Source organism: Amphibalanus amphitrite, unplaced genomic scaffold, assembly GCF_019059575.1.
Source record: "Amphibalanus amphitrite isolate SeventyFive unplaced genomic scaffold, NRLGWU_Aamphi_draft 000166F_arrow, whole genome shotgun sequence".
NCBI classification, from domain to species: domain Eukaryota; kingdom Metazoa; phylum Arthropoda; class Thecostraca; order Balanomorpha; family Balanidae; genus Amphibalanus; species Amphibalanus amphitrite.
The window spans coordinates 94,648-238,826 of NW_024881661.1; the positions used below are offsets into that span (position 1 = coordinate 94,648).

A 144,179-nucleotide genomic window follows, 5' to 3' on the forward strand; every position below is an offset into this window, starting at 1 on the left:
CGAAAACTGCTCTGACTTGATTGATTTGATTGGTTTCCCAAATTTGTCGTGATTGAATTGATTGCTATTGATTGAGTCGTATACAACCCTGCTCAGTACTGGCCTCCAAGGAAGACATGCTGTTATGCTTTTGTTAAAATTGTTACTCATCAACAGATACATACTGCGGTGCCTTGAAGCGAACATACTTTTGCCAACATCGCAACAATCTTTGAAAAAAACATGTTTATCATCATCATTATTTAAAAGACTAAACATTTTAAAAACAGGCGGTGGCGGTGGTGATAGTAGTGCCCGATGGCGGTGGTGATGTTAGTGCCGGTGGCGGCGGTGGTGGCGGTGGCTGCAGTAGCGGCGATGGTGGTGGTGACAGCAATAACGGTGGCGGCGGTGACGGTGGACAAGCGGCTCATTGCGTATGCGCGCTACGCGGTGTTCACAATTACTGGTGGCTGCGCTCGGGCGGCGGCGGCCAGAGGCGGCAGTCGCCGGCTCATTTTCGTGTCGAGTCCGACCGGCCGCCGCCGATCGTAAACGACTCGGATTTCATTGGCCGCGCACTGCCGAGCGGCGGGTACTGATTAGCGAGAATCTCACTGCCGTGCCCTCAATACCCGGCTCTTCCGCCTTGAATTAGAAGTGGGGAGAGACTGGGCGTTAGTGGAAGCACGAGCTTGGTTATTTAAATGAACTGCTTCACCATGTCCGTACTGGTGCATAATTCACCACTGATAACCAGTGGTACCTGAAAACCAGTAGAATAATAATCCTTTTACCCTGACAGTTTATTTCCTACCGTTCTGTGATCGTAGCATTGTTGCACTGAAAGTTGACCACGATTCATCTACATTGCGGATTAGACGTTAAGTACGTAGTTACGTTTTATTAAGTTTACTGTCCGCGAACGTGGTACAGAATGGTCTGCATGTTCAGTTTTCCTGGAATTGTCGCAAGTCATAAGTGTTTTTCTTTGCTTGTTTGCGTTTTTGTCAAGAACATCGTTCTTTTTGCGTTTGAACGTCAACGGCAATGTGCGTCAAATCCGAACCGAATCGCACTAAAGGAGACATCTTGGCTGATCACGCAGTCGAGAAGCGTAAGCCGTTTAATAAATACGCCCAAAGCCTAAGCCAAACACGTTCATCGCTAACGGCTTCAATCATTACCGACCAGATTGGGCAATTCTGGTAATGGGTCGTTTGTTTCATCCGACCATGAGCTGCACTATCTCGCCCGATTTCGGGCCGATGACGGTCGGCTAGTGCTGTAAATGATTGGGCATTGGGAACATTGCCTCACTAGACGCGAACTAAAAGCTGTTGGAATCTCATTGACGATAGATGTTACTAGTTCGATTCAGTTGTGCACTAAGTGACACGATGCACTATGACCTAAACTGATGCTTAGTCACTGTGAGAATACTGTTATTCACTGCGATTTCTTGTGAAATATAATAATTACAGTATCATTGTTTGTAATTTACGTTCTCGATGCATGTGTCGCGCACAGGGTCTGTCTGTTTCAGTGTTTAGATGCGGGATGAATAGATAAATTGGAAAAACAGAATTACTTGTAATAAATATCTGTGTTTTATAACTGTTTTACATAAAAAAGGAAGAAAATGAGCATCGATAGCATATAAAAACTAGTGCTTGAATCAGAATAGTGATATAATGAGCATGGTTCGTTCAGCCTTCGACGCTCTAAAAAGTACACGTACGAGCAAACGTACACCGTCCTTTTCCCACTCACTCAGGCAATGAGTATGATCGCGGTATGAAGCAGCCCGTGATCATGGTTAGTACAAATATGGTTTATTTTATTGAACATAATTTCACACCTAAGCACTAATGTCATTCATACACAATTACACATACATCCATAACATATCAATATACGCCTAGGTGCAGCTGCAGACGCACACATTTTAGGTGACAGAACACATGTCTGCAATGCGTACCAAACAGCTACTTTTGATTCCTGTATATATAATTGTTTCCACACTTCAAAGGAAATGCGCTCACCCATCACCCATGCATTCATGGTGTTGTAGCGATGGAAAGAAACAAAGATGGAAACGTGCTTGCAGTTAGCCTCAGCAGCTATCACGTTGTTTCAAATGCATCCTTACTTTTTGGTGAAAACGCACCTTACGTATCTCACTACCCTACTTCGCAAGAATAAGCCAATGTATGACAAACATGTCATGACAAATTCAAATTGGATCACGGAAATCGTAGTACTGATACATTACACCATACAGTCAAAGCACCAGCATTCATTCGTCTAAATCATCTGCGACAAAGCAAAACGTTAGAGACGAAACACTGTCTCGTTTTCACGTTCGCATCACTCGACTTTCGCACAGTCCCGACCTCAGCTCTACAGGGTGTCCCATAAGTTCGTTCTCACCTAAATTTTAGGTTTTTAGGCTCTCTTGCTTAACCCTCGCCGGCACAGGCCATTTTGAGTCCTTCGACGGCACAAGGGGGGGGGGGGGGGGTTGGTACGACCCCCCCCCCCCCCTCGCGTTTGGCCCCTGATCGAGCTAGAGCTTCGCGGAAAAAACGAGCGTGTTGCCCGTCACGAGAGGAAGCCGATGATACCCAATTTTAAGGTCCTAGGTCATCGGGTGACCTTCCAGGTCAGGTCAATGACCCGAAAACCGGGAAAATCGGGACCTGTTAGAAAGTCGTAAAGTGTGGCTGCTATGTGGTTTTCCGGGGTGCTGATCACGAATATCGTGTTAGTTTTGATCATAGATGATGTCTTTAAGCATTTAGACCAGGTCGGGTCAGGTCAGGTCAGGTCAACCGGTAGGGGTTGTGACTGGTATTCGTAATACGTGTCAACCGCCTCGGACAGCTTCGTAACATGTTACGAAGGCACCAAAACTACTTCGTAAATGTTCAAATGGTTGCTAAATTCGAATTCAGCTCCAAAAACTAGCCTAGAAACATGTAAAACTCGAAAAAGTGAACCGAGGTCACCCGAGGTCACCAAAGGTCAATGACCTGACCTGACCTTCAGGTGACCTTGACACCCACCCTAATGCATGGGAGCAACATCAAATCACATGTTTGAACGTTTGAAACCACGAACAGCTTGCAAACGCGCGGCTAATGCGAGCCGACATGCGCCGAACCGCGATTTCGGCCAAACATGGTCACAGAAAAGAGGTCACAGGTCAAAGGTCATTGAGGTCAGGGTCATGAAATTTTCAGGGTAGGTGTAAAATTCATCAATGCGAAGGTACGGAAAGTTTCGTCGCGATCGGCCGCTTTTTACGCGAGTTATTCGCGAAAAACCTTAGGGGGGGTGCATCAACCCCCCCCCCCCCCTGTGCCGGCGAGGGTTAAAGGCACGCTGAAATTGGTTCGTTACTGGGCTTACGTGGTTGCCATGGCTGGTAGAAATATGCTCCACAGTAACTAATTTCTGTAGACAATATAGTTTTTGCTAGAGAGCCCGTTTCCTACACAGACGGCTAACGCCGCAACATAGAGGTCTCCAATACGGGTACGTCTCGGTATTTAGTCAGCACGTGACCATTCGCGACGACTGAGGGTGGTTGAGGCCTACCAGTCTGTAGACAATGTCCATCGCTAACTGGAGGCACAGTCAGCAAGTGACACCGATGATTTGTCGGGAGTCAATCATTGCAAGTTTATCCTCTTTTTTTGTCAGCTCTCAGGAGTGAGCCATGTGGCCAAAACTGTGTGGCGCCAAACACTGTAAAACATATTCACTAGCTAATTTTGAAATTAGGCATTTTTTACGAGTGCCTCCCTTGCTCCTCGTTACAACATATATGGACATTAGTAGTCAGAGCCATGCACGTTAACAATGCCGCTTGTGGAACAAATGCCTACGAGCGAGAACATGTTCAGGAACCTAATTTTGCGCAGTGTTAATGAACTACGCACAGCCTCACAGTGTTACCCGCCGTTGGCTTGTTCTCGGCCAGTTTTTAGCGTGTCCCTCAATTAGGTCATTTCGCTATTAGCTCAGCTGACGAGGCCCCGGCTGGCACCTACTAAACGGATAACCTTGCGTGCAACCCCGCTTGTTGTCACGAACGCCTGCAGCTGGTAAACGTGCTGGCAAGCTTGCGTGGTCAGCGGCTTTGGATGGCTATGAGGATGTGCCTCATAGCTATCCTCGTCGCATGTTACAACCTAGGAGTCTGTGGCTGCTTTCAGAAGGAGTCCCCCCCCCCCCGCTTCCGGGAGCCGGCGTCCATTTTGTGTTGAGTCGCCATTACTGTGTGTGTCTGCCCAACTGCTCTTTGGCTTGATTGAAGGTGAGGCATCTTGTATCATTTGCTGTGTGCTCAACAAAAAGGTTGTCCATTTGTAAACAAAAGTTATTATGTTGTTGAGCTAGAAGATGTATAGTATCGCATAATGTTTGCCCGTCGTTGGCAGAAGTGCGCCGGTATCGTCTATCCAAGTCAGAATAGCTATATTGTTTGGGACTTAAGCTAGCTTGTGGCAGGAATCTATCACTTTATTCAACTTTAATTTAATCATTTTCCAGATTGGTATGCCTTATGATAATAATAATGTTAATATTCGTTTTTTTCACTCATTACAGCACTGAGAAAAAAATTGACTCCATATGGGTCAAAACTCTTGAAAATGCTCCCCTGAAAACTCCTTAAAACCATTGATAACTCCCTTTCCAGCAGAGTTATCGAGTGTGTTCTAGGGTAACTTCGAGCCTTCCTCATTTTGCGAAAGAGTTTTCAAGAGTTCTTAACCCGCGCCCGGCTGGGGGTCCTGGATTTCCACGCCCTGCTGGGGGGGGTGTTTGAACACCCCCCCTTCTAACTCGGCTCCTGGGCCACGTAGCGATACGCGGAAGGCGGCGTTCGAAAGAGCGTCAAAAATAATGAGGAAATTACTTCGGTCAATTTTTTGGTCAGGTCAAAGGTCAGGTCACCAGAGGTCATTGAAGGCAAAATTTCGCCGATTTCCAGGTCGAATGTCGACAATTTCCAAGAAGCCAACGCATAACTCGGGAACCAATAGAGCTACAGCGACGCGGAAAAGCGCATTCGATAGCCCTATTAGCGCCCTTTCTGAGTAATTTTCTCAGATTTGACCTAACGTCAACGGTTTTGCCTGCAGGGGGCAAAAACTGCAAAAATAGCCTATTTTTCGGAAACAGTTTTTCTGCAATAACTTTTGACCCAAGCCTTGTACGAGCTTACTTTTACCGGCATCGTGTTCCTCTCGTCAAGACGCATCGAATGAACTGTAACTTGACCTTGAAAGGTCAACTTGAAAATTTGACCTCAGGTCAAGGTCATGACCTGACCGGAAAGGGTCATGTTGCATATCAGTCGATCCGTATCGTCGAGCTGAACACATCTAAGGCGTTTTCATCGCTCTAGCATACCTCTATCAAAAGTTATTTGCGAAAAACTGTTAGATACCATTCGTGACCTAAGATGACCTCAGGGCATAAACAGGGGTCACGGACACCATTTTCATGTTCAGTGTGTCTAAACCACGTGTAATTCAGTGTTTGGGAGTGTTTATAATGTCTTTCGTCCAAAAGAGGCGCATTTCAATTTTCTCCCATTGACTTATAATGGGGAGGTCGCAAAATTGACCTGACCTTAGGTCATCGATATCAAAATTCTGAGATGAACATTTTGTACATGCTATTGCTCTTAGCAATCGCTGAAAGTTTCAAAGCGATCGGTCACTCGGTGTAGCTATGACAGACATTGAAACTTTCTATGAGGTGAGGTCACTTCAAGTGACCTGGTGACCTGACCTTGAATGACCTTGGTCTGAAATTTTCACAACATGTGTAGAATTGATGTATGATAAGGTGTACCAAAAACGGCGGCGCGGAGCGCCGCCGTTTTTGAGATATTCGCGAAAAACCACAAGGGGGGGTGTTCAAACACCCCCCCCCAGCAGGGCGCGGGTTAATGGATGACGAAATGACTCCATGTGTGACACCCCATAACTCTGTGACGCAACTCTCCATTACTCCCAAAAAACCTTTCCCGAACGTTCCGACAGGAGTAAAAGGGGAGTTACGAAGGGGTTTTAGCATACGTCGCGAGGCTGCCGGTGGCCGCCATCTTTTGCGCGTAGTACACAGCACGTTGTGCGGGGCGGCGGGCGAGGTGTTAGTGAAGAGCGTGTTGACTTAGACGGACCTGACCTATACAGTGACGGATAATTGGAACTTACTTTGGATTTAAAGGTAAGCTTAGCTGTATTTCTCATCATGCTTTTATAGTGCCAAGTGTTATAATGCTGTGATGAGAACATATGGTAACCCCATGTTCTTGATGGGCTGGAATGGTCTCTGTAAGGGTAATTGTTTTGTTTTGTTCCTCTGAGTGAGATAAAGATCGGAAACAGCATGCTCTGAGTTTCTAGGTATTGGCAAATATCATACATTATTTCCCTCGAATAAATTGGAAAGTTTGGATTACACAAGCTTTACACGTCATGGATCCTATTGTTATTGCCCAATTATTTTAAAATCCATACCAATGAAAAATATCAGATTTGAAGGGCTTTCAAAGCAGAGCCAGAAAATTAAACTATCTTGGCATAAAAACCTTGATTTTTCTAGCCCCTATATATGAAAAAAAATCAGTTACCTACCACTGCCACTGCCCATGAATGATGAAAACCACCGACAAACCAGCATGTTTAAATAAATTTTGTCTAAATTGTTGTATGTTTTTAGAAAGTGTCCATTATTGAATTTCTTTCTTTAATGTAAACATGGGTACCTATGCAGCGTATAACGTCCTTGGCTTATTTTTAGCGACCTGCTCAACTTTTTGAGCGTTCAAGTAGGTACGTTTTATAGCATTGCCCTACTGTGTCTGCAACTAAGATGGAGGCTGTTAACTTGCCCTTTAGACTTTCACTGAAACTTAACTTTATCAAAATTGTAGTGCATAAGAAGTATGCTAACTTTGCAATCTCTTGCTTTCATTATTTTGACATCATATGCCGAAATGCAGTATCAGTGCCAACACGTCAGGTCGCGTATGTCTCGTCTCGTCCATCTTGTCTCATCTGTCTACCTCTCAGTCTCCTCCCTCATTTCTTCCTTCCATCTTTCCTCGCTTTCTTCCTCACTCCCTCTTTCCCTCCCCTCTCCCTCCCTTCCTTCCTTCCTTTTTTTTCCTTCCTTCCTTCCTTCATCCCTCTCCTCCTTCCCTCCCTTTCTCCTGCATTATTTCCCTCCTTCTCTTTTTTTCTTTCTCCTCCATTTCCTCCCACGCAATGTTAAGTGTACCTATAATTTCATGGTTATTAACATTTTGCAGGGGATGAGCTGGAGAGCCTGCAGCGCATCCCGCAAGACACGTCGGAAGCCAACGGAGGCCAGCAAAATATCCATCCCACCATCGTGAAAGGAGAGCAGGACGAAGAAGACGAAGTATTCGTCGAGGCCCAGGAGGTGGTGGAGTAGCGGCACCACCAGACCAAGCATTCCTGCTGTGGTAGGCCGCCTTTTGGATTCTTATCATCAAAACTCGCGACCGTGAAGCATATGGAGTGAGATCCCCGGAGAGCGTGCCGCGGCGGGACGTCGAAAGCGTTTGTTAATTTTTAAGCCTCCCACCGCCCCGGACTATGAATACACATTTCTTGAAATATATTTTTTATCTGTGCTTCGGTACACGAGCTTTGGGTGGTTACGCTATTCGTCCAATATTTATTTTCGGGGGGGAGGGGCTGGAGTGGAGTGATGCGAAGTTTGGGTGAGTTTGATGGGGAGTAACAAGAGGTATACCTACCATGAAGCTGTAAACGGAGTTTTGGGGAATAATGGAATGGAGTAATCGGGAGTAATTATGAGGCAGTAGGAGAGTCATTGAGAGTGATGGAAGGGAGTTTCAGGGAGTATGTTGTTTGTTTTGATAGGGTAAAGGAGAGTAATGAAGAGTTTTCTAAAACGGTAGGGAGAGTTACAGAGAGTTTCTCGAGGGAAGTTTTGGGGTGTAATGGAGAGTTTTGGAGGGGGTGTAATGAGGAGTACCACCTGGGAGTTTTGGGGTGTCGTTTTGGTGAACTCCCCCTGGGGGTGTCATGCGGAGTCAGGATTTTTCTCAGTGAGACTTCTCTGGTAAAGAATGGGGCCAATGTCCTGGCCTACCTGCACCCCGCGACTGCCGCCGGTGCAGAGCTAATGAAAAAATCACAAATGTTTGATGGTGGTTATTTAAGAAACCTTATTGAAAATTATTCAGTTAGTTGTTGTTGTTGTTGTTGTTGTTGTTGTTGTTGTTGTTGTTGTTAAAGTTATAGTTATTGTCCTGGCGTTGTTATTGTTCTCGTTCTCGTTCTCGTGCCCGAATAAATGTGCTGCAGCGCTACTCAGTCTGTTTACTTGCGGGTGGCGGTCGAGAGTCGGGGGCACTGGTCGACGGAATTCCGTCGACGGAATTCCGTCGACCCATGGTGCCCCGACCCCGAAGGCCAGTAGTGGTATTAGTTAACTAGTGCCACTACTGGCCTTGAGCTAGTACCACTACTAGCCTTGGGGGCTAGTACCATTACTGGGTATGGATTAGTAGGCAGTGGCTAGTTACCTTACCAGGCAGGGGCTGTTATGACACCTAGTAGACGCACTACCCACGCTATTTACGTGCGTGTTGTCAAACTAGGTGGAGCACGGTGGTCGTATGCATACGAGGCACAGCCTTGTCGAACAAGCTTGTTACTCGGCAACTAGCCTAAAATTAGCCAAATTTACACGCTCCTGCAATGTTATTTTTGCGCTGAGAATTCCTCTACGAGGGGCTTGTAAGTTTTTTTTACAGTGAAGTGGCCATCAAAAAGGTCAAAGGGTTAGAAAGTTGGTAAGCAGACTTTTCAGGATGGATTACCAGCTGTCTAAGAGTGTTCTTTCGGGGTACATAACTCAAGGTGACTTAAGCTTTGCTTACCGGAGGGCTCAAAACAGTCAAAAACGTCTTAAAATGGCCAATCATGAGTTTCGTTATGCCTGAGGCTAAAAAAAAAACTAAAGGGCTGAGGACATCAACCAGGTCATCTGGACTAACTAGTCCACGTTCGAGATGAAACACCCGTCCAAACCCGAAAACAACCCCATAAGGGCGAAGGAGGAGGCCTCCGTTTCGTCCCGTTATGTTCCTATGCGAAAGGCCAAGGTCACGGTATTGTGGGGTTATAGGCGTCCAGACGCTGACCAGGTTGCGAATGGTGTCCCAGAAACAGCTTTGGGAAGCATAATGCTTTTCCAAGAACATCTAGGAGGAGTTTCAACCCTCAAGCTTAACTCGAACCGCGATTATGAACACATTTATAGAGGAGAAAATGGCATCCGAGAGGTCGTAGGCCCATCTTCAGGCAAGACAGTGCATCAGTGCACAGGTCAAGCAAAGCTTAAAAGCGGTGCAAGGAGACTGTGACAGGCGTTTGTGGCAAGACCACATGCCAGGCACCTCATCGGATCAAAATTTCATAAAAATTTGTTGGTTATGCTGAACATTAGGCTCGTCGAAGCGTAGCGCTGTTCCAGCCTCGAGGAGCTCACGACGCATGTCAAGTCAGTCTGGATTAACTTTAAGCCTGCTATGCAGCCAAACATGCCGGTTGTCATGCCGCAGCATGTGTTCATGTGTTTGCCTATTAAATGGGGAGCACATTGAGGGGTCACAAATATATCAAGTCGCAATGTACTCTGTTTCACATGCAAATATAATGTGAGAACGAACTTATGAGACACCCTGTAACACAAGTCGTGAATCATTTGTTCAAACGGAGTGAGGCTACATTGGTTTCTCTCTCCTGCCTTGTTCACTCACAAAGTCACACTTCTTCCACCTTGCTTTCCTGCGCCCGCTAATGACGTCACGCATCATTTTTAACATAATGATATTCGTATCGTGCCGGTAAATTCGTATCGTGCCAAAGTCCTGTATGCTCACAAGTTCCCGTGGAAACATAAACACATTTCATCACCATGGCAACACAGCTGCAGTCCGTCGCCAGCAACACACATGTGTCCATCGCGCCGCAGCTGTCTCCGACAAGCCTCAACTGTCTCTGCTCGCCGTAACTGTCGCCGGAGTGTTGTAAATGGATCTGCTCCTTTGACAAAACTGCTTCTTCTCGACAACAGCTATCCCATCACGAGAGCTGGTGGCAGAACATTGTTCCATTTCATCCGACAGGGCCGCCGGAGAGCCACCTGGGAGGCTCCTCAGTCCTCAGTCCCAATGGTGAAGGAACACCATTGTTCCTTCACACCTCACACTGATCTGCCGTCAGCACCAGAACTGTCTTTGACCTCGGAGATCACAGGTGGTCGGCCGCGGGATACATTGTCGGGCCCCCTCCAGATCCGTCATCAAAGGCTCACACCTCATTACTCTGTGACCGGTCCCTTTGGGCGGGCACACACCCCTTCATTGTTCCTCATTAACCGCTCATCGCCACAATTAAATCCCCTCCGGTTCCGAGACACCGGGTCCGCGTTTCAATTCACAGACACAGTCGAGTCAGCTTTTCACTTCACAGACGCCGGGCATTCAGAAGAACCACCCCCATGTCAAAGGGGAAGCGACGTTCCCCGCGGCACCGAACCATTCTGTGAGATCCACTGGCTCACAATCGGGAGGTGTCGGAGGCGACAGTCAGTAGCGCTGGTTTATATCCGCGGGGGCGAGCCGACGGGCTGACCTTAGCTGGTCGGCTAGCAGGGACTGGTCGGTGTCAGCAGCAGCAGAAGCCAGCAGCAGAGGAGGGCCACTGCCGAGGTCACGCGGTGACACGGCTGACCCCCGGTCTGCATAGCCGCCGGGTGATCGCCTGCGGCAGCAGCAGAGGTCAGAGGTCGTCAGAGATGGGAACTTGGTGAAATGACACTTGGCGACAACCAAACGATTGGTGACCGTCAAGTAATTGAAGACAAATGATTCACTGATACCTTTTTCGGATACAATGATGCAGAGAAAGCGATGCGAAAATTAGTTGAATACATTACTTGGATTGGTTACCGAAACTCGAAGGTCTGTATATTCATCTTTCTCAGTATATCTTATATTTGATAGCCCCAAGATATTCGGGGCCCACAATAATTACAGATCAGGGAGATCAGTGGCGGGTAATCCTACTAAATCAGGCATACATTCAGCCGTAATGCAATATGCCGGTCGGTCGGCCGGCAGTGACCATCGGTCATTGCTGTACGGATAGCGGGCGTCCGTGGGCCGTGGTAGGCTTGCGGGAGTAAGTTTGATTGGCTGAGTCGAGTAACGTTTCATGTAGTCTCCATTTCTCTAGAAAGATTGAATGTGGTTCCGGTACGAGAGGCAAGGTAGCGTTTATAATATTTCTGAGTAAGTGCGAAGGTGCATTTTGCTTTAATTCTGACCCTTGATTCGAATTCGTTCTAATTTCGAAGCCGGTCTATAGTCTGGTGCTATCTGACGACGTCTGAGGCCTGGCAACGTATGTATACATAATATGTGGTCTGGCTGGGTCTGTGGTCTGGTGGCGTCTGAGGTCTGTCAAGGTCTGAGGTCTGGCAGCGTCTGAAATCTGGAAGCGCTGAGGTCTGAAGCGGTCTGTAGTCTGGTATCATATAATGTGTGAGAAGGTCTGTGGTCTGGCGGGTTCTAAGGTCTGTCAGAGCCTGGGGTCAATCAGGGTCTGCGGTCTGGCGGTGGCACCCGTTCCGGGGAACCCTAAGATAACTGTGTGGTGGAGCACGACGCCAGACTAGCCGCAGATTAACTCGCGTTCTCAAAGGCCGACAGTGGAGCGTCCCAATCGCCTCCGTTCCGCGAACTGCTTTGAATGAGAACCTCCGGCAGTGTCTGGCTCAGTCCGTGACTGATCAGTCGGCTGCCGACCGTGACTGATCAGTCGCTGACAGTTCAATCGCGTGACTGCTTCCTTGACTGGCCCAGCAACTGACAGCCAAAGGAAGCAAACACGTTGCATGCTCTCAAAAGGAGCAATGTCTGCAGGGTTGTATACGACTCAGAGTTGAATCATGAATCGACTCAAGAATCAGTCGTTTTTCTTCGAGTCATGAGTTGAGTCGAATCAAATAATTTGAAAGCTTAATGAATCATGAGTCGAGTCGATTCACATATGTATAGGCCATTTGAGTCAGAGTTTGAGTCGATTCAAGGTAACGCGAGTCACATTTTGAATCGATGCAAGGTAACTTGTCACAGTCTGCTCCAGCCACCAGATAAGATAAACTTATTTTAAAGTCATGAAACTGCTAGTGAAGTAGTGAGCACCTTTTATGTTTTGGCTGGCATCAGCTACCTATTATATTCAACTTTGGCAAGTCAGCATTGCAATTGCCTCAGCCTGTATTTATAACTATATGCAATCACTACATCTGTGGACTGTTACTGCAATACTCACATTGGGTTGGCTTTGTGAGTGCTAGTAAGGGACACTAACAAGTATGAGATAGATACCCGTTTACAATTGAAATAAAACCTTAAATAATTGTCTATCAAAGTTCTCTAGAAAGACCATCAATAACCCTCACATTTTTCTTTTCCGATGGTTCACAATTGCTAATTCGTGGTCGCGCATGACGTCGCAAATAAGTATTCGTAAACAAGACGAAAAATGAAGTTTTTATTTAATTCAAGCTGATAAATGAATAGGAACAGTTTTAAAATGATATGAGAACTTGATCTTTTTAGCCAGTAAATTATAAAATGATGAAGGTTAAGAAAAAATATAACATGATTTGGTTTCAAATTAAAATTGTATGACGTCATTAACGTGGACAAATGTTTCTCGAGCTTGAATAGATAAGAGTAATATTTGTAAGTTATTAGCAATTTCTGTCGACAATCATATTTGCTGCCATATCCCAAACGTAAAGGAAAAGCAAAAAATCGTAGCGGCGCTACCATAGCTAAAAAAAACGCTACCATTACGCAAATCAACTGGAAAGTGACGTTTTATTTAACTTTGTTATTTATAATAAACGCAAACGTCCATTTTTAGGCTTGGTGTTGTATTTTTCTGCTAAATTTAATAAAAATTGGTTTGTTTATTTTGAGTTTAATTAGTTATGACAAGCTAAAGCTAAGGTTAAGATAATTGACGTCATGTGTTTATACCTTTAAAAAGTGGATCACACTACATTATTGGATTATGCCCTAAACCTTGTCGTAAATTCTCAAGGCCACAAGGCAACAGGGCATGAACAAAATGTTTTTTCTTTGCATTTTGTGATTCTAATTAGCCTTATATTTGGCTTCATATTTGTCATATATTAAAGGCTTCATATTTGCATTCTTATTTAGAAATCAATACTGTGCTGGCTTGCAGCTGGCACGTAGTTAGGTACCTATCGATTTGCTGCTGACATTTTTATTTACATTATAGGTACCTATGCAAAGTGTGTTCTGTGGTTTCAATAATAATAGCAACATGTTTTTCTTTATTTTTATTTCATACATAAATAAAATGATTAATGTTAACTTTGTTAAATATCTACATGTATATAGTTCACTAGTTGTCAGGAATTACATATGCAGTATGCACCCATGAATGTATTTCACTACCTAGTAAAGCAAGCGTCACACTTCTTTTTGCAACAAAGGGGAGGCGCTGTAGGTTAGGTTTTAGGTGGTAGGTTTTAGGTTGTAGGTTGTGTTAGGTTAGGTCAGGTTTGATTAGGTTTGGTTTGGTTTGGGTTGATTAGAAAGCATCTCTGGGTACAGCGCCTCTCCATGGTTGCAGAAATGAGTGTGACGCCTGCTTTACGACTACCTGTATTTCTTGGGTTTGCACAAACATTTTATGTTGAATAATTTGATGAGTCTGTCCAATGAGTTGAGTCAGAATTGAGTCATGAGTCGATTCAAATTATTTAACAGAACCCTTGAGTCATGAGTTGAATCGAATCGTTAAACTGAAAATATGCTTGAATCATGAGTCGAATTGATTCATATATTTCTTGTCATGTTTGAGTCAAGAGTTGAATCGAATCATTTCAATTAAAGTTTTTGGAATCATGAGTCGAGTCGATTCAGTTTTAGGAAACTCTCTTCTGAATCGACTCACCAAAAATTTGAGTCGTATACAACCCTGAATGTCTGTGAGTTACATGCATGCCCTATGCCCATAATCCATCAGTAGGCGATCAGTTACACTTGCCCTTCGTTTGCTCTCTCCATGCGTTATGTAATATTGGCATAATACTATGTGTGATTGTTTGTATTCAACTACAAAAGCACAGAAAATTCGAGCTAAGATGGATAACTGGCAAATTGTATTTATAATATTGTTGAACAGACAGATCGAATGTAAAAATGTACCTAATCAGATACGATTATGAGTGCCTACCATTTAGCCCAACAACATAATAATGGCTACATGAGTTGCAATACTATCCTGATTATTGTGATTAAGGACGTCCTAGGAACTTAGTCGTCTCAGAAGTTTTGCTCAGCCATCAACGCTGAAAGCAGGTCTGAAAGGAGGCGATCTCGTGAGGGTTACGTCTTTGAGGAAATGGGAAAATCAATCACATTAGCCTAAAGCCGGTTCTAGGGAAAACTCCTCTCCCAGCAGGATTTCGGAGCAGCAAAAACAAACTGTTAAAAGTGTCTGTCTCTCTTCTAGTCCATATCCATGACATTCTCATCTCATCCACTGATTTCGTCAATCGCCACATCCTGCTTCTCTCGAACACTTGCCATTCTCTGCGAAGCTCGTAATTATGCTACTGTCGATTCACGGTAGAGCGATGCTCTCCCAGCGCCCTGTGACCCCGGGACTACCTTAGTGGAAATGCGTCGCTGTCCCACTGCGAGCCACGTACGAGTATTCCAGGGGTTGATTATATCCCATGAGACTGAGTAGGACGGTGTGACGGCCTGACACGCACTAGCCATAACGTCTCGTACTCCGGTAACTCAAGCTCGTGCCGTCGAGCACCTATTGAAGTTATGTCGTTCATTGAATGCTCATTTTGATCGTGGGAGGATATTCCACCCCTTCATCGCTTGAAAATGTAATGCCCATGGACTAGCTACATGACGCTTAGAAGTAGTTGCCTAGTTGGTGAAGGTGATGAAATGGATGTCTAACATTATTTACTAAGACCGGCAAATTGACACGCGTGCTGTGAACTTAATAAGTCATCGATACCCTATCAGCTCGAGGGATACTATCCGTGATGTTTCACTTTATGACACGTCGACAGGCTGCTGGAAAGTTATCCTCGCATTACGCTGAATTAACCCATGAAACTCTGTCGCTTAGCGAGAATAAACGTACCTATTACCTATTTTGATTTAATAACATTGCATGATTATCGACTGCCTGGCTGAGCAGCGGCTGTATGGAAAGCTTCACAACCCCTTCACATAGAAACACATTCGTTTGCTCTGGCTGCTTTCACCATCGGAGGAAACGCAGCACCCGTTGCATGTTCGACCGAAATGAAACGGATGTCAAACAAGTGCAATATTCGCCAGATTAGGCGGGCTCAGCTCAGGCTCAGGGTGACGACTGGAGAGGAATTGATCATTGTGGTTCAGTAGCATGACCAATACATTTAGCCGTGGTTAACACGCTACTAGATGTGACGCATCCAAATCAACACCGCGTGCCCCAATCTCGTCCGTGCATCATGCCCTCAATACTCACCATTGAGTATGTGAACAGTGACCTTGACCTGCTGGAGGCCATCCGGGTCACAGAAGTACTCTCCAGAATCGGACGGCATGGCCCGCTCGATCAGAAACTTGCTGATGCTATTGTTGCCTTCCCGGTATGTTCTGATGCGAACTCCGGCTCTGGACAGGTCATACTGCACCAGCTGAGGAGCAATGGGATGAAGTTCGCTGGTGAACTGCTTGCGAGCAAAGCACAGCATTCACTCACGCATCAAGACACAGACATACAGACTGTAGTGAATAGACAGACGAAAAACACATATAATCCACACGCACATACGTGCTATCGTATTGAAACAATACCAGGAGGAAACCCCAACATAAAACCTGAATACAGCAATTTCAACGAAAGCAGCTGACGCTAAACATGTTAGCGAGATGCGCTATTGCAGCAGCATTTAGAACATGCATTACCTTGCTGTCGTGGGTCCACCGGACGTTCTCGGGGGCCTTGTGGGCCCCACGGATAATGCAGGTGAGAGTGGCGTCACTGCCACGATTGATGTACAGCTCGGGAGCGCCCACGATCTCCACTTGCGGCTCTGAAATGAAGGCAGCATACATCAGGTGATGGGAACAGGAGAAAGTGTTGAGCGAATTGGAGGGGATGGGAAACTGGAATACCAACTCTGGCTAATGAGAGAATTCGTATAAAGAAGGTTCGCAGTTGAGTTTCCATGGTGTGAAAAGCTATTTTTTACTGGCACCTCTATAGGTCATTGTCAGTTTACGATAAATGTGGTGCTAAGATGCATCCTAAGTAATTGTATATTGTTCATTTTGACAAGTGTTTACTTTAATGAAAAACAATATCAAATTCTTATCTGTATTCAATGTAAACGCGTTTCGATTATTTCTTTATCAATACATTGATACAATACAGATAATGAACACACACGATTCAATGTGGGTGAACGCGAGCGATGAGATTGATATTTCAAACGTTATGACCTATTCACGTGGCAAAACTTTCTGTTCCCTCCATAAAATTCTACCCAAAATTGGTGCCAATGAGTAATCTCCTCTTTTTGAGTTGATGTTTGGCAAACATTCAATCACCGCAGCCTCGATCAGTTTTCGTCGATTTTTCCCCTTTCCGCTCCATAGAACTCTTGCGTCTTTCCACTTTGGTAAATGGTTTTGTTCCTCTATATGAATAACGAAAGAGCTTGTATCTTTGTGGTTTCGAACGTCTCTTTTATGTTCGTCTATTCTCTTCTTCATTCCTCGATATGTTTCGCCTATATAAGATTTGGAACACCCCCCGCACGGAACTCTGTACACGACGCTGTCCAAACTTTCGTCCGCCGTTCTTTTCTTGATTATATCTTTAGTCTTAAGACCGGTCCTTTCCAGAAGTATGACGCCTGCCTGTCTTAAGGCCTTAGATATGATGTCTGTATTTTTGCTGCCTGGTACTACTATCGTTCTATGGTGTTCTCTTTTTCTTTTGTTCAGTGACCCAGATGACCTTCTTCGTATTTGTTTTGCTCTTCGTAGGCATTTGATTAAGAACGCCTTTGGATATTGAAGTTTTTTAAATGAATCGAATATGTGATCGATCTCGTCATCGATGTAATCGGGACTGCAAATCCGATACGCGCGTAAGAAAAAGCCAATCACCACCCCGGATTTCACCCTTTCACCGTGTGCCGAGAGATAGTGTATATAATCTTCACGGTTTGAGCTCTTTCTGTAGACTTTGTATTTCAGGTTTTTCCCACTCTTGATCATGAGAATGTCCAGGAATGGCAGCATGCCATCATTCTCAACTTCAAGTGTGAATTGGATGTTTCTTTCAACTTCGTTCAGTTGCTGGAGCTTTAACGTGAGATCAGTATCTTCCGGCACCACTACAAAGACATCATCGACGTACCGGTACCAAATGGTCTCAGTTCCCATGACATGTTTGAAATGATCCTTCTCTAGCATTTCCAGGTAGAGGCAGGCCGCAACTGGACTGAGGGGCGATCCCATTGCTAGGCCGCTCACTTGCGCATACTCTTTGTCATCATAAGAGAAAGCCTGGAACCTGAGGCAAAGCTCCACCAACTTTAAGAAGTCAGGCTTGGGAAGTGGAAAATCGTCTGTAGGAAGGTCTTTGATAGCAGTTTTGATGGCTTGGAGCGCGCCTTCTACCGGCACGTTCGTGAACAATGCCTTCACATCAAAGCTGGCTAACGTCTTGCCGCTGATATCAAGGTTGCTCAAACGGTTCAATAGATCTCCTGAATTCTTCAAGTGGCTATCAGTAATGGAACCTAACAGCTTGGTTAATGGTCTCGCCAGAACCTTAGCGAGGCGGTGGGGCGCACTACCAATACCCGAGTCATTTGACACCATTGTCATTTCTTCGGCAGATAAGGGCGGTGGCATAATAGTCTTAGACAGAAGTGACTATGACCAGAAAATGAACACTTTATTGGAAGATGAACAGACATATGCGAAGAAGAAAGCAGGTTTTGTCAAAAAGCAAAGTGTTCAATTTAATCAAAGTGCTAGGAAGATTCTGAGAAGATCCGAGCGTGGCAAAAATCTGCAACACCTATTGGAGCAAGACCCGAAGGCACCAAAAATGCGGGGGTTACCCAAAATACACAAAGAAGGGGTTCCAATGAGGCCGATTACCTCGGGTATTGGTAGTGCGCCCCACCGCCTCGCTAAGGTTCTGGCGAGACCATTAACCAAGCTGTTAGGTTCCATTACTGATAGCCACTTGAAGAATTCAGGAGATCTATTGAACCGTTTGAGCAACCTTGATATCAGCGGCAAGACGTTAGCCAGCTTTGATGTGAGGGCATTGTTCACGAACGTGCCGGTAGAAGGCGCGCTCCAAGCCATCAAAACTGCTATCAAAGACCTTCCTACAGACGATTTTCCACTTCCCAAGACTGACTTCTTAAAGTTGGTGGAGCTTTGCCTCAGGTTCCAGGCTTTCTCTTATGATGACAAAGAGTATGCGCAAGTGAGCGGCCTAGCAATGGGATCGCCCCTCAGTCCAGTTGCGGCCTGCCTCTACCTGGAAATGCTAGAGAAGGATCATTTCAAACATGTCATGGGAACTGAGACCATTTGGTACCGGTACGTCGATGATGTCTTTGTAGTGGTGCCGGAAGATACTGATCTCACGTTAAAGCTCCAGCAACTGAACGAAGTTGAAAGAAACATCCAATTCACACTTGAAGTTGAGAATGATGGCATGCTGCCATTCCTGGACATTCTCATGATCAAGAGTGGGAAAAACCTGAAATACAAAGTCTACAGAAAGAGCTCAAACCGTGAAGATTATATACACTATCTCTCGGCACACGGTGAAAGGGTGAAATCCGGGGTGGTGATTGGCTTTTTCTTACGCGCGTATCGGATTTGCAGTCCCGATTACATCGATGACGAGATCGATCACATATTCGATTCATTTAAAAAACTTCAATATCCAGAGGCGTTCTTAATCAAATGCCTACGAAGAGCAAAACAAATACGAAGAAGGTCATCTGGGTCACTGAACAAAAGAAAAAGAGAACACCATAGAACGATAGTAGTACCAGGCAGCAAAAATACAGACATCATATCTAAGGCCTTAAGACAGGCAGGCGTCATACTTCTGGAAAGGACCGGTCTTAAGACTAAAGATATAATCAAGAAAAGAACGGCGGACGAAAGTTTGGACAGCGTCGTGTACAGAGTTCCGTGCGGGGGGTGTTCCAAATCTTATATAGGCGAAACATATCGAGGAATGAAGAAGAGAATAGACGAACATAAAAGAGACGTTCGAAACCACAAAGACACAAGCTCTTTCGTTATTCATATAGAGGAACAAAACCATTTACCAAAGTGGAAAGACGCAAGAGTTCTATGGAGCGGAAAGGGGAAAAATCGACGAAAACTGATCGAGGCTGCGGTGATTGAATGTTTGCCAAACATCAACTCAAAAAGAGGAGATTACTCATTGGCACCAATTTTGGGTAGAATTTTATGGAGGGAACAGAAAGTTTTGCCACGTGAATAGGTCATAACGTTTGAAATATCAATCTCATCGCGCGCTCGCGTTCACCCACATTGAATCGTGTGTGTTCATTATCTGTATTGTATCAATGTATTGATAAAGAAATAATCGAAACGCGTTTACATTGAATACAGATAAGAATTTGATATTGTTTTTCATTAAAGTAAACATCCTAAGTAATGTTACGCGTAGCCTAACTCTGACTCAAGCTGGGTGTTTTGTGATTGTTCCCGACCTACCAAGTGCAGGCTTCACTTACATGCCCGATAAGCGAATTTATCATGAACAAAACAGGCGTCAGATGTTTTAGGGCGTTATGTTTAACCCGCGCGGGGCTGGGGTCTCCAGCCGAACGCGCGGGGCTGGGGGGGGGGGTAAATTTTACCCCCCCTGTTATCTCCCGAACTAATGGTTCGATTTGGAAAATTCAAACGCCAATCGAAAGATCTCATCACGAACAACTATAAACATGTACTTAATTTTAAGTTTAAGGTCAAGGTCAAGGTCAGGTCAAGGGTACAAATTGCAAGTTCCTACAGTATCGGCCTTGCACCGTAGTTGCCGAAGAATGGAGTCATGGACTGAGACTGATCGCCCAAAACGTGTTCTTAGGCTACCAAGACAATATTCGTTGCAAACAATATCATTCAGAGGTCAAGGTCAAGGTCAGGTCAGGTCAGGTCAGGTCACCAAAAACAAAATATAGAAAAGGGCATGTGCGACACATGTTTTATGGGTCATTTTACTCATAGAATTCAATAGGCACACTCAATAAGTGATATGGACCACCTCTGGATGAATTTCAGGTCAAGGTCAGGTCAAGTGATGTCAAATTTTGAAGTTGGTTGCTAAGGCCTAAAAAGGTGTCTATCTGATACAGTTTTTCACGGCGAGTCGAATGGTGCTATTTTTGTTTCCGTACGAGGTCTAGAACTTCCAAAAAAGTCATTTTTCAAAATTTTTGTGTGTCGTGACGTCATACAATTTTGAATAACTCCCATATTTTTGAACCGATTCTTCTAAAACTTTATATGTAGGTACACATAGACCACTTCTCTGACATATATTCCGGTTTTTTCGATACACTCAAAATTTTGGATTTTATAGCTATTTTCCCAAAAAAGTCAGTTTTTTGGAAAAATTTGGGCCAAAATCCAAAATTTTCAAAAAACCGAGATAGCCATTTGATAGACAAAGTAGAATTACGTATATCCTTTTTTGTTACGGCTTGATTCCTTTATAAATGAAGATGTTAGCGGCGTTTGAACTTTTGCCGTTTTTGAGGCGAAAATGGCGAACATGACGTCACTAAAACGTCAATTTCTCAAAAAATTTCCGACGGATTTCGCTCAAATTTTCAGGGAACGTGTCAAATTGATGTAAGAAAAGGTACTGAAAGTTTGGCGGCGCTGCGCGCCGCCGTTTTTGAGATATTGCAAAAATTCGCGAGGGGGGGTAAAATTTACCCCCCCCAGCCCCGCGCGGGTTAAAGTATACGAGGTTTGAAACGCTTATAGTGATTTCAAACTCCCGAATGCGTCTCCCCTGGGAAGTCCTCTCGACGTTGGTGGCGCAGTTAATGGCGTGACTGAGCGGAGACAATATCCACCGGTCACGTGATCAATTTATCTAGTCAGCTGAACTGGGCCGGCAATTTGCAATGCCGATGGTATCGACAGGTCTTAAGAGCCGCAGCTGGCAGTGAGGCTGAATGGAACTGACGCCATGGAGGCGTGACAGTCCCACTTTGGGCGCGGCTGCACAGGCCCCGTTTCCATGCAAATGCGCAGCAAGTTGCAGTCGAACTATTGCAGACGGATAAAATATACAATGTGGGATGTTACAATGGAAATAGGCTGATTGGTATGCATGTGTATGTGAAAATGGGATTCATGTGGTGATTGGTCAGTGTTTTGGAGCTCCTATGGGGAAGTGATCAAGTTTGATAGAAGCAAGTCTGATACCGAAACAAATCTTCTACGAGGTTTGAAGTCTCAAAGTAACTTGCATCCGTCCAACTTTCATCAAAATAGTTTAGTTCAAAGTATCGCTGAGATACCTTTTGGCTTTAGAGAGAGAAACATATATATGTTTTCTTTTAGTTGAATTGAAATTAACTGACGAGGGGTCCTGTCAAAGCAAATATTTTCAATATGCTTGATTATCCGACAAACAAGCATATTCAATATTCATTATCCAAAAACAGTGTTGACACTAGGGTTACCCGCGTGCTCCGCAACGCGAAGAAGGGTTATTTGTGACCCATGGGTATTGGGTTGGTCTGTGTCGATTAGGTTGGTATCCTTTCGTTCGATTGCTTTTTGACGGCCAAGCATTTTGTAATAAAGCAAAAAAGATACATTGCATCGAGGTGCCCGTGTCGTATCATCATGCGTTCTACTTAAGAATGATTCGAAAACTGGCGTGAAGTCTTTTGAGGGCCACCGATGAATTTCGCTAAAAATGACAATGTAATGGTTTATAACATTTACATTTTTAAGAATACTGATGCTCATCATGCCAAAATAAAGACTAAACCTTGGACAGAATTGAATGCTCTTTCCAACGGTGCTATTTTTAATTGCCAGAGATATCAGATCATTGAGTAAAGCCCGTGTGATTAAAGGGACTATCCCACCTTCTAAAATGTTGTTAAAACCAGTTAAATTGTGCCCGACTTTATAGATTGGATGACCAGGAACACGGTTCTGGCATTTATTTTTCATTAAACATCTTAGGCTTCCCATATTCCAAACACAAACTTTCAAATATGTGACGTCACAGCCCAAAATTACCTCCTTCCCCAGGCCACATTACTGTCATAAAGCTGATTCTTTTTACTCTGTAGGCACCACAACAAAGTTCAGACCAAGTTTTAAGCGATTTTTCAACGAACAAACCCATTTAAATCAGAATGACTAAACGAGGTGACGTCACACTAACGGTCGCTCCATGTTGAAGATAGGGCCTTGCGCAAGGCCCATTTTCAAATGAAGGGAACGAATTTCTTCAACACCAAGAGGCCGCGGGGGTTGCAACCTAGATAGATAGTGGTTTCTGAACCTCGCCGCAAACTTGGCTATCTCAACTCAAACCCCATGTTAAAGGTGGGATAGTCCCTTTAATAAAGTGGCACAAAATTGACAAACAGCATTTTCTCCCGTGATTTTTACCACCTTGATTTGGATCAATCAGCTTTTCACAATTTTTCCATGAGAGGCGGTACATTTTTATTGCTAATAGGCGTTGTTTCAACCCGCTCCGTCTGGCGGTCACCTGAAGATAATATAAATTCCAAAATCCGTCCAAAACGTCAATTTTCCACATAAAAGTGCCCTCGCCGGTGCACGTGGCGCGTGCCATCCCCTGCACCGCACACCATTCGATAGCTCGTTCAATTATCTACACGATGCTGTTTTCCCCGTGCCGGTCGGACCCCTGGTCACCAAGATATTGCACCGGGACCGGAACCGTGTCGGCCAAGATTAGCCGTTTTCGCCCGATTTCGCACGCCGATTTATACATGTAAAGTCTATGACGCGAATTTGCACTTTTTGGGCACGCACCACGCGCTCCCTATCGACCCGATCGAGCTGAGACCCCTCAAAGGCACGTCGCGCATCCTTGATCTATGAGTTGTGCAAATTTCATCGGGCTAGGTGCAACCTTCTGGCCTGTAGTCCACGCAAAGCACCACCAAGTCGGGACCTCGGTAACGGACAGACGCACCCTCCTCAAATAGTTACGAGCGAGCGAGCGCAGCGAGCGAAGCGAAGTCTTTTCAATATAACGGAAAAATATCAGTATGAACGGCCCGGCCCGGCCTGTAACGCTTTTGAGAGGCTTATATCTCAGCAACCGCTGGACCGATTGGCCTGCGGTCTTTTTTGCTGGGTAGCCCCATCCCTTCTACCCCGTAATTGACTACTTTTGATACATCTCAGTGACCGTCGTGGCACGTGCCACGTGAAAAGTCAAGGGTGTTCAAGCAGTTTTGCAAAAGTAGTGATTTTGAGAGGCCCATATCTCAGCAGCCGCTTGGGCGATTGTCTTGCGGTAATTTTTATAGGGTAGCTGCATCCCTTCTAACAAAGGTCGGATACTCTTGATCTATGTGAGTGACCCCCACTGCACGTGCAAAATGCAAAAAGAAGAGGTGCCAAATTTGTTCCCATTTCAGTAACTCGGTAATTACTGGGGCGATTTCGCTGAAACTTGGCATACAGGTAGGCACCCACCAGGCAATGCATTCCCATGTGTTGCGGTTAGGGTGCTACTGCACGTGCGCACGTGCAGGGGGCGCTTCCAGATCTCGAGAACGGCTGGGCCGATTGCGCTCAAATTTGGTACACGGTTGGGGACCGGTTTGTAGGGTGCCGTACAAAAGTTAGTTTGGGCCCCGTTTGCACGTGCGCACGTGCAGAATGCCGCTTCCAGATCTCAGGAACGGCTGGGCCAATTGCGTTCAAATTTGGTACACCGCTAGCGGCCGGTTAGAAGGGTGCTTTGCACAAGTCCGTTGGAAGTACCCTCTCGCCCTTCCGCACGTGCAGGGCTCACTATCTCGCTCGCTCGTTCTTCGCCCAAAAGGCGTTTTACTGGTAATATTGATGATGATGATAAATATTGTATAAGATAAGCATACACAATGTCATAGGTATTGTCACAGATAACAGTAGTACTGGATTGGAAACAGGATTCCGGTGGCTGCAGTACATAAGGGGCCGAAAACAGAACCGAGTATTTCGTGCCCAGACTTTGATATCTTCTCTCACAGGCAACAAAAAATATTGGTTTATGTCAATGAAACTTATAAAGAAGCAATCTAGCCGTGCTCGTGTTTATTGTTGCATTTTTGCATAATGGCAACTCATTAGTACTACTGTTATCTGTGGTATTGTGTAAGTGCACATATGTTCAATGTGCAGCAACTTGTAAATACTGAATGTGCATGTTATTCATTGAGATGGGTATCGTTCAAGCTCAACTGGGCATTCAGATCGTCCACTTTATTATTCAAAAAGAAAAAAGAAATAAGGAACTGGTCACCCGATAAGACGGTTCTAAATCTACATATCTAAAAACTTCATGCAAATTAAAAAAGACAAGCTACTGATACCCAACATTCACATTTCAGAGCCAGAGATAATTTGGGAGCTTTGCTAGCAGACGAACTATCAGCGCTTCAGATCATCGAAGGTATAGACTGCGCCGCATAGCAGGCATGCCATGCGGCGCAGTCTATACGCCAGTCAGCTGAGATCGCTGGCCTGCCGTGGTATTGAACACCCAGGCGGCCGACTTCTCGGCACGATACAACATTCAGGCTCAAAATATGCTGTCAGATAAAATTGGCATCAAACAGTAAATTTGGGTAGGAATGCATGCTTGTTACATCGACTGACTATGGTTGCAAATAACAAAATATACGTGTCGGTACGCGTATTGAGAGCGTGTTTGGCTTTTTGTAGTTTGACGCGTTTACTGAATTCCACACGCCATGTCATCAGCATATTAGTCACGGCAGCTCGCCATCAGAGCGTCATCACGGTATTAGAGCTTCTGCTTTCCAATATCAGCATAATCAGATTAGAATGCACACACCTCACGAATCAGAATAAGCCCCATGCATTTCTGTCAAGGAAGCGCATGCAAGTATAGTAAATGTCTGAAATATTAAACAATAATACATCTCAGTATACACAGGCATATATCGAATTTTTCTTGTTTTTAGACAAGTGGAAAGACAAAGCAGTAGGAGCGTTTGCCACTTGATTAACTTAATTTGAAGTCATGGGAGGTCCATTTGCCTAACATGCATATTTTACCCGTATCAATGCACTTATAATGTCAAATATTGAAACCACTGCATATTCCTTTTCTACCCGTTGTTGAAGGGCAGCCTGGCATGAGATTGGTAATCAGGAGACAGAAAGGAGAGAGATGAAGGGAGAGAGAGGGAGAGGGAGAGAGAGAGGCAGAGGGAGAGAAGGAGAGAGAGAGAGGGAGAGAGAGAGAGAGAGAGAGAGAGAGAGAGAGAGGGAGAGGGAGAGAGAGCGCTGTTGTCGCAGAGCAGACGAGATGACGCGCAGCAGTTGTGCGGTGATGACAATCAAATATCCATCGGTAGGCAGCGCCGCGTCAATCCCAGATAGAGAGGAGAGAGAAAGTAGGACGGGAAAGAGGGAAAGAGAGGGATAGAGAATAATGCTGCCTCCGGCTACTTCTCGTCAATTCTGACGCCACGATCGATCACTATGCAACAATCATTTTGTTCCTGAGTAACGACCGATTTTTTTGAACTCATTGGGTGTCATTATAACCGAAATGGGCATTTGTTTTGATCTGAAAATGCTTTTCCGGTTTTCAGAGACGATTTTCGATTTTTGGCCCCGAAATTCGGTTTTTGGCCCACCGTGTCCGTTGTAATTGAGTAATCGACTCGTGGTAACTTTCATCGCCTTTCCTATGCCACAAGCTTTCGAATGATATCCGGTTTTGCATATTTGCGTGTAAAAATAGCCTCATAAATCTATGTTGAAGTAAGGAAATGTTGAAATTTTGTAAAATTTTGGCATTTTTTTCGATTTCATTTCAAAATAGAGAAACAACTAAAGACGCTATCCAAATTCTGAGCCCAGTTCCTTGAAGAGCATTCAATTTCCGTTCGGAAGGTACTATTTTAGTGCATTTTATCGGTTTACTGTGGCGTCCAGATTGAGTCACTGGAAAAACGGGCCCCCAGCCATTTCCATGACAACCTATGTGTTCAGTGCATGAAGAACCATTCTAACAAATGGAGGTACAGATCAAGATTCTGAGCAACAGGACTGCTCAAAAGTAAGTTCCTGCGTGTGAAGGTCACAAGGGGTCAACAACATGACCTCAGTTGACCCCTAGTTGACCCTATGGCGTTAACATACCTTATCAGGTTTTAATGCTATGTGATGTGACCTAGGACATGTGTTTAGGTTAACTCAATCTGGACGCCACAGGAAACCGATAAAATGCACTAAAAAAAGTACATTCCGAACGGAAATTGAATGTTCTTTAAGGAACTGGGCTCAGAATTTGGATAGGGTCTTTAGTTTTTTCTCTATTTTGAAATGAAATCGAAAAAAATGTCAAATTTTTACAAAATTTCAACATTAACTTACTTTAACATAGATTTATGACGTTATTTTTACACGCAAATATGCAAAACCGGATATCATTCGAAAGCTTGTGGCATAGGAAAGGCGATGAAAGTTACACCGAATCGATTACTCAATTACACCGGACACGGTGGGCCAAAAACCGAATTTCGGGGCCAAAAATCGAAAATCGTCTCTGAAAACCGGAAAAGCATTTTCAGATCAAAACAAATGCCCATTTCGGTTATGATAGGACCCAATGAATAAGAAAAATTCGGTCGCTTTCCAGGAACAGAAAATCTTTCATTTTTTGTTGCATAGTGTTATGGACGCATTGAGCAGCTGTAAAGTGTAATAATCAAAAGTCCTGCTGTCGTCCTTCTATTTCCTTGTTGTGGTGATAAGAAAGGATCCTTATGGCATACCAACAGAAAAAAAGAATTGTTCCTTCAGAGAACCAATTTTCCAAGCTGATTTTTGTGAAATTTGTACCGAGAAAACCAACTCCGCCAGACCCATATATGCAAACCATTCCCATTGTAATGTGCATCTTCCACTGTCCTGTCTTCAAGGAGCAGACAATGAAATGCCAGCCTTTTCGGACAGCTGTATAATTATGAAACGGTGCTGTTGTGTTCTCTTTGTGCAGGGACACTGGCGGATCCAGGGGGGGGCATTAGGGGCATATGCCCCCCCCGACAGGAGCCTGGGGAGGGCATTCAGTACAAGTATGCCCCCCCCGTTCAGACTTACACTTCTTACGCCTATAACGAGGAACTAAATAAAAATGGTTTAGAAAGCCTTCCTAGTAACTACTTTTGTGATCAGAGTCGTTTTAGTCAGTGGCGCGAGAACTTCTTCCAGACTGGGGGGGCTGAACCATAACCCTCGCCCGCACATGCCATTTTCCCATCCTAGAACGCACATGGGGGGGGGGCTGCCACCCCCCCCCCCCCGCGCCATTTCGTTCCTGTTTGAGATAGAGCTTAGAGGTAAAGACCAAAAAGATTCTTTGGGAAGAGACGAATCCAATGATACCCAGTTTTACCTTCTCAGGTCAGTCATTGACCTTCCAGGTCAGGTCAAACTAAAAAATGTTGCTGTTTTGGGTCACCGTTGGATATCAAGTGCGCTGCTTATCATATAATACCGATGACGATGCCGTTTTCTGGTGCCAAGCCAGCTAGAACCTCTTTGTCACACTACCCGACCAGTTTTTTGCTGCTGAGGTCATTTCAGGTCAAGTTAGGTCAAGGTCAATTATATGTGTTTGTATGTCTGTGTGTGTCTGTGTGTATACTGATGTGTGCACCGACTGTTTATGTGTCCATATTACATGAAATAATGATCTGAGAAGCTTTTACCAAAAATGCAGTCAAAAAACTTCACAAAAAGTAAATTCCGCTTGCCTAAAACGCAATTATCTTAGATGACCTAGGTTGACCTTGACCTTGACCTTGACATCTGTACATCGGAACAACATGTTCCATGATAGGTGGGAGGTAAGACTGGCAAAAAAGGCCGAAATCAAGGTGTCAAAAGCTCACAAGGCCCATAGCCGACGCAAGATGTTGAGAATTGGCCATTTGGGTCATGACATGACCTGAAAAACAAGGTCATATCTCCGAAACCAAAAACCACAGAAACTTGAAATTTTCAGTGGACATTAGGAAAGGATAGAGGAGCAGCTATACGAAAAATCAGCCTTCTAGCTCTAAAAATATTGAGTGCAGAGCAGAAAGACTACCTGGGGGGGGGGGGGGTGGCAACCCCCCCCCCCATGTGCGGGCGAGGGATAATAGAGATCAACCTAGGGTACCCCCAAATCTAGTTTTCTCACCGGTTTTAGGCCACTTATTTTTCAGACTTTGGTCTTTTCAACAACAACAAAAAAAACGAAAAAAATGCAAAAAAGTGAGGCGTTCCGTCTCAGCTGAGTGAAGAACACTGTAAAAAAAGTTTAGCATTTGGGGTACTAACGGCTGCTATTCGTAGCACCTTTTAGCGTCAAAAGAACCCTACGACGTATTTACAAAGAAGCGTGGTGCTAATACTGTGCTAATGATAGCTAACATTCCCATCAAATATTATAAGTTTAGATCACCTATTCTTCTACTGAGCTTAACGTCTACTTCTGCTAGTACCCAGTCCATCAGTGAGTGCTCTTTCAAGCTGGATTTCTAATTAGAACCATTTTAAGTGTTTTAGAAGTTGGTAATGCTGAATATGGTGCTTACGTTAGTATCACAATAGAACCGGACATGCTTACAGAGGAAACAAATTTGAAATTGGCGCCAAAGAAAGTAGCTAAGCCCTGCTTTACAAATCTCTGGGAGTCTTATCACCAGCCCTTTAGCACGTTTTGACGGCGCAGAGCGATATGCGCATGCGCGTGCCAGCTGTTTCCGGCCACGTGTTACGCCATTTTAGTGGAGTCCGTTGGTCGTGGTGGGAGTGTGCGCACGTGCTCCGGTATATGAAGTGAAATAAAGTGAAGTGAAGTGCTCCGGGCACATGCCACCGAGTGATAGCTCTGGAATGATAGCTTAAATCAGCTATCGGTGGAATCCGTCGTGCGTGGCATGGGAGTGCACGTGCTCCTGCTCCGGGAGGCAGTGAGGTGGAGGGAAGTGCAGTGCAGCAGTGCAGTGAAGTGAAGTGAAGTGCTCCGGGGCCGGGTGGTACATGAGCATTTGCCACCGACACATGCCACCGACACCGACGTTGATCGACTTTGGTGAGTCTGACACGTTGTATCTTTTGACATTATCTTATATTGTTTAAGTGCTTCATATTCCGACTTTGGTAAATCGCGCTTCTTGGTCTGAAGGAAAGTTGTGTTGTTTGCGAAAATAGCTCCCAACAGAAAAAATCTTGGAACTGATCCAGTTTTTTTTGCTCCAGGCATGGGGCCTGGTCAGTTCTTCCGTCGACTACCACTTACAATGGAGGACAACTACGACAACAACACGGGGTCTCCGGTTCCGTCTATCACTAAACGCCGTCTGGTCGTGGATGAGGTCGAACTTATGGCCATGAACGGAACGTCGGTTCAACGACCCCCCCCCCCACCGCCTCCCCCAGTCGATCTCGCGTTAATCGTCGGTCACTGCGAGTGTGCAGGTATATGAGCGACCTTTCGTTATTTCCCGTGCGTTTGTTTGTGTATATATTTACATTTGTTTTTCATGCAGATGATATGAAGTGTTAATAAATGTTCCATTATTATTTTTCAATTTTATAATGTGTTGGATGCTTGAAAGATGCACTTACACGGGAATATTGCAGAATGCAAAACACAATCATTGAGACTTGTAGTTATCACTTATCTAGGATATAACCTTTTTTGCACGTCTTTTCGGCCTTACACAATTTCCTTTTTGGTAATTGATAGTCCTTTTTGCAGTAACTAGTGAAAGTATGTGCTGCTAAAGAAAGCAGTTTTTGCGAACTTTTCATGCAGCAGCTTTAACTAGTATAGATATTCTACTTTCAGCCCCAATGCTTTCGTTAGCATTATTCTACTTGTCGTGGGGTAACAATAGCGCTAAAACGGTTCATATGTGAGTACGGAAGGTACTAACTGCATGCTATTCTTAGCACCTTTTAAAGTTTAGCACCGCTAGGGTACTGAAAATTGGTCTAGCAGGTGTAGGGTACTACATTTAGTACACGGGTGCTAAACAAATATGGGTACTTATATTAGCACCTTGATACTAAACTAGATCTCAGTTAAGTACGAATAAAATGCTTAGCTTAGCACCGCTAGGGTACTGAAAATTAGTCAATTGAAAAGTACCTCTATGGTGCTAAACTTTTTTTACAGTGAAACTACCGTTTTGGCAACCTGGAGTAAAGGTTTTAATCTGTCAAATGAGTTGCCGAGCCAGTGAAAGAGGTGGATTTTTCACTTACATGCTTTCTTCCTATGTGACCCACAACCCCTAATTTGGGAAGGACAAGCTGCCCAACGGTTCCTGGCCTCATGAAAAGTTGTGGGGACTGCCCCCACGGCCGCAGAGTTGTGGGGGCAAGCTTCCCCCACTGCCCCCTCCCCCGGTTCCCGCGCCTATGTATGAATCTATGAAATTATTTTGGTAGATTTCCGATTTCGATTCCTCCAGCTGGGGGGGGGGGGCTCAAATACATTACGAGCCCCCCCCCCCCCCCCCAGCTTTTCGGCTGGGGGGGCTCAGCCCCCGCTAGCCCCCCCGGTTCCCGCGCCACTGGTTTTAGTAACCTTAATTTAGTTGTCATTGCTTTATTTTGTCTAAAAATATGTTGCTTCTTAGTTCTAACCACAGGGGAGTCATGCCGCTTCAACCCTTTTGACCGTATTGTCTAACGATGGCACTCATATTGCGCAAACCATGCAGGAATCGGCCGCCGCCTATGCTTGGGAATAGGGATGGTTAGAATATGATTTACCTGTATGGCCGCAGCCAGTGCAGCGTAACCGGGGGGGGGGGGGGGCACAAGGGGCGCGTGCCGCCTCATTTGATGCATGGTGCCCTATGGGCCCGAGAGGCCCTGCAGTGCCAATTGGCCGCTCAGGGTCCAAGCGTGCCTTATTTCGACTGAGATAAGACCCGCAGGCCTCGTGAGAGCACCTCACAGAGTCACGGGCTCCTGAGTCACATCACACATCACATCACACATCACACATCTCCATAAGGGCCCCACTCCGGCTTCTGAGGGCCCTGTGCTGGCCTCTGAGTGACCTTGCTGACCTATTAAGCGTCAGCTCTAATTAGGGTCCTGGCCCATACCCGCATGGAACGGCTCCACAGTTCCACACCAGTGTCTCTGAGGGCCCATAACGGCGCCTGTGAGGGTCTCACACCGGCGCCTTTGAGGGCCCAACACCGCCAATCTGAGGGACTAACACCAATATTTCTTAAGGCCCTACATCGGCGGCGGCTCTGAGGGCCCCACACTGGCGCCTCTGAAGGTCTTACACAGGCGCATCTGACGGCTACCTACCTGCACTCTGTGGGCCCCACACTGGTGAGTCTGAGGGCTCCCAGTGACGCCTGAGAGTACCACGCCGATCTCCAGGATCCCGCAGGGCTCCTGAAACCCTCTGCTGGCCCTTGCTGGTCTCTTGAAGACCCCTTGCCCCCATGCATGTGTCTCTGAGGAGTGAGGACTCCCACAACGATGCCTTTGAAAGTCTTCACCGGCGACTGTGAGGGCACCACACAGACGCGTCTGATGGCCCTACACCGCCACCTCTGAGACACCAGTGTCTCCTGAGGCCCACATCGGCGACTCTGAGGGTCCCACACCGGCGCCTCTGGGGCCCCACACCAGTGCCTCTGGCAGCCAGCCACCGATAACTCTGTAGGTCCTACACCGGTGACTCTGAGGGCCCCACCGGCGTCTGAGAGTACCATGCCGATCTCTAAGGACTCCACAGGGCTCCTGAAGATACTGCCGGCCCTCACTTGCCGGCCTGTGAAGGCCCATTGTTGGCATCATACGGCCCGTTACCGGCCTCTGAGGGCCCTTTGTCGGTCTCTGAGAGGTCCTACTGGGTTATTAAGCATTCGCATTTCGCACCAACAACTCCAAGGGCCCCACACACAGCCATCTGTGAATGGTGTGGGCTTAGCGCCACACCAGTGTCTGAGGCACCACAACGGCGTCCATGTGAGGGCCTCACACCAGCACCTTAGAGGGCCCACACCGGCTCCTTTGTGGTTCCTGCACCAGTGCCTCTGAGGGCCCCACACCACTGCCTCTGGGGAACCCACACCGATACCTTTGATGGTCCCACGCCAGTACCTCTTAAGGTTCCACACCGGCGGCCCTGGGTCGGCTCTATACACCAGTCATTCTGAGGGGCTGAGGGCCCCACCGGCCCCACCAATTTTCGTCGATTTCTGGCGCTGCCCGGGTATTTGTCCCAAAAGCCTCCTCCTCTTGGATCTGCCAATGGGGGTCAGGTGTCCTACCATTTCTGTTTTTTTTTTTTTAGAAAAAAAACTCGTATCAGGGCTATGACGAAAAATAAGTGGCCTAAATCCGATGAGAAAACAGGATTTGGGGGTACCCTAGGTTTGGCTCCGTGACCTGGTATGCCCCCCCCGCGCTGAACCCCTGGATCCGCCAGTGTGCAGGGAAGTGCCCGTCACTTGACGATGAAAACAATGCTTCCAAATAACTGCGACAGTCTCGCACTGCCTGGCTTTCTGAGGCATCCCATGGTCTCAATGTCAGCATTCACTATCGTAAAAATACCAAGACGGTGACGAGCGCTCACCACCATTTTCATTGCTTGTGGCAATGTGGCATGGAGTTCCGAAATACCACTGGCCACTGCTGTATTGGGGACCTTGACGGCTCAATACCACTTGCACTAAGCGGCTGAGCGCTGTTTGCTGCCATTATCAGAATGTCGTAACTTTTCATTGCAATGACACTCACTATGACCAGCATCGTCATTAAAATTCATACTGACTAATCAATCAAATAGGTGGAATATAGTGCGCTAAGAATCGTTCAGCCTAAACTCTTCCAGGGACTGGGTGAATGCCCATTGCCCACCTCGTAGGTCAAACACGCGGTTAGGTAAACAAATTTAGCTGGTCCTGGAATAATTGACCGGATGTGATGACGACGCAGTTAGAGGTATTGCACGTTGTGAAACTATAACCCATGCAGCAACCTCGCAGACCTCGGTCACAATCAGGCCTTCTCCGTCCAGAAGAACGGTAAAAAGATGGCTTTTATACACGATTTGATCGTTTTTTTAGGACATGGTTTCAGGCTGAATGTCCGACTAGGCCACTAGCTAAGTTTTACCCTTGCTCTTGCGATCACTTACCCACTACATTCAGATAGATCTGATGTGAGACGGGCGGCGACGTGCTGATCTGGCAGAAGTACCAGCCGGCGTCCGAGGCCCGCACGGACAGTATGCGCAGGCCCCAGTCCTGGCTGTACTCCTGGTGCAGCGGCTGGAACCGGCGGTCGTCAGTGAACCGCGATAAGCCGCCGGTCAGCACCTCGATGTCGCGACCCCAGGACACCTGAGGGGCACGGGGTCAGAGGGTCAGGAGGAGAGGAATCGGATGGAAACACAACGTCGCACGACAGGGCAGAATAATGTCGGCCGATTGCCAATGCCTGCTTCATAGTTATTGGTTATACTGTCCTCTGCTACGGTTAAAAAAACACGTGTAATTTGCTTAATTATGCAAATGTTTACGGTTGAGTTAATGGCCGCATGGATAGTGATTATGGAGGGGTATGCTTTGTAGTTCGAGCATAATTTCTGTATTGCGTTCAATAATTCGTGTTTGTCTCAAAAACGTTATCGTGTCGCGCATCTGTATCATGAATTTTGATTCAGGGATGTTTTGCATCAATCCATATACAATGGCACATTTCTTGAGCTAGCCCTTCAAACAATGATTTAAAGTAAAACAATCTTCTACGGGTACACGATAGTTCAATCCCCCACAGGAAAAAAACTAACTGTCGCGCCCGAGTTCGTCAAAGAGCACTCTGGCAACGTCACTGCCCGAGTGAACATTCCTACTAATAGAAATGGAGGGAATAAAAGCAGACGACAATCATTGCACAGCTGCAAATTAATAAGCTGCAGGTGTATGCAAATAGCAATTTTGCTCTCTTGGACATATAAGGCGCTGCCGGGAGCTGAAAACAGGACTATCCTGCTAATAAAGCAGGCCCGCAGAGTACCGAAATGGCCGTCTGTGTTGCTTTGCTGCCTCTACTGATGGCCCAGTAGTGAATAATAGCCTCATTGTCCTGACCATAATGGCAGACGCTGACTAACGCCAGATTAAATAACGAATGTGCAACCGTCCGAGGATCAAAAGAGTTCTAATTCCGACGACATAGGCTCGGATGGCTTCATAAGGCAGCGCGCCGGATTGGCTCGAAGCCTTCACTCTCCATGATGAAGCAGTGCGTTGAATGACGAGGGAGGACGTGAGCGGCATTGGTGAAGTAGTGGGTGCTTCGGGTACCTAATCGTGTGACGATTTTTATCGCCTAACGGCTGCATCGAGGTTCCATGAGACTTGGATGCTCTGTGATGTAAAAAAATAAGCGTAAATAAACATTTAAAGGTAGTGTGCCAGCTTTCCTGGACCGTATGGAGTTAATGGCCCAGATAAGGAGAACCGGATTTTTAGAACTTATCAGTTATCCGTACCTTCAAAACTCATGGAAACGTCTTAAATTCTTCAAATTTTGAGTACCCCAGTGCGAAATTCGCCCCGACGGGTTGTCGGTCGTACCCCAACCACATTTCACACCACTATGAACAATAAATGCACACACTGAAATCGCTATTACCGATATGCTCATCCAATCAAGTGTCGATAAACCCGTTCATCATCATCTCCTGCGGTTTCGAACACGCCTGTTAGGTGGTGCGGTAGACCGCACCCAAAGCCAGGGCCCCGGTAACGTGAGTTAGCCGAGTCGGGGCAGCGTGCGCTGACCCAAGCCGGGGCCGCGCGTCCTCCCGGTGTCATGTGATAGCCCGGGGCTGCCCGCGGGGATGCGGTGGACCGCGCCCAAAGTTGCGGCCCCGGCTTGGGTCAGCGCACGCTGCCCCGACTCGGCTACCTCACGTTACCGGGGCCCTGGCTTTGGGCGCGGCTTCTGCTCATACTTTGTGGTGCGGTGGTGGTGCGTCGGGCCGCGCGCTCTGACTTCGGCCAAGAAAAATGCGTCAGCTGATCATTGTCATTTCTGCCACTTGCGTGTGGTGAAATGGGGTCATAACTTAAGAGACGGCTTTTTCATATCAATTATTTTACATAAAATCATATTTCAAACCATAAATAATGTTCGACAGCCAAATAAAAGAAACAATACCAATACAGGCTTACAGTTTAAGGCTCGACATTGTGTTGTCTACGATTAGACAGCTGATAACTCATTCCCGTACGTCGTAACTCTATAATGACCTTTGCTTATTGTCACATGTGCGCCGCATTCGCGATTGTTGCCGACGCCTGTTTGCAGGTCAGCCCACTACAGTTGTTATACATATCGAAAAACCGATAAACTTTTAGGCGAAAAAGGCACTATTCCAGGCCCATTTTTGATTTTCTTTGCGATATTAGGTAAAAACAGAAGCTTCTTATCCTAGGAAAAATAAAATGGGAAATCTTTCAAAGGTGGCACACTACCTTTAATCTCTTTCCCACTTCACCGCAATCTCATCATACCATTTAAAAGTTTTTTTTTACAATTTTGTCCTTAAATGGGATATTTGACATCCGTGACTTGCAATCTAAGAGATTCACCAGTTCTTCTCGACGACGCAAAGTGGTAATGATTTCTTCGCTAACTTGTTAATTACAGCTTGTCTCATAAATTTACGAGCCCGTCAGCTCTAACACGTGACAACGTAAAATCGTTGGACGGCGGACCGACCGATAACAAATTTATGGACAAACTTAATCTACGCGCCGCTCTGTCCATTTCTAGCGAGACAGTGCCCGGCCGGAAGGACCAAATTGTCGGCTGCCCGTACCGAGCTGTCACCGGCGAGTCTGCTGGTGACATGACCTCTACGCTATCGCAACAGAACAAAAGAGCTTCCCCGTATAGCCATGCATATAGCCGCCGGTGTGATGAGCTATCTGTTTTATTCTTAGACATCAAGGCCACCTTTGAAGACGTATAGTTTTACTTCACATAAAGCCTCTCTGTTCTGTCCACGCTTTGCCCCACGTGGGCCGAAGATATCACCCAAATCATGTGACTAAACATCAGCACCTAAATACTCGTATTATCGTGGCATAATGCTACAACTGAGACCAAGACCGACGGGCTTGCTACCTGACTTGTGATCTGGTCTGTAAACTGTCCTATGACCTAACCTGTTACCGTATCTGTGGCTTGATCTGTGACCTGGCCTTTGACGGAACCTGCAATTTGATCTGTGACCTGATATGTGACATGTGACCTGAATTATGGTCTAACCTGTGACATGACTTGTAAACTGACGCAAAATTCGCAACTAACCTGACCTGAGATACACCGTTTGACATGTGTGCCAATCTGTCTAGCCGCAACCTCACCTGTCTGGCTCCGATGTGTCGGATCCGACAGTTGAGAATCGCCGTTCCGTTCAGCGGCGCTGTGACGTTTGGAGAGTGCTGCAGCAGCAGTTTAGGCCCCGAGGGCAGGCGCAGTGACGAACGCAGCACCGACGTAGATGACGCAACGGCACCTGCGCAGAAAAACACCGATCGCGTCACAATTGTCTTATGACAGATGTCAACACTGCCCAGAGCTTCCTAATCGTGTCCAAGCTCCTCCTCTGAACATTTTTTTTTTCAGAGAGGGAAGAGCGTTCGGTTCATCGTCCGACACACACACGAATCCTGACAGTTGACAGTGCGGGACTCTGCCCTTCATGGGTGGTGACTGTTGATGGTCGGCACGGACCCCGTATTGGGGTGACGGGTCACTTGTGGACACTTGGGAGGGAGCAAAGGGAACGTTCATCAGGTTAACAAGGCCCCCGTGCTCGTTAGCAGCTTTCGACGCGGCATAAACTCCGCGCCACAGTAGGCGGCATCAGGCTAACAGCCGGCTGAAATTCAGTGCTGAGTAATCCGATGCGGAAAATGATGTTGGTCCATTCCGCGAGATTTGGATGCGTCAATCATGACATTAACTGCTCCACAACAGTCCTCTTATACCAGTCAGTATGTGTAAGCTGTGGAAAAGTATTTTGGCATAACAGTATGAAATATTTCTTTTGTTTATTTTCGCATGTCCTAGGAAGGTGATCATCCATCGATTCGTCCTCCCCCAGTGCTTCAGGTGCTTGAAGGGCACTCGTCAACTGAGATGGCTGGCGTTGAGAGTCCGGCTCCAGCTGGCTACGTATCGTTATCAGAGACTGACGGAGAATGCCTGCTCAGAGTGGTAGTGTTTTATGTTTCGGGCAGTAATCTAAATGAGCTGCTGCCCTTATAGCATCATTTTATATTCCTGCATTTAATATTAGTTCACAATGTTTTCGGTGTTGCATGTTGTTCTAGAGCTATATGCATGTTATCCTAATTCCTATATTTGTCGTGCTGCTGTATTTAATGGTTGCATTAGCTGTCATTTTAGTGCAAAGCCCCTTCATTTATTTCAGAAAGAAATCAACTCAGGAATCAAAACACTTTTTGATCGCATCAAAGTTTATTTATTCGGTGGAAGAGGTTGCAACATTATAAAGAAATGTCACACATTGTGAAATTAACGCCAATTTAGTCAAAATTCAAGCCCAGATATAATGGAAAGAAATATATAACTTGTTGCTGCGTCTATCGTTTTTGTCAAATTAGACTGATTGGTCAATAACGAAGCCACTTGACAACCACTTTTGGACCATTTTAGACATTGACGTCAATACCGGTCAGGTTCCAACCGGCCATGAATAAATCACCTCTCAATAAACCGCAACTGTGAGACAAAGTTACACATCCATTGACAGCTGAGCCTGTCAGCCAGCCGAACTTAGTAGCAGATTGTGTCTGCTGTGACGGTCCGTCAAGTTGGCCGTGGTGGTCCGTCCAAACCCCCTGGCCGGACACTAGCCCCCCCCCCCCCCCCCACCGCCGCTCGCGCTGCTGGCCCCGATCCAACGCACAGCAGTACCGTGCAGTTATCGGACCGACCAGTGCTGCGTATAAATCGACGTCTGAGATGGCGACGACAGACGGTAAGTTACTGCCGGGCCGGTGACCTGGCCGGGAACCAATCGTCGCAGGTCTATTCCTCAGGTCACGTCGGAACGGAGGACACGGGTGCTGAGCGTGCGTGTGTGGGGGGGGGGGGGGGAGGGGGCAGAGGCTAAGAAAGGAAAAAATTGAATGACTATAGGTAGCCTTTATAAGCTTGTGGTGCACTACCGATGGAGAGCAGCGGGGAATAAGGTGATTATTTTTTTGAGAATGCTGCTGCAATCACAGATAATGCTTCGGTGGTATCGTTATTGCACCAATTCCTTTTGAGCAGTGTGCGATTTTTTATAGCTAATAGCCGTGGTAGTGGTCAGCATCAAGTGTGTCATCTCTAGCGGTTGGTGTCACTCTCGGTGTCAGCTGCCGTGTCACCAGTGTCAATCCCGGCGTCTGCCGTGGCGCTGCATGCACCACGGCTCGTTAGGCCGTGTTCCGCGGGATGCGGCGGCGCCAGGGCGGTCGGCTGACCCATCCATCGATCAGTGCCAAACTGCGCCGGAAATGTGACGGCGGTGACTGGTGATGACAGTTGGACTGTGACTACGGCGACTGGTGATGACAGGCCGTGACGCCGCAGGAACCAATAGCGGCGGATGACACCTTCACTTAAGGGGGGGGGGTATTGCCGACTTTTCGTCCCATTCTTTCCATTCAACGCCCTTAGGGCCAATGTTAAACTGCCAAAATCAAAGGGGGCACGGTGCCCCGGTGCCCTCCCCGTTCCGCCCCCCATGGCAGGAACCGGAGTGGTCGCCCAGCGGTGAGGGAGGAACTCCATAACGTCTCCCGATCCCCAGACTGTACTATGAGATGAACGGCTAATGGTAGCGCGTGTTATTGTTCTTTTTCGGTACTTGGATGAATGCAATAAAGCATCAGTCAGTAGCGATGAGAAATTGTTTGCGCCGTGAAGTGTATTTATAAGGTTATAAGCCGACATATAATATAAATCATTGCCACTTCTAAAAAAAAACTTGGGCCAAATACCTCCTGTGCAGCAACGCTGCTGCTATTCGTAAGTATCGTTTGAGAGAGCATGCAAACTAAAATGAGTAGGGCGCTCTCTGCCTGTGCATATTTGCCCGAGAGCGCGCTTTTAGCCCGTGGCGGTAACTGATTAGAGATATTTAGAACATTTTGAGTTGGCAAACATTGCGACTGTAAACATCCGTCTATTTAGCGTTGAATGCAGTTCAGTAAGCTCCGACAAAATAAGCTGAACTGTTCCTTACATTTATATTTATTAAAAGCACATAACAGATTGTTTTGAGAAAAAAAAACACGAAGTACTAAAATATCAGTTTTAAGTAAAATGCTCTACTGCGTTCTTATATTTTATTTTATGAGAACACAAACAAATTAGCTTTTTAATCTTTTGCAAGTTCTTCACTGTTCAGGTCATTGCATCGCTTTGCTGACAAGATGACTTAGTTTGACAAGATGATTCATTCATGGCTGCGTACTCCCTTTGTGTGCGAGGGCTTTCAGACGCTAATTTTGTCCTTGGATCACTGTGCGGTCCTTTGACTTCTTGCCAGACCATCGATACCACACAGCCAACCATGAGCTAATGCAGATATGGTGGCACCGTTCGCGCCGAGGTCAAACGCTTATTGAGACGCTGGGATTGATTGCTCAGGAAGCATGTCATTAAGCAAATCATATCAATGTTTTACACAAGGCATGCATGATGTGAATTCATTTGCGTACAATGTAGGTATGTTTCTTCACGATACTGCTCGTAAGCTGTATGAAAGTAACCTATTTTCTTTTTCAAAACGAATGCTCGACTCACCTTCCCAGAGTGTCATGCCAGTTTGTAACAGCAGCCAGGAGACCAGCCAGCCGACTGCAGTCCCCAGTGGTGAGGCCATATCTCCCGGCAGCACTCTCTCCGTGTCGGCCGCTGCAGCTGCCGTAAGTCACCCACAGTGACCTCCGCAGTCGGCCGGGTCACGCGGTTCGCACCATCGAGCAGCCCCTACAGGCCGCGAGTCACCGACTGTGGAGATTGCCGCCACTCCGCGAAGTTAACACTGATATTCGCTCGTTGAGTGGATGGTCTTTGGGTCAGTCACCCACAGAATAAATCAGCACTCCAGTCACCGGTCAGCGAAATCAGAGCTAACTCAGTCACTGCACCAGGCTCAGCGAGACGATACCCAGTCACAGCACGTCGCGTTAGTCATTCAGTCACTTTGCTGAAATGAAATCCCCGACACTCAGTCACTGCCGCTGAGCTAGAAGCGCCAGCTCTCAGCCATTACACAAGCTGTGATTTTCAGCTCGTATGGACTCCGCCAATAGGTCAGAGAAGCTCGCAGGTGACAGGCTCGTCTCACACAGGTCATCAGCACCAGCCGTATACGGTTGTCGGGGTGCAGAGCCTCCCTGTCGTCTGATGGATGAGCTGACAGGAGTGATCCTGGCGCTATTCGCGGACGATGGCTCTGAAAAATAGAGGCAATTTGTTAACGTGCTTGCGATAATCATATTGCTGATGTCTTTAGTGCATCCGTCATTGCCAATATTATTATAATCCAGTCGGCAGCGGCCGACAAACTTGGATTGTTTTAAATCAAGTGCGACTCCTTTGCTTTGGCATGAATAATTCTGCAGCGGCCGTGAGCTGGAGCGGTTCTGAGACTTTCGGAGAGTGGGATTCGCTGTTGGTTCATTTTGAAGGCCCACGCGCCGGCCCCGAGGAATACATGAATACGGCCCGGGCTGCAGCCGGGCCATGGGGTTAGTGAAGCTGTCTCCGGGTTAGTGAGGCTGTCTCCGGGGTTAGTGAGGCTGTCTCCGGGGTTAGTGAGGCTGTCTCCGGTTTCTGAGCCTCCGAGACAGCTCCATCGACTCACTCCCAGAATCTCACGACGGAGAAACGCTGCTGAAATCCGCGGAGCGCAAACCATCAGTCATGCGCCTGCATACACTCATCCGAGGGCAAAGCAGACGAACTGACGTGTCTGTATGTGTCTGTATGTACGGTGAATTTTAATAAATGACGTGTGAACTGTTATTCAAATCATTATCTTTACAGCTTGCTGCGATGAATGCCACCCGTTTATCATCTTTCACAAAGTATCTACTTGGGTGAATAACTGGATGCAAGAGTAATTATCAGGGATGCGGAGCCGTGAAAATTCCAGACGGCTCCGGCTCCGGCTCCGGCTCCGGAGGAAAAAATCGGCTCCAGCTCCGGCTCCGGCTCCGGGTGAAATGTCATGGCGGCTCCGGCTCCGGCTCGGGCTCAGAGTAAAATGGTCCGGCTCCGGCTGCTCCGGCTCCGGCTCCGGTTCCGACTCAGTACATCCCCACTTATTATCAGTCCGAATAAGCCATCCGCCCCAAGTACTACAACACACTTGGATATACAATCAAATACGTTTCTCCCGAGGAACACGCATTACATTTCACTGCAGTACCCCCAAAACATGTGGAGAGCAGCGAGAATGGAGGCGGGACATTCATTTTGGTCCTGTCAAAGCCTGCTAAGGCCGGCTTAGATTATTTAAAACTCTTCCAGCCGATACGTCTTGTGAGCATATTGAGATACAGCAGCATTGATATTATCATAGTGGCTTGAAAAGTGCTGTAAAATGTACTTACATCGTAACTTTGTACAGTAGCTGTTCCTAAAAAGGAATGCGTACTGACTGCTGACTAAAGAAAAAGGTGAGAGATTTCGGCTCTTTTCACACAAAAGATGAGCCATTTGCCATGAGTGCACCTATCACGACTCCGGCCAGTGTCCGTGATATGTCTGTTTAGCTGCTGAGTGCTGATCGGAGCGTGTGATCCCAATATAATAGCGAGTTTTGATGACCTAACTCTGCAAGTAAACCTCAGCCTCAATACAGATCCCTCAAATAGCCTGTTTCACTTCGAAATATCAGTGTAAGTGACCGTTAAAATGCAATGATCTATCAGGAAGAGCCATGAAAGTATGTTATAACGGTTGGTGAACGTGAAATGGCCGCAAAGCGGAGAGGAGGTCGTTAGGGTGCGCACGTCTCCTCGGTGCATTGTTTCCACAGATACTTTCCAACCAACCAGAGAAGTTCAGGGGTCCTTACGACAAACACGTGTCACTCAACTCGTAAATGACATTTACCCATATTCACCCAACGTCCGAAACACAGACCTTTCCGCGGGTCCGCCCCATCCCAGTCGTTGTTGCTGCAGTTCCGGTTCAAGTTCCGCACCGTCGCTCCCTTACACATCCAGCTCTCTGGACTTCCTCGAATGGCAAACTTCTCAGACTAACTCAATCGCGCATTGTGCCTGAATGGCACGCTCGAGCTGAGCTCCACAGCGTATTGGCAGCACCTTATAAGTGGTGGCGTATTTCATGTCAACGGCCCGGTCATGACACCCGAACCGGACGTCCGCCGACCGGCGAAAACTGGACCCCGTGCGGCCATTTTACAGCGCCACATTTCACAGCTCGCACAACTTTCTGATTTTGTAACCAGCAATTAGTGTGAGATTTGTACCACCGCTCATTACAAGTCCCATTAAAGTGTTTTACAATAAATCTTAGTCGTAGAATTTGACGCATGGCTTGGACGTCGGGCCAAACCAATAACGGACGTCCAACTTGCCTGGGATGATCGATGTTCAGCCATTCCATTTCGCGTGCCCAATTGTGTCGCATGAAATGTAATATTTTCCACCACCGCAAGGCGACAAAACTCAATAATACTTTTTGGTTGTCTACCCGTTTTTGTATTTATTAGGTTTCAAAGTCCATTAATTTTTATGACAAAAAAGCATGAATCCACATGTAACGAACTACGCTATGGAGGTGTGGAATATGCACAGTTCAATACATAATGATGTTCTACTTTTCGCAGGCTTTCAATTGCCTGACCTGGTAGGCTGTGTCGCATCACACGGGCTGAGTGACACACTTCTGTGGTCATCATTCTGTAGAACATGATTCTGTAGAACATCATTAATGTACAACTGTAGTCAGTTGTAGATTAAGGCAACACAATAATTCCCCAGCCTTATCAATTTTAGGCAGACTTAACAGAGTTTAGTAGTTAACATGGCATGGGAAACACACTATTTATATGTTTGACACTGTATTGTATGTGTATTGCGTATACCAACATTTTCCCCACATAACATTCCACGCTGCACCGAGTTACAGCCATAAGGCATTGCTCCGCTGTTTGGTATGATACAAGGTTATATCTTGCTGTTTAAATCAATTATATAAAAACCATATTTCCCAAAAAATTTCAGGCACAAACTAACCTACAAACTAAGTTGTCCGACTCGAACAAATGTGACTGAATTCACTCATATCATTATCAACATAAAACATTGGCCCAAACACGTTTGGTTAGATAATCCTGAACTGCGTTTCGAAATTATGTTTATAGAGCATCCTAGATGGAATTCTTTTCGACCATTCTGTCATGGATTTCTGTTGCAAAGTACATTTTTGTGGCATTAAATACGGTCATTGCATTGTAACACCTAAGTATATATGTAGAGTTTGTGTTCGAATATCTATTCGACGTCATTCTTACTTACCGTGCAACAAAATATAGGTGACCACAATACGCTGCTCTCGCCTATCATCAATGTTAGTCACACCAACAACAGATCGCCAATCACCACTCTCCGCACAGACCAAAACCTGCACCATCCGACCCGTCACTCCACCCGATCGCCTCTCCCCGGCGGAGCGCGGTACCGGACGCCTCCGTCCTCCGACAGCGTCGGTCTCAACTGCCGACCGCCGTCGCCGCCGACGCCGGCCCCCGGTCGCGGGAGTTTGCTCACCGACGGCCGCCGTCCGGGACGATGGCGATCGTGAATGGATGCCACCGGGTGGCGTGGCCACTGAATGCTGGAAACATATTGAACTGGTCCAGGTGTTTTAAAAGCAAAGTTTGATGTAGCCAGAGACCGAGGATATGCTGAAAGATTCAGAGAGACGCCCAACTGCTCGGCAATGTGTTCTGCGATTGGTATTCGGTGCCTCCTCCCTTTGACCTTTGAAATTACATAACTATTGGTAACTGCGCCAACACCTGCTGGCTCCTCTGGACACTGTTAATCCCCACACGAGCAAGGACGCTGTGCTGGCGCTGCCCGCTGTTCGACCTTTGCAGGAAGAAATCCCAGCGGGAGCAGACGCTTCTCGTGACTGCCGCAAAACATCTAAACTGCAGAGAGCGTGTGAGCCGGGGACGTGTGTCGCGGAGCACAATCCTGTGGACCTCCTGTGCGGCCAGTGTCACACCGGCTGAGTTACTCGGTGGTCGCTGTGCCGGTGTCTTATTTCGGGTGCTGGCGCCACCAGGTCACGTCGGTCAACAAGACATTCTATAAGACGTGCTCCTTGACCACTCTGTCGTGGTGCCGCGGTCAGGGACTGGTGGCGACGTGGAGGTCACCTTCAGGTGACCCTTCGCTGACCAACAAGTGTTTTCTTTTAGGTCCATGGTTCTCGCTGCCTGATCATAACAAAAAGAAGTGATTTTTGTTTTTCATCTCACACAAATCACAAACATGTTTTCACTTTACATATATCATTTCCAGAACGCATTAGCCATGGTGGCGCCGAAAAGAAATCGAGGGAGCTGAGCAAGTACTTTTATCCTGACGTCACGAAGTGCGCATACTACATATATATTTACATGATATACATATGATATACATATATTGAGCGATGAGTTCAGCACATCAGTGTCGTGATTGATTTTGGATTGAAATAACTCGAACAGGTGCATTACAGGTAGTACATTATATGATGAAATTGTTAAGTGGCAACTGGCAGCTCAACTATACTGTAGAGGAAAGTCAAAACCATCATAGTTAACTCAAAGGTTAGAGATGTTTACCCAAGGTCGTCAGCTACAGGTAACCTTAGCTGACGACTAAAGTGGAGGGTAGGCCGAGGTAATGCTACGATCCATCCGGTGAAGGTCACTCTCTCAACAGCCGACCCTCATCTCCCAACGGTCGTTCCAATGACCGACACTCATCCCCGGCCGGCGCGGCGGAGAGCGGTCAGCGGTGCTAATGATGTCATGGTGACACAGATCTGTGAAAGCAGCTTAGTGCTCGATAGATAACATGTAGGCAAAGATCTAGCTGACTTATGACAGCCTGAGGTATCAGCCACGCTTTTTGTCCATGGTCGGCTGTATTTTTTTTAGTATTAGTTTTTTCCTATAGAAAAGATGATTCTCCAGTAAGACATTAACCCGCGCCCCAGTGGCGGTCTCAGCCAACTTCGCCCTAGTGGGGGGGGGGGGCATATGTTACCACCCACCTCTAACCCAAAAACTAAGAGGGCTAGAAAGACGCGGTAAAAAGCAGTCGATAGCTCTCAATGCGAACGTTTGAAAGTATTTTGGTCATTTTTCACCTTAGAGCAATATTGGGGTCAGGCGCGGATACAAGGGGGGGGGGGGGGCCATGGGGGCCATGGCCCCCCCTTGGCCGATTTTTTTCAAAAATAAAATAAAAAGTTAAAAAGCTGAAAAGGGGGCCTCCTGAAAATAAAGTGGCTATTCATGTTGAGATGTTGCCTGAACAGCTAGATAAGCTCAATAGACGCAGTTTTTTTTTGGGGGGGGGGGCCCAACAAGTGGGAAGATGGGGCCTCCAACATATGGGGGCCTCCTGGTTTCTAATGGCCCCTCCCTTGGAGATTTTCTGGATCCGCCCCTGATTGGGGTCACCAGAGGTCATCAAAGGTCAAAATTTGCCAATTGTCATTATATTTTTCAGAAAACATGCCGCTATCTCAGGAACTATGGTAGCTAGAAAAACGCATTGAAAAGCACTCGATAGCTTTTGAACTTTTCTTTTGATAAGGTTTTTATCAAATTGACCTCAGGTCAACGGTTTAGCCTCCAGAGGGCAAAAACTCCAAAAATAGCTGTTTTTACGAAAAGTGTTTTTCGACAATAACTTTCGACTCCAAAAAGCCTCGACATTTCTATTGCCAGAATCGTGTTCCCCTCGCCGAGACGCGTCGAATGAACTACAATTTGACCTTGAAAGGTCAACTTGAAAATTTGACCTCAGGTCAAGGTCATGACCTGACCGGAAAATGTCATGTTGCATATCAGTCGATGCGTCTCAACAAGACAAACACAATGAGACCATCCCCAGCGTTCTATCTCTTTCCAATCGCGAGTGATTGGCAAAAAACTGTTTGTAGCCTCAAATGACCTCGGATGACCTTTCTAGAGGCTATCAGCAAAAATGACACCTTGGTCATCACGAGTGGTCTAAATCATTGTGATTCTGAAATATTTGGACTGTTCCTATGCGTACACACGGATCTAGAGGCATTTTCATTTTTCTCCATTGACTTGTAATGGAAAGGTCACGCCACTGACCTGACCTTAGGTCACGGATATAAAAAAATCCGAGATATACAAATTGTAGGCGCCCATAACAGCATGCAATCCACCAAGTTTAAAACCTTTCTGACAAACACTGCAGGCTGGACAGGATTGCAAACTTTTTTTAGGGTTAGTCAGTTAAGTTGACCTGGTGACCTGACCTGACATGACCTGGGGTCAAAAATTTCACACATTGTCCAAAATTAATGTACCAAAAGCTACCCCCAGGCGCGGCGCTACGCGCCGCGGTTTTTTATTCACACGCAAAAAACGCGACTGGGTGGTAACATATGCCCCCCCCCCCACTGGGGCGAAGGTTAAAACGATATGTTTATTTCATTTAGCAGCCTACTACCGCTCCTGAATTCCCGCACTCCCTGATGGGAAGGGGACGTTTTATCTGTATAGCTGTTCATGCAGGCAACACATATGTAGTAGCAAGCACCAGACGGCGTTCATGAGGCTTCCACAAAAAAATGAGGGCACTTCGATCGATTTTTAGGTCAGGGTATGTTCAGGTTACCAGAAATTATCCACGGTTTATTTTTCAGATTCCAACACACTCATTGACTGATCCCGTTGAAAATGAGCATGAATTGAGTTCCAATCGACCTCAATTCAAATCGAAAATTCGAAAATTAATTAATTAATTCAAATGAGCCTTCACTAACGATTACCGTTGGAAATGATGAGTCAGCCCGGAAAAGGCAATTAGCGAGCAAAGAGAATAAGTACCTACATTCTAAGGATGATGAAAAAGATATCAGAGGAAATGAGACTTTATTGAGTCCCCGCCAGTGCCTGTAAAACGACAGGAAGTTCATGCGCATGTATGCTCTTAGTCGCGCCCCCCTGACTGGCGTTGATCACCACTTTGATGGCCACCTGATTTCCTTGGTTCAGCCTACCACTATTCTTCCAGTGTCCCCAAATGTGGCACGCCTCATTGGCCGCCATCCTAACGGTGGTAATACGACCCCGATAATTACAAACGGCTCTGTCGAATCGCCCGTAGAAGGCGCCGCGCTGGCGCCGCTCGTCGTAAATCTCTATCGAGTACATGGCCGAGCGTGGGCATGTCGCAAGCCCACGCAAACCGTTCGCGTGTCCACCGAGGCCGAAAGGTGTTCCGGCGAATCCGTGCGCGTGTGTCGTGCTGAGTACAGCCCTTATGTGCTCACCGGCAGGCTTAAAAAGTGTGCCAGTGCTCTAGGAAGGGAGCGTGTTGAGTCGCCGGAGGGGGCGGGGGGGGGGGAATTTCGTGGAAGGAAGGAGGACTGCTTGTCATGTCCACATTGAAGTCAAAACTGCTTCAGGATACTGTCCAGTGTTAGCGCTGGTCATTGTGGACAGTTGGGTCCCCAGAGTGGAGCCCCACTTCACTAATCAACCGTCGCGTCGGCACGATCACGGGGTACACGACAGGGCGCTGGGTGTGCATAACGGAGCTGGACACGATTGGCCGTGTTGGTCACGCACTCATCCGTCCAACACAACATGTTGCATAAAGAAGACATGGCGCCAAAGTGTCACGAAACGCATTTTTGTGTCTTGTGGCTAGCCAAAAGCCTCTCAAAACTCAACACACTTTTATTGCCATCATTTCTATGTTCGAGACATTCATGTTTACAAAAGCATCCCTACATAAATATTGCATCATAGAAGCATTCGCGAGATCGAAAAATGGAACGGACTTCCCGTGTAATGGTACCAAAAGGCTAGAACTTTATGAAACATCCACCTTGCAACACCACGCAAGACCTATGATAATGATTCCCCTGACATAATGCATTGAAGTCTATGACTCAGCCATGGGCATGAAGCAGTGTGACCTGAGCTGCCGATGAGCTGCAGAGGGCACTGCCCGTCGGAGGGGCTGTGTGGGGTGGCGCTGGGTCATACAACGGTCACCATATCACCGACGGCCTATCGCACCATGCGTGGTTTATTTTCCCGTTTTAGCTGGCTCAAAAGCACGCATACCTGTGCTAGTTTCAAAGTAACTGAGAACGGCGAATCCTTCCTTCCAGCGGTACTTCTCGGCCGTGATGATTCGTAGACGGAACATTCTCGGGAACACATCTGCCGGACAAATTCAGCTCATATGGCGCACATAAGTAACTGACAAATCACCCATGGGACTACCAGATCATACCAATAATTCATAGCAAAAGTAAAATAACTGATGGCATTGATTATCGGTGTACATACACTGAGTGCAATAGCAACACTTTCTTTTATCACACCGTCAGAATATCATGCTTCCAATCAGCTCATTATTTTAAGAATCCATTTCGGATGACTGTGCATGACAATTATCTTTATGACATACGTGTTACTGTTTGCAAGTGAGGTGAAATATATTAGCCCTTTTCACGACGGGCTACCTGGCGAATGCACCTAATTTGACCAAATTTGCACCAAATCCCTTTTAAAACAAATATCTTCATATTATGAGTTTATTTCAGTATTTTAATCAAAAATAATGCTTAATAATTTGAAAAACGAGGACTTTAAAGTATAAGTATCTGTGCAACCCAAACTGACAACTTTAAAGAAACACAGTGAACCTAATTCGATCAAATCTGGACCAAACCTGCACCTAATCTGCACCAAATGTGTATCAGATGGCCGTCGTGAAAACGGCAATTGTTTAGTGACAATATGTGATGATTGGAGAGGCCTTCAATAAATAAAAAACATAACTTTACCTTTTTCTAGCAGCACTCGCTGACCATTTCCGGCGACGCCTTCCTTTTGGTGACGAGTTACGGTGTAATTCCCGCGATGCATCGCCTTATGTTCTTTTTCCGATGCTGAAAAAGATCAATCTCAATTTTCATCTCATATACCATTGTAAAAACATAGGGAGTCACAAAGGGGCATTGTTTTACAATTTGGCATGGACTCAGACTCAGTACTCAGACTCATGACTCAGTAAATAGTACCTGTTACTGTTGAGGAGGTCAGGCATGCTTTGTTCGAGCTGAAAAAGGGTAAGGCAGGTGGTCCTGATCAAATATCTCCTGAGCATCTCCTACATGCTTCACATAGGCTTGTGACATTACTATGCTTGTGTTTCAATGCTTTCCTTCTTCATGGTTTCCTCCCAAGGTCTTTTGATGACGGTGAGCATTGTTCCAATAGTAAAGAACAAAGCTGCTTCGATCACCGAAATGAATAATTATAGACCTGTGGCAACCCCTAACATGGTGAGTAAGCTTTTCGAGGTAGTACTGCAAAAACGACTTGAGAATTATTTGTTGACACAGGACAACCAGTTTGGCTTTAAAAAGAACCTTGGTACAGACCAATGCATTTACACTTTGAAAGAGATAGTTGAAAAGTATAAGTCAATGAATAGCATTATCCATCTGTGTTTTCTTGATGCAAGCAAGGTGTTTGACCGTGTTAATCATAAAATTATCTTTCAGAGGCTTTCAGAGAGAGGTGTTCCTTATGTGTACCTAAGATTGCTTGCGTTCTGGTACCAAGAGCAAGAAATGGTCATTAAATGGGGATCCACTTTTTCAGAAAAGTTTAAAGTGTCCAATGGTGTCCGGCAGGGAGGTATCTTGTCACCTCCCCTTTTCAACATGTTTATAGATGAGTTGTCTAGCAGATTAAATGAAATGGGCATAGGTTGTCTTATAGGTCGGAAATTGGTCAATCACCTGATGTATGCTGATGATGTGGTGCTTATCTCTCCATCAAGTGCAGGGATGCAAAAACTGTTGAATGTTTGCCATGAATTTGGTATGGCAAATGATGTTGTGTATAATAGTTCAAAAAGTGTTGCAATGTCATGTAGATCGAAGGGGATGAGGAATGTCAAAATACCTGATTTTATGTTAGGGCCCATGCCGTAAGTATGTGTTGATAAAGTTAAATATCTTGGGCATATCATAGAGGAAGACATGACTGATAATCTAGATATTGCCAATCAGAACAAAGGTTTATTTGTCAGAGGGAATATGATCATAAGGATGTTTCACAAGTGTACTGTAGATGTCAAACTGAAACTATTTGAGACTTACTGTTCATCGATGTACTGTGCACACCTGTGGTGGAACTATAGGAAGGCAACTATGAATCGACTCATTGTGAGCTAACGGGTGTCTACTAATTAATGAGAAAAAGTTCAGGCAGTTAATACGAACCTTTAAAGGTAATACATAAGCTGCATATCTCGCATGCTGAAAGACATGTCTGTTGCGAATGTCAATCACGCAAAACGAAAACTTTAAATACCATGGTCAGTCGCCATGAGAACGTTAGGCAAACAACGGTTCTAAGCAATCTTCGCCAATTTTAAGAAAAATTACCTTTCTACAACGGAAATGGCACTTATGGCTCTCCTAGTGCAAGTTAAAGGTTTTTATCCAAGTGCCAACAGCATGCTTATGATATTTGAGATAAGAGGAAACGTTCAGCATGCTGGAAAAGGTTTGAAGTGGCTGCAACTCTGCGAATTTCGCTACAGAAACAAGGTCCCCTTCGATGGGGTGCGAAGGGCAAGGTGAGGGGTGTCAATGTGCCTGCTGGTGTGACGCCACTATATTTGCCACTATTATGTCGTAATTTTTGCTGTAGAAAATGTGCAATTGAGTACCGGAGGTGCATACAGGCACCTGAGGTCACTCAAGCGCAGCAACGCAGAGAATAACAGCGTTTGCGTCGGCTATTCAGGGGCAAGCTGTCAACTGGTGAGAACGCATTGATATGATAATGGGTGACGAGAGCTGTTTGACTTACCCAGGAACAGATATGTCATATATTGCCGGTTTGTATGATCCAGTGAAGGGGGATACAACTGCAACCTGTGGACACGTCTCTTACCGGTTTCCAGCTTACTGATGTGGCTAAACGGCCTCTCCGGAAGGGGAGGTGCTACCAGTCATGTGTCCAAAATGAGTTATCATTGGGAGGATGTTCTATAGCGCGAGGGACGGCAAATAAATGCGTTGATTTCTTATCTTTTAGGGCACCAAGGTAAAAAAGACGAATACTACCCAAATGGCGACTATGCACTCTGATTTGACCTAGTTTTCGTCCATTATGCAATTAAAACCATCACAATGTTGGAGGGGGTCGGCGTGCCCACGAAAGATCGAGAAGATAATCCACCCTGTGTGTCGCAGCTGTGGCCGATTGAATACTTCTGCACTGAAAGAAAAAATGACACCCTGTACGGGGTATTGACGGTCATGTCAAAAATAACACCCGAGTGGGGTGTTTTGAGGGGAGTCGCTGAGCTATTATAAATGGGGTGTCTGGCGTACACCCCAGGAGGGTTTCGACGCATAGTGGGGAGTCGCAGCCGCTAAAGGGGGGTCAGCGCCGGCCCACATGGGGTTCCGTTAGACTCCAGGTGACACCCCTCAAATATCAGCCGAGCACCCCTTTTTGGTCCCTAAGCACCCGACAGGGTGTCAAACTCCCAAATTCGGGTGTAAAATACAGCAGCTCGACTCCCCTGTTCTTCTGATATAACTCCCCATATTGTTCCTGACCCCCACGCGGGGAACCGCGTGCCTTCAGCAGGGAGTCGCTCAGAGCAGCTCTACTCCCCTATACTTCCGAAAAAACTCCCCTCAATTATTCCCGACCCCCCATGCGGGGACCAGTTACCACCACACACGGTGTCGGACCCCAAAATTAGGGTGACGCAGAGCAGCTAGACTCCCCTGTACTTCCGAATTAACTCTCCATATTGTTTCATTGACCACCCGTACGGGAACCCGCGGCTCTACGACAGGGTGTAGGGCCCAAAATTAGGGTGTCACTCAGAGCAGCGCGACTCCCCTGTACTTCCGATTTAACTCCCCATATTGTTCCGTTGACCCCCCGTACAGAAACCAATAATCCATTCCCCATATACCCCCAGCCCCACCACTCAACCAGTTGCTCCCTTCCTGTTCACACAGATTCTACATACGCAACAAAAAGTAGCTCCTTATATTTAAACTATGCTTCAGCAAAGCTAAACGTCCGTCCATCCATCGACCCGACAACATCTCGCCCGGCCACCGTCATCTGACCACCGATCTAACGTCATCTAACGTCGCCACAGAACCGAACCGGCACTTGAGCACTTGAGCAGGGTGTTACTTGAGCATCTCGCGTAGTTTTCGCACCATCCTATGCTCTTTTGCTCTGAACCCACAGATGTGGTTGTATGTTAGCTGCCCGATCTTCTGGTGTTTTCCAACGAACAGGACACCATACACCGCATGTGCCAACGCCCATGTCGTCAAACTTTGTGCCAGGTCAGCAGTCGGGATGTCCACCCGCACACCACCCACGGACACGCCTCCTTCCTCGCGTCTGATGGCGCAGCCACACTCCGTGGTGCAGAAACCAGAGTCTTCGTGGACCATGGTCGCCAGATGTCGCAGTCCCTCCTCTGAAACAAAGAAACGATACCTACTGTAACTTAAAACCCAAAGAAAAGTATTAGAACGGGGGAAGAAGACGGCCGGGGAGGTTAGGGTGAACGAGGGAGAGGGAGGGGGAAGGGAATTGAAAGTTCGCGATACTGTCCAATGGGACATTTAACCACCGATAGAGTACACCTCACATGAGACAAGCCTCCGGTTTTCACTCGCTTGCTGAATTTTCGAGCCAACTTGTGAAAACTAGAGCACTCAAACTAAAACACCATGTTCTCCGCACTCGCAGAGGTAGTGCTGCTATCGCGACTACGGCCACCATCAAGAAAGTCATCTAGACAGAAGGGCTGTGCTCGACTCGGATTTTCGGACAGATTCGACTCTTGATTCATGTAACAATCTAGGGGATTCATCAACACTGACTCAACAAACAGTCAGGGACGTAGCCAAGGTAGGGGCGGCAGGGACAGCCGCCCCTACCTGGGGGTCATCGGGCCCTGGTCGGCGAGAGGACAATGATGAACGATCAGTCACAAGACCCTAGTCAGTCAGAGGGCCCTGATCGGTCAGAGGGCCCTGCTCGGCCAGCGGGCCCTAGTCAGTCAGAGGACCCTGGTCGGTCAGAGGGCCCTGATGGGTCAGAGGACCCGGGTCAGTCAGAGGGTCTTCGTCGGCCATAGGATCCCGATCGGCCAGATGACTACTATCAGAGAGCCCTGGCCGGTCAGGGGACTCTGGCGTCTGGCGTGGGCCCTAAAAATCCTAAATAGTGAATATTTAGTAATTAAAATTTTTATTTGAATATTTTTGGCACTTTTAGAGATCACACAGACAAATAAATGACTTTTTTAAATCCTGGGATGAAATTGTAACAGAAAACATGCTTTGTTTTGAAAATGTCAAATTTTGACCCCTTTTTACTTTTTTGCCAATTTTCGGGGGTCAAATTTCAAAATGCTTTTCACCATCGTGTTCTACATCTAACACTACCCAAAAAACATGTCATACGGTATTAAAAAATTGACGATTTTTTGTGACCTTTTGTGACCTGACCTTGATCTTAACCTGTGCTTAACTTTGCCTTATGACATAATGAGCCCTCTTAAACATCATTTGGGCACATGCCAGTAAAGTTTGAGCTTGCTGCTATCGACAGTTCGGTTTCTGGAGCCTACGGTGAAAACACCTAATTTTGACCTTTGACCTGACCTTGACCTTAAGTCTGACATGGCCTTGACCTGAAGTTCGACCTTTAAAGAACAAAGCTTAAGCAATTCCCTTAAGAGCCTCGTTGAGAGCTTTTGATCGTCGCTTGGCCCGTCTCGCTGCGGCCATTCGTTGGAGAGTTACGCCCCCCCCCCCCCCCCCAGCTGCAAGTGGTTTGAGGAAATATGCCCCAGCAACTGCCGGGTTAATAAAATTAAGAAGACCTCGGCCGGAGCCTTACTGGGCGCACAATTGATTTGAAACCTTCCAGAAGTAGTACATAAAAATCATATTATGGGGCTTAGCTACCCAATCCCATAACCCAGGTCAGGTAATTTTTGGTCACCTCACAATAATACGGGGTCAAGCGACAGCTGTAGACACATACCGCGAGTAAGGAGTGTCCCAGGCGCGACGAGATCGCTCAATTTCTTCACGAGGTCGTCCAAACGAGTGACCGCATCACGCAGGACATCTGCTGCACTCTTGTCGCTGTCGGTAAGAAGGCGTACATCGGCCCAAAACTGAAAAAAACACGGAAATCCAAGAACTTTGTAAACGGTATTAGCACTAACTGTAACTGGCCGGTTTTGCTGACCTTCAAGGTGAGGGAATACAAATTAGCAACATTTCAGGCTGAAGCATTTCGCCTGAAACTTCCCAAGAAAATATTTCGTAGGGCGTTAACGGATAAAAGAGACTATAGGAAAATATAACAATCAGGTAACCAGTTAACTCTGAATGACTTCGCCTCTTAAAGAAGACTGAAAATATACAAGATCAATAAGCACACATCGCGATGCACCGATGGTGATACAAATCATAGACAAAGAGCTATTGACTGAAACAAGTCTTCAAAAGCTGTTGGGACGAACTTTCCACCTGGCAATACAGGTTGTGGGCCATGTGAGGTCATGCTATTTTTTTTAAGTAGCAGCAAAATGGAAGGATTCGATTGAGCTTCAAATTTCTTGTTTTTTTCCGAAACCCCTGAGAGGTGGTGTTGCGTTTAGAGCAAATTAAGACATTGTTTGGGATATTGGCGACAGCAACATGCGATTGCGCATATGCGTGCTGTTGCATGTTTGGCAGCCACTTCTGGATCCGGCGACATTACCCGGCTCTTCCGTTGGGCGAATTTAGACACTTGCTCCAAAGTCAAGTGATCTCCATAAGGTCTCATGTTAAAGATGGCCTTGGCAGCAGGTTAGAGAAGAACAGAGGCCTCACCGGAACAGCCGGTACATAATATGAACGTTACTCTCAATTACTTACGCCCTTTTCCGTGAACCAAGCGGGGAAAATCCCCGCCAGTTTCACATGAGACAGCTTCCTACGTAGTAGCAGGTTACGTCGGAGTGGATAAGATTCATCAAAGAGGCGCATCTTTTCCGCTTCATTCACGACACAGTCCATTTTTGCTGAATCCCACCAATTCCTGATGGGATTTTTTAGTGTAAACCAATTTATGTTTAGCCAGTGGGGGAGGACGGAAGGTAGGTACCTAACACCTATGTTTTTTTAAACGATTGTTTGCTTTTTCGAGGCGCAATTTGACGCCGAATGGAGCAAATTTTTATTTCAAAATAGTAAAATGAAAAGTTCAGTTCAGTTCACCTGCGTCTCGTGTTGACGGACAGTTCAGTTCAGTTCATTGAACAGCGTCGGATGCCTCCGCTCAGTTCAAAAAGTTCAGTTAATTCAGTTCAGTTCGCGAACTGTTCCGGCCCTGCTGTATGTGTTATGAAAAATGGCCTGCCCGTGCGAGGGTTAAGCTCCCACAGCAAATGAAAATTCAAGGGTGTCTGTTTTTCCCAGATATGGCAACAGAGCAAAGTTTTTAGGTCCAAAAGCCCTATGATTAAACAAATAATTTTTTGAGGTCAAAGATCACAAGATGCAACAAGAATACCTAAAAGTTTTGAGGTCTAAGATCCCTAAGATCCTATGACAAATCAACATTTTGAGATCCTGGATCCTCAAGATCCCACATCCAATACAATTTTGATATTCAAGATTTCTAAGATCCCACGACAAAAATAGCAACTTAAGATCCAAGATCCCCAACCAGATCTTGGACTCTGCAGATCCAGGATCGCAGATCTTTTGGGATCATGGCACATGTCTGCTCCACTGAAAAAAAAACTTACTATGGTACACTTATTGAGTTATACAAGTACAGCGCATCCTAGACAACCGTGGTTTTGTGTGTTTCTTAGATAAAAAATCATAATTTTATTGGTATGTCAAATCCTGGTATCACATTTCCATGAAATAAAATATGTAGAATTAATATACAATCATCAGTTTAAAAAAGTAATAATGTGCACTTACATAATTTGACCCAAAATCAAAGAAAAAAATGTAATGTAAATCATTGGTTTGACCTTATCCTCGTAGAGAAGTAATTGAAATTAAACTTTATTAATGTTTCGGCCATGGACCATAATCATAATATAAACAATGCAAGTGTTGACAGTGAATAACTTAAAAATAGTAATAGTAAAAATATATAAAGATAACCTTACTCTCATTCCAAATTTTGGACCATGAATAGCCAGTGAAGATTGCACATGCTCTCACTCGGCTCAGATCTTTGCTATCAAAATTAAAAACAGAACATTCATGATTTCATTATCCTAGCCAGGGTGCGGAGTGGAAAATAAGCACGGTAAGGAGTGGAGAAATCGGAGAAATAGCCGCAAAACAGATGAAAAACAAGTGGATAAACCTGTTCTTGGAGCAAATGAACAATGTGAACAAATGGAGCAATATTATAATACATTTTCGACATTCAGAACACAAAATACCCAACACAGATGTTTAGCCCATTGTTTGGCTTATTCGAGAAAAAAAATATTTTGAATAACAAGGAAAGAGTGAAAAATTGCCTGAAAGTTGTGCAGAAAAGTGGAAAATTTGTTTACTTTGGGCGTTGTTTTGCAACCAAATTCTCAAATTCCAGGACGCTGCATGATTGAAATCGCCAGGGTATAGATAAATATTTTGTTACATTTCATGTACGGTATCAAACTACACTAACTTTATATAAATTAAATATTGTTTAACAAGACATTTCAAAAATATGATATCGCAGACACACATTTTTTTTAAATGACCCAAATTCACATAAAAAAATAAAGCGAAGTAAAAATAAAATGAAATATCACTTAACTATTGGGGGGATATTCCTGCACCTTCCGCCAGGATTGGAAGGGAGACGTCCTGTCCCTCGCGGCGGAGCCCCTGGGCCCTGGCTACAACCCCAACATTTTGGAAATTTAACATTATGCCTATGGCGCAATGTGGTAAGAATAAAGCTATTAACAACTAACTACAACCCCAATGATTTCCAAAAAGTTCCAATGGCGCCATAGACCAAGATAGAGCGTCCGGATCATGTAAGCCAGCTCATGAAGTCATGGAACGTGAAGTCATGTAAAAAGGTGAGTCTACCTTGTAATATGCTAATAGCCCCCCTCCCCCAGAAGCAAGTCGTTTAACATCACGCACATTTCTTACTTGACATACAGAAAGAGCAGAAGCCATTTTTAACATTCATCAAGTGCGTTCAAACAAAGCCGTATTAGAAACCTCGTCCCGTCTATGCGCTCATTAATCACCCAGCTTATTGGAGACGAACGCAGAAACAAAAAATAAACATCACTCACCTCACAAACACTCAGCGCAGGTTTGACTCCAAAGGTGGCCCAGCTTCCCACTGCGCAAGCAGCAAGTCCACGCCGAAACAACGGCCGGAACGGAAACGCGGCGCGGGAAGTGCGGAAGTTGCGCAGAAGCTTGCGCATAAGGAAGAAAAGTAGTCGAACTATCATGTTATTCAAACTATTATTTTACAAACTGTCATGTTTTACTCGAACTATCATGGTAATTAAATATCACTTATGTGACCTATTTTCATTCTTTCTTTCTAGTTCAATCGAAAACAATAATCATTCGTTCGATCCGTTGGTCAGCGCTATAGTGCCATCTGTTCACATCATCGGCGACGCTGGCGACATCTTTCAAACATACAGGCTGTTTGCGTTTACGCTGGGGTGTCATGGAAGTGCAACACGGGGTGTCACTCCAGGGCCCAATCTTACCAATGCCGTGAATAGGATTTGGCAGCACTGGCCGGAGTTAATGGCACTGATATCAGTGATATCCTTTTTGTTTACATCCCGCTAATCTTGTCCAATGATTTTGATAGCGTGAATGATTATGAATGTTGCCTGAACGAATGAAAAAGTGAATGTGGAATAGTTCTGAATGCTACCAAATGCCGTGAATGTGCATTCACGGCATTTGGTAAGATTGGGCCCAGGATAATGACACCCCAGAGGGGTTTCAACGGGGGTGTCTCAGCGACACTCCAATTTTTTGGCCTGCAATTTTTGGGGAGTTCGCTAGCCGAACCTCTCCCAAGGGGGTCATGTACATTTTTGGGGCGTCAAAAGGTAATGGGGCTCCCGTGTCGGGTGTCACAACACCCATGACATCCTAAAATCATGAAAACGGAGCCTAATTTAGGAGTATTTAGGAGTATGGGGTGTCAGATTGTAAGAAATGGGGTTCCCCGATTTTTTTTTTCAGTGTGAGGCTTTGTCAAGAAAGAAATATATCCAGGGGACAAGACTGTAGATTTGGACCGACATCTGAAGACGGCAAGGCGGAAATTATCGGTCTCGTTTGACGTGGAGGTGCCGCGACGTTTGATCAAGGGGGTCGGGTGGCGCATGCGGCGTGACGTGTAACATGGTGTGCTCAGTGCGCTGCGCTGATGGTATTTGATAACAAATAGAAGGATGCATAAGCATGCGAGTTTTCGATTATCGAAGTTACAAAATACCCGAGATATAAGCCTGTAAACTTTTTCTCATTAATTAGTAGACACCCGTTATCACAACCTTCTTAAACGACTTATCGGGTTATCTAAATTTGAGAGTACGAGTATGACATGTGCATATTTTAGAGTGCTGAATTGTGAAGGCGTGTTCAGGAAACTTATCTATAAGTTTCTGAGAAGACTTGAACAGAGCCCCAATAGCATCATTGAAGCAATCAATTCAGGGGATCTCCGTTTCAGATCAAAACTGAGACGCTTTTGGCTCAGTAAGCTCTATTGTCATGCTGTGCTACATTGAATGTGCATCGACTGGGAGTGTGCCTTAATCGATGTTTGTTGTTGTTCATCCATCATCCATCTGGTACATCCATCATCAACTCATAGCAATGGACTGTTAGTCTGAAATACAAATCTATCTATCTAGGGTCTTTCATAATGAATGTTACTTTTGAAAGAGTTATTTCTCAGGACATATATGTTCCTCATGTAATATGTACCATCACATGAAACAGAAACACATTAGCGTTTTTGCACACACAACTTTGATTTTAATGCTCCTCAGGAATCTTCCACTGTATCGCCCTTTAAGGCACAGGTTTCGGCCCTCTGACGAAGGTGTCGCACCGCGCGCCTCACAACGTCTGGGTCCAGGCTTCCAGTAAACCTCTCCACTGTGGTTCGCAGTGGATGGCTGCGAGGGTTTTGTGTCAGATCTGCCAATGCGACTCCCCAAAACCAGTAGTACAGCGGGGAGAGTTCAGGGCTCCGTGGTGGCCATGGTCGCTCGGTGAGGCGGCTGATAACGCGCTCTTCGAAATTCTCGATCAGCCACTGGCGCAACAGCTGCCGTGGTGTGCACTGTGGCGCCATCCTGCTGGAACCACAGGCCGTCTCTTTGAAACTTGTCCCTGACCTGATGCAGAAGCATTCCTTCAGCAGCCTTAGGTAAGCCACCCCGTTCAGTGTTGACCCAGGGGAGAGCCAATGGATGAAGACTTGTCCGTCGACCGTAAAGGCCGCCCCACACTGGAACTCGCATGCGGGTTGCGAGTTTTTGAGTTTTCGGGTTTCTTCAAAATCAAATAATACAATATAAGCTGAATGACCCACACTACCATCTAACAGACGAGTCTGCATGTTTTTAGCTTGCGAGCGACCTTGCATCGCATTCCAAAAGTTGATTGTGAGTCAACTTTCGATTTTCCTCGCTGCGAGGTCTGCGAGTTCTGCGAGGCTTGCGGGTTTTTCGTTGGAGTCGAATTTTGGTTCGTTGCGCTGGTATTGTGACTATATGTAAGTTTCTGAAGGTGCACCGGCTTCACTGCATTCATAAAGTTACCATAAGGGAGCGGTCTAATCACTCTATAAATTAGTATTATGCCTGCAAACTCAAAACCCGCAAACCCGCAACCCGCATGCGAGTTCCAGTGTGGGGCGGCCTTAATCCGTAATGCGTTTTAGTGGTGTCTACATACCACATACTCTGCTTTTCCGTGAAGGAAAATTGGCGTTGTGAATTTTTTAATTTTTTGGGACAAACCCTAATCAATTTGCAACAATACGCATATAAAATTCACGTGGAAGTGATAAATTAAGAGCTCCTAACTAAATGTTTAAAAGTAACATTCATTATGAAAGACCCTGTATCTATCTATCTATCAGTACCTACAGCAAAAGGTGCTTTTAGAGCAGACATAATTTGTAAGATGTAGCAAATTTCCATCAATAGACGGGCTTTGACTAAATTTTGTTTCTATGGGTATTTGTAAGGTTATTATTCTAAAAATGGCGGCTTAAAGTTCCAATGTCCACTCACATTGTTTTTACGCCTTTTAAATTAATTTGGAATATTGCTAGGTGCTATTGGCAAATGGAAAACACTCACCAAGAAAAGTGAGATGCGAAAAAGATCTTCCGATGGTCGAGTAACTAGCAAAAGGCCCTGCACTGTAGACAGAGTACTTTCCTATTCCACCAGGGAATGTGACATCCACTCCTGAAAAATAAAAATCAGTCGTAGACATTTGAAAACACAGACGATACTGCAAAAAATAATGATCTTTTGATGAAATTATAGCGCAATCCCTGTCTATGAAATCGTTGTGATAGCTGCTGAAATTTATATGTTTACGAGTATAGTACAGCAGCAAGCAGTAGAACCAATATAGCTCTCACCATCGTCTGCTTTGACGCCATCGCAGAATTGCTTTATGATCCGATCACTATATTGTTTGATGTATGCCTCTGAAACTGTTCCATTTGGACACTTGGCAGGCTTCGGGATGGTGGCGACGACGTTTTGCAGCTTCGGAATCCCAAAGGAGCAGAAACACCTCTCTCTGTCAAATAGGGATCTTGTCAGACGAATTAAAAGTCACAGGGAAAACAAAGAGGTAAAGAAAAAATAGTGTTGTTACTTGTTATCCATCGCGACCCATAGGTATGACTGACGCACACCATCTATACGGTTCAAAATCGATAGCAAGTCATAATCAGTGTGCTGAACAGTCACCGACTCATGTGAAACTGCATGTGTGCTGTGCATGACCAATCACATGTGCTGTAGCACTGACCTCTGCAAGATGGCTGCTGCCACATGAAGAGCTGCTTTCTGTTTGCCTCGCTTTGCAGTGTGAGTGTCGCAGGCGCACAGGCATTTCTCTAGCGTATCGGGTTTCTTTCCGAGGTCCAGCCAGCCTGACTCGTTAGCAGCACGACTGAGGCAGCTACTGAACAGTGTTGGCTTTACTAAAAAGGACAGAGTTCTTTGCTAGCTGAGTCTTCATTTACCTGGCTCACTGTGCTCACTAATTAGCCACTATTCCAAAAATGTTCAAATGGACACACTGTAAAATATTAACTATTCGTGTTCATACTCATAATTGAAGCATAAATGCAAACTTCCAGTTAGTCGCTCGTGGAACATCAGTTATAGAAATGCAATAGTTCTTATAATCATTAGACGCGCAAGAAATTGTCTTGGAAATTGACAAATTTTGAACACTTTTACGCTTCAAAACCTGCCGATACTCACCGACGAAAAGCTGACCTGACGACTTTTTTGCACTGCGGTAAAATCCAACCTCCTCTCCGGTAGACACCGACCGGTATTTCGTCAGACCCAGTCTGGATTTCTTCAGAGAAACTGTAAAAATGGTTGCGTTTTACAATGTCATCACTTCCATGCTTCTCCAATTTTAATTCACAAAATTTCTAGCACCCTTCAGTCTCTAAGAGTTGAACTTACATCGCGTTTTTCTGAACTTAGCATCCTCTTCGACTGAGTGCCTCCAGTAGAATGGATTTCTTTCGTATCCGAATTTTCCTTCTGCTTTTGCTGTTTTCTTCAAGTAATCTCCTGCAATGAACGAGTGACAGTTCACAGGAAAACAAGTATTTTCAAGTGTGTTTTTATTTTTAAAAAGATTGCATAATTCTTTTCACAAACAGTTGAATCCTCACTGACTAAATCTTATTTCTTGTTAGTTTTACTCACTAAACCCTAAACCGGCAAAAATGAAATTATGCAGCTAGAACTGGGAGTCTCAGCTGCATTTATTTGCATTTATTTGCTCTTAACTATTATTTCTTTCACATTTAATCGAAATTTAGGACTTGGAGACCAGACATACCCAGAAATCGCTGCGGTTGTTGCATTGTACTATTTTGCTTTCCGGGTCTTATCATTTTCAATGTTAAAAACATTAGTTGTCAAAATGTTAGGGAAAATTGAATGTATTTTGGAATACTGCTGAACTCAGTAGTACGACTGATCATTCGCACGATCGAAAGCGACTCACCAATATAAGATTTGATATCCTCGAGTATGCGAGCAGGCTGCCCGGTTTTGTTCGAAAAGGTTTCTTTAACTTTATTTGAGGAACTCTCCGAGCTCTGAATATCCTGGTTGAGATTTGTTGAGGCTGAAAATTATAAACACCGTTAATTTACATAGTTTTTATTGCATTTAAGTATTAGATGCATGCTTCTACAATTAGAACTTAGGGACCCGTATCATATGTCGTAAGTGCCCTGACCCTCAGATGATATTGCTTATGAGGATCAAATATTACAGGCTAACTGCACCAACCATTTTTTTTCGCAACGAAAACACGCAGTCATGATGTGCTATTGCATTATACATTGTAGTGCAGGTACGCGTATGAACTTAATTGCTTGCCTATTTTGCTTACCGGTTGAAGGCACAAAACTACTGCGTATTCGGTTATAGCCGAATCTCTTCATGTTTTGTAAAGTTGTCCTTCTCATCTTCAATTCTGAAATGAAGGCATGTCCTTCAGCACAACCATAGGATCTTGTTCAATCCTAATTTTGTATGGTTAAAACGGAGAAGGTTGTTTGTTTCACAGCTTGGAGTTCAATAGATCATTTGATCAAATCCAAATAAATATAGCTGAATTACTTAGTGGGTATCAATAAAGAGGGAGGGTAAAAACTATTTCTCATTGATCGACTCACCAACAGATGCTTCTGTTGAATGCAGTGCGGCAGTGCCGTTTACTGCAACGGACCCAGACTGAGGTGGACTGATGTTTTGGGTGTTGCCGAACGTCCTGGGCCGGAATACTGAAATATGATACATTTTGTGATTCCTTATAATGTAAAAGGTGATCATCAATTTTGGCTATCCTTATACTGAGTTGAAATAAATAAAAGCCACGTAAGTAAATATTTATTTTGTTGCAGGTAATCAAACGCGCATACCTACAACGTAGCTGTGTCTTATCTATTAAAAGTCTTCCTTATGCCTTTCATTAGAAGATTCAAATCAGGTAACTATATTAAAGATTAAGTGAATCAATTTCTTAGTTATTAGCAATTCTGACTCAAATTCTAGCACACCAGTGATTTAACCGAACACCCTCTGGTACACTTCACAAGGAGGATACTCATTCGACGAAAGATTCTCACCTCTCCGACCTGCGTTATATTTGATCAGAAGAAACCATCGTGATGGGATGTGGCCTCTGTTGTGACTCGAGTCGTGCACCACAATCGGTTTAAGTGCCGCCTTCTTTTTCAGGAAGGGACTAGGTACACCACACTGGCATCCTGTCCTGTGGAAACAGTGTTAAATCGTTAGCTTGGTCAAACCATGGATGAGATAACACTTATCTCATCCATGGTTAAACTAAGCTTAACCCTCGCCCGTATAGGGGGGGGGGGGTCGAACGGAACCCCCCCATGGTTTTTCGCCAATAACTCGCGTAAAAAGCGGTTGATCGCGACGAAACTTTCAGTACCCTCGCGTTAATCAATTTTACACCTACCCTAAAAATTTCATGACCTTGACCCCAATGACCTTTGACCTGTGACCTACTTTTCGAGACCATGTTTGGCCGGAATCGCGATTCGGCGTATGTCGGCTAGGGTGTTTCACTTTTCACTTTTTTCTCAGATTGTCTCTCCTCGATCGGATTCCCATTATTTCATCTTTTTAATAAAATTTGGTGGCAATTATTCGATTTTAAACTCGATTCTAAACGTCGCGATAATTCGCCAAAGTTTTCAATTTTTGTGCCGTTCGGCGTTGAAGTCACCCATGTTAGAGCAATTGCAAGTAGGGCACTAACACCAAGAAAATACGGCCGTGCAAGAGGTGGTATTAACCGGTATTTTATGACACTGTGAAGGTTGAATATGGTACCTGCGCTTCCATAAAAGTGTCGTCGCATATTCTGGTGCTCAGATTAACATACACAGACATAACTCATTATTCAGGACACGACAACTTAACAGTAAGCAAAACACTGGTACGTCAGTGACGGCAAAACATGTATTTCGGTACCGGGCCTCAACACCGTTTCTCATCGAACCCAGTCACAGGGTAGCCAGGGCTGCCTTTGTCATGTGTGGCACTGCACGCCTGTGCCTCTCCACAGCCTGCAGAAGCCACTGGAATTGGTCCTGCCCCTTCACATGCTGAGCGAATGTTTTCAGAAGAGCGATGCCCCTCTCCGCGGTGTCGTTCACGACTTTCACTGTTTTCACGAATTCCTTGCATAGGATGTACGCCTCGTGACCTTCCCACTCCCCAGGAGGCTTCGTCATCCACTCGTGGTCGACTCCCATCAGGTCAAACATCAGCCACGACGACGTGGTCACCAATACTGACAGGCTGGTGGACTCATCCAGTGCGACCGATGGTGTCTGATCAGGCGCCGCGGAGCACGAGTTTGCGAGCAGGTTGACACATATGGCCTCCTTCTCCTCTTCTGTGACACGGCTGCTAAAGAGGCTGAATACTACAACTGATGGCTGCAGATACCACAAATGGCGCCGCATCACAGCGACAGCAGCGTTCGCCACTGGTTGGTCCAACTGCCTATACCGCACCAGGCTACGGTACAGGTTGAGGTCGTTAGCGGGGGCGTCCTCTGCAACAGGGGCCGGCAGCCACGCGACGACATAGAAGAGGAGCAGAACATCTTGATGCTGTACAGTGTACAGCATCAAGTGTACAGCATCAAGATGTTCTTGTTCGCGGACCAGCTGGAGTACGATGAGCCAATGCAGGAGAAGGTGCAGCGGATGGCTCAGTTCCTGCTCCTCTTCTATGTCGTCGCGTGGCTGCCGGCCCCTGTTGCAGAGGACGCCCCCGCTAACGACCTCAACCTGTACCGTAGCCTGGTGCGGTATAGGCAGTTGGACCAACCAGTGGCGAACGCTGCTCTCGCTGTGATGCGGCGCCATTTGTGGTATCTGCAGCCATCAGTTGTAGTATTCAGCCTCTTTAGCAGCCGTGTCACAGAAGAAGAGAAGGAGGCCATAGCCCATATGTGTCAACCTGCTCGCAAACTCGTGCTCCGCGGCGCCTGATCAGACACCATCGGTCGCACTGGATGAGTCCACCAGCCTGTCAGAATTGGTGACCACGTCGTCGTGGCTGATGTTTGACCTGATGGGAGTCGACCACGAGTGGATGACGAAGCCTCCTGGGGAGTGGGAAGGTCACGAGGCGTACATCCTATGCAAGGAATTCGTGAAAACAAAGAAAGTCGTGAACGACACCGCGGAGAGGGGCATCGCTCTTCTGAAAACATTCGCTCAGCATGTGAAGGGGCAGGACCAATTCCAGTGGCTTCTGCAGGCTGTGGAGAGGCACAGGCGTGCAGTGCCACACATGACAAAGGCAGCCCTGGCTACCCTGTGACTGGGTTCGATGAGAAACGGTGTTGAGGCCCGGTACCGAAATACATGTTTTGCCGTCACTGACGTACCAGTGTTTTGCTTACTGTTAAGTTGTCGTGTCCTGAATAATGAGTTATGTCTGTGTATGTTAATCTGAGCACCAGAATATGCGACGACACTTTTATGGAAGCGCAGGTACCATATTCAACCTTCACAGTGTCATAAAATACCGGTTAATACCACCTCTTGCACGGCCGTATTTTCTTGGTGTTAGTGCCCTACTTGCAATTGCTCTAACATCGGTGACTTCAACGCCGAACGGCACAAAAATTGAAAACTTTGGCGAATTATCGCGACGTTTAGAATCGAGTTTAAAATCGAATAATTGCCACCAAATTTTATTAAGAAGATGAAATAATGGGAATCCGATCGAGGAGAGACAATCTGAGAAAAAAGTGATAAGTGAAACACCCTAAATTGTCGGCTCACATTAGCCGCGCGTTTGCAGTCTTTTCGTGGTTTCAAGCGTTCAAACATGTGATATGATGTTGCCACCATGCATTAGGGTGGGTGTCAAGGTCACCTGAAGGTCAGGTCAGGTCATTGACTTTGGTGACCTGACATCGGTTCACTTTTTCGAGTTTTACATGTTTCTAGGCCAGTTTTTGGAGCTGAATTCGAATTTAGCAACCATATGAACATTTACGGAGTAGTTTTGGTGCCTTCGTAACATGTTACGAAGCTGTCAGAGGCGGTTGACACCTACTAGGAATACCCGGCAGGACCCCTACTGGTTGACCTGACCTGACCTGACCCGACCTGGACTAAATGCATAAAGACATCATCTGTGATCAAAACTAACATGATATTCATTATCAGCGCCCCGAAAAACCCCACAGCAGCCACACTTGACGACTTTCTAACAGGTCCCGATTTTCCCGACTTTTGGGTCATTGACCTGACCTGTAAGGTCAACCAATGACCTAGGACCTTAAAATTAGGTATCATCGGCTTCCTTTCGTCACGGGCAACACGCTCGTTTTTTTCCGCGAAGCTCTAGCTCGATCAGGGGCGAAACGGCAAGGGACCTCCCCCCCTTAGGGGAAGCCGGGGGAAGCCCGGGCGCGGGGGAAGCCCGGCCACCCCGTTTCCGGCTAAATTATTCACAATAAAATGCTCAGCTGTTTGTCCTTTCAGCGTGGCAGCTAAGGTAACGCCAGTAAAAAAGTTAAGGCTAACAAAAATTGTATATTGTTAACCCTCGCACGACCAGGCCATTTCTCATAACACGAACGACCAGGGGGGGGGGTTGTTACGACCCCCCCCCCCTGGCGTTTCGAAACGGAAGGTCGTAGAGCTTAGCGGAAAAAACCAACGGATTGCTCTCAACGAGATCTCGCGATTGGTGGTATATTTTTTGGTCCTAGGTCAACATTTGACCTACTTATGACCGGTCAAAGGTCAAATTTTCCGAAAAAATCAAACTTTTTCAACTTTCCGCGGCGATTGCGGCAAAACGGTGGAAGATATCGACTTGAACCCTTCACTATCGTGTTCCTTGATCAATTCTCTATCGTTTGGTATGTATTTGGTTTCCCTAGCTCTAAAAATGGCGCGTTGGGAGCGCCGGAAGTCGGCAAGGTCACAGTCGGCGGCGGAAATTCGAAAAATCAAAATTTAAATTTTTGAAATCTGATTGTATTTTTGGATTTGGGAGGTCCATTTGCTCCCTATAGAAGCTAATATTGCTGCATATTCCCATTGAGGTGACAAGAATTAGCAAAATAGTGGTTCGGGCGCTTTTCAAAAATAGTACCGGACGCTGTTCCTCTTGTGACGTCATAGCTCCGTGACCTGACCTGACCCGGTCAATTTTCTTGCACCACACGATAGCCAATGCTTGCCCCAATATGCATGGGAAGTTTCATCATGATCCATCAAACAATGTGGGTATCACCGGCAGAAAACCTAGGGATTCGGCGCACACGTTTGGTAACTGTCGGCCGGAAGCTGTACCTCTTATGACGTCATAACTCCGTGACCTGACATGACCCGATCAATTTTTTTTCGGCAAAAGATGCGCAAAGGTTGCCCCAGAGGGTATTGAAAATTTCAGCCCGCTACGACAAGCCGTTTAGCGTGCACTTCGAAAAAACCTCAGGGGGGGGGGGTTGATACACCCCCCCCCCCCTAGGCGTTCTAGGGTTAAAGTTATAGAGCAAAATGCCGGTCTGAGCCGGTCCCGTAGCTCAGTTGGTAGAGCGTTGGACTCCGCGTGGTGAGAGCACGCGTTCCCGGTTACAACAGTCCGGGTTCGAAGCGCGACGGGCGCTTGACATTTATGGGCTTCCTGACAGGTATGGTTGCGGTTGGTGGCAGGCCGTAGCCAGGCGAAGTCAGTGTAGGGGACTGGCCGTGCGGGGCATTCCACGTCAAATCAAACACCGAAATCCGTCATCCCCTTCGATTTTTCTGAAAATTTGTAGGCAGACTGGGCATGGTTCAAAACTGAGTTACGTATAATATTTTCGAAATTTGATAAAGTATCGCTGAGATATAGGTCATCGAATATAGCCAAAAATGCCACACATCAATTTTTTAAATGTCTATAACTCTGGTTTCTTTTCTGGTATCAAAATGATATTAACAGGGTCTTGTAGGCAATTGATAAGGCTTTGATTCTTAATTATAAAATTAAATTGAAGTGACCTTGAAATGCATTTGACCTTGAATTAAAACAGAAAAATTTAAATAGCAAAAAACACGTCACCTTCGATTCGGGTAATTTTTACATATTATGTCCGTCACAATGTTCCTAACCATCTGTGAAAAAAATTGGAGTGGGCCATTCATAACTCTCGCGGCAAACGCCGTTTTCATGCATCAACATCACGCAACCGCGCGTGACCTTGAAAGACAGAGTCAAGACATGCTTGCTTGTGTACACTTTCTGAAATGAATGATTGCTGATTAGTGATATCCCAAACTCTGCGAGAATGGAAATACATAGTCATCGTAGTCAAGCATTCAAGTTCCATAGTAAAAGTGTCTCAGGCAAACGGGTATTTTGCGGTGAATTTTGAGCCGTGTGGAAATGCATCATGAAGCCAAAAATTCAACGAAAACATTATCACGCAACGATATCTTCACGTCTTTTTATCTTCACTATACGAAAGAATATACATTTTTGAGTATGTATGGGGAATTTCTAGTTAATCCAATAATCAATATGGCAGTTAGAGACCTGCTAAGAGTAACATGTCGCCGGCTGAGGCGGGATCGGCCGACGCGAGAAACGCAGCAATCACAATTTTGTGTTTACACGTTCATATTTCAATTGTTTACCAACCGATTTTCAAAATTCTTACACCATAAGATTGCCTGTTCATTTCTTAGTCTTCTCACAAAATTTGACGCGAATCGAACGTAATCAGCGGTAAGGAGCGCGATGTAAAGACGGAAACGTTCCGTTCCGTCCCGGCACAGTCTACAATTCAGGCGGCGGCTAGCGGTCGGCGCCGGCTGCCGAGTCGCCGCGTCGCCGCGGCGACAGGATGTTCACTTTACACCGCTATTACTAGACCAGTTGTGAACCGATTTTCTTCTTGCTTGCATGATGAGATGTGCAATTCAATTTTGGACAGGTAGCTATAATTGATTTCGCATTAATACTATGAGATATTGGCGAAAAACAGGAGGGGTGGGGCGAAATTCACTCTTCCCCCTCCACTGCGCGTGCTAACATACGTTTGCATATGTGCAATTTTCTTCAAAACTTATGAATGGCCCACTCTAATTTTTTCACAGGTTGTTAAGAATATGGTAGGCAATAAAATATATGAAAATTAGCCAAATCGAAGGTGACGTGTTTTTTGCTATTTCAATTTTTGTGCTTAAGAACAGAGTTAAGCAAATTTCAAGGTCATATATTTAAGTAGGTGCAATTCTTAACAAATGCTTAAGAAATTACCTAAACAGTAAGGTTTATTTCATTCAAATCAAACAAGTACAACCAAAGTTATGGTCGTTCAAATATATAAAGATGCAACATTTTGTAAAAATTCGATGCCCTATATTTAGAAGACCTGTGGTCAGAATGTGCAAAAAACATCAATGTAATGTTCGGGGCGACACAGGAACTCGCTCACAAATTTATAATGAAATCGCTGATGGTAAGGTGCAAAACAGCCGATTTTTGTTCGATTTGACGTGGAATGCCCCGTGCGCGGCTATGTGCGCACGTTAAACTTTGGACTCTAAATTGTGCCATAGAACTGGGATTGCGCGATCGGAGGGTAGAGGGCAGGGTCACCGCAACAAGCCTCGCTTAGCGGTGGCTCTGTCCTTGTGAATCCTTCCCATCATAAGGTTCGGACTAAATTTATAAAAAATTGATATTTTAAGGGGTTTTAGCTAAAAAGTGAGATATGTTGCACCGTTAACCCGCGCCCCGTAGGGCTACCGGCGGACCCTACCACCCGTAGGGAGGGGGGGGGGGTGGGGGCCGTTTCGGCCCCCCCTGATATCTCGGAAATTTACCGGCCGATTTTCAAAATTCAAACGGCGTTCGATAGCCCCACCGGGGAACTACCTTGTGACCAAATTTCATTGATCTAGGTCAAACCGATGACGTCACAGGTCAGGTCAAAGGTCAGATTTTCACCGTTCACAGGCATTTCAAGAAATGTGTTGTGAAATCGAGTAAATTGGTAAGTTATTGAAAACCATCGATGGTACATTGTTCGTCCAACACATACTTCGCTATCTGAGGTCACTGATACCAGGTCAGGTCACAGAGGTCAGGTCACTGGGGGTAACAATGTGAAAGTGTCGTGTGATACATGTTTTATGGTCCATTTTACATGACAAATGCGATTATGTGGGTCAGGCAGCCTTTGGGGTCAGTTTAGATTATATTCCGGTGAAGGTCAGGTCAAGGTCAGGTCAAGGTCAGGTCAAATTAGGTCAAATTTCAAAGTTGATATTTTTGCATAAAATGGGTATCCATTCGATGCAGCTCGTCACGGGGAGTCCAATGGTGGTCTTTGTTTTGCCCAACGTGGTCTAAAAATGCCAAAAAATTGAGTTTGAAAATTTGACGTCATCATTTTTGAACAGTTTTTTCGCTATAACTTGGCCAAAAAAGGAGATATCGATCTGAAATTTGGTATGTAGATAGAAGACGGTAGGAACTATCATATATATTCCGTTTTTTTTTCGAAACTCAAATTGTTTTTTTGATTTTTTGGCTAATATATTCAAAAAACTGCATTTTTATTTTTGGGGGTCAATACTAAACAAAATTCAAAAATCCGAGATAGCAGTTTTGTAGCCCTGTCAATTTTACACCTTTTTTGTCTGATCATTTTTCTGTATCTTTAAAGCTGTAGGCCTGACAGCTCTTCTCGCGAAGGTCTTTTGGTCTTTTGAAAATGGCAAAACATGACGTCATTCTGACGTCATTTGTGGCCAACCTATCATGGCCTCTGGAAAAATTTTTGGTCATAATGTGTAAAATTGATGCCCGGAGGGGTCCTGAAAGTTTGGTGGCGATATCTCCAGCCGTTTAGGAGACATCGACGGAAAAGGACAGGGGGGCCGTTTCGGCCCCCCTACGGGGCGCGGGTTAATTTTATAACATACCGTCCTAATATTTATACGAATGTTATGTAAGGACCGTTTAACCCTCGCACGACCAGGCCATTTCTCATAACACGAACGACCAGGGGGGGGTTGTTACGACCCCCCCTGGCGTTTCGAAACGGAAGGTCGTAGAGCTTAGCGGAAAAAACCAACGGATTGCTCTCAACGAGATCTCGCGATTGGTGGTATATTTTTTGGTCCTAGGTCAACATTTGACCTACTTATGACCGGTCAAAGGTCAAATTTTCCGAAAAAATCAAACTTTTTCAACTTTCCGCGGCGATTGCGGCAAAACGGTGGAAGATATCGACTTGAACCCTTCACTATCGTGTTCCTTGATCAATTCTCTATCGTTTGGTATGTATTTGGCTTCCCTAGCTCTAAAAATGGCGCGTTGGGAGCGCCGGAAGTCGGCAAGGTCACAGTCGGCGGCAGAAATTCGAAAAATCAAAATTTAAATTTTTGAAATCTGATTGTATTTTTGGATTTGGGAGGTCCATTTGCTCCCTATAGAAGCTAATATTGCTGCATATTCCCATTGAGGTGACAAGAATTAGCAAAATAGTGGTTCGGGCGCTTTTCAAAAATAGTACCGGACGCTGTTCCTCTTGTGACGTCATAGCTCCGTGACCTGACCTGACCCGGTCAATTTTCTTGCACCACACGATAGCCAATGCTTGCCCCAACATGCATGGGAAGTTTCATCATGATCCATCAAACAATGTGGGTATCACCGGCAGAAAACCTAGGGATTCGGCGCACACGTTTGGTAACTGTCGGCCGGAGGCTGTACCTCTTATGACGTCATAACTCCGTGACCTGACATGACCCAATCAATTTTTTTTCGGCAAAAGATGCGCAAAGGTTGCCCCAGAGGGTATTGAAAATTTCAGCCCGCTACGACAAGCCGTTTAGCGTGCACTTCGAAAAAACCTCAGGGGGGGGGGGTTGATACAACCCCCCCCCCCCTAGGCGTTCTAGGGTTAACCCGGCCGGGCCCGGGGGGTAATCCCAACCACCGCAGCCCGGAAACAAAAGCGATACCAAACGAAAGGTCCTTACGAGACGATTCTAATGCACCTAAAATTGTTTATCTCAGGTCAATGTTCAAGGTCAGAGGTCAAGGTCAAAGGCAAAAACCGCCACATGTGTAGTGATCTCAAAGTAAGCCTTCTAGAGGACGGCAGGCTGCATCAAACCGGCAAAATTGGGTTTCAAGCGAAAGAAGAGTATCTGAGGATTCTGAAAATGTGCTCCAAGTGAAAGGTCAAGGTCAAGGTCACGCTCTAAATTGACCTCAAACTTGGCACTTTTTCGCACATCTTGCGTGCTAACTTCCAAAATGTTTTGAAATGTTTTGAGGCTTATCAGTTCCCTATTTGTGGTTCATCTTACGATACAAGGCTGCTCAAAGGTCAAGGTCACAGAAGAGTATCCCTGCTAGAGGCTATTTCACTGATTCAAGTTAGTAATAATAAATAAGACAATTTTGCACACCGGAAGCTCTAAATGAAGGCTTAGAGGAAAATAGATGCCAGATTTGTGATCAGCGGGTTCAAATCCGTCATAAGCGACCTTTCATGTGTCAAGGTCAGCCAGAGGTCATTCGAGGTCACATGAGGTCAACATAAAACTTGACCTTTTCCGAAACAAAATATATATCATTCGACGCGGCTTGACAAGGCGAATGCGATGGTACCACTGCCGTAGCTCTAGGACCATTTTTGTAGAAGTTATTTGCGAAAAACTAAAACCACATTTCGGGATTGTTGACCTGACCTCTGACCTCAGGTCACCAAAACCATTTTTTTATTTTTCTCTAGGTCAAACGCTACACAACCGTGCTCGTAATTTGTCTGTATCTCTAAAACTCTATTTTTAGCAGCTATTTGAAGTTTGCGTCTGTGACGCCGAAGTTTGCCGTGCAGGGGTCTAGAAAAATGGACCTTGTGATGTCATCCAGGGGGCTAGGTCCAAATTTTTTACTTCAGAAGATGTCAAGTTGATGGGAGAAAAGGTACTGAAAGTTTCGCCTTCTTATCCCTAAGCGTTTGGGAGCTATCGCAAATATTCGCCAGGGGGGAGGCGAAAAACGCCCCCCCGGGCCCGCGAGGGTTAAGTGTTTGTAGTAAGGGGTGACGAGGAAGGCTGGCTTAACCCGCGCCCCGCTGGACTATTCAGCCATACGCGCCCTGCTGGGGGGGGGGGGCAGATTCTGCCCCCCCCCCTGTCTAACTTCCGAACCGATGGTCGTAGAAAGACGGGGAAAACGGCAATCGAAAGCTCTCAACAAGGCGGATCTTAAGAGCCCAAAATTTTTTGCTTAAGTAGGTCAGAGGTCAGGTCAAGGTCAGTCAAGGGTACAAAATGCAAGTTTCTACAGTATCGGCCTTGCACCGTAGTTGCCGAAGAATGGACTGAGACTGATTGCCCAAAACGTGTTCTTAGACTACCAAGACAATATTCGTTGCATACAATGTCATTCAAAGCTCAAGGTCAAGGTCAGGTCAGGTCAGGTCAGGTCACCAAAAACAAAATATAGAAAAGGGCATGTGCGAAACATGTTATATGGTTCATTTTACTCATAGAATTCAATAGGCACACTCAATAAGTGATATGGACCACCTCTGGATGAATTTCAGGTCGAGGTCAGGTCAAGGTCAGGTCAAGTGAGGTCAAATTTTGAAGTTGGTTGTGAAGGCCCAAAAAGGTGTCTATCTGATGCAGTTTTTCACGGCGAATCGAATGGTGCTATTTTTGTTTCCGTACGAGGTCTAGAACTTCCAAAAAAATCATTTTTCAAAAAATTTGTGTGTCGTGACGTCATACAATTTTGAATAACTCCCACATTTTTGAACCGATTCTTCTGAAAATTGGTATGTAGATGCACATTGACCACTTCTCTGACATATATTCCGGTTTTTTCGATACACTCAAAATTTTGGATTTTATAACTATTTTCCCCAAAAAATCAGTTTTTTTGAAAAAAAATTGGGCCAAAATCCAAAATTTTCAAAAAACCGAGATAGCCATTTGATAGACAACGTGGAATCACGTATAACCTTTTTTGTTACGTCTTGATTCCTGTAAAAATGAAGATGTTAGCGGCGTTTGAAATTTTGCCGTTTTTGAGGCGAAAATGGCGAACATGACGTCACTAAAACGTCAATTTCTCAAAAAAATTCCGACGGATTTCGTTCAAATTTTCAGGGAACGTGTCAAATTGATGTATGATAAGGTACTGAAAGTTTGACGTCGCTGGCGTATCGCGTTTAGAAGTTATTGGCGAAAAACGGGAGGGGGGGCAGATTCTGCCCCCCCCCCAGCGGGGCGCGGGTTAACCCTCGCCGGACCTATAGGTTTTCTACATACGCGCCGGCCGAGGGGGGGGGCGGGTACGACCCCCCCCCCCCTCGCCGTTTCGCCCCTGGTGGAGCTAGCGCGTCGCGGAAAAAACGAGCGGGTGCGCCGACCGCCGTTACAAGACGCAGAGATTGGTACCCGATTTTAAGGTCCTAGGTCAATCGGTGACCTCTGAGGTCAGGTCAAGTGACCCAGGGTACGATTCAGTTTTTGGTGAATAACTTCGCAAAAAACGGCCGCAGAGCCGCGATTTTGGCAGCATCGTGTTCGCCTCGCTCAGGCGCGTCGAATGATATACTTTTGTTCGGGTCAGGTCAACTTGGGGTGTTGACCTCAGGTCAAGGTCAGGTCAGCACCCCCCGGGTCACGAAGTTGGTCGAAAGAGGTCATGTCGCATATCATTCGATTCGGCAGGTCTTCTTGAGTCCATTGGTGGCTTTCCCGACTCGCTAGCTCAATTTGATCAAGAGTTATTGACGAAAAACTAATATGACCTTGATGACGTCATAAATGACGTCACACAAGGTCAACATTGCAAAAGTGACGCATCTTACCTTGCAAGGAGTGCATCAAATCACGATTCTGTGTGCTTGAGATAGTTGGAGATCGATTTCGGCGCCAGAATAGCAGTTTTCATTTTTTCCCCATTGACTTATAATGGTGAGGTCACGAAAATGACTTGACCTCATATGACCTTAAGGAAAAATCCGAGACACACAAGTTGTGAGACTCATAATGGATACTAGATCCTGCAAGTTTCATTTCCCTGTGACATCTCCTCTGGCAGTGAGGGCGTTGCGAAGTTGCGACATCTCAAGACCGTGCAGAGGTTCACTTATGACGTCATAGGTCAGTGTGACCTGACCTGACCAAAAAATGCGGTTGATGTCAAAAGATCTGGCTTGAATCAAAGGTCAAGTATGACAAGTTTCAGCTCTCTATCGCCAGCGTGTTCGGAGCTATCGCGAAAAAAAACCTATGGGGGGGGGGGCACCCACCCCCCCTCGGCCGGCGTGGGTTAAGTATGACATTTTTCGAACATCGCTGTTCTAAAATAAAAATTAGCTCATTGGGGTAACCCCGGGCGATTGGCCAAGCTTACCCCTAACCGAGAGCAATGCCACTAAACCACTGTTTTCTATGAGATAACATGACAACATGATAACATAATAACATGAGATGTAGGTAGGTACTGAATAGGTTTGGTTTACACCTAGATCAAAGATAAATTTCAAAAATAAACATGTTATCATAGACAAAGCCTCTTCGGCCTGTCGCTCTATTCCAGTGCCTATAAATATCAGGTATGGATGAAGGGCGATTGCTTGCCTGATTTTTACTGTAAAATATGGGAGATATCCGCTCCATTTTAACGGTTTTTAGTTACCCTCCATCAGATTATATCAATAAGTGATTAAGTTTATGTTTGTATACTACAGGAACAGTCATGTCACTTGAGGTCAACTACATAGGGTCAAACTACGTTTTTGCAGATAACGCGACAGACAATGAAGCTAGAGCTTCAAAAATGGTGTCGTTGTGTTCTTCTTCATCAGTCGAGTCGAATGATATGCAATATGATGCATTTATGTAAATAAAAAAATTAATTTTAAGGAATTTTGAAATACACATTTTTTTGTCAATTTTGCATCACGATTTTCATCGACCTATACTGTATATGTGGTAGACGCTAGCTAAAATACCAGTAGTGACATAAACTCTAAGATGTCCAGGGCTAATCAGTACCTAAACCCGCGACCGCCTGGAGGGGGGGTCGGAAGCGACCCACCCCCCCTCCGTTTTTCTTGAATAACTCATGAACCGCTTACGCTATTAACTTGAAACTTGACATACCTTTTACCCCATCAATTTGACGTCTCCTGTGTAATTTTTAAGGTTTTTTTTTTAATTTTTGAGATATATTGATTTTAGTGATGTAACTACATGGCGTTTTCAGTCAAAAAGTGGTAAATGTTTAAAAAATCGCCAAAAATCAAGGTTTAAAGCAAACTGCAAATTAGGGACATGAATAGACGCAGCTCAACGGGTTCTTCAAAATGGCTATCTCGGATTTTCCATAAAATGCGTTTTTTACCCCTAAAAATTCAAAAAACTATATTTCTTGGAAAACAGCTAATAAAATCCAACATTTTGAGAATTTCCAAAAAAAAACGGAATATATGTTATAGAGCTCTATTAGAACATTAGATGTCCCAAATTTCAACTTTCTACCTTGATTTTTGACCCCCAAAGTGTAAAGAATAGCTCCAACATGCATAGGGCATGGTGACGTCATAAGCATATTCGTGAATTAGAGGCACTTATAAACATCGCATGTGAAAACAAATGGCACCACTAGATTCCTGGGACAAAGCTCGTCTAGAAAAGTGCATTTTATGTCAAAAATAAAAAGTTGAAAAATTGACCTTTTTTTAGCCCTCGTTTAGTTATGTATGGTAGGTATAAATGATTTTTTATGCTTTCAATGCACATTTATCACCAGCACAGTGACTTGGGGTCACATATAACCATTACCATCATATTCGGCGTGAAAAATAAGCCATAAAACATGTGTCGCACGCCCATGTAGCAGAAAGTGAAAACCGTGACCTTTCGTGACCTGACCTGACCTTGACACGTACTTAGTATGACCCCTATACGCACATGGTACCTTCACTAGGCCTTTGAGGTCATTTTTGGTGAGTTTCGAGCAGCAGCTATCGATTCCGCTGTCCGTAAGCCTAATCATGCAAAACCCCAGAATTTGACCTTTGACCTGACCTTGACCCGAAAGTTGACCTCAATCTTAAAATCTTAAGAGTGCTTTGGGAAGGTCTCGTAGAGACCTTTCGAACACCGCCTCGCGGGGCTCGATACGACCATTGGTTCTCGAGATAACAGGGGGGGTCGGATCCGACCCCCCCCCCCCCCAGGCTGTCGTGGGTACGGAAATAGCCCAGGCGGTGCCGGGTTAATATTTCACTTTCCGTCAATATTTGGAAGACACATAATGGTTTCACCAACTCGATATAAAGCGCTGGGGAGGTGGCCGGCGCTACCCCTATGCCGGGCTTACCCCAGAAAAATTAACACTTTTTTAAAACTCGATTTTCTCAACCTTGTACTATTTCCACGAAACCGATTTTTTGGGAAAACACGGCCAATTAACTTATCTACATAGCTAACAGGATATCAACATTTAATACAGCACGTATGGTATGTAATAAAAATGAAAAAGAGATTACTATGCCGGGCTTCCCCTATACGTTCGCGGCTGGAAAAACACCAATACGGGCGAGGGTTAACCCGCGCGGGGCTGGGGTCTCCAGCCGAACGCGCGGGGCTGGGGGGGGGGTAAATTTTACCCCCCCACCCTATTATCTCCCGAACTAATGGTCCGATTTGGAAAATTCAAACGCCAATCGAAAGATCTCATCACGAACAACTAAAAACATGTACTTAATTTAAAGTTTGAGGTCAAGGTCAAGGTCAGGTCAAGGGTACAAATTGCAAGTTCCTACAGTATCGGCCTTGCGACGTAATTGCCGAAGAATGGAGTCATGGACTAAGACTGATTGCCCAAAACGTGTTCTTAGGCTACCAAGACAATATTCGTTGCATACAATATCATTCAGAGGTCAAGGTCAAGGTCAGGTCAGGTCAGGTCAGGTCACCAAAAACAAAATATAGAAAAGGGCATGTGCGACACATGTTTTATGGGTCATTTTACTCATAGAATTCAATAGGCACACTCAATAAGTGATATGGGCCACCTCTGGATGAATTTCAGGTCGAGGTCAGGTCAAGGTCAGGTCAAGTGAGGTCAAATTTTGAAGTTGGTTGTTAAGGCCTAAAAAGGTGTCTATCTGATGCAGTTTATCACGGCGAATCGAATGGAGCTATTTTTGTTTCCGTACGAGGTCTACAACTTCCAAAAAAAAAAACATTTTTTTAAATTTTTGTGTGTCGTGACATAAAATTTTGAATAAATCCCACATTTTTAACCGATTCTTCTAAAAATTGGTATGTAGGTGCACATAGACCACTTCTCTGACATATATTCCGGTTTTTTCGATACACTCAGAATTTTGGATTTTATAATTATTTTCCCAAAAAAAATCAGTTTTTTGAAAAAAATTTGGTCCAAAATCCAACATTTTCAAAAAACCGAGATAGCCATTTGATAGACAAAGTAGAATTACGGATAACCTTTTTGTTACGTCTTGATTCCTTTAAAAATGAAGATGTTAGCGGCGTTTGAAATTTTGCCGTTTTTGAGGCGAAAATGGCGAACATGACGTCACTAGAACGTCAATTTCTCAAAAATTTTCCGACGGATTTCGCTCAAATTTTCAGGGAACGTGTCAAATTGATGTAAAAAAATGTACTGAAAGTTTGGCGGCGCTGCGCGCCGCCGTTTTCGAGATATTGCAAAAATTCGCGAGGGGGGGGTAAAATTTCCCCCCAGCCCCGCGCGGGTTAACCCGCGAGTTGCTGGGGGGTGTTAAACGTCCCCACTTTTTTCGCCGGGCCATAGCATAAAAACGGCGCGCCGCAGGCGCGCCATATTTTGGGTACCTGTAGGGAATTGATTGAAGTTTATTGTGACAAAGTTTAAAAAAAAATCGGTCGGAAAATTTTTGAGATATCGAGGTTTTGGTGACGTCATGATTTCTGAGTTTTCGACCAAAAACGGCATATGTTCAAAAAATCATATAAAATCACAGAATAGACATAAAGACATGCCGTAAACGCCATTAAACTGCCAATACCATGAACAATCAAATGGCTATCTTCGATTATTGATTATTGTTCCGCATTTTCCAAAATCTTGAACTGAATCTTGGCAATTTCTCGTGACTATTTCACGACCATGATACGTGCATTTCTTAAATTGAACTTTTTAAGCCAAACACGTACTTATATGATAAAATGAATGTCACCATCGTGTTCTACGCCCCAAATTACCCATAAAACATGTGTCACAGGCTGCGAATATCAGTTTTGATTTTCGGGGATATTTGCCTGACCTGTCAGGTTGACCTGACCTTGACCCTGACCTATGCTTGACTGACCCCTACATGGAGCTGACACTCTTGTAGGCCTTATATGATGGATTGTGCACCGTTTTGACAGAGTTTATGACGAGAGGCGCCCATTACGAAGTCCTGAAGTCCATGCTACTGAAAGCCCGATTTCAGGTGTTTGACCTGACCTTGACCCGACCTGTGACCTCAAAATTCATCTTTAAAGTACTCATCTGAAGCGTCTCGTCGCGTTATTTCGTTTGCCGCCTCGTGCGTTTCGCTGCGCCTATTGGTTCTCGAGTTATCGGCTGGGGGCGTTTAACGCCCCCCCCCCCCCCCTAGCAAACCGTGGGTGGCAAAATACCCCAGCAACTGCCGGGTTAAGTGACTAAGCGATGCTGGCACCAGGAATGTGATGTCAAAATGATTGTACATGACATGCACTATATCCTCTTATTCGACTTCTCGATGCTTTCATGACTTACGCCCCGATGGCGATCCACCTGACGCCCTCGGTGGCAGCACATGCTGCCAAACAGCCGACGATGTCCCGCCTTGCCCGCTCTGTCTTCCAAGTGACGTGTCTTGGCTTATCGTGCTCCCACGACACACTCATATTTCCTGAAACACAATGGCCGTTTTCACGACGGGCTATCTAGCGAATGCACCTAACTTGACCAAATCTGCACCAAATCTCTTTTACAATAAATATCTTCGTATCATGAATTTATTTCACGATTTTACTTAAAAATAATGTACAAAAAAGAAAAATGAGGTGTATTAGCATCTGTGCAATCCAAACGAATAACCTTTATAAAACACATTGAACCTAATTTTACCAAATCTGCACCTAATGTGCACCAAATGTGCAACCAGGTAGCCGTCGTAAAAACGGCTAATATGTTATAGAAGAATTATTGTAAATTGACTATCACAGCAATCCAGAACTGAGATAAACTTATCCATAGCCTGTAAAGCATTCACAGAAGGTTACGCAGCATGCAAGCAACGCATGAGTTGGTAGATCTTACCTTTTAGCAAAAATTGTATGGCCTTGGTCCAATAACCGACATCGAGAACGGCAAATGCGTTGAGTCCAACGGTCGGATGATGGCAGGACTCCACTGGTAGAGCTGTGATGGATGAGGTCCTGTTGCTAACAGAGCAGTGACACCCGTCTCTAAACGGACAGAAGGGGAGAGCAAGTGAAAGAGCGAGAGAGAGAGAGAGAGAGAGAGAGAGAGAGAGGGAGAGAGAGCGAGAAAAAAAGAGAGAGAGACACACACACACTCTCGTAGTATTTACCTATTCCCTTTTGACATCAGGCAAGGGAGGGGATATAATTTCATGAACTTTGACGTAGACAGTACGGGAATCGACGTAGTAGACGTAGACTCACGTAGAATCACCAGTATGACTCCGCTCTGAAGCCTGATTTAGATAAATTGCAGCCAGTTGCTATTTGTTTACATTTTTCAACTCACTCCTATTCCGACATATGGCCACTGCTAGCTTACATGCACCAACGCATTTACAGACCGTTTATTCAACCCTACCTTCCAAAAGCGAGGTGTGGAGCGTGTGTCTTCCCACAGGCGAGCAAACACTGGCTGACCGTGGTGCCGGGGAGCTTGTTCCATCCAGTTGGCTTGGTACCGCAGCTCCATCCCACTGTTCAGAGCCAGACGAACCATGTCAAACACGTGCGATACTACTGAATAAGGCGAAAATGATTTCATGTGACGGATAATCAATCGATCTCATACCTATTGATAGATCATTTATAATTATATGGATAAAATCATAAAAATATCGCAGTTACGTAACACTTCCTAGTTAATCACCATGGATACTTTTTGAGTGATTATAGCCGTTTTCACGGCGGCCATCTGGAACACATTTGGTGTACATTAGGTGCACATTTGGTGAGGCTTTGGTCAAATTAGATTAAGCGTATTTCTTACTATAATAGCTATCAGCTAGAGTTGCACTATGGGCCTACATGCCTGCCTTGTCAAATCATTCGACATTATCATCGATTAGAACACTGAAATAAATTCAATATATGAAGATATTTGTTATCAAAGAGAGTAGGTGCAGATTTGGCGAAAATTACGTGCATTCACCAGATAGGCTGGCGTGAAAACGGCTTCCATCGCCCTAATTCAACACATCAGTTTTCATAGACGCACCTGTTTTGAACGTTTCTCTATCATGAAGGAGAAATCCCTCCTTTTCCTGAAGTCGTTTAGAGTTTTGATCCCTCACCCAGTCATAGACGTTGAAATCAGCGTTCTCTTCGCGAATGCTTCCACATGCGCATGTTGCTCTGTCAAGGGAGATCAATCGATGTTAATAAAATGCATCAGTCCCTATCAAATTTCTTATGGCGGTCTCTCACATCTTAACCCGCGCCCTGGTGGGGTCTATTTATAACGCGACCTGGTGGGGGGGCTATTTTTTGCCCCCCTCGTATCTCCGAAACTACTGGACGGATCCGCAAAATTCAAACGGCGTTCGAAAGGCCTGTCAAATTTGTCGAAGGAAACCAAATTTCATTGACCTCGGGGTCACCGATGACGTCACAGGTCAGGTCAAAGATGAAATGTTTCACCGTTCACGGGTCTTCTATAGGGAATGCGCTATAACACCGAGGAAAACGCATTTTGTCGAGAATCAGCGATAGGGCGTCAGATGCCTAGTAGATATGTTGCTATTAGAGGTCACTGACAATACCAGGTCAGGTCACAGGTCAGGTCACCAAGGGTCACAGGTCAGGTCACATGAGCCCAACTTTACTAAGGTTGTGTGATGCATGTTTTATGGCCAATTTTTCATTTCCAACTCAATGGTGTTGGTTATAAGACTATCAGGTACGGCTTAGGTCACTTTCTGGTGAAGTTCAGGTCAAGGTCAGGTCAAGATCAGGCCAAAAAAGGTCAAATTTTAAAGTTGCTAGTTTTGCATAAAATGGGTATTGATTCGATGCAGCTCGTCACGGGGAGTCTAATGGTGGTCTTTGTTTTGCGCTACGGGGTCTAGAATTGCTAAATATTGAGTTTGAAAATTTGACGTCATCAATTTTGAACAGTTTTTTCGCTATAACTTCGCCAAAAAAGAGATATCAATCTCAAATTTGGTATGTGGATGGAAGGCGGTAAGGACTATCACATATATTCCGGTTTTTGCGAAATTCAAAAAACTTTTTGGATTTGTCGATTATTTTATCTAAAAAAATTATTTTTTGATTTTTGGGGGTCAAAATCCAAAATTTCAAAAATCCGAGATAGCAGTTTTGTAGCCCTGTTGATTTTACAGCTTTTATGTTTTATCATTTTTCTGTATTTGAAAAGCTATAGGCCTGACAGCTCTTCCCGCGAAACCTTTTTTTGGGTCGAAAACGGCAGAACATGACGTCACTCTGACGTCATTTTCGGCCAACCTATCATAGCCTTTGGAATTTTTTTTGTCACAATATGTAAAATTGACGTCCGGGAGGGTACTGAAAGTTTGGTGACGATCGGCGCAGCGGTTCTGGAGATATATCGAAGAGTCTGGAGGGGGGGGGGCAAAAAATAGCCCCCCCCCCACCAGGTCGCGGGTTAACATTAATAGTACATGCTTGCATGACAAAAAGGCATTCAGGTCCTGCATGTCATCAATATCGTATTGATGTCCATTAGCCCTCACCGGCCGAGGGGGGGGGGCGGATGCCCCCTCCCCCCATAGGGTTTTTTCGCGATAGCTCCGAACACGCTGGCGATAGAGAGCTGAAACTTGGCATACCTGACCTTTGATTCAAGCCGGATCTTTTGACACCAACCGCATTTTCGGGTCAGGTCAGGTCACTGACCTATGACGTCATAAGTGAACCTCTGCACGGTCTTCAGATGTCGCAACTTCGCAACGCCCTCACTGCCAGAGGAGATGTCACAGGGAAATGAAACTTGCAGGATCTAGTATCCATTGTGAGTCTCACAACTTGTATATCTCGGATTTTTCCTAAAGGTCATATGAGGTCAGGTCATTTTCGTGACCTCACCATTATAAGTAAATGGGGAAAAATGAAAACTGCTATTCTGGCGCCGGGAACGATCTCCAACTATCACAAGCACACAGAATCGTGATTTGATGCACTCCTTGGAAGGTTAGATGCGTCACTTTTGCAATGTTGACCTTGCGTGACGTCATTTATGACGTCATCAAGGTCATATTAGTTTTTCGTCAATACCTCTGGATCAAATTGAGCTAGCGAGTCGGGGAAGCCACCCATGGACTCAGGAAGACCTGCCGAATCGAATGATATGCGACATGACTTCTTTCGACCAACTTCGTGACATGGGGGTGCTGACCTGACCTTGACCTGAGGTCAACACCCCAAGTTGACCTGACCCGAACAAAAAGTATATCATTCGACGCGCCTGAGCGAGGCAAACACGATGCTGCCAAAATCGCGGCTCTGCGGCCGTTTTTTGCGAAGTTATTCACCAAAAACTGAACCGTACCTTGGGGCACTTGACCTGACCTCAGAGGTCACCGGTTGTGCTACGACCTTAAAATCGGGTACCAATCTCTGCGTGACGTAACGGCGCACACGCTCGTTTTTTCCGCGACGCGCTAGCTCCACCAGGGGCGAAACGGCGAGGGGGGTCGTACCCGTCCCCCCCCCCCCTCGGCCGGCGCGTATGTAGAAAACCAATAGGTCCGGCGAGGGTTAGTCACCATTGGACAAATGGACAGGTCAGGTGATATTTGTTACGCTCCATAACATCAGACCTTTCTCTGAAGAGGACGTTAACGCAACTGACAGTGCCGAAGAACTCACGTGCCAACGATGACGAACCGATCGTGGCAGAGCATCAGGCAGTCCTGGAGTGTCACCGCGTATCCTGGAGAGCGCCACTGCAGCTCCGAGGGGATGTCCGACACCCACCAGAGCCGTGCCTCTGCCAAAGACAGTCTGCCAGCTCAGACTCACAATCAAATCAGACTGTTATAGACCTTCAGCTGAGAGGGATGTCCGATTGTCACCCACTATCGGTCTCTGTCATTGTATCTACCTCTGTCTCTGTCTCTGTCTGGCATCTATCGTCTGTCGTTTGTTATCTATCCTCTATCGTCTGTCTGTCTGTCTGTCTGTCTGTCTGTCTGTCTGTCTGTCTGTCTGTCTGTCTGTCTGTCTGTCTGTCTGTCTGTCTGTCTGTCTGTCTGTCTCTCTCTCTCTCTCTCTCTCTCTCTCTCTCTCTCTCTCTCTCTCTCTCTCTCTCTCTCTTCTCCTCTCTCTCTCTCTCTCTCTCTCTCTCTCTCTCTCTCTCTCTCTCTCTCTCTCTCTCTCTCTCCAAGCAGATAGCCGTGACTCACCTCGTGAAAATGAGTTGCTGATAGATACATTGAGCATGTTAATATTTGATGACTTGATTAATTTTAACGGTGTTTGAAACGATTTGAAGGGACGACATTGCCTTTCACGCAGCTTGGCTAGCTTCGGCTTGCATTGTTTGTTTTTCCTGAAAAAGTGAGCAGAATGGTGTGGATGCGATGCTTTTAAATGGAGAGTCAAATGACGAAGTGACCCGTTCAAGGACACGCTAGGAAGTCACCGTTTGCTGGACTGCCAGTTACGGTAAAGGCATTTTTCCGGTCTCGAATATTTTTTTCTCGACATCATAGCCATAAAAACAATTCAATGAATAGACCTTGTAACAAAAAAAAAACTTCCTTCATAAAAGCCCAACCATAGACCACTATATACCGGTATATAGTGGTCTATGGCCCAACATATTAAGTTTTTTCTCTTGTAAAACTGACTCAAAAACCATTTTAACTGAAAATATTGTCAACAATTTTAGGGTCAGTCACTTTAATTAATATTCCCAAACTGATTGATTTTATTTTTTACCTTCCTTCAATATTTATTTGAGTTATTACAATGACAGACAAATATTTTTAACAGACGTGTATAAAAGTGTAATATCATCTTCAATACATTAAATATATACGTTTAGCTGATGCATGAACAAAACTGAAATCAACTCCGCCGAGTTTGAAGTTAATTACATAACTGTCAACAACGATAATGTTGCGGCTTGTGACTAGATATTTTACCGGCATGCTTCCGTGATGTCCTTGTCAGCTGAATCCTCTTGTAACATAAGTATTGAGGAGAAGCCGTTGGGGCAGACTTGCTGAGACGATGTTTCATTTAGTGGTGATAATATCTCACCACGTTTCTGGGCTTTATTTGTCTGCATTTTCCTCTCTTTCTTGGAAGTTTCCTTAGCTGAAAAAGTCAGACATGCTCGTTTAGTATATTGTGTCACGGTAATTGCCTAAACCGAAAAGAACGTCCTTACAGAAACTGCACTTCTATGCGAGAGACATACAAGTAATACGGCCATCCAAAACTCTTACACGATACTTCTTCCATCAATTATTTGCGCTTTCATTTATCATCAGCTTACAGAAGCCAATTGTTTGGTGTGCAAATCGACTCACCTTTTTTCCTCAGCACACAATAGCGTACATCGGGATCGAAGATGTAGGAATTGCCACAGTCCTCTAGCGTAACTATGTCGCCCCTGCAGCGGAAGAACTTTTGCGAGTTGTGAGACACGGGGAAGTTCCCGTATCGCGTGACGCAAGGATCTGTGATAGCAAGGGTGAAGTCAGTGGACTTTGTATAAAAAATAGCGCTTTTTAATTAAATAGCTTTTATCGAAGCAATGGAACATATTTACGGTGGAAATAATGCGGTGCTTTTTATTGGTGATTTTCCTAGGCATATCTACGATTCCAATTATAATCATTAATTGCAATGTTAGTCATTATGATCATTTTTAGGTGTACTTCCTCCCACCGTTCGAGACATAGACGACTAATTAATGCAAAAATGGCAAAACTCTTCTCTGGCTGTGACTAGTGCTAACGTAATTAGGTAAATTGCTCCCAAGGAAATATGCCATACGACAGATGAAACATTGCTAAAGTGTTCGATGCTACGTTTTACAAATTGCAACATACCGATAAGTTATCAAAGAAATGGGGGGGGGGGCAGATAACAAACCGATGACACTTTTGTAAAAAAAAAACACTCAAATTAATTTGTTACGTCCTTACACTTTCTCATCCGGCTGTAAGCCATCACCAAACGGCTGCACTCATCTCCAACAACGCCTGGACCACCTGAAATAAGCTTGGATGAGTGACATTTGGTATGTCACCATATAGTCAAATTCTAGACCGGTTTAGGGACGACTCAAATGCAGTCGGGATTATCAACGTTACATCAATCCGCTTTACAACTACCGGGCTTCTAAAAAAAAGTTAGACGATTTTATAAGTAACGTATTGAAGGGTGTATCATTGTAACAAAACATAATTGGGTATCACCTAAAAGCCTCATCAAAGACATTTCGTTTGAGGGGATTTCGATCCTCGGCAGTCGCCTTTCTTAGCCGCACTGAGGTCATGTTCGAGATGATTCCCTTTTTGCTCGATGCACAGTTTAGCCCGGCGCAGCACGACCTCTGCTGCAGCACGACCCACGGAAAGCTACAGACGGCACACCGCTGACTTCACTGCATCCTTATGACCTTCGGAATTTTTTGGGTGGTTTTGGTACACCTGGGACTTGAGGTGGTGCTATACGAAAAAGTGCGGTGGCGTTACGTTCGGAGAATTCGCCGATCACGGGCGTGTCTCGAACCTCGAGATCACGCGCTGCCCGATGCGCTCCCACAGCCCCTCCCGGATTTCTTTAGCGGTATTGGTGTGGCGCTGTCTTGCTGGAACCATTGGATCTTAAGCGTTTCCGGATCTCTGCTCATCCTGATATTGCAGAACCCTCCAAAACGTCGCCAGAGCCACCCGATATCGCTGACCATTGACAGTCTGAGTAGCGCATCTCTCACACGAGTGGTGTTCGCCGTGAGCCTTTGATTGGGTTTATGGCCACCGCTGTGTTCCTTGAATTGCGTTAACCTATTGTTAACACTTCCTCGAGCCAGAAACTTGTCAATAATGTGGAAAATTGTGTTTCAAGATGCTGCTCTCTTTGCCCTAAAGTGTTTGCGGATCTTCCGTGGTATTGAACCGACCGACTTAGTCTGGAAAAGCATAATTTCACAAGTTTTGCTTTTACTTCCTAAGGCCACGGCTTCATTTTTTAAGCTCAAACCATGGTGTCATATAAATCTACGAAAAATTATCCGTTTTTCCACGTGCATTGATTTTGCTTAAATGTTGTTAGGGGTCCTCTATTCGCAAAATAAATCCGTCTAACTTTTTTGAGAAGCCCGGTATAACATATGTGATGACCTTCATTTTAATACGATATCTAGATTTGTTATGCAATACAAATATTACACCGTTGCATGTTTACAAACTGATTATATCACTGTGCTTGAAGAGGATTTTCTGCTTACATCCATGTACTAGAGGCCGACGATTATTGAATCCATGCCTCTTGATCTTCAAAAAGATAGAAAGCACCTGTTCACGCTCCGCCTGAGCGTTGGCCAGTGCAATAATGAATATTAGGCTTATGAATGCATCTGAGGAAAGTATTGGCATCAATTATACGATAATGATTGTCATCGCATCTTCTTATATGTTTCAATCACTCACAGCAGCAGATAAGTGGTTTGGTTGAAAATTACAGAAGAACAGATAACGTTGTGAAGCTGCTATCAATGGAGCAGTATTTCCAGCGTCGCTAGCAAAACATTTGAGTGTTATTCTTATAACTTGATGGCAACAGAGCATTGCAGAGTTTAAAATAAAATGTTATTCTTCATCTATAAGAATGCGGCTAAGAATCTATAAGAAATCTGCAAGAAATGCTATAAGAATCTATAAGAAATGCTATTCTTCATACAAGCGCCCAGCGCTTGTATGAAAAAAGTGTATCAATAATGTGTCATGTATCAGAAGAAAACGGATTTTTACTTACAAGAGTATGCCCTGCATGCTGTTTGTGTTCTCATCATTCTTATGACGCCAGCTGTGACACTCTGCATTTGATCTCCGAGGAACGACCTGTTAGCAATTGCAAGCATTTTAGCACGAAAATAAGGGTTCACATGAAATGTAAAGTTGATAAAACGACACTGAACGTTGCAGTCGGACTGGCTAACATTCTCGTAATTTAGGGATAAAAAAAATGAACTTGCAACATGACATTTTAAATTACAAACGCTAGTGAAATAGGAAATGCATATGCAAACACTAATCCCTTGCTTGAAAACCTAACAATGCGAAAGCAAAACAAACCAAACCAGCGGTTCGGGTCACCTCACCTGCACTCTCTGCACGTGCTGCCTGCAGTGGGACAGAGCTGGTCATGCAGCGCCGCACCGCAGCACCCCGATCACCCTCCGGACGTGGGCGGTGCGGGGCAGCTCACCTTTGCCGGCCAGCAGAGGGGCGGCACCCGGGTGGAGGGGGGGGGGGGGGCTGACATTTCGGACCGGGTCACCGAGGCGATGACAGCTCGCTGGACGGTTGTGACGTCACTGACGTCAGTCAGCAGCGCCGTTACGGTATATCAGCTTGGTTATTGGAAAAAAGCGGGAAAACAGGTGTAGGGGGATTCGGGGTTATGGCGACACCATAAACATTTTTCATCATAACTCAACTATTTAGTTAAGTTCGACTATGCTTTTTGGTCCATTTGATTGCCAACGAAACAGGCTATGAGATGACAACCTGCTTTAGTACGGCAGGTAATCGATGAGACGTTGAGAGCCTGACGAAAAAAAAGTGGTGAAAATTTTACATGCCGAAACACGTTGAGCAATGCCTGCACGAGGTACAATAGCTGCGACCAACCCAGAAAATAAAGTGAAAATTCTGAAACGGCACCTTTCTTCAGCAGCAAACAGTTCGATGGCACCACGAACAGAGCTGCTTCTCTATACGGCCTTCAGCGCGTTTGTCATCGCTTCTGAAGGCCACAAGACCCCGTCCGTTTTGTTGACATAGGTACTTAGTTACGCGACGTCTGTAAGCATGAGAAAGTGTTATAATACCCGTTTTCACAACGGCCATCTGGTACACATTTGGTTCATATAAGGTGCAGATTATGTGCATATTAGGTGCATATTTGGTCAAATTAGGTTTATTGTGTTTCTTAACCCTAGAACGCCTAGGGGGGGGGGGGGTTGTATCAACCCCCCCCCCTGAGGTTTTTTCGAAGTGCACGCTAAACGGCTTGTCGTAGCGGGCTGACATTTTCAATACCCTCTGGGGCAACCTTTGCGCATCTTTTGCCGAAAAAAAATTGATCGGGTCATGTCAGGTCACGGAGTTATGACGTCATAAGAGGTACAGCCTCCGGCCGACAGTTACCAAACGTGTGCGCCGAATCCCTAGGTTTTCTGCCGGTGATACCCACATTGTTTGATGGATCATGATGAAACTTCCCATGCATGTTGGGGCAAGCATTGGCTACCGTGTGGTGCAAGAAAATTGACCGGGTCAGGTCAGGTCACGGAGTTATGACGTCACAAGAGGAACAGCGTCCGGTACTATTTTTGAAAAGCGCCCGAACCACTATTTTGCTAATTCTTGTCACCTCAATGGGAATATGCAGCAATATTAGCTTCTATAGGGAGCAAATGGACCTCCCAAATCCAAAAATACAATCAGATTTCAAAAATTTAAATTTTGATTTTTCGAATTTCTGCCGCCGACTGTGACCTTGCCGACTTCCGGCGCTCCCAACCCGCCATTTTTAGAGCTAGGGAAACGAAATACATACCAAACGATAGAGAATTGATCAAGGAACACGATAGTGAAGGTTTCAAGTCGATATCTCCCACCGTTTTGCCGCAATCGCCGCCGAAAGTTGAAAAAAGTCTATTTTTCCGAAAATTTGACCTTTGACCGGTCAAATATAGGTCAAATGTTGACCTAGGACCAAAAAATATACCACCAATCGCGAGATCTCGTTGAGAGCAATCCGTTGGTTTTTTCCGCTAAGCTCTACGACCTTCCGTTTCGAAACGCCAGGGGGGGGGTCGTAACAACCCCCCCCCCCCCTGGTTGTTCGTGCTATGAGAAATGGCCTGGTCGTGCGAGGGTTAAAAGCTGTCCGTTTGAGTCGCTCATAACCCTCATTTGTCAAAATAGGTATATATCACATTATTTTTGATGAAAACACAAATAAATTCATGATATGAATATGTTTGTTGTAAAAATAATATGCTGCAGATTTGGTCAAATTAGATTATCTGATAGACCTGGAAAAACTGTCCAGGGAAACCTAATTTTATTGACCTCGAAGTAACTGATGATGTCAGGGTCAGGTCAAAGTGAAAATTATCAGTATTTTGGCTTGTTCACAATTTAGGCTCTGGCCGCCGGCTCACAAGTCTGATCAGGCTCATCTTTGGTTAACGCACTCCTTGATATAGGCCTTAGATACCCTGAGTGTACTGAACTCATAGTTTGAATTTTCAGGTCAAGGTCAGGTCATCTTAGGTCACGTAAATTGTATATAATGTATCGGTCACGTGACGCATGTTTTATGGCCCATTTTACTAATAGATTTTAAGAACAATGTCGTCTGTGCCATTTCAGGTCATGTTCAGCTGAATTTACCGGAGGTTAGGTCATGCTTTCGGGTCAGGAAAAGTCAAATTTTGAGAATGAAAATTTTCAACAAAAAGGTGCTTATCAGATGCAGTTTGATCTCGGGAGCACGATTTTCAATGGCGGCGGAACACCTTCAATTAAAGGTAGAGTGCCAGCTTTCCTGGACCATATGGAGTTAATGACCGGGATAAGGAGAACCGGATTTTTAGAACTTATCCATACCTTCAAAACTCATGAAAACGTCTTAAATTCTTCAAATTTTGAGTACCCCAGTGCGAAATTCGCCCCGACGGGTTGTCGGTCGTACCCCAACCACATTTCACACCACTATGAACAATAAATGCACACACTAAAATCGCTATTACCGATAGGCTCATCCAATCAAGTTTCGATAAACCCGTTCATCATCATCTCCTGCGGTTTCGAACACGCCTGTTAGGTGGCTTCTGCTCATACTTTGTGGTGCGGTGGTGGTGCGTCGGGCCGCGCGCTCTGACTTCGGCCAAGAAAAATGCGTCAGCTGATCATTGTCATTTCTGCCAGATGGGTTCATAACTTAATAGACGGCTGTTTTATATCAATTATTTTACATAAAATCATATTTCAAACCATAAATTAATGTTCGACAGCCAAATAAAAGAAGCAATACCAATACAGGCTTACAGTTTAACCCGCGCCCCAGTGGCGGTCTCAGCCAACTTCGCCCTAGTGGGGGGGGGGGGGGGGGCATATGTTACCACCCACCTCTAACTCAAAAACTAAGAGGGATAGAAAGACGCGGTAAAAAGCAGTCGATAGCTCACAATGCGTACGTTTGAAAGTATTTCAGTCGTTTTTCATCTTAGAGCAATATTGGGGTCACCAGAGGTCATCAAAGGTCAAAATTTGCCAATGGTCATTATATTTTTCAGAAAACATGCCGTTATCTCAGGAACTATGGTAGCTAGAAAAACGCATGAAAAAGCAATCGATAGCTTTTAAACTCTTCTTTTGATAAGGTCATTATCAAAATTGACCTCAGGTCAACGGTTTGGCCTCCAGAGGGCAAAAACTCCAAAAATAGCTGTTTTTACGAAAAGCGTTTTTCGACAATAACTTTCGACTACAAAACGCCACGACATTTCTATTGCCAGAATCGTGTTCCTCTCGCCGAGACGCGTCGAATGAACTATAATTTGTCCTTGAAAGGTCAACTTTAAAATTTGACCTCAGGTCAAGGTCATGACCCGACCGGAAAAGGTCATGTTGCATATCAGTCGATGCGTCTCGGCAAGACAAACACAATGAGACCATCCCCAGCGTTCTATCTCTTTCCAATCGCGAGTTATTGGCAAAAATCTGTTTGTAGCCTCAAATGACCTCGGATGACCTTTCTAGAGGCTATCAGCAAAAATGACACCTTGGTCATCACGGGTGGTCCAAATCATTGTGATTCTGAAATATTTGGACTGTTCCTATGCGTACACACGGATCTAGAGGCATTTTCATTTTTCTCCATTGACTTGTAATGGAAAGGTCACGCCACTGACCTGACCTTAGGTCACGGATATAAAAAATCCGAGATAAACGAATTGTAGGCACCCATAATATCATGCAATCCACCAAGTTTAAAACCTTTCTGAAAAACACTGCCGGCTGGACATGACTGCAAACTTTTTTTTAGGCTTGGTCAGTTAACTTGACCTGGTGACCTGACCTGACATGACCTGGGGTCAAAAATTTCACACAATGTCCAAAATTGATGTACCAAAAGCTACGCCAAGCGGCGCGGCGCTACGCGCCGCGGTTTTTTATTCACACGCAAAAAACGTGACAGGGTGGTAACATATGCCCCCCCCCCCACTGGGGCGAAGGTTAAGTTCGACATTGTCTTGTCTACGATTAGACAGCTGATAACTCATTCCCGTAGGTCGTAACTCTATAATGACCTTTGCTTATTGTCACATGTGCGCCGCATTCGCGATTGCTGCCGACGCCTGTTTGCAGGTCAGCCCACTACAGTTGTTATACATATCGAAAAAACCGATAAACTTTTAGGCGAAAAAAACACTATTCCAGGCCCATTTTTGATTCTTTTGCGATATTAGGTAAAAACAGACTCACCTGGTTGACTCACCTGGTTGGGTTCCCAGTGTCAAGAAATGTAGATGGAAGGAAAGAGTAGGACAGACAGGAACCCTGAATCCTAGACGCGCCAGCCGAGGGAGATCTTTACTTGTGGTTGGCGAGCGCAGAAAGCTGGAATTTAGCGTCTTCCGTTGAGTCCGGCGTGTATGCATGTACAAACACACTGTGGTTTTTCACAGAGAAAAAAAATGAATGCAGTGCAGAGAGGCCGGCAGAATATGCAGCGCGCTAAAGTTTTGTATAGTTGTTCAAGTAACGTTAGACATAGGCGAACAAACTCCCATGCAAAGTGTCATGTAGGGCCTCCTTGAACCTAGATAGGTTTGGGGCACATACCACCTCTGCGGGTAGGGCATTCCAAATATGCATACACCTCACAGTGAAAAAACGCTTCCTGACATCTGTGCGTGAGTGCAAGGGAAAGATCTTGTGACAGTGACCTCTGGTGCGAGTTTGGGGACACAGGCTAAACAGTTCATTAGGAGCAATGCAAGACTTCCCATTGAAGATTTTCCAACACTGAATGAGATCAGCGCGTGTCAATCGACCCTGAACCGAATAAAAGTTCAGCTCCTGCAAGCGATCAGCGTAGCTCAATGAGGCTAGCCCATCGATTCGCTTGGTCCAACGTCGCTGAACCCTCTCCAAGAGTCGCATATCCTCTGTGTAGCCAGTGTACCAGACACAAGAGCAATATTCAAGCATTGGACGAATATGAGTAAGCAATAGAAACAACATGAATTCACGCGATCGGCAGACAGTCGACTTTAACAGATTCTGTGCCAAACCACTAGCCTTACGAACCACACCCCTGATGTGCTCGTGAAACTTTAATTGGCAGTCAATGGTAATGCCCAAGTCCAGATGGCTCTCAGCAGAAGGGATCTGTTGGCCGTCAAGGAAGTACTCTGGAGAGACTAGCTTTGATCTAGAGTTGGCAAATCTTAGCACGACACATTTATCTGAGTTCCTTCTAAGACCCCATGATGCTGCTGTGGTGTGTAAGAGGTCAATGTCTTTCTGCACATGTTGATAATGAGACAGTGTTGATAGAGCGGGAGCATGAGACACACAGGCATACATTTTAAGATCATCGGCGAAAATTTTATAACTGCTTGTTAATTAACTGTGAGGCTATGCTGTTCACATATACTAGGAACAGAAGTGGTCCAAGGACACTACCCTGTGGGACACCACTAAGGACATTCCTTGGCCGGCTCCTACAGTCCTTAACACAAACCTGCATCTCCCTGCCATATAGGAATGAGGAAAGCCAATCAAGCAAACGGCCATGGATACCCAGAGACCTCAGCTTAGCAATCATCAAATCGTGACAGACCACATCAAACGCCTTGCTGAAATCGAAGAATATTACATCTGTGACTCCACCCATGTCAGCTGCTCTCGAAACGGCGTTATACACAAGTAACAGCTGATCCATAGTTGACCTGCCTGCCCTGAAACCAAACTGGTTTGGTGTCAGTAAGTCATTTGATTCCAGGTAGTCACGAAGTTTGGCACAAATAATTCGTTCCATGCTCTTGCACACCACAGAAGTTAAACTGATGGGCCTGTAATTAAGTGGGTCATATCGTCGGCCTTTTTTGAATATCGGTATAACATGGGACAGCTTCCATAGGACAGGCAGTTGGCCTTCCTGGAGAGATCTGGAAAATATCATGAGTAAGGGACGAGCCAGTTCGGCAGCACAACTCCTAAGTACCAAGGGATTCAGTCTGTCAGGGCCCATGGCTGAGTGTGGGTCAAGGGCCATCAGCGCAGAGCAAATGTCTTCGGTCGTCAGGTCAACATTTTGAAGTGACCCGTCAAACTCCTGGTGAGGGGCAGGGTTGGTTGGTGAGTTAGTCGAATACACCGATGCAAAAGAGGTGGCAAACACTTCAGTCATAGCCTGGGCGTCATCACTCACTTCCCCAGATTGGAGAAGCAGGGGGCCAACAGATGGGCATCCCACCTTCCTGGATCTGATGTAGGAGTGCAGGAGTTTAGGGTTTTCAGCGGACCTCTCCATTAGGCTAGCTTCATACAGACTCTGGGATCTCACAGTAAACCCTTTTAACTCCTTATTGACAGAAGCAAACTCTTGATAGGCCATGCGAGACTCATGAGCTTTTCTCCCTTTACGTTCCCTTACTAATTTGTAGGTCTGCCATGCCCTGCGCCGACGGTGCATTAGACTAGTAGGGGGTCTCTTTTGCCAGGATGGTTTACCTCTGTTTGATGTCTGTTCAGGTACAAACTCGTCTGTCAATTCACAGATAAGCTTAGTAAAGTGGTTGAAGGAATCATTGCAATCACGATGTGCTAATTCAAGATCCCAGTCAATAGTCCTTAGACTCTGGCACATCAGTTCATAACGACCTCTGCTCCAGGCTCTCCTGCTCATCTGTGGGGGACCTGAGGGCACATTTGCACTTTGCATCTCAAATATATAATCAAAAAGAGTTGGGCAATGATCGCAACCTGGGAGTGGGGGACAAACCTCCAACAGTCCAAGGCGATCTGTCTCAGAAGTCAGTACCAAATCAAGGATGTTTCCTGATCTGGGGTAGGTTGGTTGGGTGACCCATTGGGTAAGACCGGCAAGGTTGAATAGATTGCAGAAATCTCTCTCGAGCATTGAACAGTTCTGAAACCCATTTGGAGCATCCCAGTCAGAAGCTTTTTATCCTAGGAAAAATAAAATGGGAAATCATTGGAAGGTGGCACACTACCTTTAATGGGAGGGGGGCACTGCCGACTTTTGGTCCCATTCTTTCCAATTTCCATACAACGCCCATAGGGCTAATGTTAAAATGTCAAAATCAAAGGGGGGCACGGTGCCCTGGTGCCCTCCCCGTTCCACCGCCTATGACTATGGTGCTATTTATGCTGCTCAACAATGTCAAAAACGTAGGGGAGAACGGGGTCAATTGTAACATTTTTTGCATTTTATCACTTGGTGCAAACACGTTTGCAGTTATAAAGTTCTTTCTTTTATTATCAGAAACTACGATGTGTTGTCTTTAAAATGCAGTTAAAACATTTCCGAAATAACTTCTTTTTCGGGTCAAAATTGTTGTCCGAAAAAGTCAATTCAGCCGTTACAATTCACCCCAGATACGGGGTCAAAAGTAACACCACCCGGGGACAATTTTAACATGTTAGCTTACAGGCTACAGCAACACAATTTTTTCCAAAACTTTGACTTAAAGGGACTATCCCACCTTCAAAAAAGTCCCGTTTAGGATTCAAAAATGATACTCAAGGTATTGTGACGAATTCTGCAAGTTTTTACGCGTTTTCATACTCTACTTTTTGAGATATTGCGATTTTTATATTTCATCGTGACGTCATTTAGATCGGATTTGTGACGTAATGAAGGATTTACTTCATGCCAATGAGGGGGGAAATTTGGCAGCAAATATATTTGCTTTCAAATATGACGCGGCTCACACAATAACAAAAGTGTCTCTGATTAGGCATTTTGTAGTTTGCAATATGATACCTTGATGATACCTAGTCAATGTACCTAAGTCTGTTGGATAAAAACGATAGCCCGACTCGAATTATAAATAAAGTGCGAGATTTCTGTAGCGGGATGTCGGGCTACTGATCAGTGTGTGTGCGAGGCTGGTCATTCACTGGCGGGCACATAGACTGCTACACATTACTAGGCATGGGTCACACAGGGTTGGTGGGCATTCACGATGGGATATTAAAAGGTTGCCTGATGTTTCTCTCTGCCTACGCTCCCTTCAAATCAAATTTATCAGTAGGCAACTGCAACCCATGCCCTGTTCCCAATACCTTAAGTAAGTGCGAGAGTCGCGTTGGCAGGCATATCACTCACAGGGGAGCGACATGTATAGACTTACGGCCTCGCTATCTGAGTCAAAGTCGGGTATTCTAGTTTCAATGGGAAGATGCGAAGTCCTACTATCCTTACAGCTTACAAGCTGAAATCAAGCTAGCATTTGACCCTGAGTACGAAATGTAATGAAAATTTAGAATGTATAGGTGCAAATTGGTTAATAATTAAGATTTAATTTCCGTTTAATATTCACCATCAAACACGTATCGTTGTACATATTTATGCAAAATAATTTATTTTAAATTAGCCTTCCAATTTACTCAGTTGCTCTCTCTCATCTGGATAATGTAGGGGGGCCTCTCTCCTCATTCGTCCTGGGCTCTGTTTGGTTCGCCCCGGTAGCAGGTCGGCTCTGTGCGGACTTTGATCGCTGTCATCCGCCATCGGTGTAGAGTGTAGGTAGCGAGGCCATATAGAGGCAAGTCAGTCTTTGGCGAACACACAGGCACTGCATCATTGGGCCTCACCGCCACAAAAAAAAACAGGGGGGCAGTTAAGCGTTTGTTCTGAGTTCCTCGGGTATGGTCCATCCCTGAGGATAATAGAAGGGTGCTAGGTGGTCGAACTGATTAACCTAAGCGCAATTGCTCCCGCAGACACTCATCCAGTCTCACACACTTTCACTCATCTGACTCAAACTTGTCCGTATTACCAAACTGCGACGTCTCGCTTCCCTCCCCTTTTTCTATCCCTGCAGTCGATCCCACGTCCTAAATTACCTCGGCTCTGGAGTACCCTTGGAACCTTTGAACTTCCACTCTGCCTATCGGAGTTTATCGAAACACATCAATTAATTCTACACGTTCCGCCTAATGGGCCCTTTCTACTCATCGATGGTCTACATTTGGGATCAAAAAGCACGTCTTACTACGTATCATCTCGCGTCTTACTGCATCTCCCGACGACTTACGGCGTATAACTCGCGCCTTACAGCGTCCTTGCCCTATAACGACTAAGTGACGACTTACAGCGTATAATTCGCGTCTTATGGTATCGTCCCTCGATAACCGGCGTATAATCGCGACTTACGGTGTCTCTATCCGATCACCGGCGTATAATTCGCGTCTTACCGCGTCCTTGTCCTATGATGACGACGTGACGACTTACAGCGTATATTTCGCGCCTTATTACGGCTGGCACCGCTTTAATGCGTATTCGCGACTTACGGCGCGTACCGTCCTGGAACCGGACTAGCGTCTTACGGCGTAACTTTCCGAGGCACCTCGTATTAAACTGCCGTCGCAGCCTACCTAAATAAACAAATGCACAATGTCCCCCAATTTACCCGACTCACCGCGATGTGGATCCGTTCATCGACTAACTGCGGTCACTGGGTTACCATTGTATCGCATATAACGTTCTCTGCCGCTCTGCCGATGGCATCCACCCTGCCAGTGATGGATACGTCCGAGCTTGACGCAGGCCCTTCCTATATTTAAATTTTACCCGAACTCTACTGGAGTTATTCCCGAACCTATCGAGGTGTAAGTACCAGTGAGGGACCTATGTTCGCGACTTACGGTGTCTCCCCGACTACCAGCGTATCGCGTCTTACGGTGTCTCCCCGACTACCAGCGTATATCGCGTCTTACAGTGCCGCCCTCCGGTCACAAGCGTATGTTCGCGCTTTACTGCGTGCTCCTAGGTGTCTTAGTGTCCCGTTCCCGTCTTCTCTCATGTAACTAGACTTGGACGTTTTTTTCAGGTCCCTTCTCCCCCCAATGATGCGTCCTTACCGGCAGAACTTAACGCGCAGGGGCGTGGTCGCATGCTCCTTCCTCTCTTTTCACCCGGGCTCAACACGTCCTATTATGTCATATGTTTCATTTGTGTCATAACTGGGGCCTCGTTTCTAATCTTAGGTTCCTGGTTATATGTGCGAGAATATCATGCCTACGTGGTGGGCGAATCGTGAATCCTCCAGCCTTCGAAAGGTGTCTCCCGTTCCCGCCTGAGTGACTGTACATACGTGTAGCTGCGTGTTCGTCGTAAGGGTGAGAGAGAGAGAGAGGGAGAGAGAGAGAGAGAGAGAGAGAGAGAGAGGGAGAGAGAGAGAGAGAGAGAGAAAGAGAGACAGAGTCAGAGAGATGAAAAGAGAGAGAGAGATAAAAAGAGGGAGAGAGAAAGAGGAAGCGAGAGAGAGAGGAAGAGAGAGAGGGAGAGAGAGAGAGAGAGGAAGAGAGAGATACGAAGGAGAGGGAGAAATAGAGAGAGAGGAGAGGACGTGAGAATCAAGTCAGAACAAGACTGGCAGTGGAGGTATACCTAATCAGAGTCAGTGGTGCTTTACCGAGCACGGCACCTCCTGTTGAATACCGCGAGTAAAGGCCCCTGGCCCTTTGTTACGAATGGAACGCCCACCAGCCCGACAGATACCTATTAGCGTTGTCCACAACAAAACCATAATCGTCACACTACGAAACCATCATCGTCATGCCGATACCGAATGAAGTATCTAATCACGAAATTACCGAAGCCACACACAAAAAAAAGATTACCAACCTTATGCCGAAATTGCTGCTTATTTGACTTAAATAAGTCGCAATTACAATAACACCTTCTCGTGTGACGTCATCCATTTTCCACCATAAGGTACCGCACGGTAGCGTTCGGTGTATCATGCGCAGTATTCATAATAATCCAATTCCAAACTACCGCCGTTCACTCGGAGCCGGAATCAGCCCGATCCCGTCTCTCCCCTTTGTTGACGGCGCGAGGGATACCAGCGGATCATTAGTGAGCCAGGTCCGGCCGCTGCCGGCGGCCTCCGAGACTGTCCACCGGCCCGCGACACTGTCCGCTGACCCCAGTTCGTGGGCGCACCTCCGCTTGGTTGCTATAAATATCTTCCACCGAACGCTCGTTGTTATCGGTGCGGAGAAGCGAAAGAAAAAGAGAGGGGAGAGAGAGAGAGAGAGAGAGAGAGAGAGAGAGAGAGAGAGAGAGAGAGAGAGAAAGAGAAAGAGAAAGAGAGAGAGAAAGAGAGAAAGAGAAAGAGAAAGAGAAAGAGAAAGAGAAAGAGAGAGGGAGGGAGAGAGAGAGAGAGAGAGAGAGAGAGAGAGAGAGAGAGAGAGAGAGAGAGAGAGAGAGAGAGAGAAAGAGAGAACTAGCGCTAGTAGACCAGCACCCAACAGATCATACACCAATAGGGCTTCATACCGATTGACCGGCGCGACGGACCGGTTTATACATAAATCGCCGTGTTTATTTGCAACATGACCAAACGTAACTGATTAACTGCTAAAAATTTTAAGAGATAAGATAATTATTAACATTTCCAACCGAGCTTATAAGTTCACTTCTAAATTTGATCGAACATGCTCGTACTAATTATCCATGACATTGCCAAAATTGGTTCATTGCGAAAGGGTAAGCTAATTGACCACAAATATAATATTGTTTTCAATGTGTTGATCGTACATAAAATGCTACATCGGAACCCGTTTCGCTACTCTGTATCTTACATGAGTCCCCCCGTAGTCAGGATGGTGACGTCATCAATCCGGCTCGGTGTCCAGCGGCCCGCACTCCCTTCACACCGCGCCGGCCGCCATTTGCGGGCGCCCCCGCGTCGAGCGGGCCGGCCGGCGACTGTGCGCCGCCGCCTGGCCGGAGCGTCCCCTCCCCCTGCGTGTCCTTCCCCCACTACGCATTCCGAGGGGTGAATCGGCGCGGCGGCTGGCCGTCAAAACATGGGACCGGCAGCGCGGCCGCCGAGCGAGACACGGTCACTGGGGCGCTGGAGCCCATTACTTGTCAGTGAGGAGCACTATCCTTTGTCGGCTGTTGGTGATCGCAATGCTATCAATTACCTAATTAAGTCATACGTCATAATCGTTCGTGGCATGAAAAGATGATTTAAATCGTATGCAAGAACAGCAACACGATAAATGTTAGATGCAGGCTAGCCGAAGTAAATAATTTAACATTTATATTCCTGCGAGAGAAAAGTACCGATGTTCAATGTACAGACAAGCGTCGTTTTCCATTTCATTAAATCCTAGTTATTTCTACATATGTAAATGGACAATAGCAGTTGACGTTAAGCTAAAGAAGAACAACGACAACAAAACATATTTATGCTTTCGGAAGCGAAGAATAATCACAATGGATGCGTTAGATTAACCAGCAACCCTTCATTAATAAGGACCAAATCATGAATTTATCAGCCTGCGTGCCAAATTCTATAATCGGTTGCTAAGGATAGGTAAGAAATAAACATATATCTCAGACCTACAAAGAGCTGATGAATTGGTCTCGCTCTCAAATGTTTGCCGGGAATAACTTGATCAACTGCTGAAAGTTCCTTATGAATATCGTCGTCAATTTACACCAAAGGTAGCGGAAACTTATCTCCTAACAAATGCTTCTGGATGAAAAAGCATTTAATAAAACAGTGCAAAGAGGTACCACCTAAATATGCAGTGTCAGATTCGTGTTTCGCTGTCGTACTCGCGGCTTCCCCGTGACATTCCTGGGTTTCCCGTCATATTGATCCGTCATCAACACATCCTCATCAAAAATGTGGTTACATTTTACTACGCTATGTATTTACAATTAAAGGAACCAGACAGATTCAACGTTAAAAAATGTAATTCCTACGCGATAACTAGGACAGCTTGTCGTTAAAAAATATGTTCAGCGCGAAAAGCTAGACAGTTTCGTCGATTAAATTACCAACCTTTCCTTCATGATTCACAATATCCAAACATGGCTAGTGGCTACCCAATTATAAGCATTTATGAAAATTATTGTGGTCGACAATTTACAGAATCAGACAGCAGATAGCGCAGTTTCCGTTGAATACACCCCCCCTTTTTGTTTAACATTTTAAACATCCTAAATAAATCCCCTAACTGTGCCCAGACCAATATTGAAAAGAATCCCCTTTATAAAAGATCAGAGAGAAACATCAGTGGGTCGGAGCTGGGCAAAGGATAGAAGGTTAGCAGCCCAGCGCCCGACCAGATCCTGGCCAAACCTTGCCTGAGCTGATGGTGCAGAGGCTGCAGGTGGCCAGCGGCTGCTGCTGCTGACATGGCTGGCGGTCCAAGGTGGTCGGCCGCCCTGGTCTCCTCCGTCGCTGCTGGGTTGCAGACCCCGACTCTTCTTTCAGCGCCGCCCGGTTGACGGGCCGTGCGGCCGGCAGGGCCGGCCGGGCCCCGCCGATGGCCTACCGCTGCTGATGAGCCCTCCGCCTGTATTGCAGGGCCGTCCGGCCACACGGGCCGTCCGGCCCAGCCGACGTCCTGGCCCGCCGCTGCTCAGCTCCCGGTCCCGATTCTGACTCCCCCCTCCTGGCCTCGTTTTCCCTCGGCTCTCCAGTGCAGCTGCCTCATGGCTGACAGAGGCGTCCTCAGGTACTGGTGTTCGTCCTGCTCTTCGCGTGGTCTCCTCCTTCTCCTCCTTCCTCCGCCTCTGCGCCCGGGTTGTTTTGACGGCCGGGTCCCCTCTCGCCCCGGCCGTACCCTTTTGGTCCGGCGTGGCCCGGGGCTGTTTGCCGGCGCGGCGGTGCGGTGAGGCCAGCGCCGGCGCCCAAACCCCGGTGCACACGCCGTCGTCGCCATGAGAGAATGTTGGAAAATTTGCGTTAAAAATGTAGCGCGCCAGCGTTACATTTCCCCGGCGCCGATTTCAACTTATTCGTAAAACAGGTCGAACGCGTGAAACGGCTGATGACGTCATCAAATGGCCGTTAATAGTTAAGAGATAGGGCCTTAGCTAAGGCCCACTTTTCAAATGAAGGGAACGAATTTCTTTAACACCACGAAACTGAGGATATTGCGACCAGGATATATAGTGGTTTCTGAGCCTGGCCGCCAACTTGGCTATCTCAACTCAGAACTAATGCAAAGGTGGGACAGTCCCTTTAACGAAAGATATTGGACACTTCTTCATCTTCACAGACTTGGTAGGCACGGTTCTTCTCAGGAAAAAAGGCTTAAAACCTCGCACATATGCAGGTTGGATGGACCTCCTCTCCCTCGGTTTTTCGCAAATAAATCGCGTAAAAAGCTGCCGATTGCGATAAAACTTACAGTTCTCTTAATTCTAGTAATGTTTCATCTTCCTTGAAAATTTGACGACTTTGACATAATGGCCACTGTCCTATAACCTGTTATATTTAACCCTATTAGTGGCAGGGGGGGTTGTTTTTATCCACCCCTCAGGTTTTTCGGGAATATCTCCGAAACCGCTGAAGCTACGATGCTGAAATTTTCTGACTTTTCCTAAAACTAAATTGGGCACATTCCCTGAAAATTTCAAGTTCATAACTTAACCAGGGGCGGCTCCAGAGCACTGGGAATTGGGGGTCCTATTCGTGAAGCGAGTCATTTGGGCGAAGATCACGATGCTGCACCAGTTTTACGAACAGTGAATGAAAGGTATCATGTGATAACATATACAAAGTTATTGTGCATCCTCTTTTGACACGTTTTTGCTATAATAGGCGGATCCAGGCGTCCAAAAAGGGGGGTTATTTTTTACCTCCCAACATAGGTGCCCTGACACCGCCTATGCATGACCAATACAATTTTAGTCGTTCTCTCATAAGAAAATTGTAACATAACAAGACCATTGCCACCCTTTTTAGAAACAGTACCAACAAAAACCTTATTTACTATACTTTTTGTGTACCCACAATCTCAATGATCTGTATCCGCCTATGATTTTAGAAAATGCATATTTTTAGGATCCATGTGAATTCCTGGTTCATTCTCTATCGATCGGCAAAAGTTGCGTTAAGATTGGTTCAGAAACCTGGCCGTGATAAACAGTCTAAAATGTATCTGCAATTTGCCCGTTTTTACCCCCCTCTACCCCCCTATTGACATTTTTTAATTTTATTTTTTTTAGAAATGTAGATCTCGTTGAGCCAAATCGAATGCCGTTTGAATTTTGAAAATCGGCCGGTTAGATCTCGAGATATCAAGGGGGGTCGTAAACAGACCCCCCCCCCCTGCCACTAATATGGGGTAGCCAGGAGCCTGCCACTAATAGGGTTAACCCCTGCAAAAAATGTTACAATTGTTCCCGTCGCGCCTTGACATATTTTAGACGAAACTGGCGCAAAAAAGATGTTGCATGTACAGTAGGTCTATTAAAAAAGTCCCCAGCACCAGTGGGCGCTGCCTTCGCTGAGCCGAACCCCCGTATGCCTGTCCCGTATCGCGCCGGTATCAGGTCAGGTAGGGTCAGCGGGACCGCTCGGTCCGGCCCGCGGGCGGTGGACGGGCGGCCAGTAACGCTTTCCGCCAGCCAGCTGTAGAATCCAACAAACGAGACGGCCACCGCTCAGCGCAGCGAAACCGGTGTTAAAGAATGGCAGTAGATGTTCATGGCCACAATGATTATGAGATAGTCATTGTTAGCCCGTGCCCCACAGGAATGCCTAGACTCTCACGCCCTGTTGGAGGGGAAATGGGGATTGAGCATCATTCTTATAACTCAGCTTTGGACATTTAAGTGGTATTCGAAGTAGCGTCGAAAGTAGCAAAAAGAAGAAAAATACTTCAGCCAATTTTAGATCGGTTCAGAGCAAAAGGTCATGTCACCAGAGGTCATCGATGGTAAAATTTTGCTTGGACAGGATGCATTGTGCGCACCGGTGCATTGGGTTTCCAATTTCCATGGAAACATCAACAGACTCGGAAGCTCTTAACGCTAGCGTGGAGCCGAATTCATATCAACCGCCGCTACAATGCATGGCAGCGCAGCGCAGCGTGCTGCAACGCGGGGCCGAGTTGAAACACCGCCCAGGGCTATCCATGTATCAGGGCAATCCAACCCACGTGATGGGCTCGGCCCCAGCGGAGCATGAGGCTCAGGACTCCCGCCCAGGCCCCCTGTCTCCCCCTAATTCCTGTCATCCTTCCCACTCTGAAATCGACCGAAAGAGCCTAACCTAACACAACAAGCAGCTCGTTTACCGCTATGTCTGAATAATATTGTCAGATTTAATTAAGGTCAACGGCTTAGCACGCAAATAACAGCAACTGCCACCATCGGTATTATGAGAAAACCAATTGCTTTTCCACAAACACTAAAAGTTTTAAGCTAAACCTGCATGAAATTAATTTTACCAGCCTCGTGTTCCTCCTATCAAAACGCTTCGAATGAATCAAAAGTTGATCTTTAAGCCTCACCGGCACAGGCCATTTTGCATCCTTCGACGGCACAAGGGGGGGGGGGCGGGGTTGGCACGACCCCCCTCGCGCTTGGCCCCTGATTGAGCTAGAGCTTCGCGGAAAAAACGAGCGTGCTGCCCGTCACGAGAGGAAGCCGATGATACCCGATTTTAAGGTCCTAGGTCATCGGGTGACCTTCCAGGTCAGGTCAATGGCCCGAAAATCGGGAAAATGGGGACCTGTTAGAAAGTCGTAAAGTGTGGCTGCTATGGGGTTTTCCGGGGTGCTGATCACGAATATCGTGCTATTTTTGATCAGAGATGATGTCATAAAGCATTTAGACCAGGTCGGGTCAGGTCAGGTCAGGTCAACCGGTAGGGGTCACGACGGGTATTCGTAATACCTGTCATTCGCCTCTGACAGCTTCGTAACATGTTACGAAGGCACCAAAACTACTTCGTAAATGTTCAAATGGTTGCTCAATTCGAATTCAGCTCCAAAAACTGGCGTAGAAACATGTAAAACTCGAAAAAGTGAACCGAGGTCACCAAAGGTCAATGACCTGACCTGACCTTCAGGTGATCTTGACACCCACCCTAATGCATCGGAGCAACATCAAATCACATGTTTGAACGCTTGAAACCACGAAAAGCTTGCAAACGCGCGGCTAATGCGAGCCGACATACGCCGAATCGCGATTCCGGCCAAACATGGTCTCGGAAAAGAGGTCACAGATCAAAGGTCATTTGGGTCAGGGTCATGAAATTTTCAGGGTAGGTGTAAGATTGATCAATGCGAGGGTACTTAAAGTTTCGTCGCGATCGGCCGCTTTTTACGCGAGTTATTCGCGAAACACCTTGGAGGGGGGGGTTGCATCAACCCTCCCTCCCTGTGTCGGCGAGGGAGGTCATTTGAAGAATTTGGCCTATGTTCAAAGACATGACCTGACCAGAAATGGTCATGATGGATAGCAGGATATTAGATACGTATCGTGAAACTTTACAAACACTTTAGATGATTTCATAACTTAAGCATGTCTATCAAAAATATTTATTACATGGCTCATGTGTAAGCTGGGTGTGTGATCATGCTTACGAGTATGTTGAACGCAACTGATAATGTTCTGTTGGCCACAATTTCTATATTTAATTTATCCTCCCGGATTTCATATTTTTATTAATGGCACCTTGACGATGTCGAGAAAAAAACGCTTAGAAGATTTAACAGCCTAAGATACATTCAGTATAAGGAAGGGTCAAGGGTGCTAGATTCCTTCCGTCCTCGCTATCCTCAGGAAAAACCAATCCGCATCGCCCCTAGTCTTCATGCTTCCCTCTCTGGACTGGAGGTCACCCCACCAGCCAACCTGTAGTTGATGTCGGTTCCATTCCAAGACACCTCTTCGGGTGACCGTTGGGGAGACGGCTGGACCGCCCGACAGGGCAATCGTCCCACGGGAACAGTCACGCTTCCGGAGTCCGCAGATCACTGTCGCTGGCTCGCACAACCAAATAACTACACCAGAGCATAGTTATGTCATAGCTCTGCAAGGGCCTTCTCAGACCGAAAAAGATGGCTCCCAACAAAACAAACAATTTTCTCATTCAGTATTGTATCTCATCAGGCACCACATGTTTTCAGAGTGTTTATTATGCGTTCCGTCCAAAAAAAGCGCAGTTCAACTTTCTCCCATTGACTTTAGCGATCTCAAAATTGACCCGACCTTTCTGTCAGCAATGTCAAACTTGCAAAGTAAACGTTTCAAATACATATACTGTTGCCCATTGAAATCACTGAAGGTTCTAAAGCGATCGGTTAGTCGATGTATTTAGATATGATGAGCACAGGAACTTTCCTTGAGGTAAGGTCACTTGACGTGACCTGGTGTTATGACCTTGAATTGAAAGACTTGGGCGGGAAAAATGGATCATTTGAAATCTTAAAATGTTAGATTTTAACAATAATTGTAAACACTATCCCGGCCAAATAGTGAGTGAGAAGGGAGCGATTCCCCATCCCCATGTTAAGCTCCTATAATTGAGCTAATTGCTAGAGCCTCTCGGAAAAAAACGAGCGCTTGCGTCGTTACGTGACGCAGCTGCCACCCCATTTTAAAATATCAGTGACCTCTTAGGGCAGGTCAAGGGCCCCAAGGCATTGGATCGGTTTTTGGTGAATAGCTTCGCAAAAAAAGGTCGCATTATCGTCATTTCGATACAATCGTGTTTTCTGTTCAGTGTTCTCAGACGCGTCGATTTATATGCTTTTTTGCTTAGGTGAAGCAATTTAGGATGTTTAGGTCAATGTCATGTTGGGGCAACACAGGTCACGAAGCTGTTGAAAGGAGGACATGCTGCATAACATTTGATTCGGTAAGTCTTGGAGAGTCCATTGATGGCTGTCCCGACTGGCTAGCTCATTTTGATCGGGAGTTATTGACGAAGCACTCCTATTGACGAGCACTCCGACACGCAAGGTGAACAATGCAAAAGTGAAGCATTAAACCTTGCCAAGAATGTATGAAGTCACGATTTCATGTGCGTGAGGTATAGTTTTAGCTCATTTCCGACGCCAAATTAACAGTTTCCATATTTTCCCATTATGCTTATATCATGACACTAAGTGCATTATGGATTTGCATCATTTTATAACCGACAACCGTGCAGTCTGCAGAGGTTTACTTAAGACGTCATAGTTAAGTGACCTGAAATGAAAACGTGGTTGATTTCAAATGATCCAGCTTGAATCAAATGTAAGGCATATGAAATGTCAGCCTTCTATCATCAGTGTGCTTTGAGCTACCGCAAAAAGAAAAAAATACATGGTGGCGGCATCCACCCCTTCTTCTCGGCCGGCGAGGGTTAAACCTCGCTTCGAATTATTGCAGATAATGATGCGACCGAAAACAAAGCATTTATCTGTGTCTAGAACGGCCGCTGACTTGTTGGACAAGATCCCCAATCTTAATTTGCTAGATGGGAATAAAATACTCGGCATATGATACATATATACCCCTCGATTTGCCCTCGCGCAAAGTCAATTCTAATCATCACCATAGGCGCGGGAGCCGGGGGGCAGTGGGGGCAGCTTGCCCCCCCCCCCAACTCTAGGGCCGTGGGGGCGGTGCCCCCACAACTTTGAGACGAAATACCGCACTTTTTTGCAAATGTTTTTTCTTTTTTTGTTGAAAAAGCCAAGGGTTGACAAATAAGTGGCCTAAAACCGGTGAGAAAACTAGATTTGGGGGTACCCTAGGTTGATCTCCATTATGGTGTGCCCCCCAGTCTGAAAGTAGTTCCCGCGCCTATGATCATCACTGTCGCTTTTTTATCCGAGATGATGTCGCCACTAAACGGGTTGTTTTGTTTGCTTGCTTGCGTTGAATGGTCATTACGGATTATTGAAGGATTATGATATAATAGGAAGGGAGGATATGCACTGCAGTGCAGGTATTTAATTTAGATCACAAAGGCATCGTTTCCGGCATCGTTTCCGGCATCGTGCAGAGTCACTATCTTCCCCTCCTCTGCACTGCGGCATCTCTGCGCCCCACACACGGCGTCCTCACTCCACGGCCGGCCGCCGCCAACTGACCCACTCGCCGGGCGCCGCGACCTGACCCGTGTCACTGCCGCGGCCTGCGCAATAGAGTCGGGGCTGGAATCCGGGGGTTCGGCCGGCCGGCCGCCTCTGGAGCGGGGGACTTTTTTAGTAGACCTACTGTACAGCATGTAATGCTTTCAATTTATGGACAACAAGCCTGCTAACGCTTACACAAAGTCTGAAGTCGATATCTTTTCAATGACGGGGTGAGTTTATCAAATATAACGGTATAATAATTTACAAAATGCTCTAAAAAACACATAACTGTGCACAGCCATCGACATACCCGGCACTTTCGCCTCAAACTCTGTTGGGAAAGGCAGTATAGAATTACGCATTTTCGGTCTTAACATCAGCTCATTCCATTGGTAAGTCTATGAATGCTGGATCAAGTGTATTTGGTCTCATAGTTTACATATAACACATTTTTGACTTGAACAAATAGCACGTGATATCACCATACACGATTTACACGCACGCGAGCACACACACACACGACCGCACATACACTCATACGCAAGTAGGCGGTCGGGGTCGTTCCGCCGCCGGTGCCGCTCAGAACCTGTGCTCCCTGCCGAGTCCGTTATAGTGCCCCGCCAGCACCCTCCACGCTGACTACTTGGTTGCATAGGTCTTTGTGGAGGTAAAAGAAAATATAGCCGTTTCTCTGGGGTCCATTATCCAGAACGTCGGTCTCGTCGACACAGCTGACTCGGCGATCGTCACAGTGGAACCATCGTTCCCTGCCGACGCTGTATACGTCCGACACGTAGTGTCCGGAGTGCGTGGCGCTGCCGTAGTGGCTGACGACGCTCACCAGCCGGTAGGTAAAGTCGCCGGCCAGGTCCACTGAAGAGAGAGACTGGTCGTCTTTCACGGAGTCGGCGTCCAGCACCACACGCTCGGCCTGCGCTGACGGCGGCGGCGGCTCGGCACCGGTCGTCGGTGACGGGGGGCACGTCGGTGCCGCGACTCTGGCCGACCCCGGCGAGCCGGCGGTGGCGGTCTCTGGCAGGCCGGCGGTAACGGCCGGCACTGACGACGGTCCACGGGCGGTGGACGACGGCGACGGGCCCGAGCTGGGCGCCTCAGACTCCTCGAAGTCGGAGAGGGTGCACAAGGGAGGTTTTGTGCACTTCCACTCGGGAGGCCGGGTGACGTCGTCCGCGACGTGCTCGTTCAGCGAAAGAAACTTGGGAATGCCGACATATGCGCAGATTTTCTTCGAGTCCTCCCCAAGGAAGACGTACCGGTTGAGCTGGAGTATCAGCGTCCTGGGCAGCTGGCTGATTTTGGTGGTGACGCGGCACTCGTCATGGCGGCAGTGCTGACAGAGTAGCTCGCGCCGGTCAGGCTGCATGCTCAGCCGCAGTGCGTCCTGCAGCGTGGACGCCTCTGTGCCCTGACGGCGCGGCACGCTGACAAACCAGCTAATGTCCTCTTGCCGTTTCAGCACGGTTTCATGGCAATTGGTGCACATATAACTCTCGACGGTCTGGTACTGGAAGTTGTCTCGCACCGGGTTGTCGGTTGTCCGCCGCGCGTCGATCTCTTCCTTCATGGTGTCTAGCAGGCGAAGCAAGAACTCGTTGGCGTCCTGCATCTCACTCCCTTGGAACACCGGGTCGATGTCGGCGAACACGTTGCGAAGGTCATTAAGATGGTTGGCGACTGATTTGCTGAGCGCCTTCTGGCGCAGCACCATTAGTTTGGCGACGGCGCGCAGCGTGCGGCCCTGGCCGCTCTCGTCCTGGCCCGAGATCAGGGAGACCATCTCACTCAGGAACGGGCGCAGGCCCAGCAGCGACTGCAGGGTGGCGTTCTGATAGCAAGAGTTTCCGCAGTTGGGTAGGCCGATATACAGAGGGTCCTTGCCGTCCTCGTCAGAGTCGAGCGGTCGGATGGCCGGGATCAGCTGCAGGCCGCGGCTTGCCGTCAGCGCCTTACTGCAGTGCAGTTGCGGGCTCTTGCCACCCTCTCCGGACTTGCGCGGCCACGGCGTCGGCCGCATCTGTGGACTTGCAGCGAACCGCGAGCCACCGGCGTCGGCCGAGGCACCATAGATCCGGCGCGAGCCGACGCTGGCCACCTGCAGCCGCTTTGTGTTCTCCTTGTCAGCGCGGTCCGGGCAGCTGGGTGCCCGCTCCACCGATCGCGGACCCTTGGCCTCGGACAGATGCGGCGAGTCGCCCTCTCGTCGGGAGGCATCGCTGAGCCGGCGCGGCGACGGCGACTCGTGAGGGTCCTTGTCGGTCTCATTCGAGTCAGTTGCTTGGACGACCGGAACAAGATGCTGATCAACTGGTCTTTGCTTTTCTTCTTAATGTGGTTGCTTCCGCCTGTTTCTTTCTCCGGGGTTACGAGGCTGACCTGACGACATTCTAGGCCTCATTGAGACGTGCCTCTCTTGCACCGAGGAGGCGGTGGCTAGAACGGCGGCGGCGTTTCCCCGGATGATGGCTAGAGACACCCGTTGACGCAGCCAGGTGACTTCACGGCGATCTCCTGTTGCCTCGGTGATCCTCTTTCCGAGCTCCGAAAGGAAGGCGGAGGCTGCTGGGCCCAGGATGCCGGTAGTCTCCACTGCCAGAGGGACAAAGATGTGCTTCTCAGCGATGGCCATGTATTTGTCCCGTTTGCGTCTTTCTGCTGCAGCGGAAGGTGAGCCTGGTTGAAGAGCAGCATTGACCACTGCACTTTCGGCGAACGTATCCACACAGGTTGCGTCCCATGTGAGTTTTTTCGCGCTGGTAAGGGAACAGGGTGAGCCCATCAGGCCTCTTCCCATCCCCTCTGTCCAGACCCTGTGGCTCAAGGACCGAGGGCACTCCTGCACTGGACAGCGCTCTCTTCACCACGTCATTGAGGTTAGCGTGACGTGGGAGACGTCCGACTGACTTCTTGCAAGAGAGCCCGTGGCGTCCATAGCGGTCCACTGGGTGGCAGCACTGGGTGCAGCTGTGCGGCTCGCATATCGGAGCCCCCAAGCGTAAAGCCACTGCGACTCTTACTGTCTCAGCATCCAAGTGGAGACGAGACTAGCCGCAGGGATCGCCTGCAGCCAGGCGGCTGTGTGAGGTGTAGAGGCTGCGAGGAGACGGGCTCTGTCCACTTGGTTTGCTGATTCGAGTAGCGCATCTCGTGCCATCCCGCACACCAGATCGTCCCACGGTCGTTGATTGGATGCCTGGTCTCCTTCTGGGACATCATCTGAGCTTATGAGCTTCTTAAACTCATCCAGAGCCGACTGGAAGGCCAGAGACGCTTCATTTCTAGTGTTAGGAGGACTGATAGAGGCTACCAGAGACGATGCGGCACGCAGAGAAGCCAGGTAGCATGGGAGAGACAACGACTCGACAGATCGGACGCCCAGCCCCCCGTGCCTTAGAGGTAGTGATGCCTGATCCCAAGCTGGCCCAGATATGTTGACGTTGGTGACATCAGACAGCGTTGACCGAACCTCTTCATCAATCTCGTGAAGGTCAGAGCTGACTCGATACAGCGGGCTGGACCTCAACAGGTAAGTGAGGCGGGGTGCTGACACGTAATGTGCCAGAAAGAAGAGGCCCGTGTGACGATCAAGCAGACGAACGCGCTCACATAGTTTAGAGATGGCTTCGGCTACCATGGCCACGGCGTCTGGGAGGCCGTCATCATGCAGGGGAGACCCTAACAGCTTTAGGCGGGCAACTGAGGTTTCTGAAATCTCAGGAAGGGTTCTTTTCACTTCCTGTATGACCGATTCGTGTTGTTCCGCTCCCAGGTTACCCAGAACCGACACCTCACATTTGGTGGGGCTTAGTTGTAGGCCCAGATCTGGGAGTGTTCTTGTGATCAAGCCGAGGTCGGTGACTACATCAGCGACGGGACCACCAATTGTGGCATCATCTAAGTACCATATGTTAAGTGGCGATTTCAAGTTACGTGCGCATGAGTTCACAGCTAATGCAAATAGGATCGGACCCAGTGGATCTCCTTGCTGGACGGTGGATGACCTGACTCTGTGGCCAGCCATTAAGAGCGGGGTGGGTGCACTGTACGATTGATAGACCATCGCGTAGATCTCTGGGCAGGTTTCCTTCACACAGCGCAGCAGGACGTCACGCCTTGCAGAATTGAAAGCGTTCTTAACGTCGACCTTGACCAGTACTCGTGTTTCCTGGTCCGACGAGCTGCTTATGAACTGAATCCCCGCACCGCATGCACTGCTGCCTCGCAGCCGAGAGGAGTGCCTACACCGAGTTGCACGGGTCTCAATTCAGGACCGAGGAGATCAGCTGCGAAGCGTGCGGCGATGCGTGCTGGAAGGCGACGGTAGACGCTGCCAACAGCGACCGGCCGCAGCCCACCGTCTTTCTTTCGGAGGGCACACAGAGATGCACAGTAGAGGACATCACGGGCGCACAGTGGGATGCGACCAGCCAGGACCAGGTTGGCGAGTGCTGTTAGAGAGGTCAGCAGGCGCGAACCGGCCTCTCCTGCCTCTGTTGAGGTGAGCTGCCTCAAGTGGAGGGGCCTGATGCCATCCATTCCGCCTGCGGAACCTGTGAGCATCGCAAGAATCGACTGCCTGACCTGACCTTCCGTGACCGTTAGTGGGGGCGTGTCCGTGGTGCATGGCGGTGGTGGCATGTCTTCGTCCTCCGGGGCGGGTGGATGTTTAAGGCGCAGCATGCTGATGACCTCTTCCGTGGGCTGCGCGAGGGATTCATTAGATGTGAGTATTCTAAGTACTGATCCGATGTCACCATCTGCGCATTTCGCATGCACTCTACGGGCTATATCCTCCCTTAAACTGAACTGCGGGGCCACCCTGTGCTGGTGCTCTCGATCTTCAGTCCAATCAGAGGATTGTTCTTCGACTACCTGTCGTTTGATAAGTGTCGCGAGGGAACATGTGCGCTTGGTGCCAGGGTCTGGGGATTTCAGAGCGCTGAACGCAAAGGAAAATAGGCGCCACCAGGCATCCACGCCGGAGCTGGAGACAGCGTCGTTTATTCGCTCTGAGAGACTGTTAGCCACTGCCGCTCGTGCTGGCTTCGGGATGACTCTAGTTACTCTTGTAGATTCTCGGAGTCGAGCCAAACCTGCCACTATGTCGACCGACTGTGAGTCTTCGATCTTTTGGCGTGTCTTCTGTCCAGTTTCTTTGTCTTGAGTAGAACTGCTGTCCTTTTTCACACACGTTGAGCAGTGCCACACGGCAAGGGCCCGTGACTGAGCTACGGTAAGCTTTGCGCAAGAAGTATGCCATCGCTCGCCGCAACCAGAACAGATAATCGCAGCCTTGCGGATCGATAAGTTCTGGCATGCTACGCAGTGTGCAGTGTCTCCTCTGGGTTTCGAAAGCGATGGCATTGTCGTGACCGCATCTCCATTCGTTTTGTTTCGGTTTTGTGCTTGATTGGAGGATTTTGAGCTAACTTATTTGGTTCAGCCGGGTTTCCGTCATAACATCCGACATAACAATTATTGGCGCCTCTTCATAAATGGCATGCTCAATATCCTTTCAACATTTGTTTAAATGGAGGAGTCACGCTCACAACGTCACGTTTTTTTAATTACTTTTTGCGAGTAATTATGCATGCCTTGGTCAAACTGATTTTCGACAAAATTACACAAAAAAAAGCCAAACTTTAAACTAATAGATCGCTGTGACTTCTTACCTACATGGCTTGATATTGCGGCCCCTGGGAGAGAATACATCAACTATTCTTGCTATCAAAACCGCAGCCAGAAACGTTCATCTTCAGTCCTGAACAGAGGCCTCTTGCACCAAACTACCTACCTAGGTAAATTCAGATTTTATCTAGATTCTCTTGCACCAAACTACCTACCAAAAAACGCTACCGTGAAAATTTACGTATAAATTCTACCGAGCGGCATAAGAACTTACCAAAATTTAAAGTCCGACAGCAAAGAACAAAGTCTGCGCCAAAGATTGTCTCAGCTTATCATATTTGTCGAAGTGAAGAAGTAGGAGGCTTGCGAGCACATATTAACACTGTTACAATTGTCCCGTGTTACATTTGACCCCGCTCTCCCCTACTGAAAACTGGTTTTGAAAAATATAATTGCAAAATTTCGACAATACCTAATACCAGTAAAACGCCTTTTGGGCGAAGAACGAGCGAGCGAGATTGTGAGCCCTGCACGTGCGGAAGGGCGAGAGGATACTTCCAACGGGCTTGTGCAAAGCACCCTTCTAACCGGTCGCTAGCGGTGTGCCAAATTTGAACGCAATCGGCCCAGCCGTTCCTGAGATCTGGAAGCGGCATTCAGCACGTGCGCACGTGCAAACGGGGTCCAAACTGACTTTTGCACGGCACCCTACTAAACGGTCCCCAACCGTGTACCAAATTTGAGCGCAATCGGCCCAGCCGCTCTCGAGATCTGGGAGCGCCCCCTGCACGTGCGCACGTGCAGTAGCACCCTAACCGCAACACGTGGGAATGCATTGCCTGGTAGGTGCCTACCTGTTTGCCAAGTTTCAGCGAAATCGCCCCAGTAATTACCGAGTTATTGAAATGGGAACAAATTTGGCACCTCTTCTTTTTGTATTTTGCACGTGCAGTGGGGGTCACTCACATACTTCAAGAGTATCCGACCTTTGGTAGAAGGGATGCAGCTACCCTACAAAAATTACCGCAAGACAATCGCCCAAGTGCCTGCTGAGATATGAGCCTCTCAAAATCACTACTTTTGCAAAACAGCTTGAACACCCTTGACTTTTCACGTGGCACGTGCCACGACGGTCACTGAGATGTATCAAAAGTAGTCAATTACGGGGTAGAAGGGATGGGGCTACCCAGCAAAAAAGACCGCAGGCCAATCGGTCTAGCGGTTGCTGAGATATAAGCCTCTCAAAAGCGTTACAGGCCGGGCCGGGCCGGGCCGGGCCGGGCCGGGCCGGGCCGCTCATACTGAGATTTCTCCGTTATATTGAAAAGACTCGCTTCGCTCGCTGCGCTCGCTCGCTCGTAACAAATAACTTGACCATTTTTGAAGATATTTGGCTAACACTTGCTGGAGTAGTCCATAGGTGCGATTTCTATCAGATTTATTCCGATTTTTGCAAAATATCAAAAACGTAAAAAAAAATCAAAAAATATATTTTTTGTAGTTGTAAATAGGCGAAGATATTTTTCAATTTTTTTCCCTCAAAATTTCGACAATTCGAGATAGCAATTTGACAGAGCATAGGTAGGAATTAAAGTGCACTAATGCAAAGGAACTAGATCTAGCTTTAAAACTGAGCTATTGAGAGAGTTTGCCGTAATTCAATATTTTCATGGTGTGTCAAAAGTGGAAATAGCCGGTGCGCCATCTGGCAACCCGGCAGCCCGCCGCCATAGGGAAATTCATGTTTTTGTCGCTTTTTCGCTCCTTATTTGTCACTTGATCTAATTAGAGCTTAACTAGGAGCGAAGCGGATCACTTGGACGTATTCGGGAGCTGAATATGTTGTTTTGGAGCCAATACCTGGGAAACCCTATCCACCCAATGCGTGTTTTTAACCCGCGCCCCGTAGGGCTACCGGCGGACCTTACCACCCGTAGGGGGGGGGGGGCGTTTCGGCCCCCCCCCCCTAAGATCTCGGAAATTTACCGGCCGATTTTCAAAATTCAAACGGCGTTCGATAGCCCCGCCCGGGAACTACCTTGTGACCAAATTTCATTGACCTAGGTCAAACCGATGACGTCACAGGTCAGGTCAAAGTTCGGATTTTCACCGTTCACAGGCATTTCAAGAAATGTGTTGTGAAATCGAGTAAATTGGTAATTTATTGAAAACCATCGATGGTACATTGTTCGTCAAACACATACTTTGCTATCTGAGGTCACTGATACCAGGTCAGGTCACAGCGAGGTCAGGTCACCGGGGGTCAAAATAAGAAAGTGTCGTGTGATGCATGTTTTATGGTCCATTTTACATGACAAATGCGATTATGTGGGTTAGACAGCCTTTGGGGCCAGCTTAGTTCACGTTTTGGTGAAGGTCAGGTCAGGCGCGGATACAAGGGGGGGCCATGGGGGCCATGCCCCCCCCCCTTGGCCGATTTTTTTTCAAAAATAAAATAAAAAGTTAAAAAGCTGAAAAGGGGGCCTCCTGAAAATAAAGTGGCTATTCATGTTGAGATGTTGCCTGAACAGCTAGATAAGCTCAATAGACGCAGTTTTTTTTTTGGGGGGGGGGGCCAACAAGTGGGAAGATGGGGCCTCCAACAGGTGGGATTATGGGGGCCTCCTGGTTTCTAATGGCCCCTCCCTTGGAGATTTTCTGGATCCGCCCCTGGGTCAGGTCAAGGTCAGGTCAAATTAGGTCAAATTTCAAAGTTAATATTTTTGCATAAAATGGGTATCTATTCAATGCAGCTCGTAACGCGGAGTCTAATGGTGGTCTTTGTTTTGCTCTACGAGGTCTATAATTGCCAAAAATTGAGTTTGAAAATTTGATGTCATCATTTTTTAACAGTTTTTTTCGCTATAACTTGGCCAAAAAACAAGGTATCGATCTGAAATTTGGTATGAAGATAGAAGACGGTAGGTACTATCACATATATTCCGTTTTTTCGAAACTCAAAAAACTTTTTGGATTTTTTGGCTAATATATAAAAAATGCTTTTTTTGAATTTTGGGGATCAAAACTAAAACATTTTCAAAAATCCGAGATAGCAGTTTTGTAGCCCTGTCAATTTTACACCTTTTATGTCTTGATGATTTTTCTGTATCTTCAAAGCTGTAGGCCTGACAGCTCTTCTCGCGAAGGTCTTTTTTCGGTCGAAAATGGCAGAACATGACGTCATTCTGACGTCATTTGTGGCCAACCTATCATAGCCTCTGGAAACATTTTTGATCACAATGTGTAAAATTGATGAACGGAGGGGTCCTTAAAATTTTGGTGGCGATATCTCCAGCTGTTTAGGAGATATCGACGGAAAAGGACAGGGGGGCGTTTCACCCCCCCCCCCCCTACGGGGCGCGGGTTAAGAGTAGAGGTGGCAAAATGTGGACCCGAGGACCCGGTCCAAAGAACCAGTCTGGACCCATATGGGTCCACACCGGTTCCTGGAAATTTTCTGACGGGACCAACCGGGTCCTACCATAAACCATATACATATTGCACACTACACATGATTGCAAAATATGAAGTGAATGGAAAGAAAACATTTGCTCATGTATGTTTTTTGGTACACTGTAGCTCATGAGTATTCCCAGTGGGAAAAAACTGTTTTACATGATGCAACTAATGATACCTAAAAATAGTTCGTATTAATTGACTTTTGGGGAACGGGTCCAACTGGTTCCGATTCCAACTTAGACCGGGTCCGACTGGTTCCAGAAATGTGCAGTCGGGTCCGGTTCGAGTCTGGTTCCCAAAATTTTCACCTTTTGCCACCTCTAGTTAAGAGTCCCATATTAACGTTGAGCGCGGCCGTTTTCGGTCGGTTTTCCGCGACCTTTTGGCAAATTCGTCTTATTTATTCAACCAGGGTGGACTAATTCGCTTAACTATGAATGAGGGGTTGAAGAGAATTATTCAAGTAATTTAGCTGTGCAAAAATATTTGACGCTGTTGTTAGAAAATTTGTGGACCGATTTACTTGATTTTTGCATGACAAGATACGCCATTCAATTCTTAGCAGGTACCGAAAATTTGACGTCAATGGCACGATCCGTCGCCCATATTGCGGTACTGCCATCTATTGACAAGGCTGGAGAACTAAAGCCATGCGGCTATTTCCACTTCTGACACACCATGGCATCAAAATCGGCCGACATGGCGTCACTCTGACGTCATTTCCGGCCAAATTGTGGTAGCTAAAAAGTTGAAAAATTGGGATAAGGTGTCAAATTAATGCCGTGAAGGGTACCTATCGCAAATTTCGTGTTGGTCCGTCAAACGGTTTAGAAGATAATGCCGAAAAACGGGGGGAATCTGTAAAGCCCCCCCCCCCCCCTGTGGGCGCTGACCCGACTATGACCCGAGGTCAACACCCTAAGTTGACCTCACCCAAACAAAAAGTATATCATTCGACGCGCCCGAGCAAGGCGAAAACAATGCTGCCAGAATCCCGGCTCTGCGACCATTTTCTTGCAAAGTTATTTGCCAAAAACGGATCCATACCTTGGTGCACTTGACACCTCAGATGTCAAGTCACCGATTGATTACCTTGGAGTCTAGGACCTTAAAATTGGGTATCAATTTCTGCGTCTCGTAACAGCACATACCTACCTACGCTCGTTTTTCCGCGACGCGCTACACCAGGGGTGAAACGGCGAGGGGAGTCGTACCTGCGCCCCCCCCCCCTCGACCGGCGCGTAGGTACCTATGTAGAAAACCAATAGGTCCGGCGGCGTCGAGGGTAAAGAGACGATTATGGGATGAATGAGGGAAGCTAGGAGCAGGTTAAAATAAGGTCATATTCGTGTGCCCCCCCCCCCCTCCCCCGTTGACCCTTAGGAGTCTTTTCAAGCCATTCTGAATCCGATGCTGTATTCGCTGCTGTTGCTGACCAGTTGCGGCGGAACACCTTCAATTAACCCGCGCCCTGCTGGGGGGGGGGGGGGGGGGGGCGTGTTTGAGCACCCTCCCTTGTGGTTTTTTTGCGAATATCTCAAAAACGGCGGCGTGGAGCGCCGCCGTTTTTGGTACACCTTATCATACATCAATTCTACACATGTTGTAAAAATTTCAGACCAAGGTCATTCAAGGTCAGGTCACCAGGTCACTTGAAGTGACCTCACCTCATAAAAAGTTTCAATGTCTGCCATAGCTACACCGAGTGACCGATCGCTTTGAAACTTTCAGCGATTGATAAGGGTAACAGTATCTATCAAATGTTTATCTCGGAGTTTTGATATCGGTGACCTAAGGTCAGGTCAATTTTGCGACCTACCCATTATAAGTCAATGGGAGAAAATTGAAATGCGCCTCTTTTGGACGAAAGACGTTATAAACACTCCCAAACACTGAATTACAAGTGGTTTAGACACACTGAACATGAAAATGGTGTCCGTAATTTATGCCCCTGAGGTCATCTCAGGTCACGAATGGTGTCTAACAGTTTTTTCGCAAATAACTTTTGATAGAGGCATGCTAGAGCGGTGAAAACGACTTAGATGTGCTCAGCTCGACGATACGGATCGACTGATATGCAACATGACCCTTTCCGGTCAGGTCATGACCTTGACCTGAGGTCAAATTTTCAAGTTGACCTTTCAAGTTCAAATTATAGTTCATTCGATGCGTCTTGACGAGAGGAACACGATGCCGGTAAAAGTAAGCTCGTACAAGGCTTGGGTCAAAAGCTATTGCAGAAAAACTGTTTCCGAAAAAAATCGGCTATTTTTGCAGTTTTTGCCCCCTGCAGGCAAAACCGTTGACGTTAGGTCAAATCTGAGGGAATTACCCAGAAAGGGCGTTAATAGGGCTATCGAATGCGCTTTTCCGCGGCGCTGTAGCTTTATTGGTTCCCGAGTTATGCGTTGGCTTCCTGGAAATTGTCGACATTCGACCTGAAAATCGGCGAAGTTTTGGGAGCCGGCGGGGCGCTGTAACCGCCGCGCCAGGGAGCACAGGCTCTGAGCGGCACCGGCGGTTCGTATGGGTACATGTGGTTCATGTTATGCATGTGAGCTTGTAAGTGATCTTAACCCGCGCCCTGCTGGGGGGGGGGTGTTTGAACACCCCCCCTTGTGGTTTTTCGCGAATATCTCAAAAACGGCGGCGCGGAGCGCCGCCGTTTTTGGTACACCTTATCATACATCAATTCTACACAAGTTGTGAAAATTTCAGACCAAGGTCATTCAAGGTCAGGTCACCAGGTCACTTGAAGTGACCTCACCTCATAAAAAGTTTCAATGTCTGTCATAGCTACACCGAGAGACCGATCGCTTTGAAACTTTCAGCGATTGCTAAGAGTAATAGCATGTACAAAATGTATATCTCAGAATTTTGATATCGATGACCTAAGGTCAGGTCAATTTTGCGACCTCCCCATTATAAGTCAATGGGAGAAAATTGAAATGCGCCTCTTTTGGACGAAAGACATTATAAACACTCCCAAACACTGAATTACAAGTCGTTTAGACACACTGAACATGAAAATGGTGTCCGTGACCCCTGTTTATGCCCTGAGGTCATCTTAGGTCACGAATGGTATTTAACAGTTTTTCGCAAATAACTTTTGATAGAGGCATGCTAGAGCGATGAAAACGCCTTAGATGTGTTCAGCTCGACGATACGGATCGACTGATATGCAACATGACCCTTTCCGGTCAGGTCATGACCTTGACCTGAGGTCAAATTTTCAAGTTGACCTTTCAAGGTCAAGTTATAGTTCATTCGATGCGTCTTGACGAGAGGAACACGATGCCGGTAAAAGTAAGCTCGTACAAGACTTGGGTCAAAAGTTATTGCAGAAAAACTGTTTCCGAAAAAATCGGCTATTTTTGCAGTTTTTACCCCCTGCAGGCAAAACCGTTGACGTTAGGTCAAATTTGAGAAAATTACTCAGAAAGGGCGTTAATAGGGCTATCGAATGCGCTTTTCCGTGGCGCTGTAGCTCTATTGGTTCCCAAGTTATGCGTTGGCTTCTTGGAAATTGTTGACATTCGACCTGGAAATCGGCGAAATTTTGCCTTCAATGACCTCTGGTGACCTGACCTTTGACCTGACCAAAAAATTGACCGAAGTGATTTCCTCATTATTTTTGACGCTCTTTCGAACGCCGCCTTCCGCGTATCGCTACGTGGCCCAGGAGCCGAGTTAGAAGGGGGGGGTGTTCAAACACCCCCCCCCCCCAGCAGGGCGTGGAAATCCAGGACCCCCAGCCGGGCGCGGGTTAACCCTCGCCCGCACATGCCATTTTCCCATCCTAGAACGCACATGGGGGGGGGGGTGGTTGCCACCCCCCCCCGCACCATTTCGTTCCTGTTGGAGATAGAGCTTAGCGGTAAAGACCAAAAAGATTCTTTGGGAAGAGACAAATCCAATGATACCCAGTTTTACCTTCTCAGGTCAGTCATTGACCTTCCAGGTCAGGTCAAACTAAAAAATGTTGCTGTTTTGGGTCACCGTTGAATATCAAGTGCGCTGCTTAGCATATACCGATGACGATGCCGTTTTCTGGTGCCAAGCCAGCTAGAACCTCTTTGTCACACTACCCGACCAGGTTTTTGCTGCTGAGGTCATTTCAGGTCAAGTTAGGTCAAGGTCAATTATATGTGTTTGTATGTCTGTGTGTGTCTGTGTGTATACTGATGTGTGCACCGATTGGTTGTGTCCATATTACATGAAATAATGATCTGAGAAGCTTTTACCAAAAATGCAGTCAAAAAAACTTCACAAAAAGTAAATTCCGCTTGCCTAAAACGCAATTATCTTAGATAACCTAGGTTGACCTTGACCTTGACATCTGTACATCGTCGAACAACATGTTCCATGATAGGTGGGAGGTAAGACTGGCAAAAAAGGCCGAAGTCAAGGTGTCAAAAGCTCACAAGGCCCATAGCCAACGCAAGATGTTGAGAATTGGCCATTTGGGTCATGACATGACCTGGAAAACAAGGTCATATCTCCGAAACCAAAAACCACAGAAACTTGAAATTTTCAGTGGACATCAAGAAAGGATAGAGGAGCAGCTATACGAAAAATCAGCCTTCTAGCTCTAAAAATGTTGAGTGCAGAGCAGAAAGACTACCTGGGGGGTGGCAACCCCCCCCCCCCCATGTGCGGGCGAGGGTTAAAATATAAGCCTGCGAGTACCAGAAAAAAAGTTTTGCCTTCAATGACCTCTGGTGACCTGACCTTTGACCTGACCAAAAAAGTGACCGAAGTGATTTCGTCATTATTTTTGGCGCTCTTTCGAACGCCGCCTTCCGCGTATCGCTACGTGGCCCAGGAGCCGAGTTAGAAGAGGGGGTGTTCAAACACCCCCCCCCCCCCAGCAGGGCGTGGAAATCCAGGACCCCCAGCCGGGCGCGGGTTAAGAGGGGGCACTGCCGACTTTTGGTCCCATTCTTTCCATGCAACGCCCATAGGGCTAATTAAAATGTCAAAATCAAAGGGGGCACGGTGCCCCGGTGCCCTCCCCGTTCCGCCGCCTATGTTGCTGACGGTTCCATGACAACTGAACCAGTGACAACTGAACCAGGACAACTAAACCAGGGACAACTGAACCAGTGACAGCTGAACCAGGGACAACTGAACCAGTGACAACTGAACCAGGGACAACTGAAACAGTGACAACTGAACCAGGGACAACTGAACCAGTGACAACTGAACCAGTGACAACTGAACCAGTGGACAACTGAACCAGTGGACAACTGAACCAGTGGACAACTGAACCAGTAGACAACTGAACCAGTGACAACTGAACCAGTGACAACTGAACCAGTGACAACTGAACCTGTATGACAACTGAACCAGTGACAACTGAACCAGTGACAACTGAACCAGTGGACAACTGAACCAGTGACAACTGAACCAGTGACAACTGAACCACTAACCAGTAGCCCAGCAAGCAATTTTACTCCGGGCCTAAGCAGGCTGAAGTGCGGCTTGCCCGATATTTTTAGTCGGGCTAAAGTCGGCTAGCGCTTGGACTAAAGTCGGCAAGTGCTTGGGCTAAAGACTAAAGTCGGCGTATGACACAAAAACGCCGACTAAAGCCAATGCTCTGCCGGAGGCAGTGTCCCAAAATTTGTAGATGTGGGTGGGAAACGACATCCAAATGCAAATCATTTTCCACTCTCACCTCCAGTTTTCAAGCCCAATTTTCCACTCCCAATTCCACTGAGAAGGAGCAGTTGCGGGAATGGTTGTATTACATCTGTCACAATTGTAGATAGATTAATGTTTTTGATCATTTTCCCACTCTTTTTGGGCCTTACCTGACCGACAATTTTTCACTCTCATCTTTTTTTTTGGTCAGCAATTTTCCCTTCTGACACCCAAGCAAAAATATGATTTTGGTACACTGGCCGGAGGTATATGCCCTCTCGGCGAGCTCAGGACAGCCGTTGTTTAGCCCTAGTTGTGCGACGTTTGGCGTAAGCCCGATGTAAGCCCGAGCAGTGAATCCATTTATATACCGGAGATTCCTCTGGGCCCAGGCGGGCTGAACTCTGCCAAGCCCACGTTGCGTGCCCTGTCTGTCCCGATTTAGGTCATCAAAGTGAATATTATTTATACGTTGTTAACTATTCGGGCGTCCCAAGTGGGCGGAACGGTTACCACACCAGTTCGCGACCACCAGGCTCTGTCAGCCCTGTCAGCCGTCGTACGGCTCTCGGACGGACACTCTAATAGATCGGACACAGATCAATTGGCAGACCGGCAGATTGGCACAGACCGTCCGTCCAGCCACGCGCTACCTTATACCTATACAGCGCAGGCCGCAGTACGATATTAGTTGTTTCTGGTTCAGTTGTCCACTGGTTCAGTCGTCCACTAGTTCAGTTGCCATACTGGTTCAGTTGTCACTGGTTCAGTTGTCACTGGTTCAGTTGTCCACTGGTTCAGTTGTCACTGGTTCAGTTGTCACTGGTTCAGTTGTTTACTGGTTCAGTTGTCACTGGTTCAGTTGTCACTGGTTCAGTTGTCATACTGGTTCAGTTGTCATACTGGTTCAGTTGTCACTGGTTCAGTTGTCACTGGTTCAGTTGTCACTGGTTCAGTTGTCCACTGGTTCAGTTGTCCACTGGTTCAGTTGTCACTGGTTCAGTTGTCCCTGGTTCAGTTGTCACTGGTTCAGTTGTCGCTGGTTCAGTTGTCACTGGTTCAGTTGTCGCTGGCTCAGTTGTCACTGGCTCAGTTGTCACTGGTTCAGTTATCACTGGTTTAGTTTTACTGGTTCAGTTGTCCCTGGTTCAGTTGTCACTGGTTCAGTTGTCTGCCTACCGTTGCTGACCCTATGCAAGTCTTCACGGACATAGATAGCAGTCGAATAGTGATGTAGCATTTCATTAGGGAATTCCTTAAACCCGAACCTTGACATGCATGTTTTATACGAATCTGACGCGAATCATTTGGACTCAGTTTCAAGCAAGATTTCAAGTAAGAAATTATATAGTCTAGGCGCCGTAATTACGATTTATATCATCAGAAAGTGTGTGTCTTGCTCATAGATATACAGACGTCTTGCTGTTGGTCTTCTGATGTGTGATTTTCTAAAGTTTGTGGATTTTGTTTTTAAATTAGGGCTCACTATGATTAGAGTGCCTCACACAACATTCTCACCAGCATAATTTCCTATTTTTCATTATGTTGATTGTTGCATGACAATTTTTTAATTTGCCTGTTTGATTTAAATTGGGCTAAAATAGTTACTTAAGCCCCAAATATTGGGGGGGCGGTCCCGTAGCCCGGTAGAGCGTTGGACTCTGTGTGGTGAGAGCACACGTTCCATCCTGGTTACAATAGTCCGGGCTCTAAGCATGACAGGCGCTTGACATTTATGGGCCTCCTGACAGGTATGGTTATGGATGCGGTTGGTGGCAGGCCATAGCCAGGCGAAGTCAGTGAGGGGACCGGCCGTATGAAGCTATGTTTACACGTTAAACTTTGGGCTCTAAATTCTGCCATAGAACTGGAATTGCGCGATTGCAAACAATGCAACGGGCTCCGCTTAGTGGTGGCTCTGTCCTTGTGAATCCTTCCAATCAAAAGGTTCGAACTAAATTTATAAAACAAAAATATTGGATCCCCGGCCCATTCCCCTCTTCAAATATAAATATTAGGGGTCATTATGCAATTCAACTTATGAGTGACATCAGTAAAGACTACATAATTTTATAACTACATAGAACTACACCATCTTAATAAAGATTAAATAGTGTTTGGTGCCCATGCCTTAAAGTGACCATCCCACCTTAACATTAGTTTTGAGTTGAGATAGCCAAATTGGTGGCCATGGCCTGCAAATACCGGTTTGGGCACTCACAACATCGAAAAATGCTTTAATTCGGAGATATGGAATTTCAAACTTGCAGTTTTCAGATTCTAAGGGGCTAATGCATTGAGATGCCCCCTTAGAATTTGTGACGTCAGCGGTGATCTAACGATTTTAAAACCTTATACTAACATCTTTGTAAAGCAGTGGTGGTATATGCTATTTGCGCGCAACATCTGCCGCGAACGCCGCACCTCCAAAATGAAGTCGCTAGGAACAGCGGAGATCCCAAAAATGTAAACAAAAGTAAAAGTCTAATATCTTGAAAACCGGTGAATATTTTTCGGTGAGATTTGGTAGATATTCGTTTTTGCTCTTTCTGAACCGAGCGACATCACTCTCATGCCAATTCATTAAATTTTTTGAAGGTGGGAGGGTCCCTTTAAAGTGTCATTTTTAACATAAAATCTTATTTTGATACACAGATAACAGTAGTACTACTGTTATCTGTGGTTGATATAATGAGTATTTTGAGACAGGATTAGGAAGGCAAATAATTAGTCATTCCGGTGTCTTGGAGCATAATGGTGAAATAAGATAAGGGTGTGCCTGGTGCCATTTATATTTTACTATTTTTGCGAGGTACCTACCTGATTTTACACATGGCACAGTTGATCCCACAGCTGCTATTTCCATTTTCTTGAGCATCTGTAAAAGTAAAGCAGACAGCTTAGCATGGGAAGTCTTTCACTTCCTTTTCAACTCTGGCACATTTAGATGTGGACTGCGGAGTTGCGGACTCACTCTATTGAAGTAGCTCCAATCTAATGACTTATTCCTGATAATGTTCCTGCTCTGATCGACAGTTGGTAGACAGCTCAGAACACCATGGCTGAGGCGTCGGGTGTGGCAACTACAGATACACAGTACTTCTGCCACATCTGCAACAAGGACATCACCCCAGTGGTGCCGGTAAGGGCCGCTCTTAGATCTGACCGTCAAACTTCAGCCTACTTTTGCTGTGTGCCGCGGAATCGAGACAATCCCTGGAACGGGTTGGGTTAAATAATTGATATAGCTATGTGCTGATATTACAAACTGGACAGTCTGTGTAGAAAATTATTCATTAGTCTGTATCAGCTTTTTGCCTATCAAAATCGATGTGTTCTTAGGTACTTGTTTGATGTTCAAAGGCTGGTGTTTTGTGATCTTTGTCCCTTGAGGAGTGCTATCTTGCGAATCTGTCGCTCTTCGATTGCTCAGTTTGGGTGGGCGCGACGAACTGACAAGCTTTCCTCCTGCTCGAATTGACATACTTTCCTCCCTCTTGAGCTGACAGACTTTCCCTCCTCTCGAGCTGACTGACTTTTCTTCCTCTCAAGTCTCGAACTTGATCAGACGATCGACGACCATCTCACGAGACGCGTTTACGGGCGTATCTATGGGCATAAGCTGAATAATGAACATATTACATGACGGTGACTCTGGGCCTGAACGGAACCCGACCCTGACCGTGACCGGACCTGAGCTGATAATAAATGAACCGTGACTTGGCCGTGACCTGACCATTAACGTTACCGTCGCCTTGACCCGACCGTTATTGTGACCTGTCCATTGCTTGATCTAGATCTGACCATGATAGTTAGATCTAGATTCTAGATCTAGACCGTTATCGTGACTAAACCGTGACCTGGCAGCTACCGTATTCTGACGGTTACCGCAACCGGAACGTTAATACTTGAGCCTCATCGGCATCGTTGCCGTGACATGACCGTCACCGTAACCATACCGTTACAAGGGTTGTGTCCTGGATGTAACCTAACCATGACATGACTGTGACCCCGGCAGGAGTACACCTGTCCCGACTGCCAGGGCGGCTTCATAGAGCAGCGAGACACGGAGGATGGCGGCTCGGCGGCGGCGGCCGACGACCCGGAGGATGAGCTGCCGCCGCTGAACGACCCGGCCATGCACGCCTTCTCACAGGTGAGCACTCGATGCCCCCCCCCCCCTCCCCCACCCCACCTACCCCCGCTGGACGACCCCGCCATTCACGCTTTTTCACAAGTTCGCAGACTTATCAGCATCCGTGACATCAGCTGCTTGTGCTCTTCACACATCGTATCTGACGTGGTTTTGCTTATTGATATAAGGGAGAGCTGCTCAAATGAGTTATTTAGCTGTTCCCCGTTCAGTACCTACATGTTTTTCTGCGTTGTTTTGTGTCTGTAGGCATTTTAGATATGAAAGATATGTAATTCACATTTGGTTTCAGTCGTTTTTTTAACGTGTTTTTTTTTCTGGTCAATAGGTGTATAATTGTTGTAATTGCTGCAATATATTGAAATTGAAATAACAAAACAGTAATTGAACTAATAGCAGCGCTGTTCCTACACCACTGGTGCCAGTCCCGCTCCTATAATTCTGACAGCGCCTTGTCGGCACTGTTTCAGCTGCTGAATATCGTTCCGCTGTCGTTCAACTCACCTCTGGTGATCGGAGGGAGGAACACGGGCCGGGGAGCCCCCGGGTAAGTACCGGAGCGTACATGTTTGGCTTAGGGTAATGACCGCCGCGTCACTAACTACTGTTGATTTAGCGACCGGTTCATTCCTAGGCTGGTGATCAAATATCTGGGCAGGGCGAGGAGGGAGGAGGATAGCTGTACAGCTGTGAATGAAAACTGACTGAGTCATTCGTTTGGATGAGAGTCGAGTCATTGCTGATGTGGCAGCGTTCCACTGCTATGGTGGCCTCTGGGACTTGGTCAATGTATCTATTCTATATTTATCCATCTATCTATCTATCTATCTATCTATCTATCTATCTATTTATCTATCTATCTATCTATCTATCTTCTATCTATCTATTTGTCTATCTAATCTAGGTATCTAATGTACATACTTTTCGCTGAGTCAACCCAGCTGGTGTTGCAGTTTTATCTAGCCAGCTGTATGTTGCCTCTGTGTTTTAGTTTGAAATGCTCAAAACACTGATTTACGTCACTGAGTTGCCGAAATTGCGCTTTCTTTTCACTTCTAAAGCAAGAAAAAACTTTTCACTTTGACAGAGGCAATTTTCCATGCTCGCGAAGGGAGATCAGATGTCAGTCCTGACAGTAATACCTTGCTTTATTTAGTACATGTGCAAAGAAGTACTTAGTCCGTCTCAGCACTCAGTCCCCATCCCTCTCCCCACTACAGAGGAGCGGCGAACGGCAGCCAGCAGCAGCAGCTGCCCCAGGCCGGCGGCTTTGTGGAGCTGCTCGACAATCTGTTCGCCAACTTCCACAACGTGCGAGTCAATGTGGACACGGGCGGCCAGGTGCCCATGTGAGTGCGTTAGGCGGGTCTGGGTGGGGATGTACTGAGCGGAATGCGCTATGGACGGCTTGTGTTGTGTGGGGGACGGGGATTGTAACGCGGACTATTTCATTTGCGGCTGGATGATTGTTTAGCGAAAGTCCGTTCTTGTTACCCTTTGTAGTTTTTGTTCATTTTTTCGCTGACTGTAAATTTAGAACGTATCCAAAATGTGTGAGGTGGACTTTCCACTCGCATATACGAGTATGATATATTCCATATAGTTTGGCGTATTTGTATCATCTCTGCGGCTATCTGCAGCTCCCCACTCTTCCTTCCACACATAAACACACACATACACATAAACATCCGTTATATCCCCCCCCCCCCTCACCGGCAGCCACTTCCGACTGCACGGCAACCCTGGCGACTACGCCTGGGGCAACGCCGAGCTGGACAGGATCGTGACGCAGCTATTGAACCAGCTGGACTCGAGCGGGCCGCCGCCGCTGGGCCAGGCGCTCATCCAGAGGCTGCCCACCGTCACCATTACCCAGGCCAGTGTCGGTCAGTATCAGTTTTGGAATAGTCATTTAGGGTCCTGGTCCCGGAGAATAAAATCTATCCGGAGAACAGGCCAGCTTTTCGAACAGCCCATAGCAAAACCATAGGTTCGGCCTACTAAATGTGATAAATAATAAGACCTGTGACTCTCGATGCCATTACTGCATATTTTAGGTGCAATAAAAGCAGTTTTTCGTCGCACAGGCGGGAAAATCTTCATGATTCCAGGTGCCGGAGCATAAATTTGTAAGGGAGAACAAAATATTTTGGACGCGACTGGGACCAGAAAAGGGTCTTATTTCCAACATTGGTCAGTATTGGATAGTTTGGTCAGTGTAGCAGGGTCACCATTACCTAGGGCAGTGTCGGTCAGTATGGCATGGTTACACGCAAGCCAGTGTCGGTCAGTATGGCAGGATCTCAGTATCAGTTTGTGTAGCGGGTCTTTGCATCACAGTATTCACAAAGGCCACTGTGTCGGCCAGTAGAACACGGTAACAGTATCACATAGGCCAGTGTCGGTCAGTATTGCACGGTCACATATGCACGGTCAGTATATCACAGTACGGACACAGGCCAGCTTGGGGTCAGTCACACCCAGGCCAGCTCGGTCAGTAAAAGTCGGGACAGGAAGGTTGTTTGCCACGCATGGAACGGACTGACTCCGGAATTTGTTTATTTATTTATTTACTCTTTGACGTGTTACATGGCCTTAATTCGGGTCGTTCGGGGGGAAGGGGCTCAACAGTTGCTCAATAATCAAAATTCAATACAGATAGCGAGGTACGGTATTTCTGGGACGTTTCCAAAAACATTTGACTTTGAAACGACATATTTTTGTATTCATCATAGTCCCTATTACGTTCAGGCACGCCTGTCAAGTCGAGCTTATCCAGTGAAACCGTCACAGGAGACATTCTCCGCTGGGCCAGGCGCTGGAAGACGGCGCTGGAAGACCTTTCACGCGCTGTTGTTTGGAACAGGATCCCGGTTGTAGCCACAAACTGATGTGGGGTCTTGTGTTATCGTGTTTTGAATGGACTGTTGTGGCTATGACTGGACTATGAACTTTCGACGTCAAATTTTCCGATTTGAACGACACGTTTCGGTCAACAACGATCGGTGATTGTGTCGACTTGTCCTTAACTTTAACCCGCGCATGACTGGGGGGGGGGGGGCTCTACAGAGCCCCCCCCCTCATGTTTTTCAGCAATATCTTCTAAACCGTTTGACGGATCAACACGAAACTTGCGGTACCCTCAGAGGCATCAATTTGACACCTTGTGTTAAAATTTCCACTTTCTAGCTACCATAGTTAAGCCGGGAATGACGTCAGAGTGACGTCATGTCGGCCGATTTTCATGCAAAATACTGAAATACGGCAAACGCTCTCAAGAGCTCAGTTTTAAAGCTAGATCCATTTTCTTTGCATGAGTGGACTACAAATACATGTAGCTATCGAACTGCTATCTCGAATTTTCGAAATTTTGAAAGTTTTGAAAAATACTTATTTACAATTACAAAAATATATTTTTTGATTTTTTTTCTCAAAAAGTTTTTGACTTTTCGCAAAAACCGGAATATATGTGATAGAACACACACTGATGAAATACATTTGCAAGTTTTAGCCCAATATCTTCAAAAATAGCCAAGTTATTCGCATTATTGTCAAAATTTTACAATTTTATGTTTTTTTTTAAATCCATTTTTCAGTACGTTTTTGACGTCGTACAGCAATATAAATGGCACCATCGTGTTCCTGAGCTCAAACTGCATCTGATAGGCACCTTTTTTGTTGAAAAATTTCATTTTCAAAATTTGACTTTTTCTGACCTGAAAGTGACCTGACCTCCGGTAAATTCAGCTGACAATGACCTCAAATGACACAGACGACACTATTTTCGAAATCTACGAGTAAAATGGACCATAAAACATGCGTCACGTGACCGATACATGATATACAATTTTCGTGACCTAGGATGACCTGGCCTTGACCTTAAAAATTTGAAGTAAAAGTTCGGTACCCTCAGGGTATCTAAGGCATCCGTCAAGGAGTGCGTAAACCAAAAATGAGCTTGATCGGACCGGCGGTCCGGCGGACAGAGCCTAAATTGTGTACTAACAAAAATGTCGATAATTTTTACTTTGACCTGACCTGTGACGTCATCGGTGACCTCGAGGTCAATGAAAATAGGTTTCGCTTGACAGTTTTTCCAGGGCTATCAGACGCCGTTTGAATTTTGACGATCGGCCCAGTAGTTTCGGAGATAGGAGGGGGGGCTCTGGAGAGCCCCCCCCCCCCCCAGTCACTCGCGTTATGGAAAATACCCCAGTCATGCGCGGGTTAAAGAGCTGTCATTTATATGATGTTATTATTTACTGTCACAAGACCCCAAAAATTTCGTGCTATCAACAAAAAGGTAATGGCTCGATGAGACGATGTGTTCACTTTTGCTGCAATTTTTTTGCAAGGCTGTCGCTGCCTAAGTGAAAATACCCACCTGCGTCGTAATATATCTTTAGAGTAATGTGGCCTTTGTGTGCTTTTTACCAGAACGTACGAACAACCATCTATCACAACAACCACTGCCGGGCCCTTTTCATCCACTGATGATTCGCCTGCTTTCAGACGCCAACCTGCAGTGCATGGTGTGCTTTGAGGACTACAAGCTCGACGAGAAGGTGCGGGAGCTGCCCTGTTCACATCTCTACCACAGCATCTGCATAGTGCCCTGGCTAGAACTGGTGAGTCCGTGCATCTGCATAGTGCCCTGGCTAGAACTGGTGAGTCCGTGCATCTGCATAGTGCCCTGGCTAGAACTGGTGAGTCCGTGCATCTGCATAGTTCCCTGGCTAGAGCTGGTGAGTTCGTGCCTTTTCTGAAGAACAGTACCTTAGTAAGTGTGTGTGGGAGCCGTGATGGTGATTACTGAAGTGTGATTGGTTGGCTGTAGTGGCCATTGAGCCTTCGGGACTAGGTGGCGAGATGTTGGGGTGCGATACTCTGAGTGGGGCATCATACACTGGGGTATGATGCCTCAATGCCTCATAACTGGGTTATGATGCCCCATACACTGGGGTATGATGCCCCGCTGGCTAGCGGGCCACACTGCTGCCGTCCAAAGGCAAAACCGCATATGTCGGGTCAGGTCATGACCCGACATATGCGTTTTTGCCTTTGGACGGCAGACTGCACGTCAGTCACTAAGTACGCTTCACTCTGACACCAGCTGATGGCATGACCTTCCCGATTTGGGGGTGAGTCTGGTTATATAACTCAGTTATATAACTCATTGACAGCGAGTGCAGGTGCAGTTTTGACCAGGGGAAGCTCTGACTAAACGCCAGATTGTGATAAAGCTGTAAAGAAGTGTGCACTCAAATCGCGTATGAGCTACTCTAGCTGGTATGCCATCAGAGCACACATTAAAAGTAGCTAGCATGATAAGACTGCGGCTGCATAGTTCGTAGCGAGGTCAGCTCCGTAACCGACTGCCATGCTGATATCAAACAGTAGGTAGATAACAGTTGCAGAAAGAGCTTGGTAACGGGGGATTGAGAGGAAAATTGTATTTCATCTTCAACTTTTATTCGGAAGCTACTACTATATTTGAGGGGGATGATGCTACGCTTTTGACCAAAGCATGAGGTTGGTTGATATTTTGGCGTGTAGCCGATGGTTTAAGGCGAGTGTCCGATGGTCCATACTCCATAACCCTGTCAGAATACACACTATTATCATTATGACGTGCGGGCATTTGATCATGATTGGTTCGTATCAGCATGACTTGGATGAATAAGGGAACTTTGCGTTTTAGCCTTTATTGTCAGTGCGCCTCACACGACTATCGACCGCCTGATCTCTTAATTGTCACCACTCATCGCGAATTGCCCAGTGTCCAGACTTCTCTACACGTATCTCGCCCCAGCCCTGAGAACACTTCCCTCCGTCCGCAGCACGGCACGTGTCCTGTGTGTCGCAGCAACGTGGACCCATCGGCGGCACCTCAGAAACCGCCGCCGGCCGCCCGGCCGCCCGAGCCGGGGCCGTCCAGTCGACCAGGTCAGTCGCGCTGGGAACCCATGTAGGTGGCGCTACGAGCTCCGGCCGCTGGGGTCGGACGGCTTGTCACGGTGGTTGATTCTTTCATTTGTTTCGATGTCATTTTATGATCATCTGCTGGTTGTGCTGTTTTAGTCATCATCGACGTTTTTCCCCTTGATTTTTTATAAGCAGTTGGATTTTTGCTCATATTGCTCATATGTGGCTCAATAGATTGGCGTTATGTTATGCAGGCGACAACATTGTTCAAGGGACGAAGTCATAGCTGATGGTACGACCTAGGATATCAAATTTCTTGCATTGTCCCTCAGTGAGCTGAACGTTTGTTTCTGAGTGCAGATGGTCTTATACCGGGGGAAGTGAAATGGAGCGAATTGGAAAGCCGCAGCAACTTAGTGGCCTTGCAACTTCAACCATCATAGCTTGGAACGAAGCATGCAATATCTCCAAGATGCGAGTTCCTTCCTCGAGGTTAATTATGCCCCGGCGGCCATCCACAGATCAGCCGTGAGACCGCGCTAATATGAAGCCATGCAGAGAGAGAGTCGTCAATGACTGGTCGCGCCTGTGATACCGCGCCGCCGCCGCCGCCGCCGCCGCCTTCCCCGTTCATCCAGCCCCTCTGGAGGTCAGGTGGAGTCCCTCTGGAGGTCGGGGGAGTCCCTCTGGAGGTCAGGTGGAGTCCCTCTGGAGGTCGGGGGAGTCCCTCTGGAGGTCGGGTGGAGTCCCTCTGGAGGACGGGTGGAGCCCTCTGGAGGTCGGGGGAGTCCCTCTGGAGGACGGGTGGAGCCCTCTGGAGGTCGGGGGAGCCCCTCTGGAGGTCGAGCGGGGTCGGGGTGGCGGTCAGAGGCAGCTGGCAGCACCAGCCTCCCCCGGCAGGGCGGCGCGGCCGGGGCCTTAACGCTTGCTGTGTGCGTGTGTGTGCGTATCTAAGAGTATGTAGCATGAGTGTGTGTGTGCGTTTGCGGTGTATTAAAAGTCCTGGATAGTACCGATGTTCAGTACGGTTGGCTTCCCTGTTGAAGAACATTCTGGTCTTGCAATCAGCAGCAGTGAAAATGATTCGGACCTTGACGAACGAGTGCAGCGACTCGCGCCTGGATTCAGGGACTATCCAGCTGCTCTGCGGCGGCGGTGTTCGTCTCTGTCGAGCTCGCAGCTCAGTCCAGCCCGGAGGACAGTTCAGGGAACTGGGGTGGCACGCAGGGAGGGCAGGGCGCCCGGGGGTTGTCCTGGATGTGTGTCTGAACTGAGCGCGGCACTTTTAACGGCGACCGCTCGGTTCGGCTGGCGTCGCGGAGTGGAGATATAATCAATCAGTATGTGATGCAGCAGTTCACCGCCACGCTATTCGGCTATTCGCTGCTTAGTCGCGCCATAGTCGCCCGGTGTCTGATTTGTATTATGCGATGCAGAAAGTCTGTTTCTTGCGGTGATTTTGTTCAGTGCTGCTTTATTTACATGTTAATGGTGATATACTTGGTGAGTTTGATCGCCAAAATTGGCCGCTGCAGCGCTGGGTCGTGTCATGGAAACAAGTTATCTTACCGACAATGGTGCCCGAATAAATAAATCGGTGTTAGACGAGAGGAATCAACATAGATGAGATATCGGTGTCTCACAAGTCACAAGGTTCAGTGGCGACGCAGAGTGGCAAATAAAACGACTTTGGGAGCGATCGAACCAGTCGGCATTTTACTATGATGACCGTGCTAGACGAGTGCCGAACGACATTGAGTGCCACCCGAGTGTCATTGACTATCGCTGAGTGCCGGATGAGTGTCGTTGACCACCTGGTGAGCGGGTCAGGGTGTTGTACCCGGCATACCGACTGTAGTACGCGGTTCCTATTGTGGCTCGGCGGGGCTGCCACCCCTCCCGTTTGCAGTGTACGCCACGCCCTGGGTTTGGCCGACAGTGAAAGACGGCCTTCGTAGTAACTAATAACCAATGTCACGATTGAACTTTGGAATGTGGCTTTGCAGGCTTATCATGGGAAAGGATGGCATGTCTTACAGCTTTGGTAGTCCTAACGTACCGCTCCCTAATGGGAGGATCTGGCTGCCTTCAGCGAAGGCATATTCAAGGAAAAAATTGTCACAAATTATGATCGACGCCATTGAAAGCTTCTTGTAAATTGCCGCTGATACAGATGCTCGGTGAATATATGTCTCATCGGTTCCTTCACGTGTTTGAACCCGGGTGGTGTCTGCAGGCTGACATCTGGTTGCTGACCTCTGACTGCAGACTTTTCGACATCTGGTCATGACCAGGTCATGACCACAGTTGACCACCATGGTCATCCCATGCCCATGTCCACTGCCCGTGGACCCGTATTCTATAGTACCTACCGTCAGCTGAGCAGCTTTTTGTGCGGGCTGTTTGAGCCCCGCACCCTACAGAGGGGAGTTCCATCAAGGCCACCTGGGTGTCGGATCTCCGTCCCGGCTCTCCAAGGCTGGCGCTGCCTGGCCCGGTTTCTACTGCCCCGCACTGGAGCTATTATCAGATCGGAGCCGAACCTAGCCCCGCTAATGGACTAACCCTCTCCTAACCCCAGTCCCCTCGGCCTTCACTAGTTAACGCTTTCAATCAATATGCCTAATTAGCGATCCGAATAATAATATAGATTGGTATGAATGCCATTTAGCATCGTTAATTAGTTGTCTATTGAACACAGAAATGCGAGTTTGACCCGTGACCCACATCATACCTTTGAGGTCATGCGACTTTATCAACATCAGCATGATTTTGGATAAGAACTTTTGATAGTGACATGTTTGAAGGAATGGACACCCCTTGGTTTCATTGAGGTCGTTCCGAATCGATTGGCGTGCAACATGACCTTTTAGGTCAGGTCATAACTTGACATCGGGTGAAGTTTTGAAATGACTTGGGTAAATCTATATAAAAGTAAATCTTCCAAAGCTGACGTGTACTTGAGTCTTGACATTAACCCGCGCCCCGCTGGGGTTCCTGGATTTCCACGCCTTGCTGGGGAGGGGTTGTTTGAACACCCCCCCCCCCTTCTAACTCGGGTCCTAGGCCACGTAGTGATACCTACGGGGAAGCGGTGTTCGAAAGAGCGTCAAAAATAATGACGAAATTACATCAGTCACTTTTTTGGTCAGGTCACCAGAGGTGAAATGCCAAATTTCGCCGATTTTCAGGTCGAATATCAATTTTCCACAAACCGGCACATAACTCGGAAACCAATAGAGCTACAACTCCCCGAAAAAGCGCATTTGATAGCCCTATTAACCCGCGCCCCACTGGGGGGGGCTATTTATAGCCCCCCCTCCCGTTTTTCTGCAATAACTTCCAAACCGCTTGACGTATCGACGCCAAACTTTCAGTACCTTCGACTGCATCAATTTGACACCTTGTGTCAAAATTTGAATTTCGTACCTACCATAGGTCGGCCGGAAATGACGTCAGAGTGACGTCATGTTCGGCCGATTTCGACGCAAAACATTGAACCACGGCAATCGCTCCCAAGAGCTCAGTTTTTAAGCTAGATCCAATTTCTTTGCATGAGAGGACTCAGAATAGACTGCGCTATCAAACTGCTATCTCGGATTTTCGAAATTGTGAAAATTTCGAAAATTTTATATAATAAAATTCAAAATTTATATTTTTACATTTTTTTCAAAATTTTTTTGACTTTTCAAAAAAAACGGAATATATGTGATAGAACGCATTATTATGACTAACTCTAGCAAGTTTTAGCTAAATATCTTCAAAAATGGCCAAGTTATACGCATTATTGCAAAAAATTAACAATTATCAATTTTTCAAATCAATTCTTCAGCACCAATTTGACATCGTACGCCAATATAAATAGCACCATCGTGCTCCTGAGCTCAAACTGCGTCCAATAGACACCTTTTTTGTTGAAAAATTTTAACTTCAAAATTTGACCTTTTTTGACCTGAAAGTGACCTGACCTAAGCTAAATTTGACTCAAAATGACCTCGAATGACACAGACGACATCAAATTCGAAACGTTTGGCCTAAATGGACCATAAAACATGTGTCACGTGACCGACGGATGATATAATATTTTAGTGACCTGTGATGACCTGACCTTGACCTGAAAATCAAAGTACAAGTTTGGTACCCTCAGAGTATCTAGAACATCTGTTCACGAGTGTGTGAACCAAAAATAAGCCTGATCTGACTTGTAAGACGGCGGCCAGAGCCCAAAACGTGAAGAAGCCAAAATGCTAATATTTTTTACTTTGACCTGACCTGTGACGTCATCGGTGACCTCGAGGTCAATGAAATTAGGTTTCGCTCGACAGTTTTTCCGGGGCTATCAGACGCCGTTTGAATTTTGACGATCGGCCCAGTAGTTTTGGAGTTAGGAGGGGGGCTATGAATAGCCCCCCTCCCCAGTAGGGCGTGTTATACGCAGACCCCAGTGGGGCGCGGGTTAACGTTCTTTCTGACTACTCCTCTCAGGTTTGACCTTAGGTCAACAGTTTTGCCTAGGGGACAAAAGCTACCAAAGTAGACGATTTTTCGTTTTTTTTCTGCAATAACTTTTGCCTCAAACCTTGCACAAGCTTACTTTAACCGGCATCGTGTTTCTTCGTAAAGACGCATCAAATGAACTATAGGTATAATTTGACCATGGAAGGTCAACTTGAAAGTTTGACCTCAGGTCAAGGTCATGACCTGACCGGAAAGGGTCATGCTGCATATCAGTCGATTCGTATCGTTGAACTGAAGTGAACACATCTAAGGTGTTTTCATCAATCATCGCTTTAGCATGCCTCTATCAAAAGTTATTCGCGTAAAACAGTTCGATACCATTCGTGACGGGAGATTATCTGAGGGACATAAAGAGGGGTCACGGATGCCATTTTCCAGTTCAATGTGTTATGTTTGTTCAACTTTTAATTCGGTGTTTGAGAGCGTTTGAAATAACATTCGTCCAAAACAGGCGCCTTTCAATTTTCTCCCATTGACTTAAGGTCTGGCTACACTATGCGTTTTCTGCGTGCATTTTTTGCGAGTTTGCGTGATTTGCGGAATATCGTTCTAGAAAGAAACAACATTGCGTTTTTGTTATGTTTTTCATATAAATTTTTAATTTATATAAACGTTTTATTAAATTTTATATAAATATTAACCCGCGCCGGGCCGGTGCTCTGAGATTCCGTTATACTTATAACTTTTTTCTAGAACGATATTACGCAAAACACGCAAACTCGCAAAAAACGCACGCAGAAAACGCATAGTGTAGCCAGGCCTTTATACCTAACGGAGAGTTCGCGAAAATGACCTGACCTGAGGTTACCGATATCAAAATTCCGAGAGTAGCATTTTGTACGTTTTGTTGCTGTTATCATTAGCTGGAAGTTTCAAAGTGATCGGCCACTCGGTGTAGCTATAGCCTACATTGAAGCAATTTTATGACTATCGCTAACATGTCCTCATTTTTTTACCTCAGGACGTGAACGATTTGGCCTTAAGCCCGCGCCGTGCTGGTGGCCTGAACTTTCCGCCGAGTGCGGGGGGGGGGGGCGGGGCGTTTTCACGCCCCCACCCCCCACCCCCTCCCAGTCTAACTCGACTCCTGAGTCCTGGGCCACGTAGCGACACACGGTAAGCGGCAATCGAGAGAGCGTAAAGAGTAAGGAAGAAGGAAGAAACACTTCAGTCATCTTTAACCCTCGCTGAAACAGGCCATTTTGCATCCTTCGACGGCACAAGCGTAGTACGACCTCCAAAGTACGACTTTTTTTTTGTTAATAAAATCAAAACAATATAATTAAACTAACAGTTAAGTTTGAACTTATCCTCGACATCAAAAATGTAAAAACCGAAAAGCATTTTAAAAACGGTGAGCTTTCGACCACTGACCTTTAACAAACCATCTCGATAGCAAATTGCTTTCGCGTTGGTTTAATAAAGGCCAGTGGCCGAAAGCTCACTGTTTTTAAAAATGCTTTTCGCGTTTTACATTTTTGATGTCGAGAAAAAGTTCAACCTTATTCATTAGTTTAATTAATTATATAATATATTCCTCGCTAGGGCACTCAATAATGTTAAAATCAAAACAGTTTTGATTTTATGAATAACCTGCCTGTAAAATAATTTTATTTTTTGGGAAACTTGGGATCAACATCTAAAATGTCATCGTGATAGTCATCTCAAAGAGAAAGAATTGCACACATGCTTTTTGTTGCGTCTTGTCTGTTCGACACGTTTCAAATTTTCGAGATTTTTAAGGAAAACTGGTGTTTTATCAAAACCATCAAAACCATGCTAATAGATTTCTATCAAATTTTCAGGGAAGACCTCAAACTGATATATACTTAATAAGGTGCTGAAATTTAAGAATAGCTTGCTTGGCGCGTTTAGAAGATATAAGCGAAATTAGTACGCAAGGGGGCCTATTCTGTCCTCTTCCCCCCCCCCCCCAGCAGGGCTTGGGAAAAGGTCTCGGCTACTTTTTCTCAGATTTGACCTGAGGTCAAAAGTTTGGTCTTCGCAAGCCGAAAATTGGCACGATACATAACTGCTAAACATTGACACAAAGCTTTCGTAACAACGAATTTACCAGCATGGGGTCTGTTCTTATACAATATACATACGTGAAATGACTAACTGCAACATTTGACCCTAGATTGACTTGTATTTGGCTAAATCGAAAAACTGCTGGTGACCATTTAGGCATATCATGTGTTATAAGTTACGAGTCAATGCAGACTTTGTTAGCTGGTATGCGCCCAGAGGTAATCAACTCAGAGTACTTTCAATGTTCTCACCGGCCGATTCGTTTCAGGGTTGAGTAAGAATCAGATCACGTCTCACGACCTTTTCCGCATTGAAAGCTTGGCTTCGTTTTCCAACCACACCCAGACGGGCAAACCAGGCAGGGCAAACCCTCGCCCTCGTAAGATACAATAGCTTTCTACGTCAAAGTGCAAACTCAGCTAATTTGAAAGTCAGATTAAGTATACGTCATCACTGGATGTGAATAAAACAATGAGCCAGCCGATGCAGTGCAATGGCTGCATGTAAAACTTTTGCGTAAAAACGTCTGACTGGTTCTCATTGCAGCGTGCAATCCGCGTTACCTAAGGTTCTGGTCACATTGCGGCTATGTTTCTCACACTCTCCCTTTACGAATTGCGGTGAGCATTGGCGGAAAGGCATCGCCACGAGCAGCACCTTTATCCTGCTTCCAGTTCCTTCCTAGCATTGTCGGCGTGTCTCGATTCTTATCAATGGGCCACCTGGCGTCTCTGATCTGTTTGACTTGCTGTTTTGCTGATCCTGCTGTCTTCAGCTACTATCAGCGACAGCTCAAGCGTCTATGAAGTAAACAAACTACCAGTGAACTTTACCCACTTTAAAAACACCATCGCTCACCACCAAATCGGAGGGTGGATATAATTTCGTTCCAATCTGTCCGATGTCGTAGGTAATATAATTGCCACCAGACGTGAATGACCTCCCGGCTCCCTCCCGGCAGCACTTTGCCCGTGTCGTAAGCCGGTTCAGCGGTGCCAGCGCTGAATGTGTCGAAACGGCCAGCTGCGTAACTGGCCGGGCCATTACAATGCGCCGCGCGGTCGGTCGGCAGGGCTGGAGGGTGCCAGTGAGCGACAGGAAGGCTCGCCAGGTTACCAGCAGGTCGTTAGCGATTGTCGGCAACGGAATTCCAAATGAGCAGGCTTAGCGATTTGCCTCATTTCGATGTAGGATTATGGACTGGAGTTGTACTGGTGAATGTTTTTCAGCGAGGCTTGAGCGAAAGGGAAACCAGAGATAGCTCTTTCGTCTTTAGGTGATTAACGTTTCCTTATGTCAACATAAGCTAGGACATGGTGGCCTTACAGTTTTTCTTGGCCTTTTCTCTGTGGTGCTGGCATTTTATTTGCACTGAGCTTGTGCAACAATTGACTACGTGTCTCACAAGCAAATACGAGTTTCTCGTGATTTACATGGGCATCTAGCAGTGCACATTTTCGTGAGAGAGCAGTTTCGGAATCACGAGTGCCCTTGGAACACCTCACGCACTTGGGGTTGGTCTCACAGCACGGATATGACGTCATTGGCTGACGTCATCACGGTCACAGGTGCGGCCTAGCCATGCATCTGCGCAGTATAGGAGTTTGCCATTGCATTGGCACGTAATATCTCCAAGCTGAACCCCAAGGTCGTGCGAGTCGTACGTGGGTGGGGAGCAGACAACGTGAGCCTGTTATCTACCTGCAGACTGCGGCAATTAGCGCCCGGAGCAGACGTTGGTCCGGTACTCCGGCTCCGGCTGATGGAGAATTCGTGACTCACAGCAGGGAAGGTAGTGACTCAGTTGACTCACAGAGCCAGCCGCGCCGCTGAGTCTCGACTGGATCTATGGGAATGCGGTGGTGACGTGGTGGCAGAGATACGTGGGCGGTCAGCCGAGACCAGCAACAGCGCCATTCAATACCGCCCCGGTCACCTTCACGAGCTCTCAGAGAGAGTCGGCACCATCAGTCATACCGTATTCTTAGGATGCGAGCGTGAGCGCCCCACTATATGATATAGGTGTCTGCGTATTTAAGGGTCACAAATTGTTAACCGTATCATCATTTTCTAGATAGGCACCGGTATTTAAAGGGACGGTGAAATCTCGATTGCAGCAAAGCGTGCCGAGTCGGAACCACGAGAGACGTGAATTGGTTCAGTAGGACTCGTTAGCAGAAATGTATTCGTCATTTTAGGGAAGAGCTAAAATCAGATGGTACACAGAGCCTAGGGCCGTTTTAAGCGATTGAGTCTGGAGGTGCAACTTTGATAACGTAAGGTGCCTTTTGTATTGCAAAAACAATGCCTCTGCCCATCCAGCTACATCGAAAGCATTATGTTTACAGTTTTCCATGTTCCTGTCTTTTGTCTACGTTCCAGCTGTTTACAGTGCAAACAAAACACGTTTCGGGACGGGATCCTAAGTAAGATGCCGACTTCCCACGCTTGTAGGTCACGAGTACCGAGGCCCCTTCATATACAGAGCCCTCTCCTGACCTCCTGTGTAACAATGGGAGGGCACGTCAACCAGCATTCCCAATCTGAGAGCCCACACCGCCATAAGGACGAGGGTCTGTTGAAACAGCCAGGACATGCTACGTGCCGTGTATATCAGCGCCGACTGGGGCAGTTTTGACATGCCCTCCTGGGACGGTGCGCGAGCAATCTGCTCCATTTTCCACATCCATAGCCGCGGGCGGTACGGGAGCCGACTTGAACCACTAACTGAAAGGACGCGGCCTTGAAGGAGGCGCCCGGGGGTGGTTCCGTGAAACCGAGGCGTGGCCGACTGAGGACCTTCTCTGGGCGTCCTCGCGGCGCACTGGGTCGGTGGGGTGTCCGATCGGACGGTACTGTCTAATGGACATCGGACAGGTCGGCTGGACCCGTGGACAGTGCCTATATCGGTGAGAGGTT

At 46.3% G+C, this 144,179-nt stretch overlaps 3 protein-coding genes across 5 annotated transcripts; 1 reads left to right on the forward strand and 2 right to left on the reverse strand.

The window, feature by feature from the left end:
- Positions 1-1,887: 1,887 nt before the first annotated feature.
- Positions 1,888-44,307, reverse strand: LOC122383524 (hemicentin-2-like). Its single transcript, XM_043370032.1, has 8 exons — positions 44,113-44,307; positions 40,358-41,012; positions 36,898-37,049; positions 33,654-33,858; positions 16,103-16,230; positions 15,660-15,831; positions 9,824-10,829; positions 1,888-2,357 (listed from the first exon to the last, which is right to left on the reverse strand). Exons 2-7 carry the CDS (start codon positions 40,434-40,436, stop codon positions 10,714-10,716), a joined length of 852 nt encoding a protein of 283 aa, XP_043225967.1. The 5' UTR covers positions 40,437-41,012; positions 44,113-44,307; the 3' UTR covers positions 1,888-2,357; positions 9,824-10,713.
- Positions 44,308-48,521: 4,214 nt separating this feature from the next.
- LOC122383525 lies at positions 48,522-103,788 on the reverse strand. The gene is made up of 24 exons (XM_043370033.1): positions 103,352-103,788; positions 89,875-89,896; positions 89,529-89,614; positions 89,002-89,130; positions 87,695-87,760; positions 87,074-87,223; positions 86,684-86,858; positions 85,940-86,085; positions 85,404-85,524; positions 82,771-82,907; positions 82,135-82,249; positions 81,610-81,758; positions 81,064-81,199; positions 64,326-64,471; positions 63,873-63,980; positions 63,587-63,670; positions 63,194-63,316; positions 62,641-62,751; positions 62,428-62,538; positions 61,967-62,141; positions 61,569-61,732; positions 61,279-61,389; positions 49,658-49,762; positions 48,522-49,028 (listed from the first exon to the last, which is right to left on the reverse strand). The coding sequence occupies exons 3-24, from the start codon at positions 89,593-89,595 to the stop codon at positions 48,892-48,894; spliced, it is 2,766 nt and encodes a 921-aa protein (XP_043225968.1). The 5' UTR covers positions 89,596-89,614; positions 89,875-89,896; positions 103,352-103,788; the 3' UTR covers positions 48,522-48,891.
- A 22,116-nt stretch (positions 103,789-125,904) lies between these two features.
- Positions 125,905-136,915, forward strand: LOC122383526 (E3 ubiquitin-protein ligase RNF115-like). 3 transcript variants are annotated; one of them, XM_043370034.1, is made up of 9 exons: positions 125,905-125,968; positions 127,670-127,775; positions 128,652-128,789; positions 129,257-129,333; positions 130,007-130,135; positions 130,506-130,672; positions 133,299-133,414; positions 134,627-134,732; positions 135,233-136,915. In XM_043370034.1, exons 2-9 carry the CDS (start codon positions 127,692-127,694, stop codon positions 135,241-135,243), a joined length of 828 nt encoding a protein of 275 aa, XP_043225969.1. In that variant the 5' UTR covers positions 125,905-125,968; positions 127,670-127,691; the 3' UTR covers positions 135,244-136,915. The 3 variants fall into 3 exon arrangements, with proteins under 3 accessions (XP_043225969.1, XP_043225970.1, XP_043225971.1); XM_043370035.1 differs by lacking the exon at positions 125,905-125,968 and adding an exon at positions 126,363-126,384; XM_043370036.1 differs by lacking the exon at positions 125,905-125,968 and adding an exon at positions 127,311-127,328.
- The last annotated feature ends 7,264 nt before the right edge of the window (positions 136,916-144,179 follow it).

Coding starts and splice junctions, on each gene's coding strand:
- LOC122383524 (XM_043370032.1), bottom strand. CDS start 40,436: ATGGCCTCACCACTGGGGACTGCAGTCGGCTGGCTGGTCTCCTGGCTG. Junction 16,231..33,653: donor GATCTATCTGAATGTAGTGG/GTAAGTGATCGC, acceptor CCTTCATTTCAG/AGCCGCAAGTGGAGATCGTG. Junction 10,830..15,659: donor CACTGTTCACATACTCAATG/GTGAGTATTGAG, acceptor CTGCTGCCGCAG/GCGATCACCCGGCGGCTATG.
- LOC122383525 (XM_043370033.1), bottom strand. CDS start 89,595: ATGCAGAGTGTCACAGCTGGCGTCATAAGAATGATGAGAACACAAACA. Junction 87,224..87,694: donor TTACAGCCGGATGAGAAAGT/GTAAGGACGTAA, acceptor TTGCTATCACAG/ATCCTTGCGTCACGCGATAC. Junction 61,390..61,568: donor TGGCGTCAAAGCAGACGATG/GTGAGAGCTATA, acceptor TTTATTTTTCAG/GAGTGGATGTCACATTCCCT.
- LOC122383526 (XM_043370034.1), top strand. CDS start 127,692: ATGGCTGAGGCGTCGGGTGTGGCAACTACAGATACACAGTACTTCTGC. Junction 130,136..130,505: donor ACGGGCGGCCAGGTGCCCAT/GTGAGTGCGTTA, acceptor CCTCACCGGCAG/CCACTTCCGACTGCACGGCA. Junction 130,673..133,298: donor CATTACCCAGGCCAGTGTCG/GTCAGTATCAGT, acceptor GCCTGCTTTCAG/ACGCCAACCTGCAGTGCATG.